Source organism: Mustela lutreola, chromosome 11 (genome assembly GCF_030435805.1).
Source record: "Mustela lutreola isolate mMusLut2 chromosome 11, mMusLut2.pri, whole genome shotgun sequence".
Lineage (NCBI taxonomy): Eukaryota > Metazoa > Chordata > Mammalia > Carnivora > Mustelidae > Mustela > Mustela lutreola.
The window spans coordinates 86011483-86152139 of record NC_081300.1 but is presented as its reverse complement, the minus strand read 5'-3'; the positions used below and the strand labels follow the sequence as shown (position 1 = coordinate 86152139).

Below are 140657 nucleotides of genomic sequence, written 5' to 3'. Positions count from 1 at the left end.
TGTCTCTCTCCCCATTTGTGCTTTCTCTCTCTCTCTCTAATAAATAAAATATTTACAAAAATTCTGGTATGAGAGGGGGTTTGCTTTGTTTTGTTTTGTTTCCCAGCACTTTAAAGGTGTTGACCATTAGATTCCAGGCTGTATTATTTGCAATGAGAAGTCAGTTGTCATCTGTATCACAGATCCTGCCCTTATGACGTGTCACTTTTCTCTAGCTGTTTTCAAGATAGTTCACATTCTCTTGGGGTTTTGGTGACTTACCTATGCTGTGCTGCACATGGTTTTCTTTGTATTTATCTTGTTTGGACTTCACTGAGCTTTTTGAACCTGTAAATTTTTCTTGATTAAATTTTGAGAAATCATCAGCAAATATTTCTTCAAATATTCTTATGCCCCATTCTTCCTCTTTTTTCCTGAAAACTGAATTATGTATGGTTAATTGATCTTTCAGTGTTGTCCCACAGGCTCATGAAACTGTCTAATTTTTTTCAGTTTTCTTTTTCTCGCTGGTCATCAGAATGGGTAATTTCTTTTTATTATTATTATTATTAACATATAATGTGTTATTTGTTTCAGGGGTACAGTTCTGTGATTCATCTATCTTACACAATTCACAGTGCTCACCATAGCACATACTCTCCCCCATGTCCATCACTCAGCCACCCTTCTCCCCTCCAGCAACCTGCAGTTTGTTTCCTGAGATTAAGAGTCTCTTATGCTTTGTCTCCCTCCCTAGTCTCATCTTGTTCTGTTTTTTCCTCTCTTTTCCTATGACCTCTGTCCTGTTTCTCAAATTCCTCATATCAGGGAGATCATATGATAATTGTCTTTCTTTGATTGACTTATTTCACTTAGCATAATACCCTCTAGTTCCATCCATGTCGTTACAAATGGCAAGATTTCGTTTTTGATGGCTGCATAGTATTCTGTTATATATATGTATGTGTGCATATATATATATATATATATATCGCCGTCTTTACTCTTTCATCTGCTCATCTGTTGATGGACATCTAGGTTCCCTCCATAGTTTGGCTATTGTGGACATTGCTGCTATAAACACTGGGATGCATGTGCCCCTTCAGATCATGACATTTGTCTCTTTAGGGTAAATACCCAGTAATGAGACTGCTGGGTTGTAGGGTAGCTCTATTTTCAACTTTTTGTGGAAACTCCACGCTGTTTTCCAGAGTAGCTACACCAGCTTGATTTCCAACAACAGTGTAGGAGGATTCCCCTTACTCCACATCCTCACCAACATCTGTCATTTCCTAATAATTTTAGCCATTCTGACTGGTATGAGGTAGTATCTCACTGTGGTTTTTCATTTGTATTTCCCCTGATGCCAAGTGATGTTGACCCCTTTTTCATGTGTCTGTTGGCCATCTGGGTGTCTTCTTTGCAGAAATGCCTGTTCATATCTTCTGCCCATTGATTGGATTATTTGTTCCTTGGGTGTTGAGTTTGATAAGTTCTTTATAGATCTGGGATACTAGTCCTTTATCTGATATGTCATTTGCAAATATCTTCTCCAGAATGGGTAATTTATTTATTTATTTATTTATTCCTTTCTTTCTTTTGTTTAAGATTTTATTTATTGGGGCGCCTGGGTGGCTCAGTGGGTTAAGCCTCTGCCTTCAGCTCAAGTCGTGATCTCAGGGTCCTGGGATCGAGCCCCACATCAGCTCTCTTCTCAGCAGGGAGCCTGTTTTTCCCCTCTCTGTCTGTCTCTCTACTTGTGATCTCTGTGTGTGTGTGTCAAATAAGCAAATAAGATCTTTTAAAAAATATATTTTATTTATTTATTTGTCAGAGAGAGAGAGAGAGAGAGAGAGAGAGCACAAGCAGGGTGAGTGGTGAGCAGAGAAAGAGGGAGAAGCAGGCTCCCCACTGAGTAAGGAGCCTGATGCGGGACTCGATTCCAGCACTCTGGGATCATGACTGAGTGGAAGGCAGATGCTTAACCAACTGAGCCACCCAGGCATCCCAGAATGGGTAATTTCTGTTGATCTTGAAATTCACTCTTTTGTCATCCTCATGCTGCTATTGAACCTATCAAGTTAATTTTTTCACATCAGTTATCATACATTTTAGTTCTCAGATTTCCATTTGGTTCTTTTCCATAGTTTCAATTTCTCTGCTGAGGAGCTTCATCTGTTTCTTCACTGTGACTTTATTTTCCTTTAAGACCTTGAAAATATTTACCAGCAGCTTTTATTTTTTTATTTTTTAAAAAGATTTTATTTATTTATTTGACAGAAAGAGATCACAAGTAGGCAGAGAGGCAGGCAGAGAGAGAGGAAGGGAAACAGGCTCCTTGCTGAGCAGAGAGCCCAATATGGGACTCCATCCCAGGACCTTGGGATCATGACCTGAGCCGAAGGCAGAGGCTTTAACCCACTGAGCCACCCAGGTGCCCTATCAGCTGCTTTTAAATCCTCGATGTTAAGTCCAATATCTGGATTGTCACTTTTCTCTTCGAGGATGAGTTTGGGGTATAAGTCAGTTTTCTGTTTCTTCATATGTCTGCTTACAGCTTACTTGGTTTTTGTGTGCTGGCCATTGTCAGTGACCCATTGCAGAGACCTTGGAGTCTGTCTTCTTCCTCTCAAGACTGTTGAACTTTGTTTTAGCAGGCAACTCATCTGGCTGGACTCAAAACTCCAAATTTTGCATCCATGTAGAGGGTGGTCCCCGAGCTTTCCACTCAGTTCTTTCAGCTTCTGGCTGTTGGTTTCCCTGAGATCCTTGGAGCCTCTTCTGAATGTGGATAGTCCAGTGGAAACCCAAGGATTTAGACAGAGTTTGGGACTCAGCTCCGTTACAGTCTAGGTTTTTTTGGGATCCCCCCCTCCACTCACCTTGATTTTTCAACACTTTGCATGGAACTCTGTACTCCTGACACCTCAAATCAGTAAGACCACAGCTCTCTACCCATGCCTACCTCCCACACAGGTTAGAGAGTGCCTCAGACGAGAGACTAAAACAATACAAATTTCAACCTGTAGCTTCTATCTTTCATGTGTTGTTGGCTCTCTCACATTTCTGGCTGCCGTGGGATGTGCTACGGTGCCTTCAAATAACCAGAAGTTTCTGGTATATATTTTGTTCAGATTTTATGAGGGAGGGTTATTCTGACCAACCCAATCCCAATCTGCTATTACCACCCCCTCCCTTTATTCCTCAGAGCACCACGCCAAGGTCAGTATAATATGCCCTGTTTTTAAGCTAAGGAAAGCAAGGCTTTGAAAAGTAAAGTGTGTTGCCCAAGGTCACATAGCTAGTTCATGGCACAGCCAAGGTTTGAGTGAAATCAGATGACATAACCCAGTCCTTGCTCCAAATCACAACCTTTCCTATATGTCTTTAAGGTGGTTTGGATCCCAGTCTAGAGCCCATTGGAAAATATTCAAGGATGGAAAGAAGTGAGATCCCTGAAAACCCCTATTCAGGCTGGGGCAGCAGTTTTCAACCCACAGTGTCAGAATCATTTGAGAAGCCATGAACAATAGAGATGGTAGACCCCATCTGCTGGAGAGGTACTAGCGGTAGAGACTTGAAGCTTACATTTTATACAGCTTCTTCATGATTCTAATACCCAGTTGGGGTTAAAAACCCATCTGGGAAAGGCAAAGTACCTGCCACCAGTATTCTTCTGTCTCCTATAGCTCAGGATTCTTATTTTTCCATCACGCTTCACTTAGGTGGGGACCCTGCTTAGATTCCCATCCCCGCTCTGTCACTTGTCACCTGTGCAGGCTTGGGCAGGTGGCCCCACCTCTCTGAGCCTCCTGCTTTCTTTGATCTTAAATGCAGATCGCAATAGCACCAACTCTGGGGCGCCTGGGTGGCTTAGTCGGTTGAGCATCTGCCATTGGTTCAGGTTGTGATCCCCGGGGTCCTGGGATCCAGAACCGCATTGGGCTCCCCTTTCAGCAGGGGAGTCTGCTTGTCCCTCTCCCTGTCTGTGCTCCTCCCCGCTGCTCATTTGCACGCTCTCAAATAAATAAATAAATAAATATCTTAAAATATATCTATATAAAGCACAAACTTCACGGGGCTGTTGTAAGGAATACGTGAGCTAATTTGGCCGAAACATTTCACAGAGGACCTAACACCAAGTAAGCTCTCAATCGATAGTAGCTGTTATTACGATGAACACATCCTCTCTTAGCTCTTCTGCTTGCATGAACTCTGTTCTGTCTCTTACCTAAACCCAGTTTCTAGAGTTAAACTACACCTACGTCCTCTAAGGTTTTTTAAAATCCCCCTTCCCGGGGTGCCTGGGTATCTCAGTGGTTAAAGCCTCTGCCTTCGGCTCAGGTCATGGTCCTGGGGTCCTGGGATCGAGCCCCGCATTGGGCTCTCTGCTCAGCAGGGAGCCTGCTTCCTCCTCTCTCTCTGCCTGCCTCTCTGCCTACTTGGGATCTCTGTCAAGGAAATAAATAAAATCTTTAAAAAATAATAATAAAAAAAATAAAATCCCCCTTCCCAAAAGTTAGCACAACCTCTGTTCTCTCAACTGAGCCATCCCCACCCCAGCTCCCCCTGCCTTAGAGTAGGAAGCATTTTAAATTGAGCTCAGACCTTGAAGAACTTCTTAGAAGTGACTAAAATGCCCTCAGCATCCGGCTGTGTCCCCGCTTGCCTGTGAGCTGGACCTTACAGGTCACACCTCAGTGAAGCCCTGAATGACAACCTCAAATACCAGACTAGAGGGTTAAAATCGCAAAACCAGACTTAAATGGCTGAAACTAACCACCTGGGCTCCTGAGAGTCAGGCTTGAGTCAGAGCGTCCAAAGGGGAGCATAGGCCTGACCAAGAAGTTCCGAGGAAGGTGAGCTTCTAACACCCTATTTCTAGGCACTGGCTGAGCAGTGGGCGGGGTCATGAGAGAGGACGCAGCCATCGCCCCGAAGCTTGCCCCATCCAGCAAACATCTCTGTAAGGCTCCTCCCCAGAGAAACCTTTCCTGTGTGGCACATGGCACACCCCAAGGTGACTAGTTCCAGGCACACCCCCGGGGCTCTTCTGCCGGCCACAGCATTCCTTTCAACCTCCATCGCATGTCAGGTCTGTGGTTTTCAGGGAACACTGGGGACCAGCTGGGTCCCCAGGGCTGGTTCCTAAGAAGGAAGGGAGGAGGACCGCCCCTGTTTACTGGGGATCCTCTATATGCCAGATGCTGGGCCTTTTTTTTTTTTTTTTTTGGTGTTGTTAAGATTTTATCTATTTATTTATTCATTTGAGGTGGGGGAGGGGCAGAGGGAGACAGAGGACCTCAAGCAGATTCCATGCTTCTGAGCACAGAGTCTGACACGGGAGCTGATCCCACGACCCTGAGATCATGACCTGAGCTGAAATCAAGAGTCGGACCCTTAACCAACTGAGCTCCCCAGGCATCCCAATACTGCACATTACTGTACTTTATCTACATAAGGTGTCTGCTTTCCTCAGCACAGAACCCCGATGCCCAGCAGAACAGACACTGGGTAAATATTTAATCATGATAATGGGAAAATTACTATTTACTGAGTGGTACTATGTGCCAGGTACTGTTCAAAGTGCTTTATATCTCTTAATTCATGAAAAATATGACGACAACCCTGCGAGGCTAGACTGTCTCAATTCTACCTCAGAGGAAGCCGAAATGCAGAGAAGGTAAAGGAATGCTCGAAGGGCAGACACGTAAGAAATGGACAGCGAGGCCGGGCTTTGAACCCAGGGAAATGCAGCTTCCCAGGAAGCAGAAGGGAAGGTCTGGATCTCAACTGAGATGTTGGTGCAAAGGGAAAAACCAGCTGGATTTTGAAGGAGGCACGTCTGTGGAAGAAGGAGCGAAGACTGGTGATTGTTGGTGGGGCCGGCTGCCGGCTGGCCTCCTCTTAGAGCAACCGTTTCAGACAGCAGCACAATCCCCAGGCAGTCCCCTAAGAAATGCTGACATCGAGTCCTCAAGAACCATACCCCTTTCCCACAGGAAGAGGTGGAAAGGAACCTTAAATTTCATCATGGCTGCTGTGGGGCAAGGGTGTGGGGTGGGGGCTGGGGGGGTGGGAGTTGGGGGGTAGGGCTGCTTGCTGCCCCAGTGATCAACAGCCCCAATTTCTGTGAGCTTCTCCAGTCAGATCCTCTCCCAGAGTCCTGGAGCCAGGGCAGTGTGGGGGTGGGGGAGTGTAGCAGGTGGCTCCTAGCCCCACCTGAGGTGACTCAGAGGTGACGCCCCAGCCCTGGACTCTGGGTGCACCCCGGCAAGGAGGAGCATGTCCCAAACCCTGCCAGTGGTTCAGAGGACACCCACCCACTTGGCCTCATTGTCATGTGAGACCTCCGGGGTTGGCTTGCTGAGAGGCTACAGAGCTGTCTGCCCTCCTGGGCAAGCCTTCAGTGGACCAAACTTCTGAGGTGGGACAAGGGCCCCAACAGGGCAAGACCTGGGAGCTCATCATATGGTGACACAAATGACCACATCTGCCGTCCTCACTCAGCTCCTGCCCAAGCCACTCCAGGACATCGCATTCTCTTCTTCACCTTGGATTCACTTTGACCCACACGCTGCACCTGCTTATCTCCCTGCTGCCCTGAAGCTCCCGAGGGCTGCTCCTCCCCGGACATCCGCCTGGAATGGAGCTGGGCACGGCCCAGGTGCTGCAGAGCTGCGGGTGAGCCATGAATACGGCAGGCCTCGGTCACAGCCATGCCTCCACCTATGGCCTTGGTGCTCTGAGCACCTGCTGCCCCCCACCAGAGCCAGGCCAGCAGGAAGTCCTGGCTTGGATGTGGGTCTCCTTCGCCAAGTTGTTCCCGCCAATCTTGCCAGTCTCGCAGCCTAGCCCTCTGTCAGGCCCTCTCAGTCTGGTGCCTTCCTCTTGCGATTTTCTCTCTCAAGCTCCATGTGTCATGCCTGCCCCCTGCCAGCACGGTTGGGCTGTTCTGACCCTATCTGAATCCAGGTTCAGACACCTGGTCAGGTGTTGGTCCTTTTCCATGAAGCACATGGTGTCGTGCAAAACGGGGGTGGGGGTGGGGGGACCTGGCTATATTACAGGAGGTTTCATGCCCATCCCTCATCACATACTCCATGCTGTTTGGGACCCAGTCTATTTCTAGCCCATGGGGCCCCTCTGGAGGGTACCATGGCCTGACTGTTTTGCTCACTCTTGGCCAGAACATCCCTACCCATGAACCCAGCAGTCAAGAAGCTGGGCAAAGAGAAGGCACACTTCCTAAACACCCACTATATGCCAAGCAGCCTGCTGGACCCTTCCAAATGTAAGATCTCAGGATACACCAACTCTTCCACAAACTTTTAGTGATCCCACTGCACTCAACCTCATTTTTTCTACATTGTTGTGCACGATTTCCATTTCAGAGTTGAGGAGACTGAGGGTCTGAGAGTGACTTTCTAGGGTTACATATCTAGCAACTGATTCCATGCTCATCTCATCCTGCCATGTCCTAGCCCCAACTGTGGCCTTAAGAGGCACGCTCAAGGAAAACAAGGCATGAATCACAACATTCCACTCACCTAAACAAAGGGTGCAAACTCAAGTGCCTCCTGGACCCAAACAGATCATTTAAATGAATTTGTGAAGCAGTACAGGGGTAAGACGACAGGGAGAGGTAACAACTGTGGATAACTGGAGAAGCCACACCCCAACTAAAGGCAGTAGGTGTGACTCATCTCCAACAAAATGTTACCATATGGGGCTACAGGTCAGTTTGGCCAGATCTGATTCTTCAAAAAAATCTGGAAATTGGAAACTTTTATGTGAACTTTACAAACAAAGCATTTCCACTTGCTGGCTGTTATCAGGAAGACAATTTGGCCCTGTGAATTGGAAGATGCTCCACAATCTTGGAAAGGATCCCGTGTCTATAGACCAGCTGTTTTGAGTTTTGTACTCTTCCAGTCCTCCAGATAGCCCTCTGTCTGGGAAGGGAAGACATAAGATATATACATCCAAAAGGCATGCCACACTTGAAGAAAAACACATAGTTAAAGAAAAAAAAAAAGGAAGAAGAAGACACATGGTTGTAACACAGGACCACTTGAAGGTCTGAGCTCATCAGCTGCCAACAATAGAATCCAATTCTGCGTAACTTAGGCAGGTAAGAACTTGTTGGAAGGATATCTGGAAGCTTAGGGAAATAGAAGCAGGGAATTGGCAGAAACCCAGGGGAGGTAGATGGCTGAGACCACACCTAATAGCCCGCAACCACCACTGAGCGCTAGGGGCCAGATGAAGTCCACATCATCTCTTCTAGTAGGCAACCCTCAGCCTGTGCTTCCAGAGGTTCCAGCCAAATGGTCCAGTTCAGTGAGAACAAATATTTGATACTTTCATTCCATACAAAATCTGATATTTGATCCAGAAGGTGGACCACCCCCCGCCCCCAGCCCCTGCCCCAAACACAGGTACAAGGTTCTGATTCTGGGAACACACACACACACACACACACACTGTCTGACTCATATCTAAGCTGGAAAGGCTCTTGAAGAGCCTCTGGTCTTTCATTTTCAGAATGGAGAAACTGAGGCACCAAACAGGACAGTGACTTGCTCCAAGCCACACACAGAGGGGCACCCGGGTGGCTCAGTTGATTAAGCATCTGTCTTTGGCTCATGTGATCCCGGGACCCGGGGATCAAACCCTGCATTGGGTTCCCTGCACAGCAGAGAGTCTGCTTCTCCCTCTTCTTCTGTCTGCTGCTCCCCCCGCTTATACTCTCTCTCTCTGTCAAATAAATAAAATCTTAAAACAAAACCAACAGAACAAAAAACATAGCTTCTGGAGTGATCATATTATAGCTCATAAATTAGGGAGTGAATTCACAGATAATGTTTATTTTGTGATTAACTTTTATAACATATTTCAGGGTTTCGCTCAAAAGTTACCTCCTCAATGAGGTTTTATAGTTAGACTACTCAAAATTGTATCTACTCTGTGCTCCCTTGCCTCTTTCTTGCTTTATATTTTTTCCACCTGAGAGATGAAAAGTGTCAGGGTTTTGTGTGTGTGTGTGTGTATGTGTGTGTCTTCTCTTTCTGTAAGGTACAAAAGCAGCACCTGGGTCTGTTTTAGTTCCCACTATATCCCCAGCAACCATAACAGGGCCTGGTACCCAGGAGGCCCTCCATAAATGTTTTTGGAATGAATATGTTATACAGTGTATATACATTATCTAATAACATTTAAAAATTTAAAAAATTTTAATTTTTAAAATTAAATTTGAAATTTAATTTTAAAATTAAATTTGAAAATTTAAAAGCCATATTTAACAATTATTGGGCATTGCTCTGTGCCAAGTCCTGAGCTGAACACTTCATGTGCCATAAGATCTCACTGAATCCTCATTATACAGATGAAGACACTGAGATTCAGGGAGCATGTCATTTGCCCAAGGTCAGAGCTAGGAGGTGGCAGGGGCAGAATGCGAACTTAGGGGAGAAAAGAGGCTGGAACGATTTGGGAGGTGAACTGGGGACAATGCTGGGCTCGGGGAGCAGAGGCATGGAGGTGAGGTGTTGGAGGAAAAACCCTCCTCTAAGGCAGGGCCCTGTTGTTTAAGAGCTGGGCTTGGCCGGCTGGGTTCAGGTTTTTACCTGGGGACTCTGAAGCCACGCGGAGAGGGAGGCTGGTGGACTCTGACAGTTGTCAGTGTAGCATCAAGCTTGTGACCATGCACTTGGATTACAATGAGCTGAGAAACGCTGGGAAGGCAGCTCAGAGCCTTAGAGACTCATCTCCCCAGTCCATCCAGGGGCCCAGGAGGGCTAGCTCATTGCAGAGGGACAGGAAGCCAAGAAGCCATGCAGCGGAGGCAAGCTGGCCACACCTGCTGTGGGCTGCTTTCCTCCCAGGATTACCATTAAGGGGATCATGGACTTCTACAGAGCCACTCTCTGCCCCATTCTGTCTCCTGTAGGGACCCATCTTGGAAACACATCCCAGGGCTCCCTGGGTGGCTCTGTTGTTTAAGTATCTGCCTTCAACTCAGGTCATGGTCCCAGTTCCTGGGATCTAGTCCTGCATCTGGCTTCTCACTCAGCAGGGAGTCTGTTTCTCCCTCTGCCTGCTGCTCCCCCTGCTTATGTGCTCTGTCAAATAAATGGATAAAGTCTTTTTTAAAAATGTACCTTTTTAAAGTGGATTTCAGGGGCGCCTGGGTGGCTCAGTGGGTTAAAGCCTCTGCCTTCGGCTCAGGTCATGATCCCAGGGTCCTGGGATCGAGCCCCACATCGGGCTCTCTGCTCAGCAGGGAACCTGCTTCCTCCTCTCTCTCTCTGTCTGCCTCTCCGCCTACTTGTGATCTCTGTCTGTTAAATAAAATCTTTAAAAAAATAAATAAATAAAGTGGATTTCAGTATGGTCACCAACTTGTGCCATATCACCACAATCTAATATTCAAATTATTCTTGTCACGCCAAAAAGAACCCCTCACCCATTAGCAGTGAGACCCCTCCCACCCCGACCAGTTCCTCCCTGCCCCAGCCCTGGTTAATCTCTGATCTAAGCTCTGCCCATTCTGGATATTTCATGAACATGCAGTACGTGGTCTTTTCGTGTCCGGCTTCTCTCACTTAGTTTAATGTTTTCAAGGTTCATTCACGTCTTAGCAAGTATCAGTACTTCATTGTTTTCCTTTTTAAAAAAAGTTTATTTATTTTTTTGAGACTGTGTGCATAAGAGGGGTGGGGGAGGGGCAGAGGGAGAAGCAGGCTCCCTGCTCAGCAGGGAGTCCCAGGTGGGACTCAATCCCAGGCCTCTGAGATCACGACCGGAGCCAAAGGCAGATGCTTCACCGACTGAGCCACCCAGGCACCCCAGTACTTCATTGTTTTCAATGGCCAAATATGCCATCATATGGTGAGACCACAATTTCTTTATCCATTCACCAGGGGATGGACGTTCGTGTTATTTCCAGTTTGGGGCCTTTATGAACAATGCTACAATGCACGTTTGTATAGTTTTTGTGTGGACACCATTACGTTTTTAAATGAATGAATGAATTTATTTATTAGAGGGTAAGGGGTGGGGCAGAGGGAGAGGGGGAGAGAGAGACTCTGGAGCAAGCTCTGGAGAACTCTCTCATGCAGAGCCCGATCTTACCACCCTGAGACCATGACCTGAACTGAAATCAAGAGTTAGACGCTTAACTGACTCAGCCCCCAGGCACCCGGATACCATTACTTCTTGCCTGAACCAGGCCAGTAACCTCACCAGAGTCCATGCTTCTGCCCTTGGCTCCCAAGGGTCTGTTCTCACTTCAGCCAGAGACCCCTTTGAAAACGGGTGTCAGGTGGTGCCATTCCTTCGCTTTTAAACTTCCAGTGGGTCCCCTGATCCTGAAGACAAAGCTGAAGACCCAGTGTGCTCTCTTTCCCGCCTCCAGCCCAGCGGCCCCTTCGGTCAGCCACAGTTGTCTGTCCTTCCCCATCACTGGCCATGTCTCAGTTCCTCACATGAGCTACGCTCCCTCCCAAGCTCAAGCCTCTGCAATTGCTGGCCCTTTGCTGGGAGCCTTCTTCCTTCTCCTTCCTCCCTCTGGTCTGCAAACTCATCACTATCCCTCAGCTCTCCAGCGAGAATCATTCATATTTGCAGAGAAGCCTTCTGTAACCTTCCCATGAGCAGGTGGGGCGAGGGGGTTTAGAAGGGAAGGCTGAGGGGGTTGTCTTGAAGCTGCATTTAGGGAGCTGTAGAAGATGCTCTTGGTACCCTGTCCAGATCCTTTTTCCCCAGCATCTACTGTCGAACCTCCAGGAGTGTTGCAACTTCTTTCTCCAGAGAACTGCCTTCATCTAAGGGGTCCTGCCTTGGTAGAAGGTTCTGACAGCTTCTAGTGCTCCCCCACCCAGCAGTGTGTAGGCAACAGCAGATAGAAAGACACAGAAGACAGGTCCTCTGGCCTCAGTGAGGGGCCAAACTATGGGGCAACTAACACTCCAGACCACCTCCCTCTCTGCCCCAGCTACAGGTAGCTCCCAGCCGAGGCTAGATTTTATCCTGCCCCTCCCCTGCCCTAGCCTGCTTCGCTCAGTCTTTCACTGGGGCTCAGTGCACGGGAGTCAGACTAAGTCTAAGATAATCACATTTCACCTGAGGTTGAAAAATTGTCCATGTCAGTACCAGATATGTCCCCTCGCTGCTTCTGCTGATGGAAATGATGGAGAAGAAGGCGATGCCCTTCCCCAACTCCCTTTTGGCACTGACCCTGTAACTGGGCACCCCATCTGCTCTCCCCAAGCTCTTCCCTTTGTGCCCTTATGTCCTTCACTTGTTTGTGGACTGTCAATGATCTCTGCCTCACTTGATCTTAAGTTCTCCAAGGGCACAAGCCGCGTCTGTCTCAGCCTCTACCTTATCCTCGTTATCCACCGGGCACCCTGGGATAGTCTAAACAAATATTTGGTAAAGGGTGTTCCTTGCTGCAGCGTTTATGATACCAAGCGATGGGAAACAACCTAAATGCCCAAGAAAGGGGAATACCTATTTTTCAGTGGTCGGCTGGCCTTGCTTACCTAGACCGCTTCTTCCTCGCTTGATTTCATAGATTCACATACAGCCAGTAGTTCGGGACCTGGCTTGCTTGCCTGCATGCTTCCTTTTAAATACTTTATTTATTTGACAGATAGAGCAAGAGAGCACAAGCAGGGTAGCAGCAGGAGGAGAGGGAGAAGCAGGCTCCCCGCTGAGCAGGTGCCCGACCTGGGGCTCAATCCAAGGATCCCACTTGGATCATGACCCGAGCTGAAGGCAGATGGTTAACCGACTGAGCCACCGGGGTGCCCGTGGACTGGCTTTCTTCATGCCTTACACCGAGGTCGCAGAAGTCAGAGAAATCTCAAGGCGCCTTCCAGTCATCAGCCACCTACTCGGGAGCCAGAAAAGGGCAGAAGGCAGGGCGTGGTGGGACTTATTTGGCTACCAAATTTGGCTTTCCAAAGCCTGTATACATACATATGAACACCATGACCTAGAAATTCCATCACTAAGAATTTATCCTAAAGGAACAATCGAGGATTACACATCAAGGTCTAGTAGAAGCATAGTCACTGAAGGATTACTTAGGACAGTGAGGGGGGAAATGGCAGCACCTCTCACTGGTGGGGAACTGGTAAGTGAATTAGGCTGCGTTCACACTAAACCCTGCGTGCATTCTTTACACAGTTTCTAAGGAGTTGAAGACAGAAACTAGCGAACGAGAGAGAGAGATGCCAAGTGTCAGGCAGAGCTTGATTCAAATACTTGCTGTACTCTTTGAGGAGTGTGACCTGAATTTACTTAATCAGCGTCCCTGGACCTCTGTTTCCTCATCCAAACTAGGAGTACACTATCAGTCACCTCGCATGAATCAGCATTGGCTCACTGCCAAACAAAGCACTACACAACATCACTGGCGTAACCCCACAAAGGTTTATTTCTCTCTCATGCTAGGTCTGATGCAGAGGCACACAGCCTTCTGCTGACCCACAGACTCAGGATCAGGTTCCTTCCCATCATAAGGCTCCTACCATCTTAAATTCCTTTGTTCCCTTTCCCACTGGACAGGACAGAGAACGTGAAAGACTAGATGGGTTCCTTCCTGGCCAGGCGTGGTGGAGAGTACATCCCTCCGTCCACACCCTATTGGCAGCAAAGGCAACAGTCCTCCCTAGATGCAAGGGCGCTTGGGAACACTGCCTAGTCAGTGCCTGGGAAGGGGAAATGGGTTCAGGGAACTCTTGGCTTTGTTTCTGATCCACGCCTCCTGGGGACTCCTCTGAATGAATGAAGTGGCACAAAGTAGGGACTCCATTATGCCAGGCTTTTTCTCATTCCCTTTCCTTTATGACTGATCCTATGTGTGACTGCCCTGCCTCCTGAAAAGTTTTGTGTAAATTGAGGCAAGATGTTTATGCTTTGGGGTAGGGAGCAGAAGAGGGTGGGGTAAGCTGGGGGGCAGGGGGTCCACTTAGAGGAGCCCTAGAGAAGTCATCCCACCTACCTGCATCCCACTCAGTTTATTCTCAAAAAAAAAAAAAAAAAATGAGTCCCACGATGTTTCTCTTTCTCCTCCTCCTCTCTGCCGCCGGTGAAGCCTAGCCCCAGCTCTTCTCTCCAGCCTCCACACCTTTTGTGGCTTTCTTCATCCTGCCCACGCTTCTTTAATTTCTAGAATGTGCCTTGTTCCACATTGCTTTCCATGCCACAAGAGGCCCACCCAGCACGTCCTCAGGAAAGTCCCTCTCTCTAACTCCCTGGTTTAGACAAGGGGCCACTGCTGTACCCTCATGTAACTCTCTCGGCTTCTCCTCCATGGTGATGCCTCCATCAGGTGATGAGCCCTCCGTCGGGCTCCCTGCTCAGTGGGGAGCCTGCTTCTCCCTTTCCTTCTCTCTCACTATCTCTGTCTCTCCCAAATAAATAAATAAGTAATCTTAAAAAAAAGGGGGGGGGGGGCCTACCTGCAAGCTTAGAAAAGAGTCCACAGAAAGAAACCTACCTATGTAGGGACACCTGGCTGGCTCAGGCAGTAGAGTGTGCGACTCTTGATCTTGGGGTTGTGAGTTTGAGTCCCACATTGGGTGTAGAGATTACTTAAACATAAAATCTGGGGGGGAAAAAAGAAAAAAGAAGGGGTGCCTGGGTCACTCAATTGGTCAAGCATCTGCCTTCAGCTCAGGTCATGGTCCTAGAGCCCTAGGATTGAGCATCGGGCTCCCTGCTCAGCGGGGAGCCTGCTTCCCCTTCCCTCTCTGCCTGCTTCTTTGCCTCTCTGTGATCTCTGTCAAATAAATAAATAAAACCTTTAAAAAGAAGAAGAAGAAGAAAAAGGAGGAGGAGGAGGAGAAGGAGGAGAAGAAAGAAGGGAACTTACCTTGCTGGCACCTTGATCTTGGACTATCAGCCTCCAAAATTGAGAAATAATATTTCTGTTGCTTAAGCCACTCAGGGCGGTTTGGGTGGACCAAGACGTCACAGAACCCATCTGAATTGTTGTTCTTTCAGGACTAATTGTTAATACCTGCAAAGCACTTAAAACTGTGCCTGGCATCCAGTTAGTCCCACTAACTGTTAAGCTGGTCACATATCAGATGTATAAGAATTTGTGGAGTGAATAAATGGATCCATTTTACAAGTTTGAGTTCTTATGCAATGGTCTCCTTGAAGTGAACTTAACTGAAGTGAAAATAGCCTTCAGACATTTGAAGGACTCCCTTAACTGCATTTTTATCCCAGGATATCCGACACAGACGAACTCCTTAAAAAGAAAATTCATAAACAAAGAAACGGAGTTGAAAGAGAAGGTTCCCATCTCCAAGTTTTTTTTCCCTAGAACGCCCACCAGAGGGCCCCCTGTTGTCTTTCTCCTTCCAAACCAAGGTTGGCCCCCGGGGAAGTGACCACTCTGGGGATAAAGAAGAGAAAGCTGAGTTTTCTCCCTGGGTTTACTCCACGGGGGGTAAACAAAGCTCATACAATCATAGGTGTAGCCGGGTAGGGGCAAAAACCGAGGCGGGGCTGAAAAGAAGCAAGGTGGAATCTTGGTTTCGCTGGCCCTGGGCTAGTGAACCTCTGAAACTTAAGTCTCCTCCTTTATAGAGAGCCGAGATAATCTTACTTAGCACGCGGAATTGTAGGGAGGACCAAGTAAAAGTCTTCTGTGGAAATGTTAGCGGTTACTATGGAATCACTAAGTTGCAAGGACCTCTTTTACAGTTATCCTGCTAACGTGACAGTGCGGGGGTCCCCGCGCCCCACTCCTGGAGACCTGCCCCACGCAGTCAACCAACGTCTATTTTCCCACACTAATTTGAATGCATTCAGACCAGATGTAAATTCTTCTTGACATCTTCTCTGCCACAGCCTATCGTAAATGCTTATCTTACCTTGTTTACCAACCTGGCCCCTCACGGCCTCTTGGGTTTGCAACATCTGGTCTAAATAGAAAGTTCTGGGGTGCCTAGGTGGCTCAGTGGGTTAAGCCGCTACCTTCGGCTCAGGTCATGATCTCAGCGTCCTCAGATAGAGCCCGGTGTCCCTGGGTCCGGCTCTCTGCTCAGCAGGGAGACTGCTTCCCCCCTCTCTCTGCCTGCCTCTCTTGTGATCTCTCTCTGTCAAATAAATAAATACAATCTTTAAAAATAAATAAATAAATAAATAAATAAATAGAAAGTTCTGTGCCCGTCAGGAGATACCTGAAATACAGCATTATTAATCCCAACCACTGCTATTTACTGAGGCGGGCCCCAAGCTGTATGCATAACATACAGAAGCCAAATATAGCCAGAACTTCTGGATGCCGAGTCTCTGCGTGGTGACTGACTTGGCAGAAAAAATGTAATTGGAAGCAATTCAAATCTTCTCCCAAACCCTTGAAAAAATGTAAAGGGGTGAGTAGACTGTGAAAAGAGTTTGTCGCAGTATAATGGACTGACCACAAACTTGCCCATGTCTCAGGTGTGTAATTTGATAAGCGTTGGCGTTCAGGGCACATCAGTGAAACCATCATCGCCATCACGATAATGAACACACCTAGAACCTCTGTAAATTTCCTTGTGTGCTTTGTAATCCCCCCACCTTCCCTGGCCTGCCTGCCCTCCAGACCCCAGGAACCACCAGTCTGCTTTCCATCACTGGAGATTACTTCCATGGAACTGAACTCGTACCGTACGTTCCCAGTCTTGCCTGGCTTCTTTTTCACTCAGCACCATTACTGTGAGATTCATTCGTGTAGTGGTGCGTGAATGAATCTTTGGCTCTGTTGTCGCTCAGTTTCTCTTTGATTGTACGGAGAGGACATGCTTTGTTGATCCGTCTCCTGGCTGACCGTCATTCGGTCTGTCTCTGGCTTTCGGCTACTACGGATAAAGCGGCTGTGAACTCGCGTGGCACATGGTTACTCGTGGGCAGATGTTTGCATTTGTCCTCGGTAAACACCGAGAAGTAGAATGGCTGGATCTTATGTTAATTGTATATTTAACTTTTTAAGAAACTGCAAACTCTTTTCCAAAGTGGTTATACCACTTGACAGTTCTAACAGTTGCGCCGGGCAGTTCTAGCGGCTCTGTTAGGTCCGTTATTAAATGAAACGAGACTGAGACAAAGTGAAAGTTATTTAAAGCTTTATTTTATGATAAGTATTAGAAGTTAGACTGTTAGACTGATTGGTCAGGGGAACGAGACTGAGACAAGGTGGAAGTTATGCAAAGCTCTATTCTATGCTAATCCTTAGAAGTCAGACAGACCAAAGAGAGCGATCACCCCCAGCTTACAGGCTCAAGAATTGACTGACTGACCGGTCAGGGCCGCCTCTGAAGAGGGCGACCCCTCCCCATCTTACTGACTACCTTTTATAGAGCAAAAGTCTGGCCACACATAGGTGGCCAATGAGATTGTAGTCATGTTGGGTCACACACAGGTGGCCAATTGAATTACAATTTACCCTATAGTAGCTGTTTGACCTAACCTATTACTCTGATCAGAATTGGTGCTCAAGGTTGGTGCCCAAACAGCGGGGTTTACATTCTTTGGTGGTTAGGGGGAAAGTATGTGTGTTTCTTACTGATAGGATGTCTCCACCTGGCCCGACTCGTCCTTGTATTCTGGGCTCTGTTATCAGGAACTGGCCGACTTGGCCTTGTATTCTGGGCTCTGTTATTAGGAAATAGCCGACCATATTTTACTGGTTTCCCAGACTTGCTTCTAAGTAAGTTTCTCTGCGGGGAGGGGGGCAGGGTCAGTTTAAGTTGGCTGCACAAACAACAAAATCGCTTTTAACCAAGATGGAGTCGCTCTGGCTAAATAGGTCCTTACAGCTCCAGATCCTCACCCGCTCTCTGTGGTCAGGCTTTTTCATTTTAGCCATGCAAATAGGTGTGGTTTGGGGACACCTGGGTGGCTCAGTGGGTTAAAACCTCTGCCTTCGGCTCAGGTCATGATCTCAGGGTCCAGTGATTGAGCCCCGCATCGGTCTCTCTGCTCAGCGGGGAGCCTGCTTCCCCCTCTCTCTCTGCCTGCCTCTCTGCCTACTTGTGATCTCTCTGTCAAATAAATAAATAAAATCTTTAAAAAAACAAAACAAACAACAAAAAACTTGTCTGCTCTTCTGTTCTGCAGACCCTACTCTTCGAGATGCCACAATCACAGAAGAGTCCCACCAAGCTCTAGTGGTAAGACAGGTGAGGAAAAAAAAAAATTAGGGCCATTTAGCCAGGAAGAGAGAACTAGCAATGGTGGCATGAAAACAGCCTTCAGACATTTGAAGGACTGTATTTGACCCCCAACACATCATTTCTCAACCTTCCCTTCCTCGAGAGGATAAAATCATTTTCAGTATTAATCATTTGGTAACCAATAAAGATTATTATTTTCTTGAGTCATGGTTTCATTTCATTTCATTTATTTTTTAAAGATTTTTATTTATTTATTTGAGAGAGAGAGAGAAAGTGAGAGCAAGCACCAGAGCGGGGGAGGGGGCAGAGGGAGAGGCTCAGCAAACAGGCCACTGAACTCAGACGGGACCCCAGGGGGCCCCATTCCAGGACTCCCCCCCCACCAAGATCATGACCTGAGCCAAAATCAGATGCTTAATCTACTGAGACACCCAGGCACTCCCATTCTTTCCTTTTAAAACAATTAATGGTTAAGAAGTAGGAATACATTGGGGGCGCCTGGGTGGCTCAGTGGATTAAGCCACTCGCTGCCTTCGGCTTGGGTCATGGTCTCAGGGTCCTGGGATCGAGTCCCGCATCGAGCTCTCTGCTCAGCGGGGAGCCTGCTTCCCTCTCTCTCTCTCTGCCTGCCTTTCCATCTACTTGTGATTTCTCTCTGTCAAATAAATAAATAAAATCTTTAAAAAAAAAAGAAGTAGGAATACATTTCAATTTTAAACTTATTAGTGAATTCAGTAAAAATATCATGCAGGAACTAAAATTAGCACTGACCAAACAAACAGAAGTATTACATCTTGCTGTTCACACTGTGTTTCATCTTTTTAAATTTTATTACTCCCAGTGGCCTTCTAAAATGACCAAATTAGAGGTAGGATAGGTTCTGTTTCTTCATCTTTTTAATCACTGTACTATCTCTGTGTTGTTTTGTTTTTAAATCTACTGTTTATTTATTTTTTTTTTTAAGATTCTGTTTAAAGATTCTCTCCTCACTCTCGAGAGAGAGAGTGAGGAGAGAGCATGAGAGGGGAGAAGGTCAGAGGGAGAAGCAGACTCCCCATGGTGCTGGGAGCCTGAAGCAGGACTTGATCACAGGACTCCAGGATCATGACCTGAGTCAAAGGCAATCGCTTAACCAACTGAGCCCACCAGGCACCCGAAATCTAATGTTTGAAGGAGGAACACGGAGTGCCATTGGGGCTGGTGTTATGACCACCCCCAGTGATTTTATATCATTAAAAACCTACTCTTAAAACCAAGATAGCTGAGACCAGCTACCCGGGGAGTAGCCATATCACTGGGAATTCTCCGAATTAACTTCCCTATAAGTAGACTACAATGATTACTAAAAACAAAACAAAAACACCCCAAAGATATTACAAAGTACCAGTTTTACATTTATATTACTTGTGTTCTATTTTAATTTAATTATATACTTATTATAGAGTCATTTATATTACTAAAACCCAACAGTACAGGAGTTCTTTCAGAACTTAAACCAACTGGGGATGGAGGGCGAGAGTATTTTGTAACTGACATTGGTAAGAAGTGCTATTACATTTTGATAAAACTAACTTTTAGCTGGTCTTACCATTAGGTTAAAATTCTCTACATGAAATGTTCATTCCCCTTTGTTACTAGTTGTTCCGATCGGAAGCTAGCTTTTCCCATCACTCTGCTGTTGACTGGTACATCATCACTGGTCATGTGGACGGGAGACTGACCGTCTCCCATGGCGTAGAGGGTAGGACCCAGATGGGTGGCTGTGTATACCTGTGTAGCCTTGAATTTTCTGAACCTCAGTTTCATCATGGCTACAATAGAAATTTTGTAACATCTCTTAAAGGACCACTGTGAGATCCATTGATGATGGATGTGTAGGCGCTTATTCTGTCCAGTGGGTAGATCCCGTTCCCTTGAGGGTTGTAACAGAAGAGACCTCAGTCTTACAGTCTCCTTGCTGCAGATGGGGACTCCTGAGCCCACATTGTCCCTGTCATCTCATTATCCACAGCAGGATTTGCAGTGCCCACTGGGGAGGGCATTCTTTCCCTCATGGCCCTCCTGCCAACTCACCTACCTTTCTCCAACGTCACCCTCACACCTGGACCTTGAAGGTGGTTTATGAAGACTTTTACTTAAGGCAGTGGTTCTCCATCAGGGTATCAGAATCCCCCGCAGGGCTTAGGAAACACTGGCTCCCTGGGTCTGCTGGAAGATTTGCATTTTTTTTTTTTTCCAGAAAGAGAGAGCACAAGCAGGGGAGAGGGAGAAGCAGACTCCCCACTGAGCAGGGAGCCCAATGTGGGGTTCCATGGGATCATGACCTAAGCCTAAGGCTTAACCGACTGAGCCACCAGGTGCCCTCGGGTTTTCCTTTCTAAAATGTTCTCAGGGGAGGCAGTTGTTGCTGGTCCTAGGACTGCACTTCCGAGAGAATCACCACCAGATTAAATCAAGTGTGGTAATTCCTTCTTCTTTGGCCCCTGGTTGATTCAGATCTGGCTAGACTACTGCATGGAAGCCACTCCCCCTCTGTTTCTCCCCCTAGGAAGCCAAGATGCCTCAGTGCATGGTGGCAGCCACTTTGTGACCACGAGGGGAGTCACAACTCAGTGAAGCTGATGCTGTAGACTGCTGAGAAGGAAAATGAAAAGAACCCGGACTCCTAATGATGCCACAGAGTTGTCCTTAACTGACTAGGGGAAGGCTGTGGGTGCATACGGTTTCTAGGGAGAAGATGGGAGAATTTTAATCAAGGCTTAATAGCTTTCATTTTGTTTCCCTTGTCTCAAGAACTACACTTTTGATCAGTCTTGACCTTTTCTTTTTTTCCATTCCCCAACTCATTCCCAAAATATAAAAAGGGAAATGTGAGGGTGGCCCAGGGACACCCCAATCTTGCAGTTGGTGTCTGAGGTGAGGTGAGGGCAGTCTTGTGGAAGGTCATGTCCCTCTCCTCAAGTTTTGCCAACTCATTGCAGAAGGGTCTGGCCATCTGCCTAAAATAACACCATTTCCTTGCAGGTTGCAAGGGGGGATATGAATTTCCACCACAGATACTAAGGGAACAGTACTTTATTTATCTGAAATCCAACTACTCCTGACCCAAGGCTTCCTCGTGTTCAGGGAGGGTGGCACTCATGTTCGGTCATAACTCAGCTTCTTATTTTTAGTCTTGTACAAAGGTCATGGGAGTCCTCTACAGGAAAATATGTTTGAGGGGGCCTTCTGGCCTTTCATCTATGCCCTTGGTCCAAGACTGTGGAACCACCCCCCAAGGCTGGCAAGACCACCATTTCTGTGCCAGGCTTCAGTGCGGGTGTCTTGGTTCAGACTGGCTGCTCCATAGCCAGGATCCATCCTTCCTGGGTTTTGCCCAAATCACCAATCCTCAGGAACCCCAAACCATGTCTCCAGTCTTGGGGTAGCTTCATTTCCCAGGGGATGGTCACGGCTGCCACCTCCCCCTTTCGAGCTCCTTCCTCCACCAGCGCTCCCAGAAGGTCGAATGTCATCTCCTTTCTACAGGCCCTTTAGAAACAGTGCTGGCCTCTCTTCTCTGTGGGTGGGTGTGACCCTGGAGTTGTACAAAATGGCAGCCCTGTGATGTTCCCTTCCTCTCTGCACCGCCTACTTCTCTCTCCTACCTTCGCATGCCTCATGCCCTCCCTTCCTCCTGACTCTCCAGCCATCACCCATCTCTGTAAAAATGTCAGAGTCCCCACTGAAGCCCCTTTTTGTAAATTGCTAAGTACACAGTTCCCAGAGTCCGCTGACTATCAAAAGCCTTTCTTCTCCGGAGTTTCTGCTGACTCGCAGAGGGGAACAGAGGGACTTTGGTCTCACCATTTGTTGACTCCTCTGGGGGCAGGAGCGGGAGGCTGGGGTTGGCTGGAACAGTGGGGGGTTTCCATGCCAGACAGCGCTGGACTTGTATCTGTGTATATGAAATCAAACGTTATCTCCAGCCACCAAGATTAATTTCCTTCTGAAAACATTCCCCCCTATCTGCATGGGAAGTTAATATTTCTCCAAGTCACAGCGTTTTGACTGAATTTCATGAGAACCAGTAACCCTGACCTTATTATGCTAAGGGAACATTAAGGGAACATTTCCCCTCCCTGCTTGGGATCACATTACAAAGACGTCTCACATGGGCAGCTCACAGTGAAGGGGCAAATGGCTTGTGTGTGTGTGTGTGTGTATGTGTGTCCCTGGCTACGGAAGGGGCAGCGGTCAATCCTGTTTGACCACAGATACACTGTACCGGCGCATAGTAAGGGCCTAATGACTGGAGATGCTACTATTATTTGCAGCTAATTACACATCTAACAGACATTCTTCCCATTTTTCCTTAGCAACAGAATCTTGATCTTGTCTAGAATAAAGGTATTTCCTCATTTCTCTTGCAACTAGGGGTGGCCGTGTGACTGCATTTTGTTCCCTGAATGGTAGGTAGAAATACTGTACAGGCCTCTTGGAGCCTGGGAAACCTGCATCAGGTAAGCATCCCACTCTTGATTTCAGCTCATGTCCTGGTCTCAGGGTCCTGGGATGGAGCCCTGCACTGGGGAGTCTGCTCATCTCTTACTCACGCTTTCTTGCTCTAATACGTAAATAAATCTTAAAAAAAAAAAAAAAAAAAAAAAGACTCAGCTTTTAGCTCAGCTCTGACACTAACTACGCGGGCTTATTGCAGACCCCATAGGTTAAGGGCTTAGTCCCTCAAGACGGCCCCCATCTCAGATGCCACTCACAAGTATTGGGGTCCCAGGGTACCCCCACTTCTGACTTGGCTTCCCATCAGAAGCTCCCATGCATGACCCCATCCTCAGTTTCTATAATCTGTTATGATAGCTCCCAGGATTCAGGGACACACAGTAATAACTGGTTTATTAGAAAGTAGTATGATAAAGAATGCAAATGACAGTCGGAGGAAGAGGTAGCTAGGGTGGGATTTGAAAGGGTCCCTACCGCAGGAGGGGCGCCTGGGTGGCTCAGTGGGTTAAAGCCTCTGCCTTCAGCTCAGGACATGATCTCAGGGTCCTGGAATTGGGCCTCGAATCAGGCTTTCTGCTCGGCAGGGAGCCTGCATCCTCCTCTCTCTCTTGCCTGCTTCTCTGCCTACTGTGATCTCTGTCTGTCAAATAAATAAATAAAATCTTGTAAAAAAAAATAAGAAAGGGTCCCTACCACAGGAGCTCTGTCCCCGTGGAGCAGGGAGGCACCACTCTCCCAGCACAAGCGTGTGTTCACCAACCTGCAAGCTCTCCCAACTCTCTTCTTTAGGATCCTAACGGAGGTTTTGTGACATAGGTGGTGTTGATTAAAATCACTGGCCATTGATTAATTCGGTCAGCAGCCCCTCCTCCCCCCTTAGAGGTCAGGTGTGGGTGGGAGGGCCTGAACTTTCTTTCTTTCTTTTTTTTTTAAGATTTTATTTATTTATTTGCTGAGCAGGGACCCTGATGCAGGGGTGGATCCCAGAACCCTGGAATCATGACCTGAGTTGAAGGAAGACACTTAAACTCGAGACCTGAAATTTCTAATCCTCTAATCTGGTCCAGGTCTTGTGGGTGGTGAGCTCCCCGCCCTTGCCCCACCAGCCATCAGCCATCTCGTTAACATACAAAAAGACAATTTCATCCCTCCAGAGATTCCCAAGATCTTGGAAGGTCTTAAATCTAGAATGGGGACTAAGTTCAAATAGTGGAACAAAAGATGCCCCTGTCACCTCTGTCATCCATTTTACAAGGGTTCAGGTGCTCTGTGCCAAGACCCAGGGATGAAGTCCAAATATATACTCCTTAGCTCATCAGTATCATGGAAACCTCCACTGTGTGGTGGTCAGGTCTGCCCTGCAGGGGTGCTCTTCTGTCTGTAGCCTGCCCCATGCCCCGGGAGTCTGTCTGGTGGTTGCCTTTGGTAAGTGGAGAGACCAGCAGGAGATAGGAGCATGGTAGTGGTGGAGGCATTTACTACCTCCTACCTCCTGGCTTGGAGTCACGTGGTTCTGGCCCCTCAGGACAGCCCTCTCCAAAGCGCTGGAGGCCATTCCCACCGCTCACCAGTCTGAGCCTGCTGACCAGCCCCAGCCCCTGCCCCAATACTCCATCCCTTGGGTTTTTCTACATCTGCTCCCACTTAGGTAAAGAGCCCCTTTATGGAAAGCCTCCCCCACACCATCTCATCCGAGAGTGCCTGCTGTATCCCACCAGGACCATGTAAAAATGAAGTAGCGCAAAAGAGAAGCCTTCATTCCACTCTGTCCTCCCGTCTCTGGGGTCCCCTCCTCTCCCCAGAAACAAACAATGTTCCCAGGCTCATTTGTATCTATCCATCTAGAAACACGATCATATGGTTCCTGCTTGCCGATCTGTTTTGGATTGTCCGTGAATCTGTGAATCTCGAGGCCCACGGATGCCTGTGAATGGACGTGACCCCAATGCTAGGCCCCGAGGACCCCCAGTTTAGCTTGATTTCCCTCTTGTCCCTTCGTTTCCTCAAAAAGGCCTTGTCTCAGGGCCAGGGGTTGGGGGGCGGACACGACACTCAGGAAGCCATGCTTTCTGGAGTGGTTAATGTCCTAGATGGAGGCTGTCCCTGATGGGCATTTGTCCCTCAGTGTGACAGCTTCCTGGCTCTGACTCCAGTTCTGACACTCCCTAGCTGGGACACCTCTCTTTGCCTATTTCCTCACCTGTGAAACGGGGATAATACCCCTGAGGATTATTGTGAGGGTTGAAGGAGCCAAGAGAGTTAATGTGAAGCTCCGCGCAGAGTGTGTGTTCAAAACATCAGGTATTTTTAATTTTTTTAAATTTTATTTGTTTATTTGACAGACAGAGATCACAAGTAGGCAGAGAGGCAGGCGGAGGGGTGGGGTGGGGTGGGGAGCAAGCTCCCTGCCGAGCAGAGAGCCCGCCCGATGTGGGGCTCGATCCCAGCACCCTGTGATCATGACTGAGCTGAAGGCAGAGGCTTTAACCCACTGAGACATCCAGGTGCCCCAAAACACCAGGTATTTTTATATTAGACTGAAAACTAACATTCCATCGATGTCTGCTTGCTGCAGAGACACAACAGCGGTGTATCTCACTGAAGGATCGATACAACCACCAGGTGAGGACAGCAAATGCTTCCGGGATTTGCCAGGCACGCGGCTCCTACATAACAGAGCTGGCAAGTTCGGTCTGTGGGCAGCAGTACAGCCTCGCTCTGGGACTGACCCATTCAGTCCAGGCTAACATATTTATCTGTTCTCTTTGATTCCTGGTCCTTGTTTTATAGGAAGTCTCCCTGGGCTCTGGCTTTTGCTTCTTAATGCACGGAAGCCACATGGAACACATCCAAGGAGCTGTGTGAGATCCTTTCTGCAATTTGCTTGATCCTGAGAAAACTACCCAAGGTCTTGTTCAAAGAAGAGATTCTCTGTCAATTTCTGCCAGTCTGATTCCGGAACAGTGAGGGCGGGGCCTTGGAATCCTAAAGTTTTTCAGTGCTGTGAGTTCCTAGGATGAGGCAGAGGTGGCTTTTTTTGGCGGGGGGTGGGGTGGGGAGGTGTGGGGTGTGTGTGTGTGTGTGGGGGGTGGAAATAGAGCGCCCTCTGCTGTCCAGGAAGAGGATGACATCAAAACCAAGGAAGGCGCGCCGGGGGCTGGTCCCTCTCTTCCATGGGTACTTTTCTGCCTCTTGTCTTTGTTCTACCCTTGAGGGTCACTATGCGCCTGTATCAGAACTGGGCAGGGGTAAGGAGAATAAAAAGAAGGCAGGGTCCTCCTGCTCTCACGGATTTTACAATCTAGTTTTACTGACAACAAGAAAATTGTAAGAAACAGGTTCAGAAAGCGTGGACTAGGCTCCATCCTACAAGAATTTCCTGGGCATGTGCTGTGCAGACTCCAGGAGCATAGGGTCAGCATTTACAAACTCCACGTGCCCAGGAATAGACATATCGTGGGTTTTGCCACCAGGTGAGGGTCCACAGATGAACACTTGAGATGGGGAACAGACGGTAGGTGCTAGCATAGCCTGGGGAGCCTGGCTCTTGGGGAGGGGGGCAGGGAGGAGTTACCACTCAAATAAAAATAATTTTATCTTAGGGTGCCTGGCCGGCTTAGTCAGTAGAGCATGCAGCTCTTGATCTGGGGTGTCCTGAGTTCAAGCCCCATGTTGGACATAGAGATTACTTAAAAACGAAAAAAAAAAAAAAAACTCATTTTGACATAAAAATTAAGTATTCAAGTTAAACTATTCCAATCTTATAGAAAAGAATAAGCATGAAAGTAAAAATTACCTGAAATCCCACTATTTCAAGGTAACTGCGGATATCTCTTTGGAGACCATCTTTCCATCGGGCTCACTGTGGTTTATCCTGACATACCTACAGACACCAAGTCACTTCATTATACACGCAGTATCTTTCAGAGACTCCTTTTCTTTTTTAAGTTTTTTAAAAAAGGTTTTATTTATTGGTGCACCTGAGTGGCTCAGGTCATGATCCCGAAGTCCCGAGGATCCCCAGGATCCAGCCCTGCATGGGGGCTCTCTGCTCAGCAGGGAGTCGGCTTCTCCCTCTGACTCTCTCTCCTCTGATGCTCTCTCCTCTCATGCTCTCTTAAATAAAGGAAAATTAATAATAATAATTTTATTAATTTGAGAGAGAGAGAGCAGAAGTGAGAGACTACAAGTAGGGGGAATGGCAGAGTGAGAGAGAGAAGGCGGCTCCCCGCTGAGCAAGGAGACCCACACAGGACCAGATCCCAGGACCCTGACATCATGACCTGAGCCAAAGGCAGACACTTAACCGACTGAGCCAGTCAGGAGTCTCCCTCTTCCTTTCGACCCCCTCCCTCCTTCTTTTCTTTCTTTCTTTTTTTTTAATTATTAAAAGCTTTCCTGAAATATTTTCACATACCATACCATATAATATTTTCATATACTCACCCATTTAAAGTATCAATTTAATGGTTTTAAGATACTGCAACAAAATTGTGCAACTGTCCCTACAATCTACTTCCCACCCCTAGCTCTGTAGAGCTGTAACTGACATGAAACACTGTACTCATTTAAGGCATACAACATAATGATTTAGTATATGTACATATTGCAGAATGATCACCACAATAATTTTAGCTAAAATCCATCACCTCACACAGCTACGATTTTTTTTTTTTTGAGTTTTCTTTTCTTTCCCTAACCGTACTGTTGGTTTGTTTGCTTGTGGACACCTTTCCAGCCCAGGTAACTGAGGCTGACAGCTTAGGGCGGGTCCTTCCACATCTTTCTCAAACACTCTTATACAGAGAACACCAGAGTTCTTTGCCCTTTGATGGAAAGAGCTTGCATATTTGGGCCTCACTTGGGATCTACGAAATCAAACCCTCTGAGTGAGGAGACACGAACCTGTGTTTCTAACCCGTAGTCTAGGGCTTCCTGCTGCTTCTGGTCCTGCTCCAGGGAGAGAGGTGAAGGCTCCGGTGGCTGCCAGACAATAGTTGGGGTCAGGAGGAGACCATGGAGGATCTTCGGCACAGGCGAACAGGTGGAAGCGTCCAGGTAGAGAAAAGAACTTGTGCAAAAGCATGGGTGTGAGGGAGTTCCAGGTGTGCTCTGGAGATGGCTCACAGTGGGGCTGGGAAGGGGGCGGGCCTGAGGTCCTGATGGCCTTGAATGGCAGAATCAGGGCCTATTAGTCAAATCGGATGGGTGGCAGGGACTCTTATGGAACTTCTGCAAAAGGAGAGAACTCAGCCTGGCCAAGGGGAGTGGGGCACTCATGTTAATAACCACGTAATGACAATCGTTCAGTGCTGGGCTGTGCTTACAGTATGCCAGGCACAGTGCGTGCGTGTTGTTACCTCATCAATCCCCCTAACAACTCACGGGGCAGATGGTACTTTCAGGCCCATTCCAGTGAAGAGGAAACTGAGGCACAGAGCTGTTAAGCATGTTGCCCAAGGTCACACAGCTGGTAAATGGTTGAGCCAGGCTCAAATTCAGGCAGTCACTGCCAAAGTCTATGCTCCTGACCTGTTTTTTGTTGTTCCTGGGCATCGTAGTCTCTTAATCTACAAAACCAGCTCAAAAGTGACAAGTATTTAGAGAGAGCCAACTGCCTTAAAAAAAAAAAAAAAAAAGAGGAAGCATGGAATAGTGCTCAGGGCTTTGAGTCTGACATCAGAGGAATTTGGGTTCAAATCCTAGCTTTGCTATGCACCAGCTGGGCTGCTTATATATCCTCTTACAGCCTCAGTTTTCTCAGCTGTAAAATGGGATAAAAGTACCTACCTCAGGGTGCCTGGGTGGCTCTGTCCGTTATGCCTTTATCTTCCGCCCAGGTCCTAGTATCAGAGTCCTGGGAATGAGTTCGAGTTCCGCATGGGCTCCCGGCTCAGTGGGGAGCCTGCTTCTTCCTCTCCCTCCACCATTCCTTCCACTTGTGCTCTCTCTGCGGAATAGATAAAATCTTTTTTAAAAAGTACCTGAGTACTCAACGTGAGGCTGTTGAGGAGTTAAATGAGAAAACGGATGAACAACGCATATATACCAGCCACATAAGTGAAAGGGGAGTGGGGACTGGCTGTTAAGGGCATCCCTCCTATGCTGTCTCCGATGGCCAACGGGGAAGCCTATGCCTTACCTGAACTCTGCCTTTGCAAATCGCTGCTCGCCCAGGAAAGCATAGCAATAAAGCTCACAGCCACCACGTACTGAATTATCTACCGTCCCCATTGCGCGAGGATTCGGGCTGCGGAGGATTTTTTGAGCGGTCCACAGCGACACCTACCGGACACCGTGCGAAACTGCTAGCTCAAGATCTCAGTTTTAATGTTGGGAGCTTCGTTCCTTTGGAGGATGTGGTTTATGGCAGTTCTGATAAAAAGCCAAGTATCATACGAAAATTAGTATGGAACAGGAAATGAGGGTGGTAATGCCCAATCTAATCCCAAGGGTTGAGTTGTGTAGAGTCCAGCAAGATCTCATTCCATTAATAGTAGTTAACGATTATTCAAGAAGGAACTAAAACACCTTTTTCTTTCCATTTATGTGTATTTTTTCAAGTGGCCTCTAAGCTGTTAGGACATAAATGTTTAAGAGTTGTTTTGATCTAAATACCTACTAAACCTGTTAGGTTTTATTGGGGGGACTGTTTGTTGCTCAGGTGGGAGCACGAGGTACTTTAGAGACATCGGGTGCCTTGGACCAAGTAAGTTTGGGATCTGCATCATGCTTGTTACAAAAAGTTGTCTTAAGCAACCCTACCTCTGTTTTATAGACGAGTCAAGAAAAGCTAGCTCAAGTGCCTGAGGCCCCCTAGGAGCGGGGCTGGGGGCGGTGTATGGGGACCGTGACATTCAAACTAGGGTCTGTGTCATTCTCTAGAAGGCAAACGGCTCCTGTTTAGATTTGTCTCCTGACTGGGGGACGCGCAGCCTCTTCTGCTTGCGGAGAAGTAGGGTCATGTTCTTGTTGTGTCTCTTCTTATTCATATCCTAGGGAGGGCCCCTACTCAGGGAACCCAAGACAGCAGCCTCTGAGCGTAGTGGGAGCAGAAGCGCCCATTAGGGCGCTAATCCTCTAATCCCCAGGCAATTGCACCTTCAGTCTGGAGTCCCAGGCTCCGCCACGGGGCTGCGGGAGGGCTTAGCAGTTAGATTTCAAAAGGAGGCAGAGGAAGAATCCAGGCCCCTCCCTTTGCTCCGCCCTCGGGTTCCCTTTTCTAGGTGAAACGTAACCGCGGACCTCTCTGGGCAGCAAGCAGCCTCCTGGCAGGGTATACCAGGTTAGAAACCAGTGAGACCGTGAAGGGACCGCCACTGAGCTCCTCAGAGTTGCTCCTCAGAGCAACTTGTGTCAGAGGAAAAGCACTGGGGGTGAGAGGCAGACTATTGACTCTCGGGGACTTTGGGGAAGTCATTTAACCCCTTGGAGCCTCTGTTCCCACCTCCCCACTCCCCGCAGATGGAACAGCAGTACCTACTAGGTGGAGTTGTTCTGAGAATTTAAAACATCACCAACGCTTATACTTAGTAAATGGCTCAGTATGCATGGTCTGTTTGCAGTGAAATTTAGCTGTCTATTCATTTTCAACAAATAATTATTGGCCACCCCCTATGTATATACGAGGCAATATTCTAACCCCTGGGAATACAGCAGTGAACAAGACAGAGGAAAAAGCCCTGCCCTCAGGAGGCTTATACACTGTAGCAGAGGGAAACTGACCCTAAGTAACACACACAACACAGAAGTCAATTACAGAGCCTACATCAGACAGAAATAGGAGGAGCCACATAATGTAATTTACAATTTCCCAGTAGTACTGTTACAAAAGTAAAAAGAAACTGGGGAGATGAATTCCTTTTCAAAAGATTTTTATTTATTTATTTATTTGACAGAGAGAGAGAGAAATCACAAGTAGGCAGAGAGGCAGGCAGAGAGAGAGAGGAGGAAGCAGGCTCCCTGCTGGCAGAGAGCTCGACATGGGACTCAATTCCAGAACCCTGAGATCACGATCTGAACCGAAGACAGCGGCTTAACCCACTGAGCCACCGTTTTAAAAAAGTTCGTTCTCTCTCAATACACCCAAAACATGGTTTCACCCAGAGGCATTAGCCACATTTTAAGTACTCAGTAGCCACATACTGCGGACCGTGTTAGAAGGTGGAAGGAAGGGGCACCTGGGTGCCTCAGTCAGTTAACAATGGACTCTCGAGTCTCAGTTTTGGCTCAGATCATGATCTCTGGGTCGTCAGATCCAGTTTCTCTCCCTCTGCACCCTCATCTCTAAATCAAATCAATCAATCTATTAAAAAAAAAAAAAAAAAAGAAGGGGAGTAGCACAATAAAGGCATAATCCAGGGAAAGCAGGACTGGAGCCCCAGGTAAGGGGGGTGGCAGACGACAGACAGGGAAAGCAGTTACCGCAGTGAAGCAGCGCCCCTTGGTCTGTGCTGGCCTGGCCTGGCTCCGCAGGGAGCCTTTTCTGGCCAAGGGCACATTTTCCTCTTCTGCTGCCAAGTCATGACCCGAGTTCTGCAGAGCCGTGAGTTGGACGCCCTCACCACCACCCTGCTTACTCCCGGAAATGGCGGCACTCCTCCTTCTGGGCACTGAGGGCCACCACAGGGGACAAATTTCAGGAATTTTGTCAAGGATCTGACTGGAACAAGGAAGAGGTGGGTGTGTGTATGTGGGTGGGTGGGAGGCGTTCTTGCACAGGGCTGGGATTAGGGGCAAGGCGAGTGAGGGTTGCAGCCTGTCCTTATTTTAAAATTCTGCTATTTTATGAAATCCTGCCATTTGCAATGGATGTGCATGGATGGAACTAGTATTATTATGCTAAGCAAAGTCAGTAAGAGAAAGACAATTGTCGTATGATCTCACTCATATGTGGAATCTGAAAAACAAGACAGAGTATCATGGGAAACGGAGGGGAAAATGAAACAAGAGGACAAGAGAGGGAGACAAACTGTAAGAGACTCTTAATCTCAGAAAACAGACTGAGGGTTGCTGGGGAGTGGAGGGGAGAGATGGCCTGGCTGGGTGATGGACACTGGGGAGGGTATGTGCTGTGCTGAGTGCTGTGAATTGTGTAAGAAGACTGAGGATTCACAGACCTGTACCCCTGAAACAATTACTACATTTTATGTTAATGAAAAAAAGTCAATTGCTCCTAAAATTACTGGGACTATATGCATATATCAAATTATCACATTGTACACTTCAAATATATTGCAATTTTATCTGTCAGTTATACCTCAATAAAGCCAAAGCTATGTAAAAAAAAATTGTATTTTAGGGGCACTTGGCTGGCTCAGTTGATAGAGCATGGAACTCTCGATCTTAGGGAGTCAGAGGTTAGGCATAGAGCTTACTTAAAAAAATAAAATTGTAGTATTTTGTTCATCAGAGACTTGTTTAAGATTTTATTTATTTATTTGACAGAGATCACAAGTAGGCAGAAAGAGAAAGGAAGGGAAGCAGACTCTCTGCTGAGCACAGTGCCGGATGCGGGTGCGGGGCTCCATCCCAGGACCCTGGGATCTTGACCTGAGCCGAAGGCAGAGTCTTTAACCCACTGAGCCACCCAGGCGCCCCCATCAGAGACTTTTTAAAAAAAAAGATTGATTTATTTATTTGCCAGAGAGAGGAAGGGAGGGCACAAGCAGGGAGAGCTGCAAGCAGAGGGAGAAGCGGCTTCGCGCTGAGCAAGGAGCTGGATAAGCGACTCAATCCCAGGACCCGGGAACCAAGACCGGAGCAGAAGGCAGATGCTCAACCGACTAGGCCACCCAGGCGTCCCTATCAGATATTTTTGCCTGAATTTAAAAATCATATTCTACTGACTCTTGTATCATGAAATCCACCCTGTAAAGTGCTCAATTCATCGGTTTTTAGTTATTCTCAAGAGTTGTGAGACATAATAACATAATAAAAACACCTAGTCAATTCTAGAATGTTTTCATCATCCCGACAGAAATCCTGATACCCATGAAGCAGTACCTCCCCCTCCCCAACAATGCCCCAAACCCCACCTCCAACCAGTCATTGACTTTGTATAGACTGCCTTTTGCAACCGGCTTCTTTCACTGCTCTTTCACTGCGCACAATACTTTCAAGGACCACTTATGCTTTAGCGAGTATCTGCCTTTCCTTCCTTTTTATGGCCAAATAACATACCGTAACATACCATAACACACCATGGATGCACTGTATCTTACTCACACAATTGTCCATTGGTAGATATTTATGTTTTCTCCTCATTTTGGTTATTGTGAGTAATGCCGCTATGAACATTCACATGCAGGCTCTTATGTGGGTATGTTTTTAATTCTTTTTTGAGGTTTGCATTAATTTTCGTTTTTATTATATTGTATAAAAATGCAGTTTTCCTCAATTACTGAGAAAAAATCTTTTTTTAAAGATTTTATTTGACAGAAAGAGAGATCATAAGTAGGCAGAGAGGGGGAAGCAGGCTTCCCGGTGGGCAGAGAGCCCAGTGTGGGGCCCGATCCCAGGATCGTGGGATCGTGACCTGAGCTGAAGGCAGAGGCCCAGGCGCTCCCTTAATTACTGAGTTTTCTGATGCCCCCTTAAAATTTACACATGAGTCAAGTTCCTACCCGGCTTTGCCTTGTTCCCACCTTCCAAGTTTGGTCCCTTGCTAGCTCTGAGGCTTTGGGCAAGTTGTTTCACCTCTCAGAGCCTTTGGTTTTCTGGTCTGTAAAATGGGGATAATCCCTGTACCTACTCACAGCTCTTAGGGGCTGTGAGGCAATGAGGCAATGTCATATTTTATAGATGAGCCTAGACTTAGGTCAACATGTCTTTCTTACGGGGACGCCTGGAGGTGAATCCCATACCCAAAATGGATGTGACCTAGCCCTGACCTTGAGGAGAGATGGCCCATCTGCCTAAAACCCTTTCTGGCTTTAGTTCCCAAGGGAAAGCTGCTCTTTTCGATGTCGTGTCTCAGCCTGAGCCCCCTACAAAAGTCCTCAGGGACAGGACCCAAAGCTGTTCACCTAAAACCCTCCGTGGCCCCCCCTCAGCTCCTTCCATTCTGGCTGCCCTCTCCCCCACCTCCTACCTCCCCCACCTTCCTCTCTGCCCACTCCCGTTGAAGGCCTAGGCTCCCCCGTCCCTCTGCACTGCCATGAGGCCCGCACTTTGCAGGGCTGAAGTCCAAAGTTCAGTCCCTTCGCTAAGCACACGGATAAATATGAACCTTGGAGAATTTCCCCAGCTCCAATGTAAACAGAGCGGGCAGGGGCCCTGATTCACTGGCCGCTGGGGCCAGGGTTGGGGGTTGGGGGTGCCCACAGGGCTTGGTTTGTGGGGTTTGGGGGGGCAGTAGGTGAAAGGAGCCTGGTTTGTGCCTGCCTGCTGGTCGGCCAGCAAGGAGACGGCCCACTCAGTGGGGAAGGCTGCCGGTTTGGTGGCCCTAGGCCTTGTGGCCCCAGCGGTGGCGGAGCCATGGTTTCTAAACTGAGCCAGCTGCAGACGGAGCTCCTGGTGGCCTTGCTCGAGTCTGGCCTGAGTAAGGAGGCCCTGATCCAGGCGTTGGGTGAGCCGGGGCCCTGCCTGCTGGCTGGAGATGGCTCCCTGGACAAGGGGGAATCCTGCGGCGGCAGTCGGGGGGAACTGGCTGAGCTGCCCAATGGGCTGGGGGAAGCAAGGGGCTCCGAGGACGAGACGGACGACGATGGGGAAGACTTCACGCCGCCCATCCTCAAAGAGCTGGAGAACCTCAGCCCTGAGGAAGCAGCCCACCAGAAAGCCGTGGTGGAGACCTTGCTGCAGTAAGGACCCCTCCCCTGTCCCAGCATCCAAGGAACCCAGGCAGGACCCCCACCCCCACCCCAGCTCCTGACTAGCCTTTCTTCTGAGTCCAGAGTTCCCTAACCTGCAGGTTTTAGCCTGGCTCTTGGGGATGGGGCCCACGAGAGCTCAGGGGAATCCCTGCTCCCAGCCCAGAGCCTCTCAGCCCCCCACCCTGGCCCTCTGCAACGTCCCAAGGCCCCACGAGCCAAGGCTTTCAGCCCAGGGCTGGGGAAGTAAGGGTATTCCCCAGGGGAGCTTTGAGAGATCAGGGAAAAGCAGGCGTCTAGATTTTATGTGCCTGGAGAACTGGAGGGTGGGTGGGAATTGTTAGCCACCATGGCCCTTTCCACTCCCCAAACCCTAACCTCCCTGCTAAGCACTCAAGATTATAGGCTCTGGGGCCAGGAAGCATGGTTAGTGAGAAGGAGGGCCGAGGCTGGAGTTTTAGGGGCTCCTTCCGCCACCCAGGGACCCAAGCATTAAGCCAGGAAAGCCCAGATCTTACCTGAGGGAGATGGAGTCTCGGGGCAGGACCTGTTCCCCTTTCCTACACAGCCTCAGGCCCCCCCCCCCAACCTCACTGGCACACACCATGAGAGGTCTCCCCATTGTGCACCCCCATCCACTGGCTGGCTCCCCAAGTCCCCTCCTGGAGAACTGGGTGGGTCTGAGCCCGCTGCCTCCCCTCTCCTCAGCAAAGCTCACCTGGTTACTAATTACCCACGAGCTTTATTATTTCTCTTTTGTTTTATAAATTTATAAACGGTAAAAGGCTCTGATAAGGCCTGTGATCATTAACTTGTAAAGATGGTGACCTGGGGAGGCCTGGGCCAACCAACCTCTTACCCAGCAGGAGTGGGAGGGGTAGGGGTCTAGGGGTGCTGCAGGGACCGCCCTCCCCAAAGGCTCCTAAGCTGGAATTCTAACAGTCCGACCCTGTTGTGCTGGGGTTTCACATGCAAATGGTCTGAGAATGTGACGATGAATGCTGGAAAGCAGCGGGGGATAACTGCCTCACAGATGAGGAAACTGAGGCCCAGAGAGGGGAGGTAGCTTGACTACAGCCACCCAGCTGGGACTCCACAGCCACTCTGTTTGGTCTCTCAATTGCCGTGACTGGGCAGTGGGAGGAAGAGCCCCAAAGAGGCTCTCTAGGGACCATCTCTTTTCTGTCCAAGGTCCTGATCCCAGCTTGGGGTGGGGGGAGGCCTCAGGGTCTGCCCGGACTTGTGAGAGCCTGGGCAGGGGGCAGGGGAGCAGCCAGGGCCCCCAGACTTGGCAGGAAGAAGAGGGCAAAGGGCCCTACTGGGCTGCAGGGGAGGGGCAGAGAGTCAGTTCTTGCCAGACCCAGAGCCAGGGCCACAAGGACAGGGTGGGGCTGCGCCAGACTTGCTCCGGGCTCCAGATGGGACTGGGGGCTTTCCAGTGGGAGTGGGGGCAGGGGGTACCAAGGGCCTTTCTTACCTGGCTGGGTGGGGCCTCTGGATCATCAGCCCCTTTGGTGGAATGGTGGGTTGGGGGTGAGGCTTCATCCACAGCACCTGAGGGGGGAGCAGAGGTCAAAGTGCTCCCTGGGGACCAGCAGAGACCTGGAAGCTGAGGGAGAGCAAGGAGCCATGGAGGGAGAGAGAGAGGGGGGCATGGGGAGAGATGGAGAGGCCTGGAGAAGCCCAGGGGAGCAGGAGAGCCTGGAGGGCAGAGGGGCTCTCTCCCAGCTGGGAGAAGGGGCAGGGGAGAGAGTGAGGCACCCCAAGCTGCAGTAAGGCTAGAGTGCTTCCCGCCTGCCCTGATTGGGTTTTCTTTAATGCTAACAGCATGCTATTTACTTTCCATTTAAATTTGAGATGTTGCTATAAATTATCAACCAGCTCCTTGTTCCTGTGGAGTTTATAACTAACTACCTGGGTTACTTATTGTTCAGGTAACAAAAGGGATCTGAAAACGCCCCGAGGAGAAAAAAAAACGGGGCTCTACCCTCGGGGCACAGGAGGGAGTTGGGGGTGGGCACCCCTGATGAAGTCCTGGACAGCCCTGGGTTGGGGAGGTTCAGGCTAGAAAGGATGCTGCAGGGGCAGGGTTTCCCGTGGACGCCATTTCTTTGGAGAAGACAGTGGGAGGAGGCTGGGTGGGTCCTGGGGGCCTCCCCACTGGGGTGCTTCATGCCTGAGGTCACAGTGGGAACCGAGCTCTTCCCTCAGACTTCCACTCTTCGTTCAGTGTGTGACCTTGGGCAAGTCTCTTCTCCTGCCTTAGTTTCCCTAGCTGGCCAATGACTGAAACTCAAATTCCCTGCCCTGATTCCCTGATCTCTTCTTGCAGGCCCTCTGCCCCTTACTCACTTTCCTCTAGTTATATGGAATTTGCTGATTCTCACCACAGGGCCTTTGTGTGTGCTACTCCTTCTGCCTGGACACTTCTTTCTAGATCTTCCCATGACCAATTCCCTCTCCTCCTTTTGCTCCCTCCCTCACTACCGGCATGTAAATGTAGTTCCCACTACACTCCCTCTTCCACTTCTTCTGATCTGTTTTCACCTGTTTTCTGTCTCCTGCCATGACATCAGTTTTTCAAAGGGAAGGCCAGTGTGTCCTTGTTCACCACTCTTACCCCTGATATGCAGCCCAGTGGCTAAAACACAGCATGAATTAACAGTGGCTAGGATTCCCTGAAGCCCTAGGGACATCTGCTCTTATGGCCGAGGGAGCATCCTGTACCCAGGGCTCCTTCCTTGGTGTCCTCCTGGGTCCTCCCTGCCCCTGAGCAGCTCAAACCTCAACCTGAGGGACTCTGATCCTCTCCAACAGGCAGCACCAGGGCACTGAGACCCAGGAAGACAGTGGGCAAGGTGGGACAGTCTTAACATCCGTGACTGAGGCCAACCTCCCTGGGTTCAAATCCCAACTCAGCCCCACCCTCATTCCAGCACCTGATTTCACATCTTTGAGCCCTTGTTTCATCTGCAAGGCAGAGACGGTATAACACCCACAGGGCTAAATAGCGTGTAAGTGGGGTAAACTGTTGCTATGAGCAATAGTCCCATTTTGCAGATAAGCAAACTAAGGCTTAGAGAGGCAAAGTGACTTGCCCAAGGTAATTTACAAAGTGGTAAGGCGGGGATTCGGACCCGGGTCCTCCTAGTCCCCCACTCTGCAGCGTCCTTGAGGCTGCCTGCCATCCTTGATAGGTTTATTTCCCTTTTTCTCCTCCGGAGTCATTCTCCCTGTTAACCTCACATCCACTCCCTTCCACGCGGTGCTCTAGAGCTCATGAGACTGCTTACAAATGCGCTAAACTTGTTTTCTTCTCCTGGCAACCTATGAAGTTTTTTTAGCCCTGTATCATAGTTGGGGAAACTGAGGCATGCAGAGGTGAAGCAATTTGCCAAGGTCCTAACTGCATGGATAGTGAGTAGCAGAGCTCCAGTTCAACCCGAGAGGGGAAGCTTCTCTGTACCACCCCCCTCCAAGCACTGAGAACTCCACTGTCCCTCCAGACGTGTGGCCCTTCTGGCTGGTCTCCGAGCTCCGTAGCCTCGGACCCTCTGAAACCCCAGGGGCCAGCAAGCCAAAGGCCCAGAGTCTTGAAACTCTGCCTGACCCCTCCCAGAACCCGTCGGAGGTGGGAGGAGGAGATGTGGGCCGATCTTTACCTCTTCTGGGCTCTCTTCCCTCTGCGGCAGGGCTGGGGGGGTCCCATGGCCACATCATCCGTGATGATGATGGTGGTGACCAATTGTTGTATTTACTGAGCACTTACTATGTCCCAGGCCCTGCTCTATGTGGTTCACTCCTATCTGAAACTCAGTCGGTCCTCCCACGGGCACCGTGAGTGTGCGGGGCACACACGCAGGACATGCTAGGGCGCCATGCTGGGATGGGAAGCCAGGTTGGCTAGACTCTTAGACCCCTTAGAGGGAAAGCAGGAGCTACCTGGAGACGTGGCCTGTTAGTTCTGGGTTCGGAAAACTGTCCTGGAAAGTCAGGTGTCTGGAGACTGAGGGTGACTGAGTGAGTGTGTGTGGTGGGGAGTGGGTGGGAGGAAGGGACAGAGCGAACAGCAGAGATAGACACACAGACAGGAGAGGCGGAGAGGGAGAGAGCCAGGCAGAGAAAAAGTAGGACACACACACACAGTGTCAAACGGACAGTGATGAGACAGTAAGTCTTCAGTTGGAGCCAGGGAGGCCAGGCTGAGAGGGAGACTGAGCTCATTCTCTCTCTAGGGGGAAGGGGGAGGGGAGGGAGGGAGGATTGCTCAGGAGGGTGATGCCTGCGGCTAGGGGGAGGAGGGAGGCCATCAGCAGTCCGCCTGGCTCCAGAATCAGATAAACATGTTTGCCTGGAAGCAAAGGCCGGACTTTGTACTGCCCTTCCCTTCAGGCTCTGACTGGCACCCGGGGAGCAGGGGAGGGGTGGAGAAAGAGGATCCTGGGAGCCCCTGAATGCAGAGAGGAAGAAGAGCTCAGGGAGAGCTGGGGGGGGGGGGGTGGATCTGGGCAAAGCCAAAGATTCTGGAGTCCCAGCTAGGTGGGCTTTCTGAGGCTCAGTTTTCCCATCTATGAAACAGGCACACAAGTAGTCCCTACCTCCCAGGGTTATGGTAAGATTTACACGACCCGCAGTTAGCACAATGCCTGGTTCATGGGAAATACTCAAGAAACAAGGATTCTCACACCTATCATTTCTACACAACTGGGATTTTGCGGATCACTGACCAATTCAAATCCGACCCTCCCGGTCTCCCTTCCCTACCCACGTGTATGGGAACTGCTGATAAAAAAGAGGGAGTCACAGGGCAGGGCTGCTGAAAGGCTCTGGGCTCTCCCGCCTGAGAAGGGTGGTGTCAAGGAGGCCAGGCTGGCGGCTTGGGACAGAGCGGAGAGGCGGTACAGGGTGGGCTTCAGAGTGCTGGGGGTTTGTTTGCTTTCTGTTTTTTTCACAGTTGAGTTTTAAATGTTCTATATGCATGTATCGCCTATTGTCTAACATTATATTACATTATTTGAAAAGCACAGAAAAGCAGCAGAGGACGCTGTCCCTCTGCCCCTGTCCCCAGCACCGCATTCCCGTCTGGAGTCCGTGGATGTCGCTAGTCTCTTCTGTGTTCTGGGATCTCACGCAGACCCAAGCAAACACGCTGGACTCTTTTGTGCCATTTCAGATTTTACAGCAACAGCATAGCAGAGCCAGACTCTCTCCCATCTTGGGGGGGCCGGCGGGGCTTCCTCAGGGCGTGTTTATGGGAGCATCCACTTGAACCACCGCCAGCAGTACCCTTTCTGCCGGACATGCAGCTCATTTCCGCTATTTTGCTGTGGCAAGCAACACAGCAACGAGCAGTGCCCTACATGGGCCACTCGTCACACAGGCAGATGTTGGAAAGCTCAAATTCTTAGAGGCAAAGTGCTCAGTCAAAGAGGAGAGGACCTCAGGCTTTGGAGCCACACAGAGCTGGGGTCAAACTCCAGCTCTGCCCATTTCCAGCACTGCTGCACTCAGCTGTTTTTCTTTGCCCGTATTTGTAACACAAGCTCCGGAGAGGAGGGTTGGAACAGAACAGCAGAGGGAGAGAATCAGACACCCTACCCCGACTCCGCACAGCGGGCAGCAGACGGGAACATGAATCGTGGGTGGTTGCAGGTCCCTTGAGTCTCTTGGTGAGAGAGACTTAGCCCACAGAGTGAGATTCAGGGGCTCAAACGCACACAATATATGTATTTTTTGCAGGGAGGCTCTGAATACCAATCGGTAACTCCTTCATCAGGAACTATTCCCCCAGCCCCCACCATGCTGTGGGGAAACTGGCCAGGGCACAGTCTAGGTTTTAGTATTGATTATCAGAAGGTGGGTTTTGTTGTTGTTGTTTGTTTTGTTTTGAAAAATTTTGTTTATTTATTTGACAGAAAGAGAGAGATCACAAGTAGGCAGAGAGGCAGGCAGAGAGAGAGGGGCAAGCAGGCTCCCTGCCGAGCAGAGAGCCCGATGTGGGGCTCGATCCCAGGACCCTGGGATTATGACTTGAGCTGAAGGCAGAGGCTCAACCTCCTGAGCCACCCAGGGGTCCTTCAGAAGGTGTTTTGACTTTCTGTGATTTTTACCTGATAGGCTGACTCAGAACGGAATCCCTTCAGGCGCAAGGGGACTCTGCTGGGCTGGCTCTGGGACCTTGGGCAAAAGATAGAACGCAAGCCCTGTTAGCCTCAGTGGCCCTAGCTATAACGTGAGAGAATCATGTTTCTCTCCTTGTTTTCAGACCCATTTTTTCCCCAGGAGGTCTCCTTCAACCGTCCATACATCCATCCCCCTAATAACCCACCCATCTACCCTCTGGTTCACTCATTCCCCTGCATCCTGTTTACCCGACCTCCACCCACGCACCCTTCATTCACTCCTGCATTCACCACGGGCATACGTCCTGCCAGGTCTAGTTTCGGGGCTGAGAATCGGACGGCTCCTGCCCTCACAGTGTGTACAGCTCTCTCACAGTGGATAAGACATAACCACAGATAACATTTCTAGGTAGGATGGGGGGAGGATCTTTAAAGGAGGCATAAAGGTGAGGGCCTTCTCTCTCTGGCTCGTACAGCTTCCGGCAGGAGTCTGTTCGTATCTCCACCTCTGTCCCTATGACCCGTCATGAGTGCCCTTACCTTGCTGTCCTGGAGTCTGAGTGTAGGTCTGGGGCTCCGCACCTGCTTCGGTCCACAATCCCCACTCTTAGGGCTGACAGAACCCCCAGCCCTGCCTGCACCCCTGCACCCCCAGACTGAGCAGGCTCTGTCCTTGTCCTCCTCCTAGGGAGGACCCGTGGCGCGTGGCCAAGATGGTCAAGTCCTACCTGCAGCAGCACAACATCCCACAGAGGGAGGTGGTCGACACCACCGGCCTCAACCAGTCGCACCTGTCCCAGCACCTGAACAAGGGCACCCCCATGAAGACGCAGAAGCGAGCCGCCTTGTACACCTGGTACGTCCGCAAGCAGCGAGAGGTGGCCCAGCGTAAGTAATGAGCACAGCCCCGTCCTCCCTGGCAGGACCCGGGACTCTTTGCCGCTTGGGGGTGGGGGCCGGGAGCTTCTCCCCTGTGTTACCGGGACTGGGCAGCTGAGAAGAAGTCAGCAGGATTCACTGGGCACATATGACTTGTTCTGCACAAGGCGCTCTGGGGGAGGGGGTAGGCTGGTCCCGGGAATCTGAGGATGGATGAATTGAGTCCCTGTCTTCTAGGAGCTCTGTGTAGAATAGATCGTTACGATGCAACGAGACATATTTTACAATACGATAAAAACAACAGTAACAGCAAGGGTTTATGGAGTGATCACCATACGCCAGGCCCAGGGAGCATAGTACTACATAAAGATTTTCAAGATATTAAGCTGACAGAGGACCAGAGAGTAATCTGTTCTTCCACAGGGAGGCGAGGGCATCAGGAAGGACCACACCAGAAGGAGAACTTTCAGACTAAGTCTTGAAGTCTGAGTGAGATGTTGGCCCGCGGAGACACAGGGAAAGGTGTTTTGGGCAGAAGGAGTGGCCCGAGTAAAGGCTCAGAGACAAGGTGTATGCTGGGGAAGATCAGCCACACTGTTGTTCAGGGAATGCTGTGTTTCCTTACTCAGATATCACACTCCACAAAATCCCAAGTGCACTCGTACTTTTGAGCCTATGTGTAAAAAGCTTTTAAAAAAAGATTTTACTTATTTATTTGTCAGAGAGAGAGAGAGAGCGCGAGCGAGCGAGCAAGCACACAAGCAAGGGGAGAGGCAGGCAGAGGAAGAGGGAGCAGGAGGCTCCCCAAGGAGCAGAGAGCCAGATGTGGGACTTGATCCCAAGACTCTGGGATCATGACCTGAGCTGAAGGCAGATGCTTAACCAACTGAGCCACCCAGGTGTCCCTAAAAAATTTTTTTTAAAAAATTTCTTTTATTAATTACCCACGTTTTTAAAAAAGGGTACTACATATTAGTTTTAAAAAATAGGGGAAAATAAAGAGTTTACAATAAAAATTAGGTGTCCTCCTAATGGACATTCCTGGTCTCATGCATCCTTCCAGAGATATTTTATGCATATACTACACAATATGTAATGTATAATAATATATAATACACACATACATACATATATATTTTTCTTTTTTTCCCCCTGTGCTCTTTGAAGAGCTGCTGGCTATTATTATTTGGAGGCACTGTTATTTGTTTAACTGACTCCCTACCAAAGACTTTTAGACTTTTAGGGTTTTTCCAACATGCTGCTATAACCAACTGCTTCAAAGAAGACGTGCTTACACAAGACTCTGTCTGTGGAAGTAATTCCTAGGAGTGGGATTCTGGGTGAGGGAGTATGTACTTGAAAATCTTTGATAGATATTCCCATAGCTCCTTATGAAGACATGGTGACAATTTGCATGTATGGAAATTAAAAAAATCAACTATTTGCTCCCATGCTTCCTAAACATTTATTAAAATGTTAAAAGTCCTCAAATTCACGTATTAATTTGCTCACTCATTTAATATTCACTTATTTATTTACTTATTTATCCATTTTTTACAAGGTGAAAAGTTTTTTCAAGCTGGAAAGTTTATTAAAGTGAAAAGTACACTCTCAAGATAGGAGAGCAGGTGAGCTCAGGAGAGAGAGAGAGCGGGGCGCCTGGGTGGCTCAGTGGGTTAAAGCCTCTGCCTCAGCTCAGGTCATGATCCCAGGGTGCTGGGATCAAGCGCCGCATCAGGCTCTCTGCTCAGTAGGGAGCCTGCTTCCTCCTCTCTCTCTGCCTGCCTCTCTGCCTACTTGTGATCTCTGTCTGTCAAAAAAACAAATAAAATCTTAAAAAAAAAAAAAAGAGAGAGAAAGAGAGCAAGCTATACTTCATTTAATATTTATTTATTTATTTTAAATTTTAAAATTTTTTTTAAAAAAAGATTTTATTTATTTATTTGACAGAGATCACAAGTAGGCAGAGAGGCAGGCAGAGAGAGAGGAGGAAGCAGAGCAGGGAGGAAGCTCCCTGCTGAGCAGAGAGCCCGATTCAGGGCTTGATCCCAGGACTCTGGGATCATGACCTGAGCCGAAGGCAGAGGCTTTAACCCACTGAACCACCCAAGTGCCCCTTATTTATCCTTTTTAAAAGATTTTATTTTTAAGTCCTCTCCATACCCAACATGGGGCTCGAACTCACAATCCTGAGATCAAGAGTCACACATTCCACTGACCGAGTCAGCCAGGTGTCCCACCTCAGTTTATATCTATTGAGTATCTACTATTTACCATTTTTGTTGAACAAAAAACCCCACAACTTTTTAAAGCTGTGATGATCATTTATATAACTTATTTTTTAAAACGATGATATTGGTAGGGGTACCTGGGTGGTTCAGGTGGTTAAGCATCTGACTCTTGACTTTGGCTCAGGTCACGATCTAGAGGTCACGAGATCGAGCCCCTTGTCAGGCTCCGCACTGGGCGTGGGACCTACTTAACATCCTTTTTTTCTCCCTCTGCCCAACCCTCCCCAAACTATGATATTGGTTTTATCAAGGGGCTGATTAAAACATTTAAGTTAGTTGGGGTGTCAGGGTGGATCAGTCAGTTAAGTGTCCGACTCGTGTTTTCAGCTCAGGTCCTGATCTCAGGGTCCTGGGATCAAGCCCCAGTGAGAAGTCTGCTTGGGATTTCCCCGTGCCCCTCCCCCTGCTTGCACACGCTCTCTCCCTCTCTCTCTAAAATAAATAAATGAATAAAATCTTAAACTGAAAATACCAAAAAGTTAGGTTAATTAGGTTAAGTAACATTAGGTTACTTTACATTAGGTTATTGAACATTTACTGAGCAACCACTATGGTAAAATTTTAATATATCCTTACAAAAATGATCACTGATTCCTTATAGGGCAACACATACTGATGCCCTAGGACCCAGTGTTCCTGACACCTGTACCCAACAGGGGCATCCTTTGGGTCTCAGGTGGCTGGAATTGTATATGACGTACTTTGAAGGCACTATCACTAAGTGTTTTTAGAAAACAAGCATGGCTTTAATTTACCCTTCTTAGCAGGTAAAACTTTAACATAACAAACTCTTTTTTTAAAAAAGATTTTATTTATTTATTTGATAGAGACACAGTGAGAGAGGGAGCACAGGCAGGGGGAGTGGGAGAGGGAGAAGCAGGCTTCCCACCTAGCAGGGAGCCTGATGCAGGGCTCGAACCCAGGACCCCGGGATCATGACCTGAGCTGAAGGCAGACAGATGCTTAACGACTGAGCCACCTAGGCCCCCACACATAACAAACTCTTAATTTAGGACAAGTGTAGACCTTCTGGGCAGGCAGTATAGAGGAATCTAGTTTACCCCAGACCCAGTTTTCCCTATTATTAACACGAGTAGGGGACATTTGGGACGATTAACAAACCAGCACTGTCACACTATTGTTAAAGTCCATACTTACTTTATTGTTCAGAGTGCCTCAGCTGTCCCCTAATGTCTTTCTCATCCAGGGTCCCATCCACTTGGATGGTGAAGGCACAGCGTCTGCCCTCCCTGACTCACTCTCCCTGCCTCCCTCTCCCTGCCTCCCCTCCCCCAAAGATGGCTTTGCATTTATCCATTCTAGTCTCTCGGTTCCTTGCTCAGGGAGAATCTAAGCATTTCCATTAAGTTGGAACCAGCTGATGAGGGCTGGCTGGGTCTCCCCTTTCCTGGCTAACACTTGCATGTTAAGTGTGATTTCCAGATCTGAGGAGTTTAAAATAGCTCTGAATCTACTCAATCTACTGTGCAAGGGTTGATTAGTGATGTCTGCCTGGGGCACGGGTTAAGACAGGTGGTACGCGTGCTGTTTGTTATCACTGGATTGGATTTTTACGTTCTAGCTGTAAGCTCCCTTGGCTCAAGATCTTAGGAATGAGAAAGAATCAGAAGTGTGGTTGGAGGAATTGAGGTGGCCAGGTGGGAGTGGCCAGCACCCTGCTTATGGCTGTGTGTGTGCCTACAGAGTTCACCCACGCAGGGCAAGGTGGGCTGATTGAAGAGCCCACAGGTGACGAGCTGCCAACCAAGAAGGGGCGGAGGAACCGTTTCAAGTGGGGTCCGGCCTCCCAGCAGATCCTGTTCCAGGCCTACGAGAGGCAAAAGAACCCCAGCAAGGAGGAAAGAGAGGCATTGGTGGAGGAGTGCAACAGGTAGGATGTCTGGTGGGTCGGCAGGGCTGGCTCGGTTTGGGCTGGGGCAGGGTGGGGGAGAGATTGGGGGAGGGTGGCTCTGAGTTCTGAGGCTCCCCAGTCCTTGAGCGCTCTTGCTGTTGGCCCAGGAGCACTCAGATCCCGCTCAGTGTCTGGAACCTAGCTCCATTCCTAGCACCCACTCCCCACCCATCCTAGCAGTCCTTGAGGGGTTGCTATTTCATTCACCCTCATTATGACCCTATGGCTATTTTGCTCACTTATGAATGGAGATACTAAGAGAGGTTAAGACCCTTGCTCAGGGTCACATAGCAGCCCTGGGATTAGAACCCAGATCTGCCAGCTCTCAATACTAAGGGAGAAGCCTACATCTTGGGACTCTCTCCCCTACCTCCAGCCTCAGGAGAGGAGGGTTCCTCTGAGCCTAGCCTGGAGGCTCACGAGTGGCCATTTCTGCAGGGCGGAGTGCATCCAGAGGGGGGTGTCCCCATCGCAGGCCCAGGGACTGGGCTCCAACCTCGTCACGGAGGTGCGCGTCTACAACTGGTTTGCCAATCGGCGCAAGGAAGAAGCTTTCCGTCACAAGCTGGCCATGGACACATACAGTGGGCCGCCCCCAGGGCCAGGCCCGGGCCCCACACTGCCTGCCCACAGTTCCCCGGGCTTGCCCCCACCTGCCCTCTCCCCCACTAAGGTCCACGGTGAGTGCTTTGTGTGCGGGGGCATGAAATAGTGGGTAGAGGGGACAGATGGCAGGCTGGTGAGCTAGGGAGCACCACGCCAGCGGCAATAACCACCCAAACCCCTTCGCACTTCAACTTGGTTCCTTATCACCCCCCTCTACTCGTTACCCTCCATCCTCTATCTGGTCCCCTCCTACCCACCCCAGTGACCAGACCATGCCATTCGATCTGGCTGAACTTGACTCGGGTCACTTTCATTCAGGTCATTCATTTAAGATCAACTCAACTCAATTCCTTTCAGTTCAGTTCAATTCGATTCAATTCCGTTCTGTTTAACTCACTATAATCCAACTGAGTTCCCTTCTATTCCACTCCGTCCAGCTAAATATAATCCAGGGAAATTAAGTTAATTTTGTACAGCTCAGTTCAGTTCAATCCAATTTGATTTGATCTGGTTCGGTTCAACTCCAACATGCTCAATCTACTTCAATTTATTTTGGGTTCAGTTCAACCAGATTCCAGTTCATTGAACTAATTCCGGTTCCTTCTATTAAACTCCATTCACCGCAGTTTCAGTTCATCAATTTCCGTTCATTTTGACCCAAATGTCTTTCATTGCACACCTCCTGCCTATCACGCATAGCTCTGGCCCACGGGGGCCATAGAGCTAGTGAGATGCAGGTCTTGCCTTCGGGGAGTTGGAAGCAGCCAGCCCAGGACCTGGCAGGGGGAGGTTCAAGTGAGGTTTGTTGGCCGCACACAGAAAGATGGGGGGAGTCAGTAATTAGGGCAGTTTGGAGCAATGAAGGCCACGGAGGTGGGGTGCTGATGCTGGCTGCGGCTCCAGTTCCAGGTGTGCGCTATGGACAGCCAACAACCAGCGAGGGGGCGGAAGTGCCCTCAAGCAGCGGTGGTCCCTTGGTGACAGTGTCTGCTTCCCTGCACCAAGTGTCCCCCACGGGCCTGGAGCCCAGCCACAGCCTGCTGAGCACCGATGCCAAACTGGTGAGTGTCCCCACACCCCACGGGGAGGAAGACCCGTCCAGACCCATCTTCCACCTTCCCCTGGCTGGGAGATTCTGGAGTGGTCCCCAGGGAGACAGTGTGGGGCCTCACTCAGGCTCAGCTTGGTTTCCCCTCTAAGGTCTCAGCTACTGGGGGTCCCCTGCCCCCTGTCAGCACCCTGACAGCCCTGCACAGCTTGGAGCAGACCTCCTCAGGCCTCAACCAACAGCCCCAGAATCTCATCATGGCGTCACTTCCTGGGGTCATGGCCATTGGGCCTGGTGAGCCTGCCTCCCTGGCCCCCACATTCACCAACACGGGTGCCTCCACCCTGGTTATTGGTAAGTTGGTGGGCATGGGGGGGCACCCGGGTGGGAGGGCTCACAGGGACCCCACAGGATCCAGAAGCCAGAGGAGCCACTGGGACTCATTCATTCATTCATAGACTTACCGAGTACATGTGCTGTGCCAGGCACAGTGCCACCTGAGTGACACATAAGGGAGCCAAACAGACCAAAATCGCAATGACTCCGGGTGGGGAGGCAGACAGCACACACAGTACAACATTATATAGTGTCTAGGAAGGCAAAATGTCTTTGGGAAAACTGGGCACAGAAAAGGAGATCAAAATCTTGTAGGTTTTGGGGTGTTTTTTGTTTGGTTAGTTTTCTTAAGCCCAGAAAGACTTTCTTTGCAAGAACCATAATACAGAGGCTGAATATATTTGACAGGGAGCTACCGGGAGAGGGGGACAGAGTTAAGCTGCAGGGCCTATGCACTGCTGTGGAACCCCAGGTCTCCGGGGAACCTAACTGGTCACACCCCCTGCCCATAAGATGAATTAGAGGCTCAGAGGCGGGGAGTGGCTTGCTAAGACCATGTAATTTAGCGCCAGGTCCTAGTGAAGCTGTCTCCTGGTTGCCTTTCCTCTTCCTCCCCCGCCCCACTGGCTCTGGAGGGAGGGACAGTGTCTGGGGGTCAGTGCTGGGCCAGTGGAGGCAGTGGAGGCAGTGAAGGCCATGGAGGCAGTAGGAGGCCAGGCTAACTCCTGTTCCTCCCGCTGCAGGCCTGGCCTCCACTCAGGCACAGAGTGTACCAGTCATCAACAGCATGGGCAGCAGTCTCACCACCCTGCAGCCCGTCCAGTTCTCCCAGCCGCTGCACCCTTCCTACCAGCAGCCACTCATGCCCCCCATGCAGAGCCACGTGGCCCAGAGTCCCTTCATGGCCACTATGGCCCAGCTGCAGAGCCCCCATGGTAAGCACCCCGAGACCCATGCTGGGGGAAGTGGTGGGAGAGGCCGGGTGTCTACGAGCAGATGAGGCGACAGGGCGGCTTAGCAGCTTGTGTGTGTGTGTATGTTGGGGGGCACATGCTTTGGTGTGTGTTTTGGTAACGAGGTGGCCTGCAGGGGTTCAGATGCGTGTCTGGGGGCCTGAATATGTGTCAGGGTGTGAATGAGCATTGGTCGTGTGTGCACACGAGTTTCTGTGAGTGGGTGTGCATGTGGGTGTCTATCGGTGTTTGTGGATGCACACCCATGTGTAGGAGAAAGGTCTGAGTCCTCTCTCTGAAACGCGCAGGGCCACATGTATCTCAGAACTCAGTACTTCTCTGACTTTAGAAAGGAGACACAGAGTGTCCACCATACATACCACCACACTCCCGGGAGGCCTTGGGGCAATGTCCTGTCTTCTAAGCCCTGTGACTTCTGCAGAAGGGAGAAAGCCACCAGCGGGTTAACAAAGACTTAACAGAACCTCCCACTGGGTTTGGGTCAGAGTTTGCCACCAGATGAGCTCAACTGATGGCTTTACAAAAACCTGTTGGTTTTCAGAACTTTCTGAAATTTGGAACTAGGGATAAGGGCCTGTGGGCCTGTGTCTCTGTGTGGGTTTGGTTGAGGGCACATACTCGTGTGTGTATGGTTTCATCTGAGTCAATGTGAGAATATGTAGTTCAAGTGCTTTTCTGCTGGTGTCTGTGTGCCTAGTCATGGGGCCAGGCTGTAGGCGGAACTCTGGGTTACATTTTGGAGAGGTGTCCTGGAGGTGGAGTGATGCTGCCCCCCGCTCTGCTGACCCCCTAAGGGGGCTGCCAGCCTTCCCCACCACGGCCTGTACTTAGTACAGCTGCACTGTGCCTCCTACTGCCCTTCACACTTGTCGTCCCTGGGTGGTGGGTGTGGGTTGAGGATTCTGGGCCTCCCCAACCTTCCACCAAGCCAGTCTCTGCAGGGTCTTGTAGTTGGGGAAAGGATCTAGCCCCTCAGTTTTGGAAATCTTTCCTGAGTCCTTAACCACTGCTCCATTGGGCCATTTACCAGGCTCCATGCCCCACTTCCCCCAGAACTCCCAGCTTTGAGGCCCCCTTCAGAGGGGTCTAGTGTGGCCCAGGGTGCCACGTATTTATCCTCCTCTCTCTTCTCCCTCCTGGCCAGCACTCTACAGCCACAAGCCTGAGGTGGCCCAGTACACCCACACAGGCCTGCTTCCGCAGACCATGCTCATCACCGACACCACCAACCTAAGCGCCCTGGCCAGCCTCACGCCCACCAAGCAGGTAAGGCTCAGGCCCTCCTGGCCCCTTGCTCAGGCCCCTCCCAGAGGGCACCTCTGCGGGGCTCAGGAGGCTGCTGTGTTCCCCCAGGTCTTCGCCTCGGACACCGAGGCCTCCAGTGAGTCCGGGCTGCATACGCCAGCGTCTCAGACCACCACCATCCACATCCCCAGCCAGGACCCCGCTGGCATCCAGCACCTGCAGCCAGCCCACCGGCTCAGTGCCAGCCCCACCGGTGAGCAGCCTTTCCCTGCTCCCTCAGCTGGGGAGGAAGGTGTATGCAGCAAAGGGGAGGGCACCCTGTGCTCCCCTGAAGTGAGCCAAGAAGGGTATGAAACCACAGGAAAATGGGCATATCTTACGTGACTATCACACTGACTCCGTTGAGGAAAGAGATTAAGTAATCGCAAGAGACAGTAGAGGGTACTAAGGAGCAGAACGCTGGGCGTGCCGTGGACCAGAAGCAGCTCATGGGCGTGCTGGTTGGGCTCAGGGCTTGGCACTGTTTGAGTATGTTGCCCACTTTTTAAAAATTAGCTTTCACAAAGAAATCGTGGTTTCTGGCTTTTCTTGGAAAATTGGGAGACTCGTGTTCCCACGTAGCAACGATAGAGTGTGGGCTCTCCAGGTCGTCACATCCCCCTTGACCCATTCACTTCCATCTCCGATGCCCGACGTCTGCAATAATGAACAGTGGGCACTTGGGAGTCAGGCTGCTGGGCTCTGGGGCCATGGGTCATCACTTGCTAAGTGTGTGACTGTGGGTGGCCGCTCCTCCTCTGGGGGCCTCAGGTTCCCCCATCCAGTCCTTGTGGCTGCACTGACAGGTACTCAGGGCTCCATGGGTCAGGCTCCATGCTTTATCCACCGGGCACGAGTCGTCATCCCCATTTTACAAATGAGAAGCACTGCTCAGGAGGTGAAGGACTTGGCCTTGCCTCTGACACTGCCTAGGTGGCAGGGCCAGGATTTGCATCCGGGTCCAAAATCAAAGCCCATTCTCTTAGTCACCGGATTTAGTCAGGGTTCTGGTGAGACACAGAACCAAGAGGAATACAGCTGGGCCCTGAATGACCCGGGGTTTGAACAGCACGGGTCCACTTATGCGCCAGTTTTTTTTCAGTATAGCACAGGATGGTAAATGTCCTTTCTCTTCCTTACAATGTTCTTGATAACTTTTTCTTTTCTCTAGTTTACTTTGTTTTAAGAATACGGTATATAATATCTAGAGGGTACAAGATATGTGCTGATGGTTGTTCAGGTTATTGGTACAGCTCTGGGTCAACAGTAGGCTGTCAGTAATTCAGTTTTTGGGGAGTCAAAGGTCAGTTGCATATCTATGACTGTGCAGGTGGTCAGTGGCCCTAGCTCCCTCCACACTATTTGAGGGTCAAAGACATATGTACACATATATTTAAGTAACTGGTTCACATGCCTGTGGGACTGGCCGTTGGGAATCTGTAGGGCAGGCCAGCAGGCTGGCAAGAGAGACAGGAGTCCGTGCTGCAGTCTTGAGGCAGGATTCCTTTTTCTCTAGGAAACTTCAGCTTTGGCTCCTAAAGCTTTCAACTGATTACATGAGACCCACTCATGTCATCAAGAGAAATCTCCGTCACTTCCACGCAATGGATTATAGGTGTTAGCCACAGTTACAAAACATCACCACTGCAACACTTCAATGTTTGGCTCGGTGACTGTATCGTAGCCTAGCAACTAACCACACCATCTCACCAGGGCTTCTCAAATGTTTCCACTAAAATGTCCTGAGGTGGCCACTCCCTGGGGGGCCCCAGAGACTGGTTGGGGGTTGATGAGACCCAAGCACAGAGGTTTAGTTTTGGGGTCTGGTTATCTGCAGCAGTTCAGAAGGTGGTGAGGCCCCATGTCCTCTGTGCCAAGTGCCCCTTGGGATGGGGAATGGGTGGGCGAGGTGGGTTCAGGAAGGGCTTGGCCGGCAGCCAGCTGTCTCACTTGCCCCTGCAGTGTCCTCCAGCAGCCTGGTGCTGTACCAGAGCTCCGACTCCAACAATGGCCACAGCCACCTGCTGCCATCCAACCACAGTGTCATCGAGACCTTCATTTCCACGCAGATGGCTTCGTCCTCCCAGTAACCATGGCGACCGCCTCCCAGGGGCTGGGCCCTGCCTGGAGCCTGCAAGGCCTGCTTGGGGGGTGATAGGGACATCTGTGCCTGTGAAACTTTCACTGCCACAGGACAGCAGTGTGCCCTGGAAAACTGTGCCTTGGTCCCTACTTTGCTCTGTCAGCGTCAGAAGGGGTTCCAGGGTTCCCTGACCCCAGGAGGGCTAATTCCGTCCACAAGAGGGGACTGTGGAGAGCTGGGAAGCAGAGCAAGACACAGGAGGGACTGTTCCTGATGCTCAGGGTCAAATCTGTCACTTGGAACAGAAGGGGGCAGCCTTTGGACTCTGGTGCCCCCAGCCTGTACCTGTGGAGAGCCCTGGAACTCCCAAGGGAACCACACTTCTCAGAACATGAGGCTGTGCAGCTGTGACTCACTGAGCTCCGAGAAGCTTATGGTCAATGTGGCCTCACTCTGTCTTCTGTGTCCCGATCAGTCCCCTCACCCTGCTCCCCTTCCAGCTGTAGGCTCACATGCCCATTTGTACCAACCCAGTCCCCCAATCACATGAGCTTTCCCCAAGTGGCTACTCTGATGTCCACCGCCGGGAGAGCTCAAGCTAGCAGTGAAAGCATGCACAGCTCTCCAGCTTCTCTTCTCCTGGACCATCCCTCTCCCTGGCCTCCAAGATAGCCAGTTTTCTTGGCTGTTCTTTCCCTTGGGTATTACACCTTCTAATGCCAGCCTGGCATCTTGCCTCTATGGGAAAGTCCCCCTCCGGGTTAGGAAGTCATCCCTGCCCCATGGGAGCCTTGCGATTGCGCCTGGTGCGGTCAGGATTCTGGTCTGTGGGGCCCTGCAGCACCTCCCTGGTTTGGGGGAGAAGCCGCTAAGCTCGGAGGGCACCAACGCCTGAGCACGTGGCAGAGCTGAGGTGCCCAGAGGGAGGAGGGGAAGGTCTAGGCAGTTCACAGCCACACCCAGGAGCCTGAGGTCCCGAGTGCCACCAGGAGAGGCAAGGCAGCTGTGTAAACCCAGGGCCCCATGACCCCCTCCCCCTGGGGCTGCCACCCCTCACCTGGCCTTGCAGATAGCTCCCACCCTGGGACTGAGGACAGGGCCAGGGAAGAACCAGTGCCCCCTGCACCTTGCAGCTAGCTAAGGGCGAACCTGTACATTTATTTAACTTTTAGTAAAGGAAATGAGGAACGGAGTAGAGGAAATGAGTACCGGAAACTTCTTGCTTGTCCACACATTGCCCACATAGGGTTGGGCGGGCAGAGGGAGGTGGAGGTGGGCCAGGGGCCTGAGGGGAGATGGGTCAGCGCACACACTCTCATGTCCCACCTCTGTCTCGCTCTGCGGAAGCTTAAAGGCAAGGCCAGAATTTCACCTTAACCCTGGGCTGCTCCTCTTCCCTGTGGAACACTCCTGGTGTGTGAAATCCCACTTACGAGTGCTGTGATACTTCCTGAAGTCTTGAGGCTAGGGTGCGGGGACACATCTTGGGGTATAGGCAGGAGGATTCTACCTGAGTGATGTTTATTAAAACTGTCTCATCAAGATTCAGCATCGATACACAGGCAGAACCCCAACTATTTTGTTAAGTTTGGGGGTCTCTTGACAATTTATTTTCAATCATCTGGTTGGCTCAGACACATGATCATGCATGGTACATTCACAAACGTGGAGGAAAAAAATTCTGGAAACCTAGTGGGGGAGAAAATCTCTCAGACAATGTTGTATAAAGTCTGTGTGGCCTGGAGGCAGAAAAAACTCCTTCTGGGCCGAGCCGCCCTTCCCTCAGTTTCTTATGGTTTTCTGCCACACCAGGTTGAGAAGGTGGAAGGAAAGGAAAAGCTCTCCCTTCACTCACTCTCCTCAGACAGTACAGGGAAGAAAAGCTTTACCACCTGGTCAACAATCTTGAATAGGTGGATGGCTCCTTTTTCCTGAAGCCATGGAATGTTCTGGTACCACAGGTCTGCCCCATCCCCCAGGGGGAGCACCAATGGGCAGGCCTTAATTAGGCTTCTCACTCTACAGCTGTCTTTGTCCCGACCCTTGGGCAAGCCCCAATCATGGTCCAGGTATGGACTTCCTATCCAAGTTCTTGGACTTGGAAAGGGAGATGGGGCTTGGAAATGACTTGTCCCCAAAGGGCACCTTGTCCTCCAGACTGGCTGAGCCTTGGGCCCATATGCCAAGGTCAGTTTGCAGGCGTGGCCACTGTACTCTTTGTTGATGGGAATGGGGAAGCCTCACTGGTCTTCTTGGCTTTTTTCTTCCTTCTCTTCTTTTTGGTCCCAAGTGATGGCTGGTCTCCATTGAGCTTGGGTGACTGCTTTTCCTGCTTCCTAACTGCAGTTTCGCTTATGACGGCGGCGGCAGCGTCCAAGTTGGCACTGGCCTCCTTCTTGGCTTTCTTTTTAAACTTCTTTTTCTTTTTCTTTGCCTCTCCGTCCACTCTTAGAGGGCCATGGATAGCAGATTCCTGGAGGATGTCGGAGGCCGACACAGCTGCCTCCCGGCACCGCTGCCATTCCTCCTCGCTGTCCTCACTGCTACAAGGGAAGAGCACAGAGTGGGCACAGGGCCCGGAGCTGCCCCTTACAGCCCTCTGTTTCAGCCACAGGGAAGAGGTCACAGTGGGAGGTGGCTAGAGAACTCCGGCCTCAGAGTGAGGCTTACCTAGGTTCCAGCCCTGGCTTTTCTGCTTCCCAGCTGTGTAACCTCAATAAGTGACTTCACCTCTTCGACCCTCAGTGTCTTCATCTACAAAATGAGGATCTTACCAGAGCCCAGGCCTCACAGGGATGCCCCAGGAGTGAGGTGTCTGGCAGTTGATGATGCCCAAGAAGCAGTAAAACTCCAAAGCCAATGCCCAACAGAACCTCTTCCCCCTCGCCCTGATGGCACCATTTCTCTAGCTACCTGACAGGTTCCTTCTTGGCCTGGATCTGATCAGATTCTGCTTGGCTATTCCAGAGGACTGGCAAACACAGACAATGGGCAGAAAGAGGGGAACACGAGGAGAGGGTATGAGACCTCACCTGGAGCCAGAATGTAATCGCTTTCGTCCAGGCTGGGGAGCAGCTTTCTTCTCGAAGCCTCCCGGGATGGATGTGAAGAAGAGGCGGAAGCCTAAAATCCAAACGGGTGGGGTCAGCACTGCCAGGGGCCCTCCTCCTAGGGGCCAACGCTGCCCCGCCCAGTCCTCAGGGAGCTCCGAGTCCAGAGGCAGAGACCCAGGAATCAGTGTTGGTTGGTGACAAAAAGGTGTCTTGTGGAGAGGCACGCATGATGCCTGCCAGAGTCAGGGGACGCCAGCTGCCCCAACAGGTCAGCAAGCCCTAAGGGGAACTGGAAACCTGCAGGTGAACCTTCTGCCTCAGGAAGCTTCCGCAGTGGCAAGTGGGCTGGGCACAGGACAGACAGACTCGGCCAGGGACAGCTGGGGAGTACGGTTGGTAAGAGGCCCCCGCTCGGGCTTTGACACCTTCATCTCTCAGAACCTCAGCTTCCCCTATGGCTTCCCTTGTAAACAGGGAAAGCATCAACGAGCCTATTTCAGAGAGGGCTGTGTGGATCAGAGAGTGTATGGAAACAGTTTGCCAGCTGGGACACACATCGGGGGTGTGTAAGGAAACAACACCAGGTGCTAACAGTATGACTGCTCACCGTCGTCCTCTGCGGGGACTTGCTGCACCTTAGGCTTTGCTGGCTCCTCCACTACTTCTGAGATGGTAATCGAACTATGGAAGGAGGAAATGGTTGATTTAGGATGAGGTCTGGAGTAATAGGGAAAAAATAAAAAAAAAAAAACTAAAACAATTTTTTTTTAAGTAGAAGGGACAGGGGAATATGATGTTAAATGCTACAGCAGCAAGCATGCGGGCCTGATTAAGGGCAGTAACACCTATAGACGTAACATGGTGAACGCTCCCCTTTCGGGGCAAATGGCAGCCCTTCCTTTGTTTGAATCCCACTCTATTCCAGAAAGTGCTGAAGAAGTTTTAAAGATACCCACAGTATAACAAAATTCAATTTCAAATAGAACAAAGCAAAAACAGGCCAGGAGGGACCGACAATGCTGGAGAGAGGGGGCATGGTTTGCTTTGAGCTTCCTGGAAGCAAGCATGAAAAGGGAAATAAGACCAATCTGGAGAATGGTTCAGAGGTCAGCCTCTAGAACAGGGCAGCCCTGTTTTTTCCTTTCTTAATTTTTAATTTTTTAAAAAAATTTGAGTTAATCATGGGTTGACATACAGCTGTTGAAATAAAACAGAGATCCCATATACCCTTCCCTTTCCTCCCTATGGTAACATGTGCATAACTAGAGTACAGGTTCCAACCAGGAAACGGACACTGATACAACCCACTGACTCTATTTACACTTCAGAGACCTGGCTTTGAATCCTGGCTTTGTTGCTTTCCTGTGGTGTCCCCTCCGGCAACTGACTTCATCTCTCTGAGCCTCTGTTACTTACCTGCCACACGGAGAATAGTAACCCTACATCTTAGAGTTGTCATGGGATGAAATAATAGTGGATATCAAGCACTTAGCATAGAGCTTGGCCACAAGTAGGTGCTCAGTAAATGGTAGCTCTGATGATGATGAAGATGGTCCCTGACATCAAGATGAGCAGGAAGAAGTACTGAGATCAGGAAGCATCGTTCTGGTTAGTGCTGATGAGGTCACCGTGCACGGCAGAGAACAACACTCGCACAATGTCTTGGCGGCGAACACAGGAACGTACTGGGTACATTCTCCTGACTGTTTCTTCCCTATATGCCAAAGGCATCCCTTGGAGCACCATGCAGGAAAGCAGGGAGCAGGCACAGAGCCGCTGCTGCCCAGGTGCCTAACTCTGACTCAAGCATCTGACACAGTGGTTCAATGTCAGTCTGCAGGGGACATGAGAATGCTATTAGGACATAGTAGGTCAAGGCCAGGGATGCTGCTCACTGCTCTACGAGGCACAGGGTGGTTCCCCACAGGCAAGAAAGATCCAGTCCAGGAGTCTAAAATGTCAGGAGTGACAAGGCTGAGGAACCTCGATCTAACACAAGGAACCAATTAGAGTATCATTTAAGTCTCTTTTCAGAGAGATGCAGAAACACCACAGGGAGCATGTTGACTGTGGTTGACCTGTATCCTGCGTGATTTCCACCTGGGGAAACATCCGATGTGAATCACCATAATGCCAGCCAGGCCTTGTTCACCCCAAAGCCAAAGGGTCATGAAGAAAAACTGCTCCCGTGTGTTGAAATGCCACTGGACCTCCCCACGTGTGTTCACCACATTCTCGAGTTGGGGGACTGGTACTGACGCTGCGGTGGCTCAGGCTGCGAAGGTCTGGCCCAACATTCTGTCAGTCTCAGAAGAGCAGCTGGGTTTATACTTTGGGAGGACACATTTGTCTTTTTGATAAATTGAAGGACGATGGCCTGAACATCTTCATCTCCCTTTGAAAAATCTGGTGGGGCTCTGCCAATTAGGAACGGATGTAGACCAGCTTATCCGGAAATGTGTTCCATGCTACACTTATCAGTCTTCCCTGAAACAAAGTCACTGTGGCCAGATGAGTTTGGGGAAACTGCCAGGCCAAGCAAAACCACACAAGTCTCTTGACTGTAGGATTCTCAAAGCCTTGAATATCCCATTATGAATCTTAAGTCTCCAAGGGCATAAGGAGGTACACAGATTGCAGTGTTTCCCAACTTCTTTGCTGTTGGACCCCTTCTTTTGAGAGCCATGCTTTGGACCTGGCACTGACTTGAGGAACACTGACTGGGATCTGTATGGATCATATTCTCAAATGCAAGACAGAGAACCAGCACGGCACAGGGCATAAAGAAAGTACCCCCAAAATAGTAGTTTTGGCTGTCTCTACCCTCTTGTGGTGAGAATGAGCTCTCGCTTCTTGCGTTCCTCTGACTTTCATGGTAGCCGGATAATGCAGTGCTTAAGAGTATGGCCTTTAGGGCCAAACACACTTGGGTTTGAGTCCCAGCCTGGGCCTTACAGTCTGTGCCTTCAAGCAAATGCTCCTTCTCCCAGAGACCCTGCTTCCTCATCTACAGAATAAGGACAATGATAGGACCTGGTTACGAATGTCACAAGGGGACATATGCCACATGCTTGCCCAGCTCCTGTTTGCACACCCTGAGGTCCTAGCCGATGTGAGCCATCCCTGTTTGTATTAAAGGATGCAGAAGAGAAGGGCCATCTTTGGTTACCTGTCCAGCAGGGCTCCCAGTTTCTTGGCTACGTGGGCTCGGAATTCGGGGGTGGTCTGAAGTTCATTGCCATCTTGTTCATGGTCGTCCACTCTATGCCTACAACACACATGAAAGGACCTCATTTCCCACCAGCTCAGCAGCTGCTCCCTGTCCACGAGGGCAGGGATTCCATGTGTCTTGTTCACCCTGACATCCCAGGGTCTAACCTCACGTCTGGTACATGGCAGGGGACCACTACTTGTTAAAAGGGTGGATTAAATTTGAATACAGTGTGCACAGTACCTGAGGCTCGGCTGGGTGGCTGGCCCCTGATTATTTCCAGCACCTATAGAAATAAGGAAAATTGAGGCATTTATAGAGGAAATGACAATAATACCCATTGGGCATGACTTACATGTATAACACACTGAATGCTCCCAACAACCTTGTTAAAGGAGTTATTATCCATTTGGCAGAAGAGGAAGCAGAGGCAAGGAGATGTAAACTAACTTGGCCAGAGTCAGGCAGCTAGTAAGCAACAGAGTTGGGACAGGATTCAGGTCATCTGACTCCAGAGCCCCCTCTGAACCACCATGCTGAACAATAAAGTCTAAGTGTGTTTGATTCCAGTGTTTACTGCACACCTACTGTGGGCCTGGCTGTGTGCTAAGTGCTGTGGAGGAGAGAGAAGGTAGCTCGGTTACATAGGCTGCGTTTTTCAAGCCAAGATGCTGGGGATGCCTGGTGGTCATTCGCTCAACCAGATCCTGAAGCTCTAATATCACCCAGGTGGTGATGCAGCTGATGAACAATTTAGACACAGATCCCAGCCCTCATGGAACTTCCGTTCTAGTTGGTGGATATGGATGACAAAAACCACACAATTAAAATATGAAATTAGATAATGATAAATCTAGGGGAAAAAACAAAGCAGGGGAAGGATATGGGGGAGGGACAAGTTGGGGGATCATTTTGTAAAGGTGGTCAGGGAGGACTTCATGATAGGTGACACACGAACAGAGTTTTCAGAGACGTGAGGGAGTGAGTCAAGTGCATAACTGGGGAAGAGTCTTCCAGGTAGAGGAAAGAGCACCTGCAAAGGCCCTGAGGCAATACTTCAGAACCAGCCAAGAAGCTGCTGTGGCTGCAGCCCAGTGAGTTGGTGGAGCAGCAGAAATGGGGACCTTGTGGGGGTCAGAACAGGAAGGGCCTGGTGGGCCAGTGTGAGGACCTGGGCTTTGAGGGAGGTAAGGAGCCCCTGGAGGATTCTGAACAGAGGAAGGACGTAAACGGATTTGCAATTTTCCAGCATGTCTCTGGCTGTGGTGTGGATACAGGCCGTGGTGGGGTGAGGGCAGGAGGGGGCCGCGGCAATCAGGGAGAAGGGTTAGGGCTCTGGATGCATGTATTTTGAAGAAGTCAGCAGGATTTTGCTGACAGACTAGATGGTGTGAGAGATGAATGAAAGATGGTTCTCAGGTCTCTGACTTGAATAATGGAACAAAATGTGCTTGTGTCTTTAGGAAGCCAATTGGACAAAATGATCACTTGGTAATTCTGGGCCCCAAGCAAGGCCTCATGGTCTTGAATCAATCCAGGGCATGCAGTTCACGTGTGTTCTGTGTCAAACAAGTTCTGGAGAACAGCCCAGAATGCAGAGTGCCTGATGCTCCTGCAGTTGGGGAACCTGCAAGCCTGGGATGGACCCAGTCCTGCCTTCTGAGCACACACTCACAAGGAGGAGGAGTATTTCATCCGGCATGACTACAGAGCAAGGGCAGTGATGGCTAATGTCCTGGAACAGCAACAGTATGAGGCCTCAGAAGACAGGGTTCAGTTCTGGTTCTTCCACTGTGACTCCGGACATGTTACTTTATTTCCCTGAGCCTTCGTTTTTGTCATCTATAAAATGGGGAGAAGACCACCAATTTCCCATAGTGTGAGGACATAGTAAAGTTTTACACTGTTTCAGAAACTATTTTTTTAATAAAGATTTTGTTTATTTATTTGACAGACAGATCACAAGTAGGCAGAGAGGCAGGCAGAGAGAGAGAGGAGGAAGCAGGCTCCCCGCTGAGCAGAGAGCCAGATGTGGGGCTTGATCCCAGGACCCTGGAATCGTGACCTGAGCCCAAAGCAGAGGTTTTAACCCACTTAGACACCCAGGCACCCCTCGGACACTTTGTCTATCTCCTCCCTGGATTTGTAAGCCGCTGGAGCACATGGTCCACCTCTTGTTATCTTTACATCTCCAGCTCTGGGTGTAGTGCCTTGGTGTGAAAAAAGGTTGCATAAAGTAATCAAAGTGTATGCTGCCCCAAATGTGGTATGTGTGATCATTACTGGGTTAAAGAGCTCATTACTGGATTAAAAAGCTGTATCAGGGGTCACATTAATAACATAGTCACTTTGGGGTGCCTGGGTGGCTCAGTCAGTTAAGTATCCGACTCTATTTCTGCTCATCACAATCTCAGTGTTGTGGAATTGAGCCTGGTGTCAGGCTCTGGGCTGGGTATAGAGCCCATTTAAGATTCTCTCTCTCCCTTTATCTCCCCACCAACTTGTGCGCACACACTCTCTCTTTCTCTTTCAAAAAAAAAAAAAAAAATCTTAATACTACAGTGACCTACATTTCCACATGGTCATGGACCAAAGGGTGGGAGTTTTGCCCACAAGAGGCACTTGTCTGTGGCAGGGAGTGACAAGAACAGCAGTTAATAGCACAGGCTTAGAGTCACAAAGACTCTGCCACCTACGAGCTGGATGACCTTTCTGAGCATTCACTTTCTCATCTGTAAAATGGGGCTAATAATTGCTAGAATGGATTACTGGAAGAATTAAACTAGACAATGAACATGAAGTGTTTAGAACAGGGCACACGGGGCACCTGGGTGGCTCAGTGGGTTAAGTGTTCAACTCTTGATTTTGGCTCAGGTCATGATCTCAGTGTTGTGAGATGTTGGCTTAGCGCGGAGGCTTGCTTGAGTTTCTCTCTTCCTCTGCTCCTTTCCCTCCCCCGTCCCCACACAAGTGCCCTCCTTCCCCCTCTCTCTCAAATAAATAAATAAATAAAATCTTTAAAAATAAAAATGAAAAAAGAACAGGGCACACAGTAAACTCTCAACTCATGGTGGCTACTATTAGAATGGCCCCAGAATGTATGTTAAGTGTTCAGTATTCTTCCTGGCACACAGAAGGTGCTCAATAAGTAACAGGGCTTATTATGAGCAGCTACATCTACTTTGGTTAGCAGAAGGTTTACAATTTCACAAAAGCAGTGAGTCATAAAGCAGATATCTTAGATGCCTCTTTTCCCATGTACACCTCTTCACTAGCTGGTCAAAGCTGTTCATGTTTGAGACTCCCAACAATCCTAGGACTTAGGCATTTCTTTTTTTTTTTTTTTTTTAAGATTTTATTTATTTATTTGATAGACAGAGATCACAAGTAGGCAGAGAGGCAGGCAGAGAGAGAGGAGGAGGAAGCAGGCTCCCTGCTGAGCAGAGAGCCTGATGTGGGGCTCGATCCCAAGAGCTTGAGATCATGACCTAAGCCGAAGGCAGAGGCTTAACCCTCTGAGGCACCCAGGCGCCCCGACTTAGGCATTTCACACATGAGGAAACTGTGGCTCTCAGAAATTATTTTACTTGTCTGGGGTCAGCTTCACAGCTTCACAAAGAAATCCATTCTGTCAAGGCAGAAACAACTGGACTGGAAGTCTGGTTGGATGTCAGTCCCTCACTCATCAGAGAAGTGCCTCTCTGGCAAGTTCATTCATGTAAGAACTATTTTCCTGAACGCTATGCTAAGCCTTGGGGATACCATGGTGAGGGACAGGCCAGATCCCAGCCTTTGTTAAGTTCACGTCACATAACCTCTCACTAAACTATTTGTGGAGCAAGTCGGGCCAGGGTTAACTCACCCACAAATGCTAGGGATGCAGGGATGGAAGGAAAAAGAGATAAGTGGCAAGAGTAGGGGAAAAGGAAGCACCATTTATGAAGGGAATCACACAAGGTATGATGGTGACACTGTGAAGACATATAACCAGCTTTTCTGAAGAGGTGGTTAACTCAGCTATATCACAGGGTAAGCAAGAGTTAAGTAGGAGAGAGAAAGCAGTCCATGTAGAGAAAGCAATCACAAAACTACTACCACTGATTGGGTCTTTAATATGTGCCAAGCATTGTAGAGGTATCATCTCCTTGGGGAGGGGAGGGACCACCATTACCCTTACAAGTGCCTTACAAGTGCCTTGCCCATAGTCTCACTGCTAGTGAATGATGGAGTTGGCAAGGCAGACCTATATGCAGAGCTGAAGAGAAAAGTGCTGAGTTATGATGTCCAGAGATGAGAGGATATAATATGGTTTGGAGTCTACCTATGGGAAATGCAATGTGGCAGGACAGGAGGAAGAGAGAGGCAGGCAGGGAATGGATTGAAGACTACCAAAGGGCTTGTAAGTCCTTTTAAACAAATGTGGGGGTTCTTAACCTTGCTTTGCTATGGCCTGCTTTGGCAGTCTGGTAAAGCCTTGATCCTCCTCAGAATAATGTTTGAAATGCATAAAACACAACACATATGATTACAAAGAAAACCAATGATACAGAAATCCAGTTACCATTATTAGTTAAAAAAATTAATTAAAAAAAATTAGTTAAAAAAAAAATTACGGAGTAAGGGACAGGTGAGGCTAGGTAGGGAGAGACAGGTAGGGGGCTATGTGACCAGGCTCATGCAGGGGACTATGCAACCAGGCTCACAGAAATCCCAGAAGTGGAGAAATGTTATAGATAAGATATTAACCAGAGAGCAGGGAACAAAACAAACCCACCTTGTTTGTAAATATAGACAAGATATTTTCAAAATATTTACAAATCCATCGTTTCCCTTAAATGTTCTACACAAAATATTTACCAATAAAAGCCCTCAGTGGCAACCCATCCCAGATCCCTCTCACTCTAGAAAGATTTCCCCCCTGTTCTCACCTTCCCTTAATAATTCTTCACTTCGGGACGCCTGGGTGGCTCAGGTCATGATCCCAGCATCCTGGGATGGAGTCCCACATCTGGCTCAGGTCATGATCCCAGCATCCTGGGATGGAGTCCCACATCGGGCTCCTTGCTCCGCAGGGAGCCTGCTTCTCCCTCTGACTCTGCCTGCCACTCTCTCTGCCTGTGCTTGCGCGCTCTTTCTCTGACAAATAAATAAAATCTTAAAAAAAAAAAAATAAATAATTCTTCACTTCATTTCACCCTTTGTCTGCCAGAACCATTTTTTGACTTTGTGAGAAAAGAACCCGGCAACATTACTACATGTGCTTCTTTATTAATGCACTGTCTTTATTAAGGCATTAAGTAAGATCTACAGATGGGTCTAAAAATGACTGCAATTTTAAAGCAGGGACGAGTGTAAATTATCTTTTCCTAATATTTTCTTGTGAATACAATGGTGTTTTGATACATATGCATACTGCAATGGGATATGAAAATCTGTGATTTTGTCAGGACAAAGTAACAGGTGTTGCCCAAACGACTGTAGTTGTTTTGCTCACATGCATGACAGAAAGGGATGCTAAATTTCAAATGCAGGTTAATGAAAGTAAAGGTAAAATATTTTTCCGATTCCAACGTCACGGATCTTCTAGATTCTACCCATGACTAGGAATCCCTAAGTTGAAGGGTTTTGGATTTATTCTCAGGGTTGTAGTCACGGTCAGACACGTGTAGGACTAAGCTCGCTGGCAGCGTCAAGGTCTGAGAATGAGCTGGACGCGGGCTTAAGGCTGGAGACCGGTTTACAGAAAGGGGGCTGTTGCAGTCATCTTGGAAGAGGTGGCGGGCTACCAGAGTGCAGCAGTGACGATGGACCAAAGGAAACAGAGTCAAGAGACATTCAGGTGCTTCAGTTTCCCTGACTGGGATAATGAAACAACCCTCCCTCGTGCTGCCCACTCTTTGAATAGGGGTTCCACCCAGTCCCTGAAGCTTTCTCAGGGAGAGAGTGGAGTCCGGATAACACCCTCCTAACCATCTATCCGCTGAGACCCCGGGATAAGATCCCACGCCTTTCCGCCAGACTCCCAGAGCACAGTGTCCTACCGGCTCTTGACTTCTCCGGCCCTCTCTGGTGCAGCTCCAAGCCCCAGGCTGGCATCGCCGCCTCCCGGCACCGTGCCAGTTCCTCCGCATCGCTGCCGCTGCTGTTGCTGCTCTCCAAATCGCTCAGGTTGGCACGGGGCGCCGCCATCTTGAACTACCGCAAAGGATTGTGGGGAGAGCTTCTACTGGCGAACCTTCTCTGCACCCGCAGGAGGGCGGGGGAACGCAAGGTTTTGTGGGGATTGTAGTTCTTCGACGCCGGCCCCCTGGGACACGAACTACCCTGAGAGTTTTCTCAAACGTGAGAGCTAGATGTCCATCCTTTTCTTGATGAGGCAAATGAGATCCACAGAGGAGAAGGAATTGCCCAAGGTCTTACGGGGAGTTAATTACAAAACCAGCATTGGTTCTTAGGCTTTGATCCAATGTAATTTCAATATTATCCATTTATTCCAGTAATTCCCAAATTCTTCTAGGCATCAGAAACACCATAGGGAACTTATTAAAACTCAGATTGTTGTGTCCAACAAAAATTAACCAAAGGAGGGCGCCTGGGTGGCTCATTCAGTTAAGCATCTGCCTTTGGCTCAGGTCATGATCCCAGGGTTCTGGAATGGTGGGCATCTGGTTCCTTGCCCCCAGGGATCCTGCTTCTCCCTCTGCTCTTAGCCCTGCTTGTGCTCTCTCTCTCTCTAATAAATAAACAAAATCTTAATATAATATATATATAAACAAAAAAGGAATCAGGGCAAAGGCGAGGGGGGAAATGAAACATTTTATTGGGTTATTGGAGTAACCTGATCACATGAAGTCCTCTGATGATAGAGATACTGTTCTTTTCCAAAAGCCTTTGGACTATTACATACCATTTGTGTGTGTGCATCAGGAGTTGAGAGAATTGTTTTACACTTCATCATACTCACTGTCCCAGATGTTAGCATGCGTGGAAAGAGATGAAGAACACCCAAAAAGAGATTAAACAAAGATTATTTATTTCTAGCTTTCTATTACAAGGGAGCCAGCCACTGTTCCCTGCAAATTGGCAGAGACTCCAAGACAGAGAAAGCTTTATAGTGGAAAAAAGAGGAGGTTTCTCTTCACTTCTTGATTGAAGCTGTTGGCATGGGGAAGCAGTAGGTGGCTAACTAGAAGCAGGCTGTCCTCTGTGATTGGTTAGGGAACTTATTTGCCTTTTTCTGATTGGCTCTATGTTGGAAGTGCAGTGGAATTAGGCAGTTAGTGACCAAGTCCTGATGACTGGGGGTAGATTGCTGCGAAGGTGGTGGTTTGGCTTCCTGGGCTGGGGACTGCAGAGGTTGTGTGGGTCAGAATCCTATCGTCATATGTGGTCTGGCCATTGTCCATTGTATACGAAATGTCTCACATCCCTCCTCATTCTCCCACTTGCAGGGCTAAGCTAACTATTTACAAAGCTGGTGAAGACATGGCACCTCCCCAGGTGAGAGCTGGAGGAAGTGGCTGATATGCTGAGTCCCAGATTAGTGGGGCAGAAATGGAAAGCTTTCAGCTTTCTTCTTGGAGAGGATAAGGGTGTCACCGTCCTGGATCCCATAGCTGCACAAAGATGACCAATCCTGCAGAACTTGACCTTGGAACTGCAGCTGCTGCTTTTTTCTGGGCAGCCCCTGCTGGTCTTCAATCTGGTGCTTCAGGCCTAGGATGAAGCTTTTGGGATCAATGCCATAGGCATGGCTCCCCCCATCAGGATTCTTCACAAATACCTGGATCTCGTGGGAGGTGGCCTCCACCAGACAGAGACGAATGTTGGAGAAGATGCCGTAATAGGCCAAGGAGCACTGGTTACTGAGGAGCTGTCGCTTGCCACCAGGCTCCTGGAAGGACAGACGCTTCAGGGCCAAGGTCCCCTGGCTCTCCCAGATCTTCTCTTGGATCTTCCTTATGGGCTCATAAGGGTTCACCGTAAGAATCAAATCTGAGTAACCCCACTGTCCCACTGTCACTTGGATGTCTCGTGTCCTCTGGAAGGGAGAGAAGAGGGAGAGGGGGTCAGTTCCACGCTCCTCTGCCTGACATGCAGAAGTTCTCCTTACCTGTTCCTAAGTTTCCAACAGCAGCAGTAGTAGCAACACACTTGGGCTGTGCCAACCACCTCCTAGGCCCTGTGCTGGGTGCCTGCACTCTTCTGAATGCGTTTTATTTTCACAGTGATAAGGGAAATCTGTGTTCTAACGTGGCCAACCAATCCAGCAGGAGATCCCAGTCCCAATCCCAGGGCCATTCCGGGTTTTCCCCCTCTCCCACTGGCAGTAGCTGTAAGAGTGGCACAGTACAGAAGTAAAAGTGTATAAAGTGCCCCCCTTTGTGCTCCGGGCTCAGACCTTGAGAGATTACTCTCCTCTGAGCCCTCTGGCATTAAATAAACCTTGGATCCTCCAAGGTCTCTGAGTGCCACAGGGTTCTTTGGCTAGGATCCAGTCCGGGTCCTGTACAACAGCAGCCTCATGAAGTTGGTTCCTATCATCCCCTTGTACAGATGAGGAAACTGTGGTTGAGTAGGGTTAAGTGACTTAGCGATCATCACAGAGGTAGTGAGGAACATAGCAGGTATTTTAACCAAGGTCAGACTCCAAAGTCTGTTCTTCACCACCACTGGAGGTCATGCTCAAGGTTCTGGGAGTCCCCGGTGGCTGGAGAACAGCACCTGGCAGGCGCTGGGTGGGGCTGTACTGCTAGCTGATCTTTTTAAGAAGGAATATAGGCCCAGAATCCCCACGTCCTCTGATTTTCAAGATTAAACATCTTTGCAAAATGATTTTTATACTCCGGAAAAATCCAGAGGCATATCGATTCAGTCTGTCTGTGGGCCTCACTTGGCTGGTGGCTCCCACAAAGACCTGGGCATAAATCCTGGCTCTGCTCCTAGCAGTGTGATGTTGGTTAATTTACTTAACCTCTCTGAGTCTCAGTTTCTTCATCTGTAAAATGGGGATAACAGTGTTCAAGATAGTGATAATAATGTTTGACCTCTCTATTTGACAGATTTGTCCCAGGACAAGTGCTTGGCAAGTTATTAAGTACAAGAGGAATAGAATCAAAGTGATTATTATGATCTTTGCCTGTACAGCAGGTTTGCCATTGCATAATAATATTACTTGGCATTTTTTGTTCATTGAGTAACTTCCCTCGCAGTTCTTTTCTTTCCAGCAGTTTTGTGCAAGGTTGTTTTCATGGGCTTGCTTCCCACCCAAATCCAGTGAGTTCTTTGAGAGTAGGAGCCATGTTTGATTTCTACCCCACTGTTGTCCCCACCAGCCCCAAGTGCTGGCACGAAACAGCTGCTGAATTCACTTGCGTGGCCTCAATTCCTGCCCACAGTGATCGGGAGCATGACAGCTTTCTCTTCCGGTTATGGCAAAGAGAAAGAAAAAGAGAACATGAATTTAAAGGAAGCAATCTGAGGCTCAGCAGGTTGAAAAATGTTCCCAATTTCACAGAGCTGCCGGGTGCCAGGCCTGTCTGGTTCTAAAGCCTTGTTGGTGCCATCGACATAGAAAGTAAGTAAATAGGTAAATTCTCCGCAGTTACCTCCTTCTTAGCTTCAAGCCCCTGACAGCCCCACAGAAGAGCCATTACCTTCACATTCCAGCTGGGAACTGGGTTCTCCTTGTTGTCATAGCAACAGTTCTGTTTCAGGCACTGGGAGGCCCTCTCCGCGACTATGTCCCATCTGTATCCTTCTGCCACATTGTGGGTGGGATCGGCTGGATCCAAGATGATGGGCCTGCAGCACAGGGAGAGGGTTCCCAGGCTTTTTCTGGTTTGCAGGCCAGAAAGAAGCCTGTTCAAGGAATCATTTAATCAAAACCACTGAGCATGTGTTGGGTGTGGAGCCTGGGGGGGGGGGACATTGGTCCCGAAGGGTCCGGGAACATCACTGGAGAGGAACAGATCAGGGTTGATTATATTTCCAAGAAGTCCTTTTTAGGGTGTGGAGTGTTGAGATCCCCAAAGGTATGCTGTAGCAAGAACAGAGGCCGGCTCTGGCCGGTGGGCCTCTTAAGATCAGAGCTTTTGTTTTGCTGAGCAAACTTACTACTTAGGTAAGTTTGAGGCTAGGGCTGCTGAATTGCTTTGGATAATAGAAACACCATCAGCAATAACCACTGAGAGTTACTGAGGCACTCGGTCAAGCCCTATGGGAATTAACCTATTTTAATCCTTATAACAGTTCTAGGAGGGAAAGACTATTAGACTATCGGTTTCTTTCTTTCTTTCTTTTTTTTTCCTTAAGATTTATTTACTTAAGAGAGAGAGAGAGAGCACGCAAAATGCATGAGCCGGGGGAGGGGCAGAGGGAGAGGAAGACAAGCAGACTCCTGCTGAGTGGGGTGGCCTGGTGTGGGGCTCCATCACAGGACCTTGAGATCATGACCCAAGCTGAAATCAAGAGTTGGCTGCTTACCTAATTGAGTCCCCCCGGGTGAGACTATTTAATTGCTGTTATATATCCCCATTTCACAGATGAGAAAACTGAGGCCCAGACTTCTCTTAGTTCTTACTGTCAGCAGATGGGTGTTCCTATCCCTTTGCTCTGGTTCAACAGAGAAGAGGTTGGGCTGCCCCCAAGCATCTCTCTTCTGTATAAATGGTGAATGAATACTTAGCGAATATTGGCTCAAAGAGGGTCTAACAGTCTCCTTAGGTTGCTTGGGTTGAGCACATGGGGCAGATGCCAAGCCCATGATTAAGTTCTGGCTCTTGCCCTCCAGGAGCTTTTGGCTAAGGAGGGAGCTGTGACTTCATCTATGACAGAATGTGACAGTGTGCTATGGGAGGGTGCTAGACACCACAGGCTCTATGTTTGCTACCCCCAACATCCCTGCACCCCAAAACAGCCCTGCCTGAACTAGGGAGCAGTGCCAGGCTTCCCTACAGGATAAGATAACCTGACCCAAAGTGATCCACCAGGTGACCTGACATGTAGGGTTTGGGCCCAGTGAATAGACTGGTTCCTTCTGGGGTTTGGACCAAGGATAAGGGAGGTCCCTCATCACATGGAAGTAAGAGGGGAGTAGGGCAGGTATGGGGAAAAAAGCAGAGGTTGTCAGAGGAAGAGACGGCATGTGGACCATGAGAGGGAGGGCAGAGAAAGAGAGTGTCTGTAGGTTTGCCTCAGGTCCTGATGGTTTCCTAACCTCAAATTTCTGGGCATCCTTAGAATGAATCCTCTTTTCATCAGGAGACTGGGTTTTACTTCCTTGTTTTTTTTTTTTTTTTTTTTTTTAAAGGGACCCAACATTCACATAAGGGAACAATAAACATTCTTGGGATATTGCTCGCACTGACCTAGAGCTTCTAATATAAAGAGTTTTCTCAGGCTGGGTTTCTCCAAAAGCAGATCCCAGAAGAAGAATGTGAGTGCCCATGGTTGATTTGGAAGGACAGGCCAGGAAGCCCCAGTCGGGAGTGGGAGAGTGATACAGGAAGGGAAGGATACTGATGAAGGGTTTGTATTGAGGTGATTCCCACTGTGGGCAACTGGAGGTTAGTCCCAGCACAGGGACTCTGGGAAACAATGTAGCACACGTGACCCTAAGAGAGTCCTTCCATCTGGGATGGGAGGGAGCTGGGGTGTTTATCCACCAGCCTCCACCGGCCACTGGGGGAGGCTGAAAGCCCCAGGCAAAGGCTGGAGGCTGAGCCAGCCTTCACATAAACGGTGACAATCCCGGGGTTAGGGATGGGTGCTGGTGCTTTGTAGAGCTACATGCGCCATGAGAGTGAACACCTCTCTGGCATCTACCATAGACCAGACCGCATGGGCCCTTTAGGTATTTCCCCAACCCTTACAATAGCCTGCATTGTAGATGCCACTTACTCCTGCTTTACAGAGGAGGAGCTGAGGCTCACAGCGGTGAGAAAAAGCCAGAACTGGGATGAAACCTGGCTGCCCGCGATTCTTTCCACATTTCCATGCTGTTGCTAGAATGCCCTGAAATGGTCTTTTGGAAGCAAGAGAACTAAGTAGGGTGGGGTTCCTTGAGGCACAAGGAGAAGGCTTACAGCCCCTCTGCCCACCGGGGCATTTTGAAAGGTTTGAGATGTCAGTGTGATTTTAGTGCCTGATAAAGCAGCCCTCCCATTCAATGCGACACTGCCTTTGCCTCTCTCCTTTCTGTTCTCTGAGATGTGGCAGACACGCAGGGCCCAGTACCTGTCTCTTTTGAGCTGTTTTCTGACAAAATCCTTGATGACTGGGTTCTGGAATGTGTAGTACTTGGTCCAGTAGATGCAGAGGAACTTAAACTCCTGGAGTAGTTCCATCACTGAGGTGAAGCCTTTATCCAGCCTGAAATTCTCATTTTCCTGAGTACCCATCTCCCAGGCGTAGATGGTCAGCAGCTCGAGGGCATAGTCAGGGGGCAGCGTGGCCCTGGGGCACTTGGCTTTCACGTACTGTTGTTGAAAGAGACAGGAGAGACCCCAAGATCTTGTGTCAGGATCACTCTAGATGGACCAGAAACTGGCAACTCCAACTTCTTGTCTCAGCTTTGCCACCTACTGGCTGTGTAATCTTGGCCAATCGCTTTCCCACTCTGGCCCTAAATGGTTTCCCTGTTTCAGAATTAAGGGGCTCAGTTGGTCCAGTGGATTTCAAACTATTCCTTTTTTTTTTTTTTTTTTAAGATTTTAGTTTTGGGGCACCTGGGTAGCTCCGTGGGTTAGAGCCACTGTCTTCAGCTCAGGTCATGATCCCAGGGTGCTGGGATGGAGCCCCGCATCAGGCTCTCTGCTCAGCAGGGAGCCTGTGTCCCCCTCTCTCTCTGCCTGTCTCTCTGCCTACTTGTGATCTCTGTCTGTCAAATAGATAAAAAAAACCTTAAAAAATATTTTAGTGTTAAGCAATCTCTGCAATCTCTGGCTCCAAGCCTCAACTTCAAGATCAAGAATTGTATATGACACTGACTGAGCCAGCCAGGTGCCCCATGTAACTCCTGGAATGGACTTAGGAAGAGGTGTCCCAAAGAGTGAATGTGTTGGGCTCTAGATCTGAGCCTAAGCAACTGCATTTCTATCTATTTTACTGTACTAGGCTTCTTCTGAAAGATTTCCTTTAAAGAAAAGTCTTTGCTAGGGGCGCCTGGGTGGCTCAGTGGGTTAAGCCACTGCCTTCGGCTCAGGTCATGATCTCGGGGTCCTGGGATCGAGTCCCACATCAGGCTCTCTGCTCAGCAGGGGCCTGCTTCCCTTCCTCTCTCTCTGCCTGCCTCTCTGCCTACTTGTGATGTCTCTATGTCAAATAAATAAATAAAATTCTTAAAAAAAAAAAAAGAAAAGAAAAGTCTTTGCTGATAGAAAAAGAGGGGTGGAAATGTAAGATTTTATAGGCGAGATAAATACGACACCAGGCGAGGAAGGCAAAAGGCAAGATTTATTAAAGGCACTCTGGCGAAGTTTCAGGGCTCAGGAGAAGGGGAGCCAGGAAAGTTGCGCTGGGAGGAGGTGAGCACCCTCGGGTGAGGTTCCGCGACTCTGGAAAGGGGAGTCGGGGAAGTCGCACTGGGTCGGAGTTGGTGGGGATCTTTTATCAGGCCAAGGCAGGGCATGGGCTCACATCCATATATGATAGGGTATTTGGTGATCAGAGGGTATGGGGTGGGGGGTCCTGATACTTCTGTTTCCTGCATATGTATCAGGTTATCTATGGAGATGTGACCTGGGCATACAGCCTTTTGGCGGGAGAATCAAGGGTTGAGGAAGGTGGGGGAGGGGGCTGGAAGATGGCGGCCCAGGCGGTCATTTCTATTGTTCCTCCTGCATTCCCGGAGCCACCAACCCAACAGGGAAGTTTCTACAGATCTTGGCAATAGCCGAGATTCTGTGGGGGAACACAGAAAGCTCTAGGAAGCATTTCTCTCTTCTCCGTTGTATAGTACCTACACTGTTTGGATGGGATTACCACTCCCCTCAACACCAGGGTGAATCCTGTTACGAGCTGATAATTGTCCTTATTGTTTAAGTCAGGTTTTTTTTTTTTTTTAAGATTTTATTTATTTGACAGAGAGATCACAAGTAGGCAGAGAGGCAAGCAGAGAGAGAGCGGGAAGCAGGCTCCCTGCTAAGCAGAGAGCCTAATACAGGGCTTGATCCTAGGACCCTGAGATCATGTCCCAAAGGCAGAGGCTTAACCCACTGAGCCACCCAGGCGCCCCTGTTTAAGTCAGTTTAAGTTGGTTTTTCTCCTACTTGCAAAAGAAAGCATCTTACCTGATACCAGTCACTTCCTGTCTAAAGAATCTTTCTAGGGGCATCTGTGTAGGTCAGTGGGTTCAGTGGCCGACTCTTGATTTTGGCTCAGGTTGTGACCTCAGGGTCCTGAGGCTGAGCTCCACAGGGGACTCTGCACTCAGCAGGGATCTGTTTGAGATTCTGTCCCTCTGCACTCCCCCCCTCCCCAACCAGGTGCATGCACTCTCTCTCCCTTTCTCTCAAATAAATACATCTTTTTTAAAAAGAGAGAGAAACCATATGCGATCAAATCCTTGTTTTAAGGAGGAGACTCGAACAAAAACAGAAGGGAGGCTTCTAGAAGCAAAGCTGATATACTCTCTGGACATTACCAGAAAAAAGGGCATATCATATGTAGGAAGAAAGCACTTTGCATTCTTAGACAGCAAGAAAATGAATCTTTCTGTGGAGTTCTAGTTCTCCAAAGCCACAAAACCTTGCGTTTCCTGTAAGTGACTGACTAAACACCAAACCAACTTTGTTCTTGGCTTTGGGCATTCTGATGACGGAAGATGTACCACAACCTTGGTTGACTTGATAATCGTGTAAGAAGAAAATGGCTTCACCATCCCTCACCCCCACCCCCAATAAACAGAGTAACTGTAAACTTACTAACCTTGGAAATTTTCTGATTCTGTTTTTTTATTTATTTTAGAGAGACAGAAAGCGAGTGAGTGGGGGGAGGAGCAGAGGGAGAGCGTGAGAGAGAAAATCTTCAAGCAGACTCCCCACTGAGTGTGGGGCTCTATGTGGGGCTTAACCCCAGGACCCTGAATGATTGGGTTACCCAGGGGTGTGTGTATGTGTGTGTGTGTTTGCGTGTGTGTATTTTAATATATACAAGAAAGCATCTTTCTTCCACCCTTTCTAACTTTGGGTTTGTTTCTGAGTCTTCCTTTCACAAGTTTAGTTGACTTTATTCATGGAGATATTTTGAAATGTACCTGGTACCATGCAAGCCAGCATCTGTGAAATCTAAAAATTGGCTGTTGCAGATGTATTCACTCGGTAATGACCATGACAGGAACACGGGTATTTGTGGGGGAAACTGGTGCAATTAACAGAAACTTTCCTTCTGTTCGTCCTTAACTAGCTGAGATTAACTAACATCTGGAGAACTCAAAGTAGTCAGTGTTAGCCAGTATCGACTGAAACTGGGGTGTCGCAAACACTTGTGTCCTGGAAAATATTGTATATTCCTTGCTTTTCTCCTTCCTTCTGTTCCTCCTCCTCCTCCTCCACCTTCATCACTATTTCAACTTACAGTTTAAAAGATTAGCATTTCTCCCCCTTCCCCACTACTACCCTCCACCTTGATGCAGGCCCCGCCTCCTCTTCCCTGCCCTCTACAGGCTCCCCCTATTGTGCCCCCATCCTGGCAGCCTCCTCACCTGCAGGTACCAGTGCTTTACTAGCCGGAGGAGGCTCTTCAGCTTGGTTGGCCGATATTTCACGAAGTTTCTCTGCAGCTCGCTGAAGGATGGGGAGAAATATCCAGGGTAACCCTGGGCCTCAATCAGACTCACATAGACCTCAGGATGTGGCTGAGTGTTGGAAACAGAAGGCCCTGGGGTGAGAGGGAGCAAAGGTAGAGAGCCGGGATTTAGGAAACCCCAGGTTGTTAAGTGGGGAGGAAAGGGTTGAGCCTGCTAATTTCCCTGGAGTGTCTCCCCAGGGAAACTGGACTCCTCAAGGCCCAAGAGAATCAAGGTTTGCCTTGCTTGATTGTCCTTCTGGAGAACCAAAAATGGGCTTGCCATTCTTCAGACCACTCAAAGACTGTTATTCTCTCTCGAGGTCCCAACCCACCAGGTCCCCTTGATGTCTGCTTGGGATTTCTTTCTCAGTGACTGATTCCAACCTCCTGACACCAGAATCGAGAACCAGGGTCAGATAAGAGAGCTGGCGGCCTCAAGGGCATTTGCAGAAGGGTGTGCTTCCGCGGCAGCCATCACTAATGCATCCCGGCACTCTTGTTCTTGCCCAGGTGGGACCCCATTTCTGACACCGTCCCTACAAGGTGGATCCTAGCAGCCACCCATCTGGATGAAACCTGATTCACCTGGGGTTGTAGCTGATACTGTTTACTCCAACCCCAGGACTCTTCGCCTGAGGACAAACTCAGACAAGGGCGATGGTAAGTTGGGGAATAAACATCCCACGCTGTATTTGGTTGAGGGGTACTCTGTGCTGTCCCCTAGAGTTCTCCAGGGGCACGAAGCCAGAGGCTCGTTTGGTGACTTTGTGATGCTTCCTCCCTTCCCTATCCCTCTCCCCTACTTCCCTCTCAGCAGTTCCCAGGACTGCTTATCCTCACATCTTTGTCTTAGGGTCTGCTTCTGGAAAAGCCCAAACAAGGACAAGCAAGCCCTGGCACCCGTGATAAATGCTACAGGAGGACCCCAGCTTCTGCTTCTAACACCTTCCCCTCTGCCGCTCTCATCTCCTCTTGCAATCATGTATTTATCCACAGGATTCTTTGATAATTGTTTCCCAAGCTGATCAACACAATGGCCTGAGTTGGGCCAGCCCCAACTGAGCCCCCAGCTCAGGATGTAGGTTGAACAGATGATTGCAGGTGTCTGCAGCTGGCCGTGAATGAGAGGTGTGAGAGTTCAGGTCTCCCTGAGATGGCAGGTGTGTGCATCTGATGGGCTTCCCCTCCCCCTTACCCAGGGCCCTATAGGCAGGCACGATGGTGACAGTGATGGGCTCTGCCGTCCTCCTGGTCTCAATGGTGAAGACAAGAGCATCGGGGTCTCCCTGGGTGATTTCCACGTCCTTGAGCCCAAGGGCCAGCAGATCCTGGCAACACAACAGCTTCTTCCATATCAGACTCAGAATGTCTTGGTGGTGCTTGGCCTCTTGCTGGAAGCTGTGGAAACAGCTCAGGAACGCCACCAGTTCTACCTCCAAGTTGTTCCTGACTGCTGTGCCATTCCCGAAGGAGCCTACCTGCGGAACACAGAACCCCGTCACCTGCCACTGCCTGTGCCAGGCAGTCCCTGGTGCTCCTTACATGAATTATCCCATATCCAAGGCTCCCCACAGCCCAGAAGTGTGGGCGGGTAGTACCAACATCCCCTCTTACAGGCGAGGAAACTGAGATTTCAAGAGAAGTCACTCGCTCAGGGTCACAGAGTACATAGCAGAGCCAGGGTTTGAACCCAGGCAGCCTGACTCCAGAGCCCAGACATTGTTTTGCTGCTGAGATGGGGTGTTCTAAGCTGCAGAGTGGTGCCTCCTCCAAGAGACCACTGAGGCCTACTCCCCAGGGTATTCTGAGCATTTGGGCATCTGAGCCTTTCATGACATTAAAAAGTTGGGAGCAGGATTGCCTGGTGGGTAAGAGCCAAGGGGCAGCCTGACTTTGACCTTGACTCCTGCACTTGTTTCTCATCTCTGGTCCCTAAATGTGAACCCTAATTCCTCGTCTGCAAAGTGAGAGTAATCATGGAACGTGAGTCATGGGTTCCTGGGAGGATTAGATAAGAGAAGGTGTGTGTGTGGGGCTTGCCATGGGCCCGGCATGCAGGAAGTCAGCCGTATAGCCCTCATCCTCTTCTTTGTCTCGTTTTGACTCAGATCATCCCTTCTCTACCTGGGGTTCAGTTTCCCCATCTGGATGGAAGGAGCCTGAACCGGATGATTTGGAAGCAGTCTATTTCATGTTCTGAGAGTCTAGACCTGCTCTCCAGCCCCTCCTGCCTCTGGTATATAAAGCCCTACAAATATCTGGCCTCCTGTCTTTCTCACCACAGGCTGGGAGATCCCTCAGACTTGAGGGTGATTACCTCTTCTGGCAAGTGGAATCACGACAGATTGATTGTAATGCAACTGTCATGGGTTGAACCTTCACGGTGTCTGGCACTATTTAACACCCACTGACTGGGGTGGGGACTAGTCACCCCAGTAATTGTCCCCAGTGTACAGATGAGAAAGCTGAGACAGTGGATTCATGGCCAGGGGTCATAGTCATGGTCAGTTAAAGGGTCAGAAGACAAGGTGTTCTGACAAGGTGTTCTACTTCTTTCTTCCCTGTGCCCCAAGTCTCTGTGCCCCAAGGCCCTAGTTCTGAGGAGAAGTCTGCCATCTTTTTCTTCCTCCTTTTTTTTTTTTTTGCATTCTCTTTCTGCACCTTCATTGAGATCGAACATTTCTGCTGGGAATGGAACCCTGTGTGCGGATGAAGGGCACATTCCCTTGAAAGCTATGCCCAGACTTCCTGCCTTTTGCAATGAAGACCCAGGTGGAGACTAAAGGACATTCTTGAACAAGCTTCGTGACTTACTCCAGTCCGAGTCTTCTTAAACCCAACTCATTCGAGCATTCATTCATGTGAACCAACCAAGCTCCAGATTTTTGTGGGGGTGGGCAGAGGGTTTAGAACGTGCATAAAGCATTATTTCTCCTCTACCATTGCTTTGGGGGTATCACTCTTATTTTATGGTTTTGGTGGGAGGGGGAAGTGGCTCGGGTCTCCAGGGAGAATTTGAGGGCTGGGTAAATTCCACTTCATGTCATCAAAACTCATTCAGTTGGTCTCCAGACTACCCCCCCCTTTCATCCACTTCACCCTCAAGATTGTCAGGGGTGGGGCAGGCTGGGGGTGTCTGCCTGACTCAGAGCAAGAATTTATAATGGCGCTTTTGTTTTGGTGCATTTACCTTGTGCTTATCTCTTAGTTTACATTGATGAGGCTTTTGCTGGACAAGGAGGAAACTGGTGATGATGATGATGAGACAGAAGGTATGAGAGATAAGAGGAGTCTAAGAAGGAAAGGAAAGGAAGCCAAGAGTCAAACCGTGGTCTGTCTAAATCCTGTGGCCTCAGGCTCTAGGTGCTGGAGATGGGTGTAAGGAAGGGCTGGGGACCCGAGATTTCTAAATCCTTTACTGAGGTGAGAACTAGAGCCCTAGGCTGGGGTCAGGCACCCTAATTCTAGTCCTGCCTTTGCCGCTAGCTCACTGTGTGAACCTAAGACATCTCTCACCATCTCTGTGCTTCAGTTTCCTTAATGTTTAAACAAAGGGTTGGCTGAGACTGATTCTCCAGGGCCTTTCCAGGTTTGACCCCCTTGAATTTTGATTCTAGCTAGGACAAGAAGCAGCTGAAGGAAGGGCATGGGGGGAAAAATCAGTGGGGTTGGCCTAGAGCACCGGCTGTGGAATAGATAGATCCTAGTTCAAATCCCAGTTCCCCCAGGAGCTGTGTGACCTTGGACAAGTCACCTTACCTCTCTGAGCTTCCACTAAAGAAAACGTCTAATCAAAAACTTACAACAGAAAAGTAGGAAGAGACTCCAATGAGCACTCACATATCCAGGCAGTTAGTTCCAGCAAGTCTAAACTCCTTGCCACATTTGCTGCATTAAAACCTTGTTAGAGCAATTACAAATACTGAGGAACTTTGTCTCTGAATACTTTAGCATTTTTAAAAAAGATTTTATTTATTCATTTGAGTGTAAGAGAGAGAGAGAGAAAGAGAGAGCACAAGCAAGGGTAGAGGCAGAAGCAGATTCTCCACTGGCAGGGAGCCCGATAGAGGCCTCAAATCCCAGGACCCCGATATCATAACCTGAGCTTTTAAACACAGATGTTTAACCATCTGAGCCACCCAGGCACTCCTGCTTTAGCATTTGTATCCAACCAAAAAGAGCACTTCCTCCTGGCCCATAACCACAAAAGGATTATACCTAAACAATATTCAGGCCATATTAAAATTTCCCTACTTGTCCCCAAACTGTATTTTATGGATGGTCTATTCACACCAGGATCCAATCAGAGACCTTGCATTGCATTTAGTCATTATGAATCTTAAGGGTCCGAACCTCCATTTTGCTCATCTGTAAAATGGGAAAAGAATCGTGTATACCTCAAAGGGTGCATGAATTAGAGCTCGTGTATTGTAAGGGATTAGGCTAGTGCATCCCAGAAAAGTGAACTATTGTCATGAGTTTCCTTACCAGACCTGTTCTGCTCAAGACAGAAGCAGGGTAGGGTGCAGGCAGCTCAGTGGGATGCCCTGACATGTCAGCCGCGTGGGCTAAGGATAATGAGGCAAGAGGCTCCCAGCATCCTCTGGGATGAGGACCCTCATGCTGCCTTTGCCAGGCCCTGGCTTTATGGAGGGAGGGGACCAATCTCACCTTGAGCACCTTCAGCACCCGAACCTTCTCATCCAGTCCGCAGTCGCCCTCAAAGTGCTCTTCTCTCAGGAATTGTTGCACAGTCTGCACAGCCTCCAGAACCTCCACTTTCTGCTCCTGGTAGGGCTGCAGCCATTGAGCCACAAAGGAGTCCAGCCTGGAGGCAGGGGTGGCATACAGCTCCCTGGTCAGTGCCATCTCTGAGCCAGAGGACCACCGTTGCACAGATATATAGCCACACAGCTATCCGGCTCCCTGCACGCCCACTTCTTTAAGGGGGCTCCTCCTCAGTTGACTGCCAGCACCCTGCGGGGTAGAGGGGCCAGAGTGGAGAGGAAACCAGGAGGTGACTGGGCTGACCTGAGTTTCTCTTCTTGGAGACCCTTTGCTGCAGCAGGGGCCCTCCCGCCGGGAGTTCTGGGGCCACCTTAACAAGCTTGACTTCCAGCCTAATCTTTTTGCTATCAGTTTCGATTCTCAGCTGCTTTGGTTTCCCTTTGATGACATTTGGAAACTGAAATTGGCTGAGTTTAGCCCTGGAGGAGCCAATGCTCCCAGTAGGTCAGAGTGGGATGCTCTCTATCAGCCAGTCACCCCACATTGTCATATGAACCCGAGGCTCAGAAAGATGGGGACTTGCTCATGGTTGGTCAGGGTGAGCTGGGGGAAGCCCAAAGATCCAGAGTCTGGCAGAACAGACTTTCAGTTCTGGTCTGCCCTTTGCCACACTCTACTTCTCTGACCCTCCCATAACTGACCCATAAAAAAGGGGTTAGTAATCATACCCTCCCCCATAGGTTGTTGTCCAGATTAAGTGTGAGAACACTGAGCACAGAAAGCACTCAGTAAATGCAAATATTATTATTCACTCATTAAGTACCTGTTGGGCACCTGTTGGCTGCCAACAGTGTTAAAGAGACAAAATAAGATGGGATTCCTGTCCCCAGGGGCTCTCAGAGCTGTAGGGGAGAGGGGCAAGAGATTCTGAGAGTCCAGTGTGACCCTTAAAAGATTACGGATCTGGCCAGGAGGAAGAGGAGGGCAGACCACAGGCAAAGTAGAAGTCCGAATGGTCCTGGTGTGTGCCAGGGATTGAGTTGTCAAATATGCCTTGGCACAGAGGGTAAGGAGGAGAGAGGTGAGAGATGTTCCTGGACAGGTGGGCAGGGTTGAATAATTGGAATGCCATCATTCATTCATTCAATAAATATTTATTGAGTAGTTACTATATGCCAAGCCAGTGCTGGGGATACAGCAGGGACTAGACAAAAATCCGTGCCTGCAGAGGGTTTACGTTCTGATGGTGGAGACTGACCATAAACAGGAAAAATAAGTCAAATCGTAGTAAATAAGACAATGAGAAGTGCTAAGCAGAAAAAGTAAAGCAGGGCAAGAGGTTAAGATATATGGGGTGTGTGTGCGTGCGTGTGTGTGTGTGTGTGTAGGATTGTTTATATGTTCAGTCTCAAATAAGGTGGTTGGAAAGGCCTGAAAAGGAGATATTTGAGCAAAGACATGAAGGAGGCAGAGTGAGCCATGTGTATGCCCGAGGGAAGAGGATGATTCATGGCAGAATGAGCAGCAAGCGCAAAGGTCCTGTGGCATCAGTGTGCCTGGTGGGTTTGAGGAATAACAGCATGACTAGAATGGGATGACCAAAGGGAGAGACTGTGAGGAGATGAGGTTTAAGTGGTAAAATGTTCGGGTGCAAATAGTGTAAGATCTTGAAGACCATTCATTAAGGCTGACTTTTACCCTGAATGAAATGGGGAGCCATTGGAAAGTTTCAAGCAGAAGAGTGAAATGGTCTGACTTTCTTATTAATGAGATCACACTGGCTGCTAGGGGAAGTTTAGATTAAAAGCAGAGGGTAGCTGTGAAGGTGAGAGGGGAAGCAGGGGCTCAGTTAAAAAGCTACTGCGATAGTCCCAACAGGAGGGCACCTGGGTGGTTCAGTCTGTTAAGTGTCTGCCTTCCACTCAGGTCATGATCTCGGAGCCTAAGATCGAACCCCATGTCAGGCTTGCTGCTCAGTGGGGGGAATCTGCTTCTCTGCTCCTTCCCCTACCTGTCTCCTCATGCTCGTTCTCTCTCAAATAAATAAATCAAAATCTTAAAAAAAAAAAAAGTCCCAACAGGGGAATCTGGCTGCTTGGATCAGAATGGTAGCAGTGAAGGTAGGGAGAAGTTGTATGATTTTTTAAAAAGATTTTATTTATTTATTTGAGAGAGAGAGAGAGAGAGAAAGAGCATGAGCTGGGGGGAGGGGCAGTGGTAGAAGGAGAAGCAGACTTCCCACTGAGTAGGACTTGATCCCAGGATGCTGGGATCATGACCAGAGAGGAAGGCAGACACCTAACTGACTGAGCCACCCAGGTGCCCCTGATTTAATTTTTTTTTTTAAAGATTTTTTTAAATTTATTTATCAGAGAGAGAGGGGGGGGGGAGAGTGAGCACAGGCAGACAGAGGCAGAGGGAGAAGCAGGCTCCCTGCCAAGCAAGGAGCCCGATGTGGGACTCGATCCCAGGACGCTGGGATCATGACCTGAGCCGAAGGCAGCTGCTTAACCAACTGAGCCACCCAGGCGTCCCGATTTAATTTTTTTATTATGGAAAATTTCAAACATAAACAAAAGTGGAAATAACAAAAGGAACCTCTGTGAACCATCATTCAGCTTCCACAATGATCAAACTGAGGAAGGAAAGGGTTAAGGTGTAGGGAGGGAGGCATAGGGAGCCCCTGACTAGGCTCTGAAACTATTCCTGGCAGGCAGAGGCTCTAAGAGAGGCTGGACAAGAGATAAGGGAACAGACCAGACCACCGGCCCCGGATGTTAGGGAGTCATTTTCTTTGGTGGCTACAGTGTAATCACAGAAAAATTACCAGACCTCAAAGAAATGAGTCATTAAGGGTGTTACCAATAACACCTGCTCAAACCAAGATGGCACGAGAAACTCAAGGTCACAAGCTTCCTGGTTGAGTTTTCAATAAAGGACCCACCCTGAAAACCCTCAGTGGAAACCCATGAGGGACCCCTCTCACTCTAGAGAGCATTTTTCTTGCCTTTCTGCTCTCACCTTCACTTAATAAACTTTCACTTCCCTTGACCCTTTTGTGTCTGGCAAGATTCATTCTTCAACCCAGTGAGACAAGAACCCTCCGATCCTGCAACAAAATGGCATTCGGTGATTCTTGCATCCACGTGTCCTCTCCTGTGTTATTTAAGCATGAACCCCAGATGTTGCATCATGTTCCTGCATCTATTTTGAATATAAACAGATCTTGCTAATGGATAGAATATGGTGTGAGACCAAGACTGGACCAAAGGACCATTCCGAGGCTTTGGTTTGGCAACTGGAAGGATGGAATTGTCCTTAAGTGAGATGGTTAAGACAGGGAAGGGCCAGCGTAGAAGACTTCCTAACCTCAGTATTCCTATCTGTAAAAAGGGAGAGAAGGTATTAAGCATACTCCTCCACCTAAGTTCCCGGGCAGTTGTGAGGACAGGAATCTAATGACATCATGTCGATAAAGACTCCTGGTGTCAATGCCAGGCAAAGGCACGGAGTTATTAAGTTACTAAGTAATAGAAAATAAATAATTTTATTGAGCTGCAGAAGCAGATCTTAGTCAAGGCTTTGGGGGCAAAAAAGATACCCTACCTAGTCACATTCACTCAATGAGTAGGAGTTCATTCAATTTAGGTTAATGATGGGGGGGATTTGATTTTTTTTTTTTAAACAGGCTGGTCTAACAGCACCCTGCAGCATCTCTCCCTGGGGCTGTGAGTGCTTTTGATTCTCTCTTGCTATGCATGGCTCCATTCTTTGTGCAGAGGGAAGACTTTTTACTCATACGTAGACTTGACCTTGGGAAGTTCTGCTCTGATTGCATTTCTGCTTAGACATTCATGCTCATTTAGCTATACTGGGAACTGCTGTACTTGGTCCCACCCCCCAGGGCTCAAAATCAGGCTAAGTAAAACCAATAGATGGGAGTCTATGCTAGGTCAGCTGATCACTCTGGGTCCAATTAGGTTTGGACAGATGAGCGAAGCTATTGGGTCGGAGCTTGTTATGGTTTACACTATGGCATGGAGCGCATATGGGTGATTGGGCAATTTCAAGGAATGAGACAGCAGTTACCATGTGGTTTCTAAAATAGCATTGGGCTGAGACCCTCAGGAAGATAAGAGGGAAGAATTCAAAGTCATTCTTTGGTTCATTCGTTTATTGAGCAAGCACGTGCTGAACATGTGTGCCAGGTAGACAGCATTCTAGACCATGGGGACACAGGAATAAGGCCCTTGTCAAGTCTCATTAGATCAGAGAGACGAATGATCCAACAACAGAACACAACGAGGGTCCCAAGTGTTTTCATGGAATTCTGAAGTGGGTGTGGGGGCAGGAAGTGACCAAGTTGGCTGTGGGGGGCTTCTAGCAATGGTTCTCAACTGGAGCATGCACCAGAATTACTTGGAAGACTTGTTTGGACACAGACTGCTGAACCCCATCACCAGAGGACCTGACTCAGGTAAATCCGGGATAGCTGCTGAGAATTTTCATTTCTAAGACATTCCCAGGTGGTGTGCTGATTCTGCTGGTCTGGGGTACATACTTGGAGAATGATGACTTAGAGCTTTGAGTGTTGACAGATAGAAACACGAGGGAAAAGGGATAGTTGAATTGGTCACGGTGTCATGATCCAGAATTTGGTGCTCTGGAGCTTCGAGAGTTTGGGCTCACCTGGTGTGTTTTGAGAGTGATGAGGAGAGAGTGAGAAGCAAGCAATCACTTAATTGTCAAAGACCTTGAATGCCAAGACAAAGAACTTAAACTTTGTTCAATAGGTAATAGGAGCCATTGGAGGACTTCCTGCAGGGAAGGGTACATTCATACTTATGCTTCTGAAAATCACAGTGGTCTGGGTGGAAAGGGGTAGGTGAGGGAACAGAACCATAGAAATCTACATCATGTGCAGCCTGACCTGGGGACCTGTGGCTTTGAATCGAGGAGCTAGGTTCTTATCTCACCAAGTCGAAGAATGACTCTCACCAACAAAGGAGGGTGAGTAAAGCAATAGAGTTTTATTAGGAAGGGTACAGAAAAAGCTCTCAGGAGTGAGGGCTCCCAACGTGGTTGCCACTGAGGGCTTGTAGTCTGTCTTTTTTTCTTTTTAATATATACTTTTTAAAAATTTTAAATAAACATATAATGTATTATTAGCCCCACGGGTACAGGTCTGTGAATCACCAGGTTTACACACTTCACAGCACTCACCATAGCACATACCCTCCCCAGTGTCCATAGCCCCACCCCCTTCCCTCCCCCTCCCTCCCCTCGCCCACCCTCAGTTTGTCTTGTGAGATTAAGAGTCTCTTATGGTTTGTCTCCCTCTGGATCCCACCTTGTTTCATTTATTCTTTTCCTACCCCCAAGCCCCCAATGTTGCATCTCCACTTCCTCATATCAGGGAGATCATATGATAGTTGTCTTTCTCTGATTTGTAGTCTGTCCTTTTATTGAGAAGTGACTGGGTGACTTATAGCCTTGAATTTCTGGTGCCATCTTGGCTTGAGCATGGGCTATTGATAACACCTTTAATGACATACTTCTTTGAGGTTTGTTCATTTTCTATGATACATTGTAGCCACCAAAGAAAAATACTGCCGACCATCGGCCATCTGAGGTCAGGGGGCTGTTCCCTTATCTCTTGTTCACTCTGTCTTGGTGCTTCTGCAAGTCTCAGCCTAGCCAGGGACCCCCATCTCTCCCTGCCTATACCTTAATCCTGTCCTCACTCAGGTTCTCCTCGTGAGTAGGATGGTGTCACAGTCTTTAATCTGCAGGTCTGAGAGGCTGCGGTGATTCCGCAGAGTCCGACTCTGGAATTTTAGTATCTGATCCACCACAGAAAGTCCCCCAGTTTCCTCAATCTTCTCTTTCAAGTCACGGATGGAGTCCTCAGGGTGGATGGCGTAAGGTTTGCTGTGGCCTTTAGAGTCCTTCACGAAGACCTGAATCTCAGGAGGGAAGGTCTCCAGTACCCGGATGTTCACTTTAGAGAAGATCCCATAATCTGCTAGTGTCTTCCGGCTGCTGAGCATTTGTCTCTCCCCACCTGGCTCCTGGAAGGAGAGACGCTGCTGCCCGTCGAAGCCCCATATCCTCCTGATCTCTATTTTCATCTTCCAGATGGGACTGTAGGGGTTCACTGAGAATGTCCAGGCCTCCTCTCCTGCCTTTTTCACCGTCACCTGGACATCCCTTGCTGGCTGGAAGGGAAGGAGGACCAGATAAGGACATCTCACCGTCATGGCTGTTGTCTCCAAATCCTCCCCTTCCTGCCCACTGACAATATGACTGATTGCCTACGAAGATACTTACAGTAGGAGAAAGTGCTATTGGTAATTTTCTCAGCCAACAGGTATAAACTGGAACTGTCCCAGGCAGAGCAGAACACCTGATCATCCTAGGCTTACCTGACCATTGAGTCGCCTGACTTGCCTTCTGACTCACCCTGATCAGAGTAACAACCGGCAGCAGTTCTTGAAGTAACCATTCCTCCTATGCGGAACTGTTCAGAGTCCCTATCTGTCCCATGGGGATAACATTAACACCTACACAGGTGTTTGGGCTACTCTAGGTTAAATCATTTAACAGATGGAGGTGGTCAAGGATATTCACTGTAACAGCAAAAGTCTGGAAGCAGCTTAAAAATCTTTCAGTGGGGCAGTGGTCACAAAAGAGAAGGTACTTTCCTCCATTGGATCAAGATATAGCTGTTAATCCAGGGGGACTCGAAGTCTGGTCCAAGTGTGTGTCCCTTGTCCTGGCATAATTAGCATCACCCCGTTTCATGCTCAAAAATATCCTGCTTTGGACATTGTGTTACATGGTCAAGCCCTTTTAGGTCTACAGGTGTGGATATGGAATTGCCTTTCTGATAATTTAATTGAGTAACATAAATAGCCGAATAGTCTAAGTAAATAAAAGCAAAAACACAAAAAATTTAGATTACGGTCAGACAGGAGCGTGCTAGTGTGCGGGCGGCGTATCTATCTACAGAAGGAGATGCAGGACATCGATAAATGGATGTTGGGGAGAAGGCGGTACCTAGAGCCTGGGAATCGGGATGGGAAGGCAACTTACTTTAGTTGTGTGTTCTTTTCAACAGTGTGATTTTTAAAATTCTTTGCTAAACATGTGTGTTACTTTTTCACAAAACGATAATATTAAAAAAGGTGGTGGGGAGGGTTCTTAGCAAGAGCTGGAGGACAGTCCCATGAATCTTGCCTCGCGGGAGCCTCCTGGTCCACTGGACATGCCTGTCAGTGGGCCAGGGCTGGGTGGCAGGTCCTTCTCAGGCCTGAGGAACTGCTGCAGATCTGCCTTCGAGGCCAGCCACAGGATTTCCCTGCAGGCTACGAGATGTGGGACTGGCAATGAGATTTCTAGGGGAGTAGCAGGTTAGGGAAATAAGGTCTCTCTCAGTTGAGCTGATAGCCACCTCCTGGTCTTTGAACCCTGGATTCCTATAGTGTTCAGACCCAGGACTGCCATGGTCATGTGGGGGAAACCCGTGAATGGGGAAGGGGGGGTCGCACACTAGGGGTGTTGCTGTCTGCAGTGGAATCCAGCGCTCCTAACTGATCGTTTCTGGATACATCTCTGAAATCTCTCTCTTTTTAAAAATAAAACTTAATTTAAATATTTTTAGTAATCTCTACACCCAACATGGGGCTCAAATCCACAACCCTGAGATCAAGAGTCGCATGCTTTTTGACAGCAAGAAGTTGAGCTTTCAACAATGCATAATAGGGAAAATGTTACCCTACAGAGGGTATGTATGTGAAAGGCTTTGATTATATTTTTCCAGTGGCTACAGAGCAGGGAAGAAACTGCCCATTTTACAGATGAAAGAACTGAGGCCAGACACTTAGAGCAGAAGGGGAAGACTTGCTGGTTGCCTGGGATATCTCCATGGTGTGTGGGGGTGTGCTACCTGTCCTGGGGTCTTAGAGGTGCTGTGGCCAGAAGCTGAGAGGGTTCACTGGGGGGTGGGTGCTGAAGTGAGGTCAGCACTGGGTCATGACTGAGGCATGGGCTGGCATGGGGATGATCATACCTGTATGTACCAGGCCTGGTTGGGGTCTTCAGTCCTGAAGCAGGCCTGTTCCAGTTCACGAACAGCCTCCCTGGCCACCAGGTCCCATCTCTTTTTGCTTCCCAGGTTGTTGGTAGGATCAGCTGGGTCCAGGATAACTGGCCTGAGAGAGAGAAAGGGAAGTAGATCTCCATCACACTTAGGACTCTGGCCTCTGTCACTGAAGTCTGTAGGACGTGCAAGGCCTCCTTGTAGGGAGGCCTCCCTGCAAGCTAAACCTAAGTTGGCCTGGTCAGAGTGAATCTCGGGGACTCTGCTTAGAACGCTAGGGCAAAGGCACTCTCTCTTGTAGTGAAAGGGATGAGGGCAGATGAGGAGACTGGAACTGATGGTCGCCTGAATTCAAAGGCAAAACACAGGGAAGGGCAGGGCTGAGTGATTTCACAGACTGCAACCCTAATGAAATAGCAAACATCTGGATCACACCATACCCGAAGCTTCATTTATCCTTGGGCTTCTCAGTTACAGAAACCAATAAATTCCCTTTGTTTAAAAAAGCGTGTGAGTTGGGTTTCCTGTTCCTTGAAGCTGAAAATAATGCCAATATACTCACCTGCGTTCCTTCAAACGTTGTTTGACATACATTCTGACAGTCTCATTTTGGAAATCATAGTACTTGGTCCAATATATGCAGATGTTTTGATAATTGATGAGGAGTTCCATCACAGCTCTATACCCTTCATCCAGGCTGAAGTTATCGCTTTGGTTTGTGCCTATTTCCCAGGCATAGATGGTCAATAGCTCCAGTGCATATTTTGGGGGCAATGCTGCATTTCGATATTTAGGTTTCAATTTCTGTGGGTTTGGGGGGAAAGGGAGACAGAGAGAGAGAGAGAGAGAGAGAGAGAGAGAGAGAAAATAAATATGAGATGCTACCCTGGGAATTGAGAATTTCTAGTTCTCTCTGTTTCTAGATCCCAGTAATATTTTGTCAACTTCAGGAATGCCAGGCTGGCTCAATAGATAGAGCATGGTACTCTTGATCTCAGGGTTGTAAGTTCAAGACCCTGTCATGTATAGAGCTTGCTTAAAAATAAATAAATAAAAATAATACAGAAAAGAACTACTTTGTCAACTCCATTTTGTATCTGGACTATGTAGCAAGTCCATGAAATTTGAAGTGGGTCTAGAAGCTTGGTCTCTAGAAGAATTACGTCCCATGGCCAGCAAAATTTCCATGAAAGGGGAAATTGAAGCCTCTCATGGACATTTTAGGCCCCACAAGTCTATGTTCTTGAGTTGGGATGGGGGAGACAATGCAGTATGGTGAATATAGGGTCTAATTAAAGAAAACAAAGCATATAGACACACTGAAAACATAACACAAAAACCAGAACAAATGGAAAGATGGAAAAAGAGTTAAGAGTGTGAAATTTTTAGTTCCTCAAAAATTCATTTAGAAATTTATTGCAATTACAATTTGAATCCCACCAGTTTTTTATTCTTTTTTTTTTTTTTAAAGATTTTATTTATTTATTTGACAGACAGAGATCACAAGTAGGCAGAGAGGCAGGCAGAGATAGAGAGAGAGAGAGGGAAGCAGGCTTCCTGCGGAGCAGGGAGCCCGATGCGGGGCTCGATCCCAGGACCCTGAGATCATGACCCGAGCTGAAGGCAGCAGCCCAAACCACTGAGCCACCCAGGCGCCCCTCCCACCAGTTTTTTAGTGGGAGAAAAATGATCTTAAGATTCAAATATAGGAATAAATGCTTAGGAAATCCAAGAAAATTGTGAGAAAGAAAAATAGAGAGGTTGGGATTTGTTTTCTCAGATATTTCTCATAAAAAGTATGTTTTTGGTGTCAGAATAAGCAATAGCCAAGTGTAACAGAATGGATAGCCCAGAACTAGTTCCCAGTAGATTAAAAAAACTTAACAAAGACTGACAAGGGTGATGGAAGATGGGAAAAAATGCACAACCCAACAAATGATGCTAGCACAATTTTCCCACCATTTGGAAGAAAATAATGATGATCCCACTGTGGCAACAAATACCAAAATAGTTTATAAATGGAGTGAAAGAATTTGTGAAACATAGTAGAAGAAAATTAGAAGACCACCTACACACGGTGGGCAAGACAGAAAACCTACAACCCAGAAAAGTCAGACCCATTTTTGTGTCTGTTTTTTTTTTTTAAGGATTTTATTTATTTATTTATTTGACAGAGAGATCACAAGTAGACAGAGAGGCAGGCAGAGAGAGAGGGAAGCAGGCTCCCCGCTGAGCAGAGAGCCTGACTCGGGCCTCGATCCCAGGACCCTGAGATCATGACCTGAGCCGAAGGCAGCGGCTTAACCCACTGAGCCACCCAGGTGCCCTTTGTGTCTGTTTTTAAGTAATCTCTACAATCATGTGTGGCTTTGAACCCATGACCCTAAGATCGAGGGTTGCACACTCTTCCAAACGAGCCAACCAGGCATCTTTCTTTGTGTATTTTATTTTATTTAATGCTTTTTAAATTCATTTTAGAAAGAGAGAGATTGCCTGAGCATGGGGAAGAGTAGCGGTGGGGGTGTGAGGGGGGACAGAATCCTCCAGCAGACTCCCCGCTGAGCCCGGAGTCCCACTGGGGGCTGGATCCCAGGAGCCAAGATGGTGATGTGAGCTGAAACCAGGAGTCTGTCCTTCAACTGACTGAGCCACCCAGGTCCCCCCCCCCCAACTTTGTATATTTTAAACATTAGAAAAATTATATTGTCAGAGATACTTTAATTAAGGGCCATAGAGGAGTGCTCTATTGGTGAAAACATTGTAATACATGAGAAATAGCAGTAAATATCTACATAATTTACAAAAAGCTCTCACAACTTATTAAAAAAAAACCAAAATACCCAATGGAAAACGATGCAAAATACATTAACACGTTAACTCCCCTAAGTTCAACTCCAAATGTCAGTAAGCAAATGCATGTTTGCAAAGAGTGAACTACAGAAAGAGTAAGGCATCATGTGGGTCCACTTACGTGAGCTCTGGGCATAGCAGTGTGAACAAAGAGAGAGGAATGAAGGGACAGTCTCCAAAAACATTTTTGGTGTCATTTCAGGCATTTCATCTGAATTTTACCTTCCTTTTTATACTTCTTTTCGTGCATTACTTGAATTTTTCACAAGCCCAATGTAATGCTCAAATAATCAGAAAAAGTGATTATTATTATGAAAACTATTATTATTATGAAATGTTATTATTATAAAAACCAGCCTAGCATAGTCAGGCACCTTGGTGTCTCAGCCTAACTTTAGCCCTTGAGCCTCAGTTTTCTCATCCCTGAAATGGGGCTAATGTAGAATGCCTACATGACAGGGTTGCTGGAAAGACAGAAAAAATATGCAGAGCACTCAGAAGACAATTAATGCTCAGTAAACAGCAGCTTTCTTCCCATTGCTGTTACATGAAATGCCTGAGGTCTGAAGTCTGTGGACAATCACATTGGCAGAGCACTTGGGTGGCTCAGTCAGTTGAACCTCTGCCTTCAGCTCAGGTCATGATCCTGGAGTCCCAGGATTGAGCCCAAGTCAGGCTCCCTGCTCAGTAGGGAGTCTATTTCTCCCTCTGCTTTTCACCCAGCTCTCTCTTTCCACCTCCCCCAATAAATAAACAAATCTTAAAAAAAAAAAAAAAAAAAAAAGTTAGCATACGCCTGCCCTCCCTCTTGTCTCTGCATCTCCCAGTCCAGCACCTCCCAGGCCCGAGCCGCCCAGCCCTGGCACCCAAGCCCCACACCCAACCCCGCTCTGAGCCCCATACCTGCTGGTGCCAGTACTTCACCATCCGCAAGAGGTTCTTTAGCTTAACAGGGCGACTTTTCACAAAGTGCCGCTGCAACTCTGTGAAGCTGGGCGAGAATTCCCCAGGGGGGGCACCACTGGTTATTAAGTCTTCATAGATTTCCGGTGATGGTTTAGAGTCTCGGCAAAAATTTTCTGGGAGAGAAAAGAACCTGGTTTAAGAAAATCCACCATCTGAGGACAAGAAGATGGGAAAAAACTGCTAGGTAGAGAGGACTCATAAATGATCTCACAGAATCCCCACTCCTGTATTCTTTCCCCTATTTTACATCAAAACAGGTAGAGGCTTACCGAGTTTGGTAGCCCCCTCAAAAGTCACAGAGATTTTAAATGACTCACAATGCCCAAAGACTTTACCCTGTGTTGGGCACTGGGCTAAGCTCACGGAGCCTTAGGACAGCTCCATGAAGTAGGTAAAATTAAGTGGAACCATAAAGAGCACCATCTTTGTGGATCAAACATGGTCAAATATTGTCAATTTCCTATGGTTCAACCTGATACTATCCCATTTAACAGGTTGGTACATTGAGTCTTAGAGGTGTTAGATACCTTGCCCAAGATCACAGTTAGTAAGTCTTAAGCTAAAATTAAAAGACATTAAGAGTTCGGTTTTTAAAATGATTCCAATCTAATCCTAACTCCAAAGACCTTGAAGTGCTTTCTTATCCTGGTGTTTCCCAGAGGGTCACAGAGGAGTCTCTCCTTGAGCTGGGTGGGAAAAGTCCCCTCTCTCTCCAGCATGGGGCATGGTAGCACATACGTTTATGGAATGACTTAACTTCAAGATACAGCTCGAGTTGCAGCACCCCCAGATAAAGTGAACTCTACTCTCTCCCCCCTGGTTTCTACTTTCCTATACCTCCCCCAACACCAGTTTGGTGAAGACTCCCTTCTAGTTTCTTGGGCCCCAAACCATTATTGTCTTTACTCAGAGCATCATAGGCTGGAAGCACATCCACTCCAATGGCTTTACTGTTCTTCCTGAGCTGGACCTGGAAGGACAGCGAGCGGGGGACCCTGGTGGTCTCTTTCCGTGGGACCATGGTGATGCTGTAGGCTAGGCTCCTGCTGTACTTGGTCAGTCTCTTCTTAATGAAGTTGATGACAAATTCGCGGTGGTCTGCCTGGTCTTGGAAGCTGGAGAAGCAGCTCAAGAACAAGACCAAGTCCACATCAGAGCTGTAGTTCAGCGTTGTCCCCTTCCCAGAGGAGCCGCCCTGGGGAGGAAATTAATGTTGAAGCTTCGCCTATCTTGGGGCCTGAAGCTTTGAGGTCAGGGTGAAGCCAGAGGCACCCATGTTAGGCTGTTTACATAGGTGCCAAAAGGAGACCTTGGTCTCTTCCATATGTGGTGGACTTTGCTGACCACATCTCTTTGTTAGTTTAGACAAATTAAGTGCATGATTAACTATTCAAAGATATAAATGAAAGGCAAAACTCCACTGTACCTCAGGCCCTAAGCTCCTTCTGCAGAGGCACCCACAGTTACCAGCTTCTTCTGTATTATTCCAGAGATGCTTGATGCCTAAACCCATGCTGTCCAATATGGTAGCCAAGAGCCACATGTGGCTAATTACATTTGAATGAAACGAAATTTATAAATACAGTCTTTCAGCCATACTAGCTTCCGTCCAAGTGTTCAATAGCCACCCACAGAGAGTGATGGGGGGTACATGTAGAGAACATTTCCATCACTAGGAAAGTTCTATTGGACATCTCTGGCCTAGCCAGACAGACTTTAACATATATATTTTGTATATACATTTTGTGTGTGTAGGCACAAACATATTTTTTGGACATTGTGTCTGTACATGTGCGTATATGAAGGATGCTGGAAATCCTAGTGCATTGGTAGCATACGTGTTCATAGAATGAGGCCCAGCTGTAGCCTTGAAAGGTACATCGTAAATCTTTCCTCCTGGATAAGAAAAAAGCTGGAAAAGGAATTTAGGTGTCACGGACAAACACCCAAATTCATGGGCAAGGTGATGATGGAGTTTCTCCATTAGAGGGGGACTGAGAATGATGGAAAGTCCTGCCTGCCTTTATTTACTTCACTTGCAAATGATCTTCTTCTTGCCTGGTCCTTTCCCCCACTTACTGCTGATGCACTTGCAGAGAATGAACTAGAAAATTACATGTTCCTAATATTTGGTCAAAAGAAATCTCAACAAGAAAAGCAGAAATTGTTTCCTCTTTCTCAAACGTGTAGAAATGCATCCACTGTCCTGAGGCCTGATTTGTGGCCCAGGATGTGATCTACTCTGGAGAATGTTCCATATGCACTTGAGAAGAATGTGTATCCTGTTGCTTTAGGGTGGAATGTTCTCGATATATCTGTGAAGTCCATCAGGTCCAGTGTGCCACTCAAGGCCCTTGTTTCCTGGTTGATCTTCTGCTTGGATGATCTGTCCATTTCAGTGTGTGTGGGGGGGTTGTTAAAGTCCTCTACTATTACTGTATCATCAATGTGCTTCTTTAACTTTGTTATGAATTGGTTTATATACCAGTCTGCTCCCAGGATAAGGGGCATTGATATTTACAATCACTAGGTCTTCTTGTAGGGTGGACCCTTTAATTATGTTATAGGGTCCTTCCTCATCTCTTTTTATAGTCTTTGGTTTAAAATCTAATCTGTCTGTTATAAGGATTGCCACCCCAGCTTTCTTCTAACGTCCATTAGCATGGTAAATGGTTTTCCACCTCCTCACTTTATGTCTGAAGTGTCTTTCGTCTAAAATGAGTCTGTTGAGGTACTTGGGTGGCTCATTCGGTTAAGTGTCTGCCTTTGGCTCAGGTCATGATCCCAGAGCTCTGGGATTGAGCCCTGGGTTGGGCTCCCTGCTCTGTGGGGAGTCTGCTTCTCCCTCTCCCTCTGCCTGCTGCTCCCCCTTGTGCTGTCAAAGAAATAAATAAAACCCTTTAAAAACAATAAAATGTCTCTCTTGCAGACAGCCTATCAATGGGTCTTACTTCTTTACCCAATCTGATACCCTGTGTCTTTTGGTTGGGTTATTTGGCCCATTTATATTCAGAGTAACTATTGAAAGATACAAATTTAGGGCCATTGTATTATCTGTAAAGTTACTGTTTCTTTCTGGTCTGTGTTACTTTTGTGCTCTCTCATCACTTAAAGGATCCCTTTTAATATTTCTTGTAGGGCTGGTTTGGTGATCACAATTTCTTTTAGTTTCTGTTTTTCCTGGAAGCTTTGATCTCTCCTTCCACTCTGAATGACATCCTAGCTGGAAAAAGGACTCTTGGCTGCATGTTTTTGTTTTTGTTTTTGTTTTTTAATTTTCCAATTAGTATTCTGAATGTATCATGCCAGTCCTTTCTGGCCTGTCAGATCTTTGTGGATGGGTCTGCTGCCCATTTTTAAACATTTCATGAAATCTTTAATAAAATTAAGGAGGGATCACTGTTATATTAAAACAAGACAAACTGGGATGGCCTGGCTGGCTCAGTCAGTGGAGCATGCAATTCTTGTTCTTGGGGTTGTGAGTTCGAGCCCCACACTGGGTGTGGAGGTGACTTAAACATGAAATCTTAAAAAAAAAAGATGAGTAAAAAAGGACAAAAAAGTGCATACTATATGATTGCATTTATACAAAATTCAAGAACAGTTGAGACTAATCTATGTTGTTAAAACTTGGGCTATGATCAGTTGTCTCTGGTAAGAAAGAGAGGGGAACATTCATCTTTTGATATGCATGCTGGTTACACTTGGGAATTCATTAGGAAAATTCATCAGGCTGTACCTTTATGATTTGTACACATTTTTTCATATGTTAAACTTCATTAGGAAAGTATTCAGGAAGGGTACAAAATTATTTTTAGGTAATCCTTAAGCAAAATAAATATATTTTTTGAAGATTTTATTTATTTATTTGACAGAGAGAGTGAAAGAGGAAACACAAGCAGGGGGAGTGGGAGAGGGAGAAGCAAGCTTCCCACCAAGCAGGGGGCCTGATGTGTGGCTCGATCCTAGCAACTTGGGATCATGGCCCAAGCCAAAAGCATACCCTTAAGGACCGAGCCACCCAGGCACCCTAACCCTTTTAAGTAGGCTCCATACCCAGTGTGGAGCCCAATGCAGGACCTGAACTCACAACCCTGAGTTCAAGACCTGAGCTGAGATCAAGAGTCAGATGCTCAACTGAGCCACTCAGGTTCCCTTAGCACAGTGCTTTTGACATCCAACCATGCTGTTCCATATATTACCAGTTTGCTCCACTATCATCCCCATTGTTATAGGTTGTTCCTTGAGTTTTGCCTTCCATCCCCCATCTGTCTGCTTATTGTTTACTGTACAGAGTTCTCAAATCCTTTTTGATGTCTGTCTAGTGTTTCAGCTATAATTTGTGAGGCAGTTTGTAAGAGCCTTACTTCCTCTTGGCTGGCACCAGAAATTACTAGTGTAATTTTAAAAAATCATGAGGCAATTTGGACCCCAGATTCCTATGTAATCTTAACTTTGGTACCAGGTTCCTTGACCTGGGGAAAAACAATAGTAGAAAAAGAAAGCATATGGATGTCAGTGGGGTGGCAGTGATCAGACATGGCCAGATGTCTTTGCAAAAGTTACTTCTGGTCCTAGAAGACTCTCCAGGCCACTCATGGTAGGAAATCTGTGAAATCAGTACATCGAACTCAAGAATTAATTCCAGAACTCTCACCGCAATAGAGATAAATGAAACCAGGGAAATTAGATGCAACTTAGAAAATCTAGCACTTAACAAGTTCCAGAAAGGCAGAGAGAAAGAACTGTTACGTACAATGCACAATGTAATCTCTTCCTTCCTCCTCATATAGAAACAGAAACGTTCATTACAAATGTGTCCTTTATGCTATTGCTGGTTTACCAATATTTATCCAAATATGGTGTTTAAATATTTGGCTTGGGACACCTGCATGGCTCAGTTGGTTGGGCAGCTGCCGTTGGCTCAGGTCATGGCCCTGGAGTCTCAGGATTGAGCCCCGCATCAGGCTCCCTGCTCCACAGGGAGTCTGCTTCTCCCTCTGACCTTCTCCCTTCTCATGTTCTCTCATACTCTCTCTCTCAAATAAATAAATGAAATCTAAAAAAATTAAAAAAAAATTGGCTCTAGGCATTGTTGATCTTGCTCATAATAGTTGGACATAGCTACTGCAGGAGTATTTAAGCTTCTAGAAATAAAGATCATTGAGAGAACAAGAGAAAAGGAGAAGTGATTTTTTTTTTTCTTCTTCTCCAAACAGTCTTCACTTGACATTACCCATAAAGGAGAGAATGGGAACTTCAAGTCAAGGGTATTTGAAGTAACACAAATGGCAGGTATCCAATGGAAACACAACACTTTTAAATCCATAGAATAAATTTAACATACGTTCCTTTTTTGGTGTTAGGTCCTGAAATCAAAGAAGCTCAAGGAGGCCTACAGCAGAAAGCATGCATCACAATCACTCCAGGGAGTTCAGATATTTGGAAGAATCAGAGCCCAGAAGTGCAAAGTTTGTATTTTTTAAGCAACTATAGTAGCCTTTATTTCTTGAAATTCCATTTGGAAGCTCCTGCTTTGCTGATCGCACTCTTGAATCTTTGGCTTCAACTCTGTATTTAAAGATTCTTTGGGGGCGCCTGGGTGACTTAGTCAGTTGGGTAACTGACTGTTGATTTTGGCTCGGGTCATCTCAGGGTCATGGGATTGAGCCCTGCTGCTCTCTCTAAAAAACAAACAACAACAACAACAACAAAACAACACTCTAAAGATCTTTAAGGCTGCACATCCTTCTTTTGGCAGCCACAGTGTTAGAGGATTTTTGTCCTCCTAGTCCTGCGGTTCTTGGTCCTGCTGCTTGGAAGAATGAAGAGGTAGACCTGACAGAGTGGTGGGCAGCAAAGCAAAGTTTATTGAGTGTTAGAATAAAGCTCCTGGCAATGGAGGGGACTCCAGAGGGTTGCCATTTTGGCTTTCCTATCCAGGGGTTTTTATTAACTCTTTTGCAGGACTATCTTTTTTTTTTTAAAGATTTTATTTATTTATTTGACAGAGAGAGAGATCACAAATAGGCAGAGAGACAGACAGAGAGAGAGATGAGGAGAAGCAGGCTCCCTGCTGAGCAGAGAGCCCTATTACAGGACTATCTTGAACAGCTGGAGTGTGGGCCCCCTGTGGATTGGCTATGGAGGTGTACCAGTCCAAGCTTTGATCATGCCCCCGTCTACCTGATGAAGTCCCAGAACCCAAGTCAGGTTCGGTGGGGTGAGGAGGTTCGGAGCCGACGACTAAAGAAAGAATTCTTAAGACGTCGTTGGTGCAAAAAGTGATTTATTAAAGCACGGGGACAGGGCCCGTGGGCAGGCAGAGATGCAGCTGCCCCGGGTTGTGAGGAGTGGTTGGTTATATACACAGGAGTTGGGTAGGTGAGGACAAAGGGGTGTTCAGAAGGGCTATTGGGGCAAAGAATACCATCAGGATATTGAAGGCTTAGTTGCTATCAAGTAAAGACAATTGGAAGTCTGGTGGAATGTTACATTCCTGCTATCAAGCATCCTTGTTAATGAGATTTAGGTTTAGAAGAAATTTAACTTTATTTACTTTTCCTTCTACTTCCACCTCCTTTGGTTTTTTATGGAGGGGAGGGTGACATTAGGGCTTGAGGAACTGAGTTCTGTGTCTTTAGAAATTGGGCTATTGATAAGGTAACTTCTTTGTTGTAATCTCAAGGACATTTGCAAACCAAGGGAGACTCCTGTCTTGCAGGACTGTGATCTCAGCAAGTTAACTATTTATCATTTTATGGCAGTCAGGGATGCCTGAGGAATGCTACACCTATGGAGGGGAGCGGATGAAAGGGGGGGGGTGCAAGGCACCAGCTCTTGCTTTGTCCTCAGCCAGCCTCCTGCTCCCTCATCATACCTATCGGGTTATTGTTCCCGTGTTGCTGCTCATTTGGGCTGACATTTGGAAAACCAACTGTCTCAGCTTGTGATAGTGACCCACGTTTTGTGGTTAATTGTTTTGTTTCAGGATATTCTGTAAGAGTCACTCCTACAGAGGCTGCTAGACAGGATGCCACTGTGGTCTTGTCTATGCTGTGAAACAGGATGCTGGTGGGGTTTTGTCTTAGCTGTCCCCGCTCCCTGTTTTCTTGTTGGGGACCCTGGCCCTGATTACCTAAGTGTCCAATCAGCTCCTCCTAACAATACCACCCCCAGGTGAAGCTTGATTTAGATTAAGCTTGATTAGATTCATGGGACGCCTGGGTGGTTCAGTCGGTTGGGCGTCTGCATTCAGCTCAGGTCATGATTCCCAGGGTCTGGGAATTGAGTCCTGAATAGGGCTTCCCTGCTCTGCAGGGAGCCTGCTTCTCCCTCTGCCTGCTGTTCCCCTGCTTGTATGTGCTCTCTCTCTGACAAATAAATGACAAAACGTTTTTTTAAAAAGTAATTAGATACATGAAAATTAAGGGAAGCTTCACAAAACGGAGTCTGAGGCCAGAGGGGGAGGTCATCAGGGGGAGAGGTACCAACGCCAATTATAGGAATTATCCATGCAGACCACAACAGAACTGTAAACAGGAAAGAAACATCAATTGCAGGCCCCAACAGGAAATCATGTACAATGCATTTTCTATAAGAAATTTACCCTGCAACTCAGCCAATGAGAAAGTCTCATTACTCTGACTGGACTTCCCTTCAAAACAACTCCTGCACCTTCCTCTTCCTTCTCCCTAAATTCCTCTCCTTTCTGTGTTGGACTTGCCTACGGTCATGCCCTAAGGGGCTTGTGCTGAGTTGCCATTCTTTGTTATAAAGTAACTGGTTGTTAAATTTTTTTTTGTAGGTTAACAGATATCTTTCATTTAGCAAAATTAGCAAAATCTAGAGGATGATTAAAGCAATTTTGATTTAGGGTGATGTTGGGTTCTGGCTCCAGGAAAGCAGGAGGAACAATAGAAATGACCGCCCCGGGGCCGCCATCTTCCAGCCCCCCCCCTTAACCCTTGACTCTCCCGCCAAAAGGATGTATGCCCAGGTCACTTCTCCATAGGTAACCCAATACCTATGCAGGAAACAGGAGTATCAGGAGCCCCCACCCCATACCCTCCGATCACCAAATACCTTACCATACATGGATGTGAGCCCATGCCCAGCCTTGGCCGGATAAAGGATACCCACCGATTTCCCGACTCCCCTTTCCAGAGTAGCGGAACCTCGCCCGAGGGTGCCCACTTCCTCCCAGAGGGACTTTCCTGGCTGCCCTTCTCCTGAGCCTTGAAACTTCCCTGGAGAGTGCCTTTAATAAATCTTGCCTTGTGCCTTCCTGGCCTGGTGTTGTGTTTACCTCGCCTGCAAAACTTTACAGGTGATTTGTTAAACGTTGAATTATGTGGTCAGCTCCTAAAAATCCCTTTTAACCCATGAAGTACTCACAATTGCTAGGTATATTCTAGCATAACTATGTACATATAGTACCATTTTAGGAGAAAAATACAGATTATAACTTGGAGGGTACAGTAGGTTTAAAATAAGAAGATTTTATTTTAGAGCAAGAGAGCACCAGAGGGAAAGCACCATGAAGGGAGATGAGAGGGGGAGGGCACTTTCCCACAGTTAATCACGTCTCTTCCTTGTAACAAATCCTGATCAAAGAGGGGGCAGCCCAGAGACGAAAAGACCCCTCCCCCAAGGTCACACGGTCTCCAGGTCACACGGGCTGGGAATCAGAGTCAATCTTAAGTCCCCAGGAGCTCACCTTCACCACCTTCAGCACCCTGACTTCCTGGTCTAGAACCAGCTCATCACGGAAGCAGCGTTCCCGAAAGAAACGCTCTATTCTCTGCCAGGCATCCTTCAGCTCCTCCTTCCAGTCCGGATCGGGCTGAAGGTTCTGCTCCACGAAGACAGACAGCGTGTCTGCAGGGGTGTAAGACGGGACCTCAAAGAACGCCATCTCCACCAGCCCAGGCGGCCGGCCCGGCTGGATTCTCTGGGCTTCTCTAGGCTTTCCCCAGAGGCTGAAGGGCTGGGGAGCTCCTGCTACCCCCTCCGCAGGCGTTCGGCCGCCCACAAGGCTGTTCCTTCCGGCTCCTTCCTGCTCAGGTCTTTGGGAAACCGAAACTGAAAACCGAAAGTGACTTCCTGAAAATGCAATTTTCTGGGCACTCGAGGCTGTCAGGGAAAAGGGCTGAGTGTGGTGGGGCCGAGCGCCCTCTGCAGATCACCCGCTGAGTCTCGGTGTGAGCGTTTCCCCCACCCCCGTGCCCCATTTCCTGCTGCTTGCAGAGCAGACCCCCACCCGCTACAGGAGCTGGATTGTGTGGACCCCTGGGGGTAAGGAGGTGCTGAAGCCTGGGCGGGAAGGTGGGGGCTTGGGCTGAGCCCGGGAAGTCCTGGAGCCAGACCCAGAACCAGCGGAGCTCTTTCTTTTCTAAGAGCAATGGGAAACACACCTTCAGTTTGCTACTTTGTTCCTAAGGTCCAGGTGAAGTTCCCCTTACCCGCGATGGTGCAAAAAAATAGCAGAGCTTGGGGTTAGGAATTCTACGCTGCCCTCATCCCAACTCCGTCAACAAAATGCCAGAAAGAAGTTTTCTTCTCGTTTTTGTTAATGGCAAAAATTTGCCACTCGTTGAAATCATAGGTTTGGAGCAAGTGCGGGGGACCCACGACTATGGGGAGGAGACTGGGTTTTGGAAATAGGGACATGAAAGGTTTGCTGAGGGGCCAGGAGGCCCTGATGGCTGGCTGCACAGGCCAATCCAGGTTTGGTGGGAGGGATAAAATCAGCAGATTTGCATAAACTACCAACTCCAGAGTCTGCAGCAGAGGGGCTCATGTGGGGTGCCTGGGTGGCTCAGTGAGTTAAGCACCTATCTTCAGCTCAGGTCCTGGGCTGGAGTCAACATTGGGCTCCTTGCTCATTGGGGAGCCTGCTTCTCCCTCTCCCTCTGCTCTCCTTCTTGTGTGTGCTCTCTCTGACAAATAAAATTTTAAAAAAGGAGAAAATCATGAGGAGAAAATACACTTATAGTACTGTATACAGTATTTAAACAAATCTGCATATAGGTGGACCCTCATAGGCCAAACCCATATTGTTCAAGGGTCAGCTGTGTTGACAGCTGTGGTCACCAGGTTGTACGTCAGATTCCCAGAGTTCAATAATCTTTTTTTTTTTTTTTAAATTTAAAGATTTTATTTATTTATCTGACACACACAGAGAGAGATCACAAGTAGGCAGAGAGGCAGGCAGAGAAAGCAGGGAAGCAGGCTGCTCCCTGAGCAGAGAGACTGATGTGGGGCTCAATCCCAGGACCCTGGGATCATGACCTGAGCCGAAGGCAGAAGCTTAACCCACTGAGCCACCCAGGCGCCCCTGGAATTCATTCATCTTATAACCCAAAGTTTGTGCTCTTTGGTTACCTTCATCCATTGCTCTCCCCGCCACCTCCTAACTCCGGCAACCACCAGTCTACTCTGTTTCTGGGAGTTCTTTTCATTTTGTTTCATTTACTTGTGATTCCACATGTAAATGAGCTTGTAGTGTCTTTCTCTGTCTTATTTCACTTCACATAATGGCTTTGAGCTTGCTGCTTGTTGTCATAAATGCAGGACTTCCTTTTTTCGTATAGTTGAATAATATACCATTTAAAAAATTATTTATTTATTTGAGAGAGAGAGAGAGGGCAGGAGTGAGGGGAGGGCCAGAAGGACAATCAGGCTCCCTGCTGAGCACAGAGCCCGACGTGGGGCTTCATCCCAGGACCCTGAGATCATGACCTGAACCAAAGGTAGACGCTTAAACGACTGAGCCACTGAGGTGCCTGCGTCTTACTTTTTATAGATAGCATTTTCCTTACTTGTTCTACCTCCTCACTCATTGTGGATTCCAGATGAGGGATCACATCTGTCTCACTGCTGGGTCCCCAGCCCCAACACCGTCACGGTGCTTTCAAGAAAGATTATTTTTATTTTCTTTGAAATAAACTGTTGTGAAATAATTTCGAGGGCGCCTGGGTGGCTCAGTCATTGGGCATCTGCCTTCAGCTAGGTCATAATCCCGGGGTCCTGGGTTCGAGCCCCACATTGGGCTCCCTGCTCAGCGGGAAGCCTGCTTCTCCCTCTCCCATTCCTCTTGTGTTCCCTCTCTCACCGTCTGTCAAATAAATAAAATCTTTTAAAAAAATGCAGAGGAGTTGCAGAAGTGGCACAGGGAGCTCCTGTAGACCCACTTCCTAGGTTCCCCTATTGTTATCACCTCCCATGACCCTGGGACACTGGTCACAATGAAGAAAACAGTGTCATTTGAGTTCCAGGAACTAAACTCCAGACTTGATTTTGCCAACTTCCCCTTTCATGTCCTTTCCTAGTGCAGGAGCCAACCCAGCACACCACACTGCATTTAGCTGTCCCACTGGCCCAATGTCTTCTGGGCTGGGACAGTTTCTCACTCCCGTTTTTTATGACCTTGACAGGTTTGTTGATGGGCCCTTCCTGGCCAGCCATTTTGTAGAATGAGCCCAGTTTGGGTTTGTCTGATGTTCTTCTCATGAGGAGGCTGGAGTATGGATTTTGGAAAGAATATCACCAAGGTGAAAAGCTTCTGTGCCTTCTCATCCCATGAGAGCCAGGACTGCACTAGAGTCCCAAGACATTACTGCTGACTTTTGTTACTCAGTTAAGGTTGTGGGTGCCAGTCTGCTGCACTAAGTCACTGTTCCCCTCTGTTATTTGGAAGCGTGTTCTAAACCCAGTCCACCCTTGAGGTAGGGGGTGGGAAGGATTCAACTTCACCTCCTGAAGTGGGGAGTCTGTTTTCTGGAATTCTTTTATTTTATTTTATTTTAAAAAGATTTTATTTATTTATTTGACAGAGAGATATCACAAGTAGGCAGAGAGGCAGGCAGAGAGAGCAGGGGAAGCAGGCTCCCCAATGAGCAGAGAGCCCAATATGGGGCTCCATCCCAGGACCCTGGGATCATGACCTGAGCCGAAAACAGAGGCTTAACCCACTGACCACCCAGGCACCCCATTATTATTTTTTTATAAAGATTTTATTTACTTATTTGATGGACAGAGATCACAAGTAGGCAGAGAGACAGGCAGAGAGAGAGAAGGGGAAGGAGGCTCCCTGCTGAGCAGAGAGCCCGATGCAGGACTCCATCCCAGGACCCTGGGATCATGACCAGAGCCGAAGGCAGAGGCTTTAACCCACTGAGCCTCCCAGGCGCCCCTATGGGATTCTTTTAAAGAAAAATTTGCCTCTTATCCCCTCATTTGTATGTTTGTTCATTATTTATATCAATATAAACTCATGTATATTTATTTCATACTTTGGTTATAATCCAATGCCGTGTTATTAAGAAATCTTTAGGAAGGGGTACCTGGGCCCACTTTACACGTGAGAAAACTGAGTCCTAATGTCAAAATGGTAGAGGCAAGATTTGAATCTGTCTGGGTCAAGCAGAAGTTGCCCTAGCCCAGTTGCAGGAATTTGTTTCTGCTGGGTAACAAACAAGCACTTTCCTCTCTCCAGACTTCAGAGGATGCAAAGGTGTCCAGGCTTCCCATTCTTAATTATCTTCTTTACTATCCCTTACCCCAGTTTTGCTCTATTAATTCATTTATCCTTTTATAAAGCTTCTCTCACTAGAATATAGAACAAAAATCACATCTACCATTTTTGCATACCAGTTATTTCTATCTTATAAGTTCCCTCCCTGTCTTAACCTCATGGCATCCATTGTTTTATACTTTCTTAGGTCACAAGTTCTGTGGGCACAGAACTTTACAGTTTATAAAGTTTATAAACTGATGACCTTATGAAGTAAGCATTACAACCATTGTGTTTCCCATTCCATATGTGAGACAGTTGAGATCAACAAGCCTGAGAAACTTGCCCAGACCTATTGCTGTGAAGTGGCAGACACTGTAAGACATGTGGAGTGACTCAAAGATGACAACCAGTATGGGACATTTGGGCCTGTGCCCACTGTTCATTATAGAGTATTAGTGTGTAACATGTTGGTGCCTATTTACTTTCTCGATTCCTTTTTTTTTTTTTTTTTTTTTTAAGATTTTATTTATTTGACAGAGAGATCACAAGTAGGCAGAGAGGCAGGCAGAAAGAGAAAGGGGGAAGCAGGGTTCCTGCTGAGCAGAAAGCCCAATGCGGGGCTTGATCCCAGGACACTGAGATCATGACCTGAGCCGAAAGGCAGAGACTTAACCCACTGAGCCATCCAGGTGCCCCATTTCTATTCCTTTTGATTCATCCTTGGTAGGTTGTATGCTTCTGGAAACTTATCTATTTCTTTGAGGTTATCCAATTTGGTGGCATGTAATTGTTGACAGCAGTATTTTCCGATCACGTGCATTTCTGTAGTGTCAGTTGTAATGTCTCATCTTTCCTTTCTGATTTTATTTATTGAAATCTTTTTAATAAAAAAAGATTTAAAAAAATCTAGTTCAGCATAGCTAAAGGTTTGCCAGTTTTATTTTATCTTTTAAAAATATATATACATTTTAAAGATTTGTTTTTAGAGAGAAAGCATAAATGGGAGGGGCAGAGAGGGGAGAGAGAATCTCAAGCAGACTCTATGCTGAGCTCAGCCTGGCACAGAGCCTGACACAGGGCTTGATCTGATCACCCTGAGATCACAACCTGAGCCGAAAACCAAGAGTTAGATGCTTAACTGAATGTGCCACCCAGGTCTCCATATATATGTGTGTGTGTGTATATGGGACCACATCTGTCTCACTGCTGGGTGAGCAGTGATGATATATATAGTGAGGTACACACACACAAACACACAACACACACACACACACACATACACACACACACACACACACACATATATATATATATATATAATATTTAACTTTGTCTATATATGTAATCTCTACATATATAGCTCAAACTCAGCACCCCAAGATCATTAGTAACTCTAATGCTCTACTGACTGAGCCAGCCAGGTGTCCCTGTTTTATCTTTTCAACAAACCAGCTCTTAGTTTCATTGATCTTTTTTATTGTTCTTCTGGTCTCTATTTCTTTTATTTCCATTATGATCTTTATTCTTTCTTTCCTTCTGCTAACTTTGGGCTTGGTTCACTTGAGATAATAAAGTTAGGTTGTTTGAAATTATTTTCTGTGCTTAGGTTTTTATTTATTTATTTATTTATTTAGGATTTTATTTATTTTGACAGGCAGAGATCACAAATAGGCAGAGAGGCAGTCAGAGAGAGAGAGGAGGAAGCAGGCCACCGCCAAGCAGAAAGCCGGATGCGGGGTTCGGTCCCAGGACCCGGAGACCACGGCCGGATCCGAAGGCAGAGGATTTAACCCACTGAGCCACCCAGGTGCACCTTATTTATTCATTTTAAACAATCTCTACACCCAAGGCGGGGCTCAAACTCATGACCCTCAGATCAAGAACTTCTTGCTCTTCAGACTGAGCCAGCCAGGCACCCCTTGCTTTCTTCTTTGACCTATTGGTTGTTCAGGACTGTGTCGTTACAGTTCTGCACATTTGCAGATTTCCCTTGCTTTCTTCTTGTTGGTTTCTAGTTTTGCATCATTGTGGTCAGAAAGGATACTTGGTATGATTTTGGTCTGAAGACTTGGTTTGTATCTTATCCCGTAGTCTTTCTAGGATAATGCTCTGTGTCTGCTTGGGAAGAATGTGTATTGGGCTTCTGTTGGATGGAATATTCTATAAATGGCTGTTAGTCAAGTATGTTCAAGTCCAGTTTTTCCTTGATTTTTTTGTCTGGATAATCTATTCATTGCTGAAGTTTTTTTATTGTCTATTTCTCCCTTCAGATCTGTTAATATTTGCTTAATATATTTAGGTGCTCTGATGTTGTCTGTGTGTACATTTAGAACTATTATATATTCTTTATCAATTGATGCTTATTCATTGTATAATGTCTCTCTGTCTCTTGTTAACATTTTGGCTTCAAGTTTATTTTGTCTATTGCTTCTCAGCCTTTTGGCTCTGAATGTAGTGTAGTGTCTGTTTTCATCAGTTTAAAGCCTATTTTGTCTGGTAAATATATAGCACTCCCCACTGTTTTTGGTTTCCACTTCCATGGGCTATCTTTTTCCATCCCTTCGTTTAAGACTGTGTGTTTCGTCGGGCAGCATATGGTTGCGTCTTGGTTTTTAAATTCATCCATCCACTCTGTGCCTTTGGATCAGTGAATTCAATCCAGGTTGAAAATGAAAGGATGAAAAATGATACTCTATGCAAATATTAAGAATAAGAATAGCCATGCTGGAATCAGACCAAATAAACTTTAGATCAAAAATAGATCAAAGACTTACTTGTAAGAGCTAAACTGTGTAAATCTTTAAAGAAAAGAGTTAAATAAATCTTCGTGGGGATAAAAATCCTCATGGTCTTGGATTTGGCTGTGAATTCTTACATATGGTGCCCAAAGCACAAGCCACAAAAGGAAAAATAATAGGACTTTACCAAAATTAAATTCTTTCTTGCTTCAAAGAATACCATCAAGAAAGATCTAATACAGCTTACAGAATGGAAGGAAATATTTGCCGATCATGTATCTGATAAGACCTATTACCCAGAATATATAAAGAACATTGGCAACTCAACAAGAAAATGTCAAATAACCAAATTTTTTAAATGAACGAAAGATTTGGGTATTGCTTCAAACGGGAGCAATTCTCGATAAGCACATTAAAAACACATGAGATACCACACACCTCACTAATATGGATGTAATTAAAAACAACCAACCAACCAACCAAATTTTGGCAATGATGTGGAAAATTGAAACCTTTGCAAATATAAAAAGGAAAATAGTTTTCAAGTTTCTCAAAGAGTTAAACACAGAGTTACTATATGACCCAGAAGGCGTGTGTGCCTGGGAGAAATAAGAGAACTTGTATATGAGCGTTACGGCAGCACTACTCGTAATAGCCAAAATGTGGAAACAACCCAACTGCCCATCAGCTGATGAGTGGAAATAGAAGTATTCTATCCATACAGTGGATATTATTTAGACATTTCAAGGGTGAAGCATGGATATATGCTACAACTTGGATGAAACTTGGATACATTTTGCTTACTGAAAAAAGACCCAAAAGGCAACACATCATATGACATTTATATAAAATGTCCAAAATAGGAAAATCCACAGAGACAGAATGAGCTAGTGCTGGGGGGATATTGGGGAGACAAAATGATATTGACTGATAATAGGTATGGGGTTCCCTTTTGGGGTGATAGAAATGTACTGGGATTAGACATGATTGCAAAACCCAAAGATACTGGGATGCCTGGGTGGCTCAGTCGGTTGAGAGGCTGCCTTCCTTCCGCTCAGGTCATGATCCCAGCGTCCTGGGATCGAGTCCCACATTGAGATCCTTGCTCTGCAGGGAGCCTGCTTCCCTCCCAACCCTCTCTCTGCCTGCTTCTCTGCCTGCCTGTACTCTATCTCTCTGACAAATAAATAAATAAATAAAATCTTAAAAAAAACCCCCAAAGATACTAAATACCCACCAAACTGTACACATTAAAAAAGATCAAATTATGAGATGTGAATTGTATCTGGATAAAAAAGAATGGGACTTAGCATTTTTCTAGTTTTTTTTCTTTTTTAACATTTGTATAGTTTGTCTCTTAACATGATTCATCAATAAACTGCAGTTGACCCTTAAACAACACAGATTTGAACTGTGAGGGTCCATTTATTCATGGTTTTCTTTTTTTATTTTGTTTTGTTTTTTGAGCACAAGCAGGGGGAGGGGCAGAGAGAGAGAAAGAGAGAGAGAGAGAAGCAGCCTCCCTGCTGAGTAGGGAGCCCGATGTGGGGCTCCATCCCAGGACTCCGGAATCATGCCCTGAACTTAGCCACCCAGGTGCCCCAGTTTTGTTTTGTTTTGAAACAGTACAGTACTGTAAATATATTTTCTCCTCTTTATTTCTTTCAAGAACACTTTTTCTCTAGCTTACTTTATTGTAAGAATATGGTATTTAATACAAATAACATACAGAATAGGTCTTAGTTGACTGTTTATGTCAACGATAAGGTTTCTGGGCAACGGTAGGATATTAATTAGTAGTTAAGTTTTGGGAGGGTCAAAAGTTACACTTGGATTGTTGACTGCATGGGAGCTTGGCATCCCTAACCCTTATGTCGTTCAATGGCCAACCATACAATAATTTTTCTTGAGTGAGCTTAATGATGGGATTCCCACAGTGAAGTCAGTGGGGTAGCTTGTAGGGGACCCTGTGTGGCCAGAGCCCTTTTGCCTACAGGGGCCCGCAGGTATTTTCTTCACTGAAGATCACTCCCCACATGTATCTTTTGTTTGAATTCATTATCTTTTTCATTTTTTAAAATATTTTATTTATTTATTTGACAGACAGAGATCACAAGTAGGTGGAGAGGCAGGCAGAGAGAGAGGAGGAAGCAGGCTCCCTGCTGAGCAGAGAGCCCGATGCGGGGCTCGATCCCAGGACCCTGGGATCATGAGTTGAGCCGAAGGCAGAGGCTTTAACCCACTGAGCCACCCAGGCGCCCCTGAATTCATTATCTTTTTGTATTCCTGAAGCAAGGTACGGGGAAAGCAAGGTACGGTATGCACAATAGGGATGGTTATTTAGGTCCTCCCGGCGGAAGTATTCATACCATACTCCCAGACCAAACTTTGGCTCTCCTTTTCACTAGCTGCCTGGGGAGCCCCCTGAATCCAAGTAGGTCTCAGGAAGATGGAGCTTGCCATTTGGTGTGAACCTAAAATACCCCAAAGACTGAATCTACATGGGAATAATAACTTTCTTTAGATGAGGCAAGTGGCAAGCCAGCACAATACAATGACTGAGAGCATGGGTGTGGGGGCCTGATGTCCTGAAGTCAAATCCCATTTGAAAAACACGTGTGTCTGGGGAGGCTTATTAGCTTTTTTGTTTGTTTGTTTGTTTCTCAGTTTCCTGCTCTGGAATATGGAACTGTTAATAGGATCTGTTTATTGGTATTATGTTATGAAACAAAAAATAAGGAAATACGAAGCCTGGAGAAAAAGGATCGATGCTTTTTCAAGTTCTCCCGACATAAGTGTTCAAATAGATGTCTGGTCTCCTCTAGAGAGGGCACCAGGAAGGCTGCAAGACAGTAGAATGGAAACTACATGAACATGTTTTAGTGCTCGTGGGAAAAAGTCTGACTTCTTGTGATGCTCACATCTGCACTGTGGGGTGGGCAGAGTAGGGACTTGTGGTCTATATTTAGTGGCTCAGTGCATGACATTTAGAGAAATGAAGTGACTCACTCAGAGTCACAGCACTGACGAGGGACAGCTCTGAAGCAGGGTATGCAGTTGCCTCCATGGGGATAAAGATCTCTGATCACCAGGGTATGAGATCCATGATCACGGGGGGTATGAGATTGTGCCCAAACCCTTTCTCCTTCTCCCTTGCACACATCCTCCTGCCCCAAGGTTGCTGTGAGGAGACAGCTGGCACCCTAAGGAGGTGTTGGTCTGAGAGAATGGCTCAAAACCTGACCCAACTCCTGGTTCTATGTTTCAATCCCTGACCCCATGATGGACAGGGTGTGTGTGTGTGGGGGGGTGATTCAAACACGTCTCCATCTCCTCGTCCGTCAGCCCCCAGCACTCGATGCTACCAGCTGCCTTGCTGGTGGTCAGGTGACCACCCGGAATGACCACTGGTCTGCTTGACTCTCAACTGTCTCAGAACCCAGGACATTCTAAACCAACTGCCGACTTTGGCAGTTGCGCCAAGAATTCATCTTCAACTGACCATACCTGGGCGATGAGCAGTTCATTTTAACTGAGAGAGGGGTCTGCCAGGCTGGTGCTCCGGTGGCTTTAATGGATGAAGTCTACAAGCCCTGAGTATCTCTGTGACCAAGGATCAGACCCATCATCTGAGCAGCCAGAACTAAGGCGTGGCTGAGAGCAGGCATGGGCTCCCTTGTTCTGAGCGAGCTCCTTTCCTGCTCCTTCCTTCCTCCCCAACATCCAGTCTCTGCCATACAAACTACAATCTCTCTACAACCTACTTACTGATTTTATATCCACAGTACCTTTAATGGAGTGGTCAGTGGGGGTGATATTTGTAGCTCTGCCCTGTTGTTTGGCCGGAAGCCCATTTTGATGCTGCTGGGGCTATGCTGGGGAGGGCCACTAGATTTTCTTAAGCACAGATGATTTCCTTGTGAATCCTTTATGATCTTTTTTTGTAACCTGTGCCATGATCCTGGAAAGTACACTAACCACAGAGAGACTAGTTGATACGTGGCTGGGAGAAGACCGTGAGAGTGCATTCATTCATTCCTAGGTCACACTCCTGTTTTTGATCACCTGTTCCTGGGGAACAAGCTGGGCTCACATAGGGGGGGGGGGATTGTGATGTGGTGAGTGTTTACCACCTCCAGCAGACTGATGTGCGGGACGCGAGTTTATTGAGATGAGACAGTATAGAAAAGACAATATAGAGGACAGTGACTGGGAGAATGGGAGTGTCTGATGCCTGGTATCCAATCATACTAGAAGCCACACATGCCTGGGAAAATTTCTTAACCCTTCTGTCCTCGGTTACCTGTTCTGTGATATGGGGTCTGCTTACTAGTATTACCTTAGAAAGCTTAGTATAAGAAAATCCAGATGATGCTGAAAGACCATGACTGGCACCTCGGAAGGGCTACATGACTGATCAGATAGAACATGTCTGGAAGAATAATCAAGAAATGCGGGAGTGGCTGCCTCCAGCGTGGAAGCATGGATGGCTGTGGGACAGGGGAGGGTGGATGGTGACCTTTCAGCCATCGCATGGGCACGATGCTTTACCGCTCTGCCACCATCTCCTGTGAGTCCCCTTAGCCACCCATGGGGTACACAGGGCAGGTGCAGACACCTGTATTTCCTAGTTCATGGCACTGAATTCATAGATTTTAAGTAACTTGTCCAGAGTCATAACTGATGGTCGATAGATCTGGGACAGGCATACAGGTGGTTCCCTGCGGACAGAGATCCCCATGCCCCTCAAATCCTCTAGATCCTGTCCTGGACTCCAGACCAAGGGCTCCCCTCCCTCTGTACCCCAAACTCTTTCTGCTGCGGGGACACAGGACATGCCTGTGACAAAGAAGGGCACATGTCTGACTCGGCCACCTCCCACAGATTTCAATCCCTGACCCAAAAGCTCCGACGTTTTCCTGAAAGAAAGCCCCTGAAGGGTCGGGGGTTCCAATCTGTGTCCCTCCCTCCTCCTTCAGCATCTTCACATATCAGCTGCCCGAAGTGAGCTCTTGGGCATCTACTCGGCCCCCACGTGGCTGAGTCCACAAATTTCCCAGCCAACTGCCCACATGGCAGGTCTCTAGTAAATTAGCGTGGCCTTTACCCTCCAACCGTGGATGAACAGTTAGTGCTGATTAATGAGGACAGTGACCCATTGTGCTTGTGTTTGGTGGTTTAATGGAGGAAGCTGGCATGTCCCCTTTTGTCTACACTACTGATTTGAACAACTATGTGAGCCTGGCTTAAGGTCTGGTTGAGGATGGAGAGGGGCTGCACTGTCTCTGAGTAGGTGCTTTCTTACCCCTAATATGACAAAGTCTCCACAGACTCCTCATCCCTCTCTAGATCCTGTATGGCAGGAGAGAGTGCCATGTTGTTCTAGAGGGTTTCCATCATAGCTATAGCCTGTGACATCCACCCCAGGACTCTCCCAGAGAGTCACCCGGACGCTCCTTCCCTCTGTCACCAAATGCTCATTTCACCAACCCAATGGCCCTGTCTCTTCTCAACCGCTCTTCCAGGCAACCCCCAAACAGCCAGTGACCCAGTGAGATCCCAGGGTTACTTCTAAACCTCCAGATTTACACAGCTCACATGGGGTTTGGGATTTTGCCATCCACATCCAGAAGAGCTGACCCGTGCTCTCCCCTTATCCTGCCACGTCCATGCTGGGATGGCATCAAGAGTCTCCTGATATAATGAAAGCAATGTGGGCATGTGCCCTCCGTGTCTCTTCTCTGGGAGACGGTGGAAGAGACTGGCATCCTTTCCATCTTCAATATTTGGTTGAAATCAGAGAAAATACCCTGAGGCTTGAAGTTTGCTTCCTGTGAAGATTATTTTTTATTTTTCCTGTTTTGAATTGCTGCTTACTCTATATACTGTACAGTGCACCGTCTTTAGTGTACACTTTACGGTTTCCCATAAACGTGCTTGCTGCCAACCCCCAGTCTGCCATGCTGACCGGCTCTGGCCCCCTGACAGCCTCCTGTAGAAAGACATCAAGGTTGTCACTAATTTATTAGGACACAAGTGTGAAATCAACCACTCCATGAATATTCCAAGCATGACAATTATATGTAATTGGCACAAAAATATTTGGGGCAGCACACTGGAATGGCAGTGGAGCAGCGGAGAGCTGGGAGAATCCAATTTCCACAGCGGAAGTGTGGGGGCAGGGCAAGGAAGCTGCGAGAAGCCTCTCCGAAGCATCTGGGCTTTCACAGAGTGAACAGAGTGCAGTGCCCACACACGAATTCAGTGACTGCTACTTTTGCTTCCAGGGCTGTTCTGCTTTTAGCAGGATATAAATTCTGCTCCACGCGAAAACCTCCAGCATTAACTATAAAATGTATCTCTGCCCTGTGTTAGCGGGCTGGGACCAGAGGAGCCGCAGCGAGGCAGACCTTGGTCCTTGGCTTCCTGTCCTGTTAAGCTTCCAAACACTTTCCAAGCCCAGGTGCTCTGAGGCCCCAGCTGACTCCTGCAGGGCACTTCCTTCCCAGGCATCTCAGCAGCATCTGCAGCACAAACACGGGGGCTGGGCTCCCCCGGGGAAGCACAGAGGCTGGGAGGAGAGCGGCCTAGGGTGTGTGGGCGGGTCCCAGAAGACTCCTCAGGTCTTGAAAGGTGATCTTAACACCTGGGTGGCTCAGTTGGTTAAGCCACTGCCTTTGTGACTCAGGTCATGATCCGAGAGTACTGGGATCAAGTCCCATAGGGGGCTTCCCCTGCTTTGCAGAGAGCCTGCTTCTCCCTTTCCTCCTGCCTGCCATTCCCCCTGCTTGTGCTCACTCTCTCTGTCAAATTTAAAAAAAAAAAAAAAAGAAAAAAACTAAAAGACAGGTGACCTTAGGCCCTCAGGTCCCCAGCAGTCAGTCAGATCCACAGGGCACCGGGTCTGTTTGCAGCTCTCAGGCTGAGGGTGATGTATGTCTGCTGAGAGTATCTGTAAGTATCGTCCAGGAGAGATTCAACCTGGGCCTGTGACCAGCCGACCCTTAAGCCACTGGTCCCCTGGACAGTGAGTGACCTGGAGCAGTGGAAAGGGGAGGCTCTCAATTCCAGGGTGGAGAGCCGGAGTCCCACCCCTGGGCCTGTGAAGAACAGGAGGTCTGGTGACACAGGTCTGACGCTGTCTTCCCGTGGGAGGACCCAGTGTGACACCAGCACTGTCAAGGGGGACAGTTATCTGGAAGGCTTCTCTTCTCCGTGTTTCGGTTGCATCCCTACCAAACTTGCCTGTGCTTTTCAATTAAACATTTTTTTCATTATAGTGTCCTAGTAGAAGTAATACCATGTTTAAACATGAAAACCTTATGGAAGACACCGTTTTTCTGGAGTGTAATGAAACCAGCTATATTTAAGCTATTTAATTACAATGCCAGAATAATAATAAGAACACGAGTAACTTGCAATCCTACCTCTTTAGTTCACCCGAAATTAGCATTGCACAGAATTTCCTTCGATTTTTGTTTTTTCAATTTTTACACATGCACGAAAAATCGACCGGACCTCAGCCTGAGAAACGGTGCCATGAGGTGATCTTGGCTGTCCACAGGTCTCCGTAGAGGCTGAGGGACCCCCAGGGCTCGGACCTCTCCCAGCTGGGGATGGATGTTGCCTTGTCTACTTGAGCCCCAGCTGCCATGTGCCCTTGGAACACGTGGTGGGGCTGGGCTGAGCTGCCTTGCTGGCATGGGAGGGAGCCCCAGGGCCTCTGTCCTCCTCACGTTCCCAGGGAGCCTGAGCTGTGGAAAGTCAGGACTCCCCACCCTCCCCTGCCGCAAGACTCTCCCACACCCCAGTGATTAGCTGTAGATACGCCCTATCAACCTCGGGGAGTTGGGAGGGCGGGGTGGGTCTCCCTGAGTGAGATGCTGAACACCTCCAGGGCACCCTTCACAAAGAACACAGCGTGACCCACACCTCTTGGGGCTGAGCGCCTGGTGGCCCTGTGGGCACTGATGGAACGCCCCTCCCAATGAGGAGCCACTGGAGGCTGCCGCCTAGCCACTGTGGGACCTCTATGGAAGCTGGAGGGGGTTCCCCACTCCCTCGGAAGAGGTGCTCAGGGAATCCTGCAGTTCCCTGTACAGATTTTTACCACCATCTCATTTCTACTTCTGTGTCACGTGCAGTAGGGTCCACCCTGGCCCTCCGCTCTGGGCTGTTTTCACCCTGATGTGCCAAAGAGAGTGAGGGAAGCAGTGGAGAACATGGGACTTGTTTGCCTCCTGCTTCTCTCCCCCACCCCCCGCTTCCTCCACACTCACATTTCCTCCTATTCTGCCACTTTATCAGCTTTTACGTCCTGCACCCCCTCTCTTGAGCCCAAGACAAGAGAACTTCTGGTGCCAGACTTCCGCAGGACCTGACAGCTGGTGGGGAGAGAAGAAGGGGGATGTTCAGAGCCCCCTCCTCGTACCTGGCACAGGAGAGCACAAAGATGGGGGATGCCCAGGGCAGAGCCAGGCTTCTGGAACCCCTCCTGCCGGGAGCTGTGTGTGTGTGTGGCCCAGCCCTTCTCACTGCACCCTCCTGTCTCCCTGTCCGCTACTTGGTGCTGCTCAGCACCATTCAGCGGCACAGACCCGGGTCAGGAGCCAGGGCGATGCAGGAGAGCAGGTGAAGGAGGCAGTGGCTGGGGATTTTATAGACATTGGAGATGCAAGGACCTTCTGAGCCTGGTTAGGACCAGGTCCTTCTGGATGACAATCATCCAATCAGGGAACAGGGAAGAGTCACAGAGGGAGCTCATGGGTAGGGAATCAAGAAAATGAACAGGAGATGACAGAGGAGATAAATTATCCACTCAGTTTTGCTCCCTCTGTCCAGTCTTCAAAATCTGCAAAGGAACCCTCTGCATGGAGCTTGACAGGAGTGGCTCAGAAGAGGGGGTGGCCTTGGGAAATGACGTGGGACAGTCAGGGCTGAAGTGAGAACTCATGTTCACTGCCCTGGAGATTATGTCCCTGACCCCAGAACTCAAATCTGTCCTCAGCTCTGCGGTCCTCCCGGGACCATGACCTTCACCTTTGTGATGAGGAGGGGGTCTAGGGTCTCTGGACCCTTCCCAGCCCTCACATTCATACCTGGGACCAGCAAGGAGCACCTGTCATCCCATTCCTGCAAGGTGCAGTTACTGTCCCCATGACTTTCTGGGCAGGACATTGCCCCCCCTCCCCCCCCTTCCCAGCTTCCCTGCTTGTTTTGTTCCTTGAATAAAGCCCATTTCCCTTCTCTTTGTCCATCCCCACCGATCTGATTCTCCAAAATGGGAAGATGTACTGCCAACCTCCAGTCAGCCACACGATCCTACTCAGGAGGGGACTGTCCATGGGCACAAGGTCGTGCTGGGCCCATAGAGACAGTGAGAGCCAACGCCCTATGTCTGGGGTAACCCCAGGTTCTAGGGAGACATTTAAATCTCACAACAACCCCATAGCATTCTAAAGATGAACACAAGCTTAGAGGTCATCTAACTTTTCCAAGGTCCTCCAGTCTACAGGTGAAGTGAGAGGATATCTACAGCAGAGGCAGCCATATGAACACCAGTGCTTGCCAGCATTTGCTCCAAGACCCGAGCCCTGGAAGGCCTGGGGGAGGCCCCGGCAGGCCTGAGGGAAGGTCCCACAGGGGGCCGTGACCGTGATGTGGGGAGCGGGCCCATCGCTGTCTGGCTGGGGCAGCAGGTTCTAATAGGAGCAGGGTGCTCAGAACCCTGGCTCTGGTGCTCAGAACCTCTGTCCTAGGCCTGGTCGGTCCCAGGAGGCCAGCTCAGCGAGACCATGAGAGCCACTGTGTGCACACAGCCCCACAGCCATCATACACACCTCTGTCTCGGGTCCCACAAACCTGACCCAGGAGCTCCCCTGCTCAGTTCTCAACACATGAGATTCAAACATAAACAAGGCTTTGCTGCTTGGCAGAAGCAGAGCAGAAAAGAGCAGGTCTGGGGAAAGATAATCTTCACCAGCAAAGCACACTGAAACCCACCCACAAAATATCTACTACTATTATGTCATTGATATTAAGAAAGCAGGCCAAGCCATCACACATATTCATTTCTTTTCTCTGATTTCAAAGGCCCCTCCCTCGCCTCAGTCTCCAAAGCAGCAAGTGAACCCATGCTCCTGGAACCATTGTCTATTGATTCCTACCTGAGTGTAGTTCCCAACCTGGCAAGTCTTCCCTCTCTGAACTGACCTCATAGATGGTCTCCAGGCTCTATTCTATTGAGACACAAGCGTGAGCAGCGGGTTGTTAGAGAGAGGGGGTCCCCTGTGCCTGGGGCTCCAGCGGAGGCCAGGCTGGCTCGGCCGCCATCACCTGTTCTTCCTCCAGACCCATAGCAGCCCTGGGCTCCCTGGAGTCAGAGCCCTTCAACAAGACCTTGAGCAGCCTCACTGCTCTTTAGGAAAGAAAATCTTAAATATCGAATCAGAAAAGAGGATTCCAAACAGAGCACCTTCAAAGCCCAGAGACAGACTACTTACTCTTATTTCAAAAGAACCTACCATTACAGGAAAGGAACAAAACAGAGACTGAATCTGGGTGGCTCAGTCGTTTCAATGTCTGCCTTCAGCTGGGTTTCTGATCCCTGGGAGCAGGCCTGCATTAGTCTCCTGGCTCAGCCTGGAGTCGCTTCTCCCTCTCCCATAGCCCCTCCCCGCCAATCCTTCACTCTTTCTAAAAAATAGAATCTCTCCAAGGCTGGAAAACAGAAAGAAATCCTCTAATACATATACTTCATCTTTCTGATTTCCTACCTCCCACTCTCAGTCTCCAAAGCAGCAAGTGAACCTGACTGCTCCTGGACCCATTCCTTTGATTCCTACCTGAGTGTAGTTCCCAAACTGGCATGTCTTCCCTTTCTGAACTGACCTCATAGATGGTCTCCAGCCTCTGTTCTATTGAGAGACAAGCATGAGTGGTGGGTTGTTAGAGAGAGAGTCTCCCTTGTGCCTGCAGGCCTGCATTAGTCTCCTGGCTCAGCCTGGAGTCGCTTCTCTTTCTCCCAAGGCCCCTCCCCACTAATCCTTCACTCTTTCTAAAAAATAGAATCTCTCCAAGGCTGGAAAACAGAAAGAAATCCTCTAATACATATACTTCATCTTTTTGATTTCCTACCTCCCACTCTCGGTCTACAAAGTAGCTGCTGTAACCTGCCTGTTCCCAGGAACCCTCTCCCCTTGGTTCCTACCTGAGTGTAGTTCCCTACCTGGAGGGTCTTCTTCCTCTGAGCTGACCTCGTATATAGTCTCCAGGCTCCATTCTATAGAGACACAAGCATGAGCAGCGGGTTGTTAGAGAGAGGGGCTCCCTTGCGCCTGCTGCTCCAGCGGAGTCCAGGCTGGCTCGCCTAGCATCACCTGCTCTTCCTCCCAATCCTCAGACCTGCCCTGGACTCCCTGGAGTCAGAGCCCTTCAACAAGACCTTGAGCACAGCTGCTAATCTTCAATGAGAGGAAGGATGCCCCTTCCCTTGACCTTTCCCTTTCTCCATGGGATCACGATCGCTGTCTCCTGCACATGGATCAACCTGAGATCCCAATTTGTGGTTGAAACAGTCTCGGTTAGATGGCGTCCGTGAGCAGCCCATCTGCCAGACTCATAACAGGTGCCCAGTGGAGCTTTCTGTGAAGTTGGAAATGTTCTGTGTTGTAAACAATGCTCCACGAGTACGTGAAATGGGACTGGTGTGTTGAGGCATGGGAATATTCAACTTCATTTAATTTGAACGTGAGCATGCACATCTGGCTAGTTGCTGCCCCCTGGATAGCCTAGCTCTAGGATCGAAATATGAGGAAGATGTGACCTCCATGATCTGGGGGTTGCTCCAGAGGTGTTTCCTGGCCTGATCTGATCATTCCTTTGCAGGTTCTCCCTGGCCTCCTTCTCCCATGCCAGGCATGACATGAAGCCCTGGGGACACTCACACAGGAAGGTCAATACCCAGGTTCTAGAGGAATCCCAGCAGGGACCCCCTTGTAAGCAGAGCTGACGAGCAGGACCCCATACATTTGTGCTGGATGTATTGAGGGCAGCAGAGCAGATGGGGGCCTCCTCACTGTCCTTAGGAGGCTGCCTTTCCATTCCTGATCCAGGCTAGAGTCTGGGAAGGCACCTAGCTTGGCAGGGGGTGGGGGAGGGTGGATTGGGTTGGGGGGAGGTGGTGCAGTAATAGGCCCAGAGAAGCTGATGAGGGAACTTTCCAGCTCTGATCGGGACCCCAGCCCCGGGATTTACAAGAGGGGCTGTTCTGGGCTAAGCACTGGGGTGAGGAGGAATGAGGGAGATGCTGTTGGTGCCCTTGCAGTGGCTACCAAGGGCCAGGGCTCCTGTCCCCATGAGTGGGAGGACACAGAGTTTGAGTGTCAGAATTCTCAGGTCATTTCAGAGAAACCCTCAAACTGATGTCCTCTGGGCCATAAAAGTGAGCAGCAGGAAGCACCACAACCGTGGGATCAGCTCCCATCACTTTGCTAAGCTCACTGTGCTTGGAATCCATGCCCCTCTCACCTCCTGTGCAACTAGAATGTTCTACAGCTTCCCTGGCCACATGGTGTGAGATCTCTTCAGTGTAAATGTGTCTGAAGGACAGACAACCCTTGGCCGACAATGTGTAGACAAGGGCTCGTCAGGTGACTCCCAGAAGCAGGTGAAAAGTAAAAATAAGTCGGTCCTTCTAGATCTCACGTATCAGGATTAGGAACCTTCTTTTCTCAGGCCTGACCATATGGTTCATCCCTTTGACCCACATTTTGGCCAATCCCAACTAGGACCCAGAATCCAGGTGGCTGTCCATGCGAAAGCCAGCATATTTTTTCCTAAGTGAGTGATTCCAGATTACGTCCCACTTTCATTTGCTCCAGGGGTCATTTGCATTACAGAAAACACTTCGAGGGGCGGATCTCCATGTGTACTGGTCACACAGGTCTTTGGTTCTCTTGATGAGCTTAGGAAACCAGATGGGCAACCGTGGTTGATTCAGAGGCCTCGAAAGCACATGCAGAGGACACCTGTGGGAAAGGCACGAGCTTTTTCTGAAGGATGTGTCTTATTCCGGGTTGGAACGACAAAATTCTTAATCCCAGGAGGAAAACATCTGTGGAGTAAAAGCCCCCTACTCTTCAGCTTAAGCTGTCTTGGTAAATGGCCTCTTGGCTCAGGTCACTTGGCTAAGGGCTCTCACTCAACACTTTCCCCACCATGGAAATTGTACATACCCCGAACATGTATGCATAACCTCATATACATAGTCAGATTTCATACGAAAATCAGATTATAAAGGAAAGAAACCAAGAAGGTAGGAAAAGCAACCTCACTTCAGGGACCAAAGGGGTCTCTTCCCCTGCTTCCTGCTCCCCCGCCAGGCGCTCAGGGGGATCAGGGAGGACACAGATGGACTGTCAGTCATTTTCAGGGTCGTTCAGGACTAACTCAGGGTGCTTCGCTTGATGGGAGCATGGGGCCAGAGCATGTGGTCGTGGGTGGGTAACAAGCATGGACTGAGCTCCTGCTGGGCCACTCTCCTTGGTGGTTGAAAGAAGGCAAAGCAGAGGAGATGGAACGAAATGAGAAACAGAGTCCTTGGCTTTGTAGCTGAAGGCAGCCTCAAGCCAGGCCCACCAGTCTACCCAGAGGACCAAACTATGCCCCATGTTTTGATGGCCCCTTCCCCGTGTTCCTCCTGCCCGATCTGCAGCTCCTTTCAGTGGTCCCTACCTCCTCGACCTCTTCCAAGACCCTTTCAGCCTCTGTGGAGGCAAACAGGCTGCTGAGCCCTCTCCATGTGAGATTTCATGCTTGATTAAAAGCAAACTCGTATTGGTGGAAGAGATTGAATCATGGGCCCACACGTTGCATTGTACTCATTTACCAATCCTCTGTCACGAAGAGACAGAGGAGAAGATGAGAGAGCGTGGAAATCCTGGATTTAACAATAGCCGTTATTAATCAGATGGTGTTTTCTTCATCCAATCCTCTTGTGTGCATTCACTGAGGGGAGAGGGCTGTCCTCGTTCTGGTGGCACAGAGGGAGTGGAGCGAGGGCCGACGTGCTCAGCCTGCTGCATGAGCGCTGCAATGAGGGAGATGGGCACGGGGCTAAAACCAAAGTGGCACTCTGGGTTCTTTCTTGTCACTATCCCCAGGGTGTGCAGCTCTCACGGGATTTCAGGGGTTTTAGGGCTCCTGGTGATGATGCGGCCAGATACACTACAGTCACACGTGCATTCTTACTGGTTTTGTGCCAGCTGCTGGGGAGTGACTGAGACCTGGCAGAAGGTGACCCAGTCATCCTAAGTAGCGCTTTCAGTGCTCAGGGTCTGTGAGCTGACCCCCAGGAGCATGTGGTCTTTCTACGCCCTTTTCACACACATGAGGACACCAATGTGTAACACGCATACCTAGAGCTACTGTTGGAGAAGCAGACATGGTGAGACCTGAGGCCTCAGGGATTGCCCAGTCGGTGCCCCAGGACTGGAACATTCTCCTGGACAGAGGCCATGTGCACAGCTCTCCCTTGGCCCTAGACTCTTCGTCCATCTTCGGAGAACCTTTCCCCTGTCCTGGGTCCCCAAGATTTTCCTTGTGTTGAAGTATGTGGTCATATGGTACCTGGTCAGTTTCATCAGTTACATGTGGCCCCCCCAGGAAGAGAACGGACTCGCACTTGTGGCGTGAATGGGGCATATGCAGTCCACCACCCTGCGATGGTCTTCGGGGGAGGGACCCACGGGCTGTTAGGACACCAGTGCATGCTACAGACCCTGATCTTGTTGTGTTGCTTTTCCTTCCTGTGAATGCAGTGTGTTCTAACCCATGCCACGTGTATTGAGCCTCCTTGACAACTCTGAACCCGTAGCAGATTTAGGGGGGCCGAGGTGTGTGGGTTCATTCTTCTGGGGGTTGGCATCATCAGCATCTTTGCTGTCCTGCATGCACTGGGAATACTCAACTGGCACTGGATGCCGGGCCCTCCTGCTTGACAGCTGCTTTTTTTCCTGGGACCTGTCGAGGTTACCTTTTAATGACGACCGTATTTGGGATCTCTGTGGGCTTGGGGACTTGTAGGCACATACGCAGATGCTGGAACTTCTGGCAAGGGGACCGATGGTTCCGTTCATGAGTGACGGGTGCTGTTCTGTAGTCTAGACCATCAGCCCTGGGGACACACGCCGGGTTCACATTTCGTTTCATCCACTTAAGAGCTTGGGACTCGGACTCATCCAAATCTGCGCCACACTTTCTCCATTTGAGGCGTGGGGATATTGGACCAATCTCCCATGTACTGGCATGGAGAGCGTTGAATGAATTAATGCATGTAAGGTGTGCAGCGGTGATCTCTGGCCTCCTCCCTCCTTCCCTCCTACCTATCTGAGCAAGTTAACACTACAACGTGATGTATAAGTGAGATGTATCTCTTGGTGCACACGCACGCACACCACCCAGACCCACCTTATGTACACACTATCCACACCACTGAAAGGGAACGCAGCTCTTTCCAGAACTGTAGAATATGGTAACAGTTCTTTATCTGGAATGGAAATTTCTTTCACCACATTCAAGTCCTCTTGGTCCCCAAGAAGCTGGAATCAGGATGGCTCGCCAGACCGAAGCCAGTGAAAAATAAAAAAGCTCTGCCCTTCTCATTCCCTAGATGTTTCTTCCTTTAGTAACTGGGTGACTCCAGAGTATGTACTATGTCATGGCTTTTGAGGCTGCCCGCAGTGACAGAAACCTCAACCTGACTTAACCATAGCTGTGGCCTAAAGAAATGGTTTTGGAAAAGAGCGTGACTGTGAGGTTGGAAGATGAAGGGTGGCCAGAACTTACCACACTGTTGATGACCTAGGTAGGCACAGGCTGGGTGAAACAGGCTGGGGGAGACGTCTGGAAAGACACTCTTGCAGTAGCGATCACAGCACACCATCATTCCAGTTCCAGAAATTATCCTGGGTTATATCTTTTGTTGCATGCATTCAAATTTGTCTTCTGCTTTCCATTTGTTTTTTTTTTTTTTTTTACGCTCTTATTAACGTCTAGTCAACGAGACAATCAGTTGGATCCATTCGGCATGTTGATTTGATTTCAGGAAATGAACTAAGTCAGATGTATGGTTTCACTTGTAGGTGGAATCTAAAAAACAAAACAAGCAAAGAAACAAAAAAAAGCAGAAACTGGCCCATAAACACAGAAAATGAACTGGTGGTTGCTGGGGGGTTAGGGGAGGGGAAGGGTGGAGGGAAGGGGAAGGTGAAGCCAAATGGGTGAAGGGGAGGGGGAGGTATAGGCTTCTAGTTAAGGAATGAAGGAATGAATAAGTCGTAGGGATGAAAGGTACAGCATGGGGAGTAGTCCTTGATGTCATGGTGGTGATGTTTGGTGACAGCGGGAATGCACCAAAATGCACAGAGCTGTCAAACCACCGTGTCACACACCTGAAACTCATGGAACACTAACGGAACATGTGTGTCTGCTGCACGTCAATTAAAAAAAAAAAAAACCCTAAATAGAAAAAAAATGTTTCTTTCAATCCTCAACTCAGCACTGCCTAAGGAACTCAGGAGCAAAACAAAGAAGTAAAAATTGCAGAAGTTTAATTCAAAATTTGAGGAAGAGGTCCAGGAAAGAAAAAAATTAACCAAAGACTGAAAGAGAGGTTTATTGCCATATGTACTACCAAGCACATTAGCTTTTGACTATGAAATTAGCTTTTGACTATGAAAATTTCGATCTAGGATCCCAAGGGAATCAGTTTTTTTCCTCGTCTACATTTTACAGTGCGTGAAAACAAGAGAAATCTCATTCACCACAGGACACATTCTTTTCCCCATGTGTTCTTTTCTAAAAAAAATTATTTTTAGCACAAATAGTTCTATTTGCTCCCTGGATATTCCCAGAAAAATTGCTGTTGTAGATGCTTCAGTGTAAAGACAGTCAGTGATCCTTGGTAAGCATCCAGTGAATCTCGAAAGAAAAGAAAAGGAAAAAAAGAATAAAATGCAGTGGCTCAAAAGTGGGTATTTTGGTGAACAGAAAATGTGAGATGTATTGCTACTATTGAAAAAGGAACAACTTCCAATATCCAAAACCTTCCTAGGTGGGATCCGAGGTCCATCCATGCACAGGGAAGCCCTGGGTCTTGTGCTGGGAAAGCAGTGCTTTTCTGTTTCTCAAAGTCATGGTCCTTAAGCCAGGTTCAGCAGACAGACTGACCTTCCTCAGCCAGTGAACAGATTCTTTGCATATGTCCAGATTCCATTCTTTTCATGTTCCTACTTCTCAGTAATGACAGCCCGAAGTGAACCTGGGGGCGCTCCTGGACCCAAATCCAGTAGCTGATTTTCTTTCTGATTCTGTTTGAAATGCTGACATTGGACACTCTTCAGGTCATCAGAAATCTTCAGGTTGTTAGTGAATGTGTCCAGGTCTGTGGTCACAGCCACGGTGGAGAGAAAAATAAACTAGCGAATGGGCAGAATATATGGTCCAGTCTTACAAGAGACCTACATCCCCCTTCTGCATTTAAGTTGGTTTACTTCTGCCCTCTCCACTGTGGATACAACTTTTCCACACAAATCTTTCCTGATCTGAATAGGGAATCGGCTGAAGACTGGTGTTACAGTAGATCCTCTCTTAAAACTAGCCAATCAATAAACCTGCAACAAAGTCATGAAAGATCAAAATAAGCAATATAAGACATATGCTGCACTGTAAATTTTGAAATACCTTTCTTTCTTTTTTTTTATTGTACTTTCCCAAATCAGACAGATACCCCATTAGTATTGCAATTTTTCCCTCCTCGAATTTAAGAAAAATGACTGTTTTATGTGGAGTATCTTGTGGAGAAATCGAGAACAGAGGCAGGCACTTTCCTTGTCTAAAAGCGATTCAACTTCAGGCCTGTGCCTGGTGGGGAGATGCTGGGCTTTGGCAGCGACTTAGAGCCCAGAGGAGGTCGTGGTGTGGGGCAGGGCGAGAGCACTGGGCGGGGAGAGCTTCATGAGTTGGATCACGTTCCCAAATAACAGGTGCCTCAGCGGAAACCAAGCTGCCCTGGTGACCTATTCTGCCAGGTGGCTCACCTGTGCCCAGAGTGGGACTTGGGCGTGCGCCTATATCCGTGGTCTGCTTTGCACTCACTTTGCAAGGACCACGGGTGCGGGAAGGGCACAGGAGGGTAAAATGTCACAATTCAGATAATTTCCACTTATCATAAGAAGAACCAACTGCCGTGTCAATTACGTCTGGGTCCTTAGCGGGAAAGTCTCTTTCTCTGGAACTTCAGCACCCATGGGTTCATCAGGAGAACCTCTCTCAGCTGGGACTCTGATCCTTGCCATAAACAATCAACCTGCCCGTGGCTGGCACCTGGGTCCAATGCCATTCTTCTGAGAGACCCGCTGAAGTGTAGAAGGCACGATGTAGGACGGATCCCCAAATCAGTCTCCCTCTGGGGTCCTGGAGCTTAGGACTTTCGCAGATGAATTGGGAGGGTGGTGGGACCCGTAACAGAATTTAAACTGCTATAACTTTGAATAGTCTTGTGAGCAGCAGGTAGTGAAGATCACCCCTAGTTATTAGCGATGTTTACTACACTGAGCAGTTGCGGGATCAGATGGGTCCTTGCCCTCTGGTGGGCATTTCAGGAAGTGAAATGGAGGAGGAGGAAAGCCCGGATGGGAAGAGGAAAGAGCTTGCACAGTCTGTGACATAGCTCCACCTAGTGGCCAGCTGCGTTTACGACCGCTCCATTCACCAAAAGCTCCAGTGTCTGCCACAGTCACTCAAGAACTAAAATCCACCAGGACTTTCTCTATTTGAGGACTAAAGGCCAAAATGAATGAGGCACAACAACAAAAATCCCCTCAAATCTCACCGAGGGTTCGCTAATAAGAATATTTAAAATAGGTATAATTTATGAAGTGTTATGACCTTCCCATCTTTTCAACTTAAAAACATCTGAAATAGTGCTGTCTTTGGCAGTACGTATAATAAAATTGGGACAATCCTGGATTAGCGTGGCCCCCCTCCCCTGTGCAAGGATGACACACGGATTCTGGAAGCATTCCATATTTTAAAATATATCTGTGTATTGAAATAAGCTTCATGATTTTTGTTAGTTTTATTTTTATCCTTTAATGCATGGTAACACAAGATAACAGTTTGAGATTTCTTCTTTCTAGTCATTGATTGGTAATAAAAACCAAAGTAAAGAATCTGTCTCCTGGGATGAGACCTTTTCCCATCTCTACTCGCTCTGGCTCCCCAAGACTCCATAGCAATTAGGCTGTGTGTTCATTAACTTGGCCTCACAGAAATAGCTGAGCTGAAGTGAGGGAAAATTTATACTGGTTATTGGTGAAGGGGGAATTTTAATTAATAAAGTTGAAGGTTTTAATCTTTAAAAAGTGTAAGTCAAAATGAGAATGTTAGTCACCATTGGATGGCTTGCCACCCAATCAGCATCAAATACAAACATACAGGAATATTAATGAAATTGTTTTTAATTAATGAAAAGTGCTCTTCCTGTTGGCATTTTGGTGCCATAAAAACGCTGCATAAAAACGCTGGTAGTAAACTCTCCTTAGTAAATCTCATTTCTCCCCAAATTAAGCCAAAATAGAATCGGATTAAAGCGGGGAGTCCAGGTGTGGTAGGGTGGGAAGAAAAACCTTTATCAGAATGAGCCCCTGGTGCATCAGTCTCGCTCCAGAACTGGGCCACCGTTGGGAGGAGCTGAGGCCAGAGAAGAATCTAGTAGAGGAGAGGTGAGTCCAATTACATGATTCCTTTTTTACTTTTTGGGTTTCTGCAGAAGGTAAATAGGGCAGAGTGAAGTCTGGGAACGGAGTACTTTATTCATACAGACAGCGTTGTTGAGATCAGCTCAAGTTCAGACACAGCATACACTTGGGCTCTCTGCTCTAGGAGTTGTGGGCAGGGCTAGATTTTCAAGATCCAGGCTGGAGAGATGCCATAGTCTTCCTTTCTCTTAGTCAGACCACGGCTTGGACTATTCTAGGGGATGGTGCCTGGAGGTTCCGGCATTGGCTTATTCCACCCCTCGGGGCTGCTGTGAAGGGGCCGAAGTTCCAAAGTGAGAACCTTCCCCTACCCCCAGCTTCCTTCCTCGTGGCTAAGGGCTCAGGGTGAGGCTGGACCAGCTGGGGAGCTGGAGAGTATCAGAGTCTAGGCTGGTGAGGTCCAGGAGAAATATAGCGTGATGAAAATGAAAATGTGATTGTACATTTTCTAGAAGCCCCATTAAATACAGTAAAAGGAACCAAGTCAAAATAATCTTAATGGGCAAAATGTTATTTTGATAAGGGTTATTATTATTGAAAAGAGCTTAAAACGAGATAGTGCTCATTCTCATGTTAAGCGCTCGATTGTCAAGGGGGGGCTTGGAGGGTGGGGGGAGTGGTTGTGGGGGTGGTGGTGGTGGTGGTAGCGGGTCGGGGGTGGGGGGGCTTGGTGGCTAAAATACCAGACAGCTTAGGTGCCTTTCAGGGGTTTCCCTGGATATGGATAAGGGAATCCTCTCCCTCCATCACATTAGCAATGGATCCCATATATTGACATGCACTAAAAATTTCTGCTGTAGAGTCACCGCTTCCATTTTTTTGCTCCTGTAAATCCAATGAGTGGTGTTCAGGGAAGTCGTCTTGGGTACCGCTGATTTTCCCTGAGCAATGCTGATAGGTCTTTGGCCACAAAAACATTGAAAGACCCTCATTATGTGCTCACAGCTAAAATAATTTCTGCTTGGTACACACACACGAAAGAGTTACAGCAGTAGCGTATGGAACCTTTTGTGTCTGACACACATAAACTAGGTAGATAAACTAAGAGATATTACATTTCCAATATTAACTATAATGGTCGAGGTGTCTTCGTTGGGTTTTATGTTTACATTTCTGTCCTAAAAACCATGTTCGATTTCCAAATGTTTTCCTTTTTCTGCAAGACCAATCAGCCCAAGAGTGTATTAAGAGGGGTAGCTTAGAGCTGACCATTTGGGGGAGAAGGAATGAGGGAGATGCTGTTGGTGCCCTTGCAGTGACTACCGGGGCCCAGGACTCCCGCCCCCATGAGCGGGAGGACACAGAGTTTGGGTCTGAGAATTCTCAGACCATTTCAGAGAATCTCTCAAACTGATGTCCTCTGGTCCATAAAAGGGAGCAGCAAGGAGCATCTTGACTGTGGGATCAGTCAACCACTTTGCTAAGCTCACCGTGCACTGGAGTCTGTGTCCCTCTCACCTCCTGTGCAACTAGAATGTTCTACAGCTGCTGTGGCCACATGGTGTGAGATTTCTTCAGTACAAATATGTCTGCAGGCCAGATAACCCTTAGCCAACAGTGTGTAGACAAGGACTGGTTGTCAGGTGACTCCTGGAAGCAGGTGAAAAGTAAAAATTAGTCCCTCCTGGCCCTGGGTGGTTCAGGCTGGGAACCTCCGTGTGTCTGGCCTGGTCCTGTTCCATCTGCACTGATGTGTCTCGGATGGGGGAACAGGAGACCTGACTGCATTCTCTGACTCTCCCTCATTTCCATGATGGAAAGAGCCTGGTTTGTCGCACAGGTGGCCGGAGAAGAGGATGGAATGAGAAGCAAGCCCCTTCCCTGGGGATTTAGGAAGACGTCCATACAGTGCTCACACCAGCCGTGACAGTGTGACCTGCCTCGTCCCTGCGCAGGAGGAGCCCGAGTGGCATCCTCAGCGTGGGCAAGGCTGGGCCCAGGCTTCACCTGATTCACCTATCCTTGCAATCTTGGCATGCCCTCCCTCTCTCACATGGCCTGGCTGTCCTTCGTGCTGTCCCTCTGCCCCCCCCCCCCTCCATCCCCTCTACACCTTCCCTCTGAAGATCTAGTCCAAGCCCCTGGATCATGCCCTCACCCTTCAAAGCGGAAGGATCTGATGGAGCCAGGACTCCTTAGAGCCTAGCTGCTGCTCTAACTTCTCTATTGGGTCGCGCCCAGCAGGCATTCCCTTCCACACTACCGTGAGACCATGGTCTAGAGACAAAAGGATTTCCTGAACCTGGAGCCTCCCATTTCTCAGATTCCCTTCAGAACAGGGCGTGGCAACCATCTGCCCTTGGGGCCACCTTCCCCAGCTCTTCCGCTAAGAGGGGGAGGATTCCTTCTCAGGTTCCTTTCATCAAAAGGGTGTCGGAACAGAGGAGGGGCAGAAGGGAATAATCCATTGGGGGAATTATCCTTTTAATGCTAAGGTATGTGACAAGAGCAAGGACCCTGGGATCACTATAGTCTCGGGACTGGCGAGCCCCCCACAGAAGGAGGATCGGGAACAAGGTGTAAAAGTATTACTGTTGGGTCCATGGTCAAAGGAGCGAGACTGATACAAAGTGAAGGTCAAGCAAAGCTTTATTTTGCACCAAGCATCGAGAATCAAACTGACCGGTCAGGGCCGTCTCTTACAAAGAGGAGACTTCTCTCTGCCTTACCGACTAACTTTTAAAGGGCAAGGGCCATGTGGTTGGGCCTGGCCACGCACAGGTGGCCAAAGAGATTGTAACACACAGAGAAAGCTGCGCAGTCATGCTAGGTCACACATGGGTGGACAATCGAATTACAATTTACCCTAGTAGATATTTGAACTAGCCTATCACCTTGGTCAGAATTGGCACCCAAAAGGCACCCAAAGGGCGTGGCCCATACTCCTTGGTAGCTAGGGAGACAGTATGTGCCCCCACTGATTGGATACCTCCACCTGGCCTGACCCACCCTGGTATTTGGGCTTTGTTACCTGGGGCTGGTTTCTGGGACTTGTTTTTAAGTAGGTCCCTTGGGGGGAGGGGGAGAGGGACAGTTTAAGTTTTATTGCATAAACAACAAAATCACTGTTTAACCGGATGGCATCATTCTGGCTAAATAGGCCCTTACATTACTGATACCAAATTCAGTGTAGAAATGTAGGGTCTTCCCCTGGAAATGGAAAGGTGGGAAACAGTTCATGAGATTTGGGGTTAAAGGGCTTCATCTCAGTGTGGGGCTCCCCAAACACAAGGCACTGTGACCCCACTGTCATTCAGCACCCTCTCCAGCCTCCCTTTTTTCTGAGGCCAACTGAATACCACAGGAGTCCTTCTCTTTAGTTATGATTGACCCACTGTCTGCTCAGAGGTGAGACCCATCATTAACTGAAGTCATCCTGACAGACTCATGGGGATTCCAAAACTGTATTTTTCCTCTCAGGACCCTGGGAACATTTTCCTGTGTGGTAATGGGATTTTTTCAGATGATCTATTTGGCATATGTTACACTACACAGATATTTAACTCTTACAGTGCCATAAGTTCTGACCAACATACACACCCATGAGGCAAGGGGATGGGATTTTCTTTTTCTTTTCCTAAATGGCAAAGTTCACATCAGTAACTGTGCTATTTAGGGAGACATAAATTCTGGGAAACACACACACACATAGATACACACAAAACTACATGCCCACTCAGAATCACACCTTGTCAGTTCACACAGAGACACACCACCTCCACACACACAAACTCACTACGTGAATGCTACACAACCACATGACCATGGTTATCCATGTGGAAAACCCATTGTTTCACCACACCTCTGATCCCCATTCCAATGGGAACCCAGGGATCTGATGGTGCCCCTGACTACAGACAGCAAGAGACTGATTCCAGAATACACACCTCTTTTGCTTGTTCTGGGCGGCACCCGCAGGTACAGAAAAGAGGACATGATGAGCCTCAGGTCATGTTGTACACTGTCTGTCTGCATGATCTTTAGTTCTCTCAGTGACATTAGGAAACCAGAGGGAACCCTGTGGTTGGCCCCCACAGTAAGCGAACAGGATGCCTGTAGGAAATTGTTTTTCCTAGGGGATGTGTCTGCCCTGTCCACTCAGGATGGCGACTACAAAATTCTCATCCAAGCAGGAGAAACTCTTGCTGAGGGAAAGGATCCTACCACAGTGATTATAACCAGGTTTGCTGTTGCCAGTGGTAAATGTCCTCTTGAATCAGATGATGGTTGGCAAGAGACAACCACTCAGCACTCTCCCCAAAAGGGTAATTATATATATGTCCTCTCAAATGTGTATGTGTGTATGTATATATCAATATATATATTTATATGTGTTGAAATATATATTGATATATACATACATATATACATATATAGATATATACATACACACATACACACACACATATATATACATACACATACACACATTCACACATGTTCACATACTCATACAGTTTAAACATTTTATTTCCATATACAAGGAATTTATATTAGGAAAATGAATTTTTATGTTCAATTCACCAACATGTAGTATGTTATCTGATTTCCAACTGAATTTGATGAAAGAAACCAAGAAAGCAATGCTTGTTCCTTGGATAAAGACAGGTATGCTCACCTTGGCAATACTGTGTTCTTTCTGCAGTTCCATGCTCTGGTGAGGCCACGCCCAGACTGAGCTAATGTCCACATCTAGACGGACATTAAGAATGTACCTGTCAGCACATTGGTGGTGCTGCTCAAGGATAATTCGGGGAGGGGCACCCAGAGGGCTCAATCCTTTCAGCATCAGCCTTCTGCTCAGGTTATGATCTCAGGGTTGTGAGATCGAGTCCCACATGGAGGCCACCCTGCTCAGCGAGGGTCTTCTCTCTCTCCTTCCGCTGCTCCCGCCTGACTGTGGGCTCTCTCTCTCTCTCTCTCAGATAAACAAAAACTTAAAAGAAAAATGAATAGCTCGGAGAGTATTGCTTGATATGAACAGGGGTTAGATCATGTGGGGTCATGTGGTTGGCTGGCAGGGGCTGAACTGCCCCTGTGGGGTCTCCTGTGGTCATAGGGCTAGAACGTGTGTGCCTTGTGATTAGGTTTTTTTCCTTTTCTCTGAGAATGTTGACTTTGGCCAGTGGCAGTGGCAGTAGGATCTATCTCCTGCAGAAATATACACTCTCTCTTGCTCTATCCATCTCTCCTCCTCCCTCTCTGTCTTTCTGTATCTTTCTGTCTCTCCCTGTCTCCCACACAAAAACACCCACTCACAATCACACTACATAGAGCCACAAAAAAACACCCCAACCCAAAACCACATGCACACAAACTCAACCCACACACATGGAACCCACTGGCTTCCTAGTCCTGCAGACAGAAGAGCATACTTTGTCACCTGAAAATATGCCTGTCCCCAAATCCCCAAGAGTCCTACCAGGAACCCCCAATCAGAGAGGCTCTCCAGACTAAAGATTTCAAGGGGGCCCCACCTGCCTTACCAGCTAGAGTTTTTCCCCAGGAAGAGACTGAGTCCAGAATACGTACCACCTCCCTCTGTTGCTGCCTCCCTCTGTTGCTGATGTTTCCTGAGGCTGCAGGTACAGAAAAGAGGACACCATGAGGCTCTGGTCGTGCTGTATACTTGTCTGCCTGCACTGATCTTTAGTTCTCTGAATGACTTTAGGAAACCAGATGGAACACAGTGGTTGTGTCCTAGAGTAATTATTCTTAAATCCACTTCATGAACGAATTCCCACGGTACCTTGATTGGATCCATTGGATAGTTCTATTTTTATACGACATCTCCATCGTCGGGCCCATATCTGGGTCAATTTTCCACCTGCAAAGGAAGGAATTGTCAACATTTGTGACAACCTGTTGGCCCTGGAGGACATCATCTTAAGTGAAATAAGCCAGACCCAGTGAGACAAATATGGCACCATGTCACTTATATGGGGCACCTCCAATAGTCCAATACGTAGAAGCAGAGAATAGAATAGGGGCTTGGAGGAGGAGCAAAGAGGGGAATGTTGATGATAGAACAAAGTTTCAATGGTATGGAAGAAACGATTTCTGGAAATGGACCTTGCCACATGGGGCCTGGGATTAACAACTCTATTCCAGGCTTGAAAATCAGTAAAATGTTGGAATGTAGGTTAAGTGTAGCTTAAGTGTCCTTTACTACCACATGAAAAGATGGGGAAAAGCTCTAGCAGACACTGCATGAGACCATAGAGAAAGACAGAACGACACTGTCATTGAGAGTGTGGGGTTGGTGACTTGCCAAGAGTGACTATACTGGGGAGTGGGAAATCTGGGACAGGAATGGAGTTGAATCCTTGGGGAGAGAGGTCCCTCAATACCTGAGATCTGCCCAGGGCACCTGAGATCATGCCCTGCAGTCCTGAACCAGGGCTTCCTCAGTTCAGTCTCATTCTCAAAGCCTCCTGCCCCAAGTGGGGTGTGGGAGACACTTGATGCCCTGGAGGAGGTGCCTGAGCCAACGGAACAGTCCAAATCCTAACTCAGCCCCCCCACCACTGAGTTTCAATCCCCAACTTGGAACACAATGCAGATGGCCCCGTGAGAAACCCCTCTGAAGGGCCAGGGGAACCCAAGGGCCATCCACCCACAGCATTCATACTCCTAGCTCTCTCATGTGGAGCCTTCCCTGTGACCAGTGGACCACACTCAGGGACCAGTTGTCTGCTGGGCTCCCAAGCTCATTCAGAAGCCAGGACATTCCAAACCAACTGTCCCAATATGGCTCTCCCAAGAATCTGCTTCCCTTCAAAGGACTCAGCCTGGCTGAGCCGTTCCTGCCAGTTAACTGGGAAAATGGCCACCTGGCTTAGTGCTTTGGTGGTTGAATAAATCAAGCCTGGGACCTTCAGTGTCTCCTTGGTTATTGATTTGAGTAAGTCTCCGAACAGCCTGGACAAAGGGCTGGCTGGTTCAGAGTGAACAGGGTCTCAGTGTGCACCTTCCCTGTTCCTTCCTTCCTCCATCCCCCAGATCCAGTCTCTATAGACTCCTCATTCTTCTCTACACCCTGAAGTGGCAGGGGACCAAGTCCTACTTCCTTTGAGGGGAACCCCTCTGGGGCACCTGTGTGGCTCAGTGGGTTGAGTGTCTCACATAGGGTCATGTCATGATCTCGGGATGCAGGGATTGAGCCCATCCTCTGCTTCTGCACTCAGCTTGGTGCCTGCTTGTCCATCTTCTCCTCCCCACTTTCCTCATACTCAGTGCTCCAGTTCTCTCTCTCTCCCCCTCTAATAAAATCCTTTAAAAAAAGCAGGGAATATACAAAGGACCCATAGGGAGGGACCCTTCTAAACCCACCCCCCTGCGAAGCTCCCCCTCTCATGACACTCCCTGAGGATCACCCAGACCTGGTTTTGCATTTATCTCTCCTCTGCTCTATACTCGTTGGCACCTGATAATGAGTGACCTTTCATTGAAAGACTAGAATCAAATCTAGGCATGACATTCTGTTGCTTGGTTAGGAAGCAATGAAATTGCTTGGTCCTTGGTGAGGAAGCTCACCAGTTGTTGACAATTTGTAAATAATGAAGTCCTATCATTGAAAACCAAACACCATTCTTAGTTCTATGTTGATTTCCTTCTGGTCTTGCTGTGTGATGCCAGGTGTATATATTTATTGAGCATGGACTCTCTCCATGCTTGCACTTACTAGCCAACAACGGGAGAGCTCTTTAAGGAGGCAAGGTCCCCACTGGAGCATGGACACTTCCTGACCCTGCAGGACAAGCCTGTCAAAATAAGGACGATGGACACCAGGCTGTTATGAGCGTTTGATTTCTTATTGGTCGGTGTCCCTAAAGTGTGTAATTCACGGCATTCAAGAATTTTTGTAAGGCTTATGGGGGAGAATGTTATCCAATATACTATACTAGGTCCCCAGTTCTTCTTTCTTTTTTTTAGTAGGCTCCATGCCCAGTCCATGGGGAATGAACTCATGACCCTGAGATCAAGAGTCAAATGCTCCCCCGAGTGATTCAAGCCAGGAACCGCCCATTATGCTTCCTATTCTTATTCCATTTGTGCCATGCCCTGAAAAGGGACCATGCCATGACACTGACCACTCTCTATCTCAGCTCTACAAGGCAATGGCAATGTGGGCGGTGGAGAGAAGGCTAATCATGAACCGGTTCTCTGAGTCCCTTTCATTGTCCCAGGAGTGTCCCTGGGCTCACAGCATTTCTGCATTACTAGGACTTACTCATACTGGCAATGCCATCAAATACGGTGAAAGGTTCTCCTCAGTTCTGACTGGACTTAGGAGTAGCCCATCATTAAAACAGAGTTTGACTGGGTTGTCTTAAAGGGTGCCTCCAAACCCTCAAAATCTTTGAATTGACCAGGCTTTCTATGTCCCTTTCCTAGTAGACTATGGCAAGGTCTGTACTTGTGGGCTCAGGAGTTTCGGTGGCCTATGTGACCCCTGAGATGACCTCATAATGCTAAACAGCACTTGGGATTTCCCTTGGTTCAGGTAATTCCTGACGTACACACTGAGACTACAGCTCTATGCACAGACACTAATGATCCCATGTCTGAGTAATCAGTGCGGTTCAGTAGTTAGAGCATGAGCCCTGGGACTACAGGCCTTGATTCACCTCCTGGCTCCTTTACATAGGAGATCATGAACCAGGTCACATTCATTGCTTTATGACACAGCTGCTTTGCCTAAATACAAGTGTTTTACCCCAAGACAATTTCGTTTGGATGGGTCAGAGGCATCAAGAAGTCAATAAGGAAAAAACAACCAATTGCTGATTCCCTGAATACACTCTCTGGGACCCTTGGTCAGAAATAGTCATGTTTCCTTTGCTGTGCAGAAGCTTTTGATTTTGATGAAGTCCCAAAAGTTTATTTTCGCATTTGTTTCCTTTGCCTTTGGAGACATATCTTGAAAGAAGTTGCTGTGGCTGATATTGAAGAGATTACTGCCTATGTTCTCCTCTAGGATTCTGATGGATTCCTGCCTCACGTTGAGGTCTTTTATCCATTTTGAGTTTATCTTTGTGTACGGTGTAAGAGAATTGTCGAATTTCATTCTTCTACATATAGCTGCCCAGTTTTCCCAGCACCATTTATAGAGGTCCCATTCTTGATTGAAAACACCATCCCTCTCCATCTCTACCATCCAGAGTCACCAGACATTTCTAGAACAAAGTTTAACATGGGTCCCAGGTGAAATCAAAAGCAGTGTTAACCCCCAATTCCATTTTCCAGAGTCGTATTTCTCTATGCACAAACTAATCCAATTATGTCATTCTCTCAGCATCTATGTATTTGATCTGCTTTTTCTCTGTGTGTAGCTAAGGCTAGGTACTTTGTTATCTCTCGACCTTTGTGAACTCACTGACCAATTTCTTGGTCACTATGTGTGGAAAAAACAGGCTCTTCATGAGTAATTATGAGAAACAAATCACTGTATTTTCAACACAGCATTTCTGTATGAGTGGACGTGTGGAGGAAATACATACAATGAATACTTTTCTAAATGATGTATTTTAAATACCCCCCAAAAGGTAGGGTTCAGTGTGTGTTCTGGTACATAGATGGGTAATACATGATCTTGTTCTGTTTACGAAAAGGAGCAATGGAAAGGGAAGGAACCAGCCCCCAAATACATGAAACAAGGAAAACTTTTAGAACAAAACCAAGAGACATGGCATGGTTAAAATGAAGTAATTGCAATACATGGTAAAAAAAAAAAAATGCGTATATTCCAGGTGCCTGGTTATCCTGGGACTCTGAATGTCAGCTCAGGGCTTGACTCGGGTTCATGAGATCCAACCCCACGTGAGGCTTAGCGCTAAGTGTGGGTGTGCTTGAAATCCTCTCTCTGCCTCTCCCTGTGCCACGATTACACACGCGCTCATGTGCATGCCCATGGTCTTTCTCTCTGCAAATAATAACATCTTTCAAAAGAAGAAGATAAAATCCACACGGCACCAGTGCCCATCGTTGCTGATTCACTGCAACTTTCTAGACATAGTCAATCAAATAAGCTCTTCAGGAGACAGAAAAAATCGCATTAATATGGTTAGGGCCACATTTTCTCCATAGAATATCCAGGTAGTTGAACCAGTATGGAGGAAACAGGCAATGGTACACTGGAGCATTAAAAATGGAGAATTTTGGCCCCACTGTGATGGGAAACTTCTTAAACATATCAGTAGATATGTACAGAAATAGGAAACAACTGGAAAACAAGTTCACACCTTTGCGTGTCAAATAGGAGGAGAAAATGCAAAAGCATTAGAGTTTTGTACAAAACAGATAAATAAAAAGCCATTTATGCATTCATGTTTGTATTCCTGGGGGGGTTCCTTTGAGTAGGTATTCCCCCCAAAGGAATGGCATAAAACAACCACATTATTCTGCTCATGGTCATGGGGTTGGGAATTCAGCCAGGACACAGTGCTGTTGCTAGAAAATGAAAGGTTTCAAATATCCACACCCCGGGAGAACCTCATTAAGTAGAATGTGGGGTCCATGAAGAGAGCAGCCCGAGGCCCAGCGCCAATCAATGTATGAGTGCTTTCCATTTCTCAAATCCACAGTCCAGAATCCACATTTTGCAGGCACTGGGTGCCTCCTGTGTTGAAGAGATTCTTTGCAAATGCCCAGATCCTATTCTTTGATTGTTCCAACATCTATTTCCCAGTAGGGTGCCCAGAGGGCAAGCAAGGGGAGTCCAGGGTGCAGATGGAGTTGCTGAACCTCTCAGAACCTCTTTCTGATTCTATTTGAAATGAATGTCCATGTTGGACACCCTTCAGAGTAGCAGAAGTCATGAGGTTCTCCTTGGGTGTATCTACATCTGAGGTCATAGCCATTGGAGAGAAAGAACCCAAATCAACAACTGGTCAGAATGCACAGCCTGAACCTAGAAGAGGCCCACATACTCCTTTTGCATTTAAGTGGCTTATCTCTGCTCTTTCCACAGTCAGTAAACCTTTCCACAGAAATCTTCCCTGAACTCCCACCTCAGGTCTAAAATTAAGGATGCATATTAACACCAATCTTGTCTCATGGACGTTAAGCAGCCAACCAGGAAAAGAGGTTAACGAGGGCACCTGGGTGCCTCAGTAGTTAAGCATCTGCCTTCAGCTCAGGTCATCATCCCTGGGTCCTGGGATCCAGTCCTGTACCAGGCTACCTGCTCAGCGGGGAGCCTGCTCCTTCCACTCTCCTTGCTTGTGCTCTCTCTCTCTCTCTGTGTCTAAATAAATAAGATCTATTAAAAAAAAAAGGATTTAATGAGGGAAATAAGCAATACTAGACAGAGGGGGCACTATAATTTTTAAAAAAGATTTTATTTATTTATTTGACAGACAGAGATCATAGTAGGCATAGAGAGAGGCAGGCAGAGAGAGAGAGAGAGGAGGAAGCAGGCTTCCCACTGAGCAGAGAGCCCGATGCCCGGCCCAATCCCAGGACCCTGGTATCATGACCTGAGCTGAAGGCAGAGGCCCAACCCACTGAACCACCCAGGTGCCCTGGCACTATGATTTTTTTGAAGCCTTCATTAATTTGTACTCTAGGCTACCCACATCCTTTAGCCTGTAAGAGTTAAGACACATGTTATTATTATCATTTCCCCCCTACAAAGCTAACAACAATGACAAGATTGTGTTACGTCTTGTGAGGGAAATCAAGAATCGAGACAGGTGCTTCCTCTGTGTAATAGAGATTCCCCCTGAGGTTTGGCATGACAAGGAGACCTTCCACAAGGGCACCAATCAAGAGCCTAGAGGAGTGGAGAAGCAATGGTAGCAAGAGTGTATGGGTGGGTACCCTTCCAAAGCATAGAAGTCTCACAAGAAACCAACCTGTAGCGAGAACAGGCTCTGTCAGGTGACTCACTTGTGTCCAGAGCAGGACTCAAGCATCAGTCTTTATCAGGGACCTGCCAGGTCATTCTACTGTGCACTCGGGACTGAGGGGCATAGGCACATAGAATGCCTAAGATCAGATAATTCCTGCCATTCCTGGAGAACCAGCAGTGATATCATGATTTCTGAGTCCTTAGTGAGGTAGGGGGCCGGGGGGGGGGGTTATGTCAGCATCCACGGGTTCACCCAGAGTATAGCTCTTGCCTAGGGCTCCAGATCCTTGATCTTGGAAACCAACTCCCCCCACTGCCAGATGAACCTGATTCCATTCTTCCAAGACCACAGAGCACAGAGGACCCCCATGGGGCTCTTTATGCAGCTGTTGCTGCCGTGGTGGTAGCAGATGTGTTCCTGTTTCAAGTACATGGGTGTGTCCTATTTGCTGACACCAACCACCGCAACTCTCCAGGTTGTCCAACAATTCCGTTCAATTCTGACAGGAACCAGCCAGAAGAGCTTGCACAGTCGGTGACATCGCTCCACCTAGTGGCCAGCTGCGTTTACCATTGCTCCATTCACCAAAAGTTCCACGTGTCTGCCACAGTCACTCAAGAAATCAAATCCACAGGACTTTCCATATTTGAGGAATAAAGGCAAAATAAGGGAGGTGCAACAGCAAAACACCTCAAATTTCACTGAGGGACTGCTAACAAGGATATTTAAAACAGTTATAATTCATGAGATGTTCATCAGACCTTCCCGTGTTTTGAATTCAAATGTATTTAAAATTTGCTTCATGGTTTTGATATGCCTATATTTTCATATCTCACTGTGCATCAAAACGTGGTAGGAATAAGGGATTTCTTCTTCTAGTCACCGATTGGCAATAAAATCAACAAACATGAAGCCTCTATCTCATAGGATGGGAACGAAGCAGAGTAAAATGCCATCCCCCTTGGCTTGGTTCCCCAAATAGGTGGTATGGCCATCACCCTGGCCCACATTCTCTAAACACTTGAGCTAAAGTGAAAGATAATTTATACAGATATTAGTGAAGGGTGAGTATTGGTTAGTAAAACTGAGGTCTTAATCTTAAGAAAATAGGAGTCAAATTGAAATGGGAATTTTACCTCCGAGGGTGTGGTTTCCACATGAAGCATGAATTTTTTCCAAATGGATATGGAAGAATCTATATGGAGAAATATTGATGAAGTCAAATACACATGTCTGACTTTGTCTAAACAATGAGAAAAATTATAATGGCCATGGGCCATTCTTGAGATTTGTAAATACTCAACTTCAAATTTCTTGAAAGTGTAGCACCCTGTTCAATTTTGGGTGAATGTTGAATGCAAACATTTGTGGCCACCTTTCTGTCATCAGTAAATTGCTTTTCTCCTAGAATTAAATTAAAAGGACTCAAATTTCAGAGGCGATTGCTGCTATGGTAGAGTGTGAGAAGAACCCTTTAACAGAGATCCCTTCTGGATCAATCTCATTCCAGAACCAAGTCACCTTCAGAGGGAGTGGAAAGCCAGAGAAGACTCTCATAGAGGACACATCCAAGATTGTGAAACTTTTTTTTTATTTAACCCTCAGGGTTTCACAAAAGGAAATATGAGACAGCAAGTCCGGGGAATGAAGTATTTTCCTAATACAATGAGTATTTTGGAGGCCAGCTCAGTTCCAAACACAGGATCTGCACCTAGAGACAATGGGTACACTCGGGCTCTCTACTCTAGGAGTTGTGGGCAGGACTAGATTTTCAATACCCACACTGGAGAGAGGACCAAGTCTTTCTATTCCTTAACCAGATCATAGCTCAGACTGCTCTATGAGATGCTGCACTGAGTTTCCGGACTGACTGATTCCACCCCTCAGTGGCTGCTGTGGTTCTGAGTCGCGGCCAGGTGGGACCAGTTCCCCAAGTTGGAGACTCTCAGGAGTTGAGTCTGGCAATGCCTGGCAGAAATCTAATGTGTCCCGCCCATGTCAGTTACAAATTTTCTAGCAGGCACATTACAGACAGTAAAAGGAAATAAGTCAAAATAATTATAATTGGAAAAATGGTATCCCCTCCACATGTTTTTATGTTAATGAGTATTGTTTTAAAGATCTCAATAAGATAATTTAACTCCTCTTCCTCCAGTGTGCATTTTATCCTCAGAGCACATCTCAACTCAGAGGAGCTGAATTCCAGGTGCTCGATGGCCACAGGTGGTTGGTGGCTACAGGATTAGACACCCACGATCTGGTTCAATTCACCAGCTCAGGTCAAGGCTGAATGACCAATCGAGTTTTTTATTCTCATTAGCATCTCAAATATCAGAAGTTCGGGGCCAAGAGTCACTCACTTGTTGCTATATTGTGTGTCATTTCCTAGTAGAGGGATGTAGTAGCTACATAACATGTCTATGCAAGCAAAGAAGATTAAGAACCCAAGACAGGTGGTGGATATTAGGGAGGGCACGGATTGCATGGAGCAGTGGGTGTGGTGCAAAAACAAGGAATACTGTTATGCTGAAAAAAAAAAATTTAAAAGAAAAGTAAAAAAAAAAAAGAACCCAAGCAATCAAGGTCGTTTATCATTAGGAAACTCCAGTCTACACATTTTTCTGCAGAGAGTGGGTCTGGCTGAACATTTTAAAGAAGGAAGTAGATGTCTCATCTGCCTGGGTTATCTTGAGAAACCCATGTACCAAAATTGTGCTTCTGTCTGCTGCCATAAGTGCACCAATTCAGGGCAGAAGCAGCCCGGTGGGGAAGGTTTATTGTGTCTGTTCTGCTCTGTGGTCCCTCAGAAGAGTGAGATCAAGACAAGTGTTCAGCTGGGGGAGCTGGTGTCCAAGATCAGGGACCTGGAGGCCTGACGGGAACCCTCCTCCACTTTAACTCAGGTTGCGAAGTTCCAGGGTGAGGCCACTGGTTTGTCCTGTGTTCTGTGACACATGCCCAGGGACAAGAGGAAGGAATTGGGCCCTGCAAAGTGAGATGCTGAAACACAGCAT

The 140657-nt window shown here is 48.0% G+C and overlaps 4 protein-coding genes and 2 long non-coding RNA genes across 15 annotated transcripts; 1 reads left to right on the top strand and 5 right to left on the bottom strand.

Annotated features, from left to right (window-relative positions):
• Nucleotides 1-24970: 24970 nt before the first annotated feature.
• Nucleotides 24971-36290, bottom strand: LOC131811156 (uncharacterized). 6 transcript variants are annotated; one of them, XR_009345830.1, is made up of 6 exons: nucleotides 35955-36290; nucleotides 28807-29039; nucleotides 28455-28614; nucleotides 27570-27647; nucleotides 26461-26547; nucleotides 24971-25675 (listed from the first exon to the last, which is right to left on the bottom strand). It is a non-coding gene; the product is annotated as an uncharacterized LOC131811156 (long non-coding RNA). The 6 variants fall into 6 exon arrangements; XR_009345829.1 differs by lacking the exon at nucleotides 35955-36290 and adding an exon at nucleotides 34996-35171 and having other exon boundaries at nucleotides 24972-25675; XR_009345832.1 differs by lacking the exons at nucleotides 28807-29039; nucleotides 35955-36290 and adding an exon at nucleotides 34996-35170 and having other exon boundaries at nucleotides 24972-25675; nucleotides 27570-27735.
• HNF1A (HNF1 homeobox A) lies at nucleotides 33913-52407 on the top strand. 3 transcript variants are annotated; one of them, XM_059139365.1, is made up of 10 exons: nucleotides 33915-34468; nucleotides 41288-41487; nucleotides 45474-45660; nucleotides 46120-46361; nucleotides 47191-47348; nucleotides 47488-47689; nucleotides 48415-48606; nucleotides 49790-49911; nucleotides 49999-50143; nucleotides 51892-52407. In XM_059139365.1, exons 1-10 carry the CDS (start codon nucleotides 34143-34145, stop codon nucleotides 52017-52019), a joined length of 1902 nt encoding a protein of 633 aa, XP_058995348.1. In that variant the 5' UTR covers nucleotides 33915-34142; the 3' UTR covers nucleotides 52020-52407. The 3 variants fall into 3 exon arrangements, with proteins under 3 accessions (XP_058995346.1, XP_058995347.1, XP_058995348.1); XM_059139363.1 differs by having other exon boundaries at nucleotides 33913-34468; nucleotides 49790-50143; XM_059139364.1 differs by lacking the exon at nucleotides 51892-52407 and having other exon boundaries at nucleotides 33914-34468; nucleotides 49999-50469.
• Nucleotides 52408-53516: 1109 nt separating this feature from the next.
• Nucleotides 53517-64501, bottom strand: C11H12orf43 (chromosome 11 C12orf43 homolog). 2 transcript variants are annotated; one of them, XM_059139366.1, is made up of 6 exons: nucleotides 64318-64501; nucleotides 58520-58562; nucleotides 58235-58333; nucleotides 55673-55746; nucleotides 55045-55135; nucleotides 53517-54555 (listed from the first exon to the last, which is right to left on the bottom strand). In XM_059139366.1, exons 1-6 carry the CDS (start codon nucleotides 64463-64465, stop codon nucleotides 54201-54203), a joined length of 810 nt encoding a protein of 269 aa, XP_058995349.1. In that variant the 5' UTR covers nucleotides 64466-64501; the 3' UTR covers nucleotides 53517-54200. The 2 variants fall into 2 exon arrangements, with proteins under 2 accessions (XP_058995349.1, XP_058995350.1); XM_059139367.1 differs by having other exon boundaries at nucleotides 53517-54552.
• A 787-nt stretch (nucleotides 64502-65288) lies between these two features.
• On the bottom strand, nucleotides 65289-79196 carry LOC131811056 (2'-5'-oligoadenylate synthase-like protein). Of its 2 annotated transcripts, XM_059139111.1 has the most exons (6): nucleotides 78737-79194; nucleotides 75261-75543; nucleotides 73980-74155; nucleotides 70514-70755; nucleotides 67933-68080; nucleotides 65289-66317 (listed from the first exon to the last, which is right to left on the bottom strand). In XM_059139111.1, the coding sequence occupies exons 1-6, from the start codon at nucleotides 78932-78934 to the stop codon at nucleotides 65817-65819; spliced, it is 1548 nt and encodes a 515-aa protein (XP_058995094.1). In that variant the 5' UTR covers nucleotides 78935-79194; the 3' UTR covers nucleotides 65289-65816. The 2 variants fall into 2 exon arrangements, with proteins under 2 accessions (XP_058995094.1, XP_058995096.1); XM_059139113.1 differs by lacking the exon at nucleotides 70514-70755 and having other exon boundaries at nucleotides 66179-66317; nucleotides 78737-79196.
• Nucleotides 79197-83803: 4607 nt separating this feature from the next.
• On the bottom strand, nucleotides 83804-99848 carry LOC131811057 (2'-5'-oligoadenylate synthase-like protein 2). Its single transcript, XM_059139114.1, has 6 exons — nucleotides 99430-99848; nucleotides 91617-91905; nucleotides 90648-90823; nucleotides 87457-87698; nucleotides 86865-87006; nucleotides 83804-85011 (listed from the first exon to the last, which is right to left on the bottom strand). Exons 1-6 carry the CDS (start codon nucleotides 99625-99627, stop codon nucleotides 84538-84540), a joined length of 1521 nt encoding a protein of 506 aa, XP_058995097.1. The 5' UTR covers nucleotides 99628-99848; the 3' UTR covers nucleotides 83804-84537.
• LOC131811058 (uncharacterized) lies at nucleotides 96685-99268 on the bottom strand. The gene is made up of 2 exons (XR_009345792.1): nucleotides 98853-99268; nucleotides 96685-98242 (listed from the first exon to the last, which is right to left on the bottom strand). It is a non-coding gene; the product is annotated as an uncharacterized LOC131811058 (long non-coding RNA).
• Nucleotides 99849-140657: the final 40809 nt, after the last annotated feature.

What these genes read in the sequence shown, in the direction of transcription:
- LOC131811057 (XM_059139114.1), bottom strand. Translation starts at nt 99,627, where the DNA reads ATGGCGTTCTTTGAGGTCCCGTCTTACACCCCTGCAGACACGCTGTCT. An exon ending in GGGTGCTGAAGGTGGTGAAG is followed by an intron (nt 91,906 to 99,429) that starts GTGAGCTCCTGG and finishes TTTCCTCCCCAG; the next exon opens with GGCGGCTCCTCTGGGAAGGG. An exon ending in TCCAGCCTATGATGCTCTGA is followed by an intron (nt 90,824 to 91,616) that starts GTAAAGACAATA and finishes TTTCTCTCCCAG; the next exon opens with AAAATTTTTGCCGAGACTCT.
- LOC131811056 (XM_059139111.1), bottom strand. Translation starts at nt 78,934, where the DNA reads ATGGCACTGACCAGGGAGCTGTATGCCACCCCTGCCTCCAGGCTGGAC. An exon ending in GGGTGCTGAAGGTGCTCAAG is followed by an intron (nt 75,544 to 78,736) that starts GTGAGATTGGTC and finishes TGTGTTCCGCAG; the next exon opens with GTAGGCTCCTTCGGGAATGG. An exon ending in TAAAGCACTGGTACCTGCAG is followed by an intron (nt 70,756 to 73,979) that starts GTGAGGAGGCTG and finishes TTTCAACAACAG; the next exon opens with TACGTGAAAGCCAAGTGCCC.
- C11H12orf43 (XM_059139366.1), bottom strand. Translation starts at nt 64,465, where the DNA reads ATGGCGGCGCCCCGTGCCAACCTGAGCGATTTGGAGAGCAGCAACAGC. An exon ending in GCCGGAGAAGTCAAGAGCCG is followed by an intron (nt 58,563 to 64,317) that starts GTAGGACACTGT and finishes TTATTTCTATAG; the next exon opens with GTGCTGGAAATAATCAGGGG. An exon ending in CGATTACATTCTGGCTCCAG is followed by an intron (nt 54,556 to 55,044) that starts GTGAGGTCTCAT and finishes CTTCCCTTGTAG; the next exon opens with CAGTGAGGACAGCGAGGAGG.
- HNF1A (XM_059139363.1), top strand. Translation starts at nt 34,143, where the DNA reads ATGGTTTCTAAACTGAGCCAGCTGCAGACGGAGCTCCTGGTGGCCTTG. An exon ending in TTGGTGGAGGAGTGCAACAG is followed by an intron (nt 45,661 to 46,119) that starts GTAGGATGTCTG and finishes CCATTTCTGCAG; the next exon opens with GGCGGAGTGCATCCAGAGGG. An exon ending in CCAGCTGCAGAGCCCCCATG is followed by an intron (nt 48,607 to 49,789) that starts GTAAGCACCCCG and finishes CCTCCTGGCCAG; the next exon opens with CACTCTACAGCCACAAGCCT.